General features: G+C 43.8%; 4 protein-coding genes across 14 annotated transcripts in view; 2 read left to right on the top strand and 2 right to left on the bottom strand.

The window, feature by feature from the left end:
• KLHL40 (kelch like family member 40) overlaps positions 1-2,042 on the top strand; it is an 11,128-nt gene extending 9,086 nt beyond the window's left edge. Inside the window, exon 6 of the mRNA XM_054192325.1 lies at positions 758-2,042. Within this exon, the coding sequence (XP_054048300.1) occupies positions 758-869 (112 nt within the window). The 3' untranslated portion in view covers positions 870-2,042. The remainder of the gene's footprint in view (positions 1-757) is intronic.
• Positions 2,043-4,135: 2,093 nt separating this feature from the next.
• On the bottom strand, positions 4,136-26,399 carry ZBTB47 (zinc finger and BTB domain containing 47). Its single transcript, XM_054192324.1, has 6 exons — positions 26,195-26,399; positions 14,283-15,650; positions 10,763-10,910; positions 9,772-9,887; positions 9,197-9,341; positions 4,136-9,052 (listed from the first exon to the last, which is right to left on the bottom strand). The coding sequence occupies exons 1-6, from the start codon at positions 26,195-26,197 to the stop codon at positions 8,691-8,693; spliced, it is 2,142 nt and encodes a 713-aa protein (XP_054048299.1). The 5' UTR covers positions 26,198-26,399; the 3' UTR covers positions 4,136-8,690.
• A 12,753-nt stretch (positions 26,400-39,152) lies between these two features.
• NKTR (natural killer cell triggering receptor) lies at positions 39,153-81,945 on the bottom strand. 10 transcript variants are annotated; one of them, XR_008464813.1, is made up of 18 exons: positions 81,828-81,945; positions 81,296-81,384; positions 73,950-74,024; positions 70,268-70,375; positions 69,186-69,230; positions 67,338-67,425; positions 58,253-58,282; positions 57,240-57,385; positions 55,747-55,969; positions 55,013-55,168; positions 53,920-54,007; positions 50,979-51,124; positions 47,032-49,968; positions 46,700-46,795; positions 46,319-46,378; positions 45,602-45,700; positions 41,149-43,944; positions 39,426-40,530 (listed from the first exon to the last, which is right to left on the bottom strand). XR_008464813.1 is itself a non-coding variant. In XM_054191129.1 (17 exons), exons 2-17 carry the CDS (start codon positions 81,351-81,353, stop codon positions 43,866-43,868), a joined length of 4,431 nt encoding a protein of 1,476 aa, XP_054047104.1. In that variant the 5' UTR covers positions 81,354-81,384; positions 81,828-81,945; the 3' UTR covers positions 39,153-43,865. The 10 variants fall into 10 exon arrangements, 9 of the variants coding, with proteins under 9 accessions (XP_054047104.1, XP_054047105.1, XP_054047106.1 ...); XM_054191129.1 differs by having other exon boundaries at positions 39,153-43,944; positions 45,602-45,697; XM_054191130.1 differs by having other exon boundaries at positions 39,153-43,944; positions 45,602-45,697; positions 55,013-55,165.
• A 23,958-nt stretch (positions 81,946-105,903) lies between these two features.
• SEC22C (SEC22 homolog C, vesicle trafficking protein) lies at positions 105,904-128,367 on the top strand. 2 transcript variants are annotated; one of them, XM_054192532.1, is made up of 8 exons: positions 105,904-105,964; positions 111,379-111,432; positions 112,425-112,634; positions 114,807-114,970; positions 116,873-117,055; positions 122,308-122,426; positions 123,040-123,105; positions 124,912-128,367. In XM_054192532.1, the coding sequence occupies exons 3-8, from the start codon at positions 112,453-112,455 to the stop codon at positions 125,110-125,112; spliced, it is 915 nt and encodes a 304-aa protein (XP_054048507.1). In that variant the 5' UTR covers positions 105,904-105,964; positions 111,379-111,432; positions 112,425-112,452; the 3' UTR covers positions 125,113-128,367. The 2 variants fall into 2 exon arrangements, with proteins under 2 accessions (XP_054048507.1, XP_054048506.1); XM_054192531.1 differs by having other exon boundaries at positions 111,379-111,476.
• Positions 128,368-143,452: the final 15,085 nt, after the last annotated feature.

The raw sequence follows: 143,452 nt of genomic DNA, 5'->3' as shown, positions 1-143,452 counted from the left end.
CCGGGGCTGTCCAAGGGAGTGTGGGAGGGACATTAGTGAGAACCACTTAGGGAACAGAGTAGTTTCTGTCTTTCTTGATGCCTTCGGTGTGAGACGGGTATTCTTACCCCAGAACAAGGCTGCAGGGTCAGTGCAGGGTCTCTGTGCTGTGCTGGAGGGCACATTGGGTGATTCAGTGACCTCTCCCAGCCTCATACAGCAACGTACCAGGGAATATCTGCTCCTTTAGCTTTGCTGCTGCATTGACATTTTGCCTGGAGCTGGTTCCAGACCTCCCCTTTGGCTTGAAGCTGTGTTTGTGCAACACATGCTCTCCCTGGGAAAAGCCAGTGCTCAGGCTGGAGATCAGGTTGTCTCTAGGTGCAGGCAGAGAAGTGGGCAGAAAGCACTTTCTGATGGCTGCTAATACAGCGTTAGCTGCTCCTGTCCTTCATGTCTGTGGCTCTAGAGCACCCTCAGCAGGCACCTGCTGGCCTTCACCACAGATGTTCAATCTTGGTGCCATCAACCCACTTCCCAGTAGAAAAATAGACCCTCCACTGTGAGACCACACACTGACATCCATGTACTTTAGTCTGGCACTGCAAACCAGACCACACCAGGGCTGAAAGTCCCCATGGAGCTCCCAAGGTGTCTTGTGGCCAAATGATGTCTGTGGGATGTGACACCATGCGCTAGGGCTCACACCACTATGGAGAGCTGCTGAAGCAAGGGAGAGGAGACACTTTCCTCAATTAAACTGTCTGTCTCTCCCCAGATATGATGAAGAGCAGAAGAAGTGGGAAGGAGTCCTCCGGGAGATTCAATATGCCTCCGGTGCCACTTTCCTTCCCGTGCGCCTCAATGTTTTGCGCCTGACAAAGATGTAGCGAGGCGTGATTTTTTTTTTTCCCATGAGGGTCTGGGGCAAAGAGGGGTGGGAGAAGGTGAGGCCACACTTATCAACGCAGATGTGGCAGCTGGATTCTGTGTAGGACATTGCATCTGTGATTGGTACCTTTTTACTTAGTCAAATGGGAAAGGGGGAAAATTATCTTGAAGCCATATGGGAACTTGAAGATGCTCGCAAGATAGAGTAGGGTTCTGGAGCCTGCAAGGAGCTGGGGTGGACTGAGAAGGATGGAGCAATGAGATGTTCCTGTCTCAGTAGACAGGACAAAAAACTTATAATCTTGTTCTGCTTCTTTCTCCATATTTTTCCCTGTCTTCTCAACTGCTGTTGAACTTCTCCAAGAAAGAGTGCAGGCACAAAGTAGGTCCCGAGGGACTAAGCTAATGTTCTCAGGGAAGGGGGGGATCTGTAAAGTATTTCCCCACCTAAGATAGGTGTGAGCATGATACTAGAGTCCACCTTGGAGAGGAAAAGGAAGGGTCAAAGCCAAGTGGTACAGAAGAAACCTGGGGGGACTTTGATAAGTTCCTGGGTGGTGCGGGTTGTTGGGATGAGACAGTTAAAAGAGCATGTGACCATGGGAAGCAGAAATGCTTTGGAAATTGAAAAGAAAAGAAAATAGTCTTAGTTCTTTGCCTCTGCCTTGACTTTGCACTGAAGAGGCGCCTAGAGTTCAGGTCTGCAGGAGGGGAAGAGTCATGCAAGTAGCCGGGTAGAAAGCTGGGAGAGACAGGCAGGGAGGGCCATGTGCACTCATCTCCAGCCTTTTCGGCTCCTCATCTTCAGTCACAGATCACAATGTCCTCACTTACGGTTGGATAAATGCTGTTTTTCAGGGAAAGGTTTTATATTTATGCTGTTTCTCTTATTTTTAATGTTCTAACCTTTTTCTTTCTTTCTTTTTTTTTTTTTTAAGAGTATTCTAGTTTGCTAAATACGTGGAGATCTCAGTTGTGTTTGGCTCAAAGAGAGCTTCCTACTGAGGAAAAAATGCATTTTTTTAAAAAAGTTATCCATAATGATGTTTTGATAGAAACACAACTGTACTGGCAGCAGGACAAAGATCTGCTAGAACAAAAATCTCCTGATGCCCACACCATCTGACCAGTGGTTTATTTAAAAATAAATTATTAGGCTATTTCAAAAGAAATCCTGTTTTTGCGTGTTGATAGTACTGCAACTGAATGTCCACAGCAACCAAACACAAGGACCGAGCAAAAACTGTGATGAACACACACAGCTAACCAGCCCTATGGAGAGCCCTTGCACAGCCCCAGCTTTAATTCTGTTTATTTTCCCCCATTTGGCAGCTAAAACTTTAGCATCCATAGCCTTACAGCTCTTCTCCATAGATATGAGGACGAGAAGCTTACCTAGGATGAGAAGGAAGCTGTATGCCTACACGATTTCATGATACCATGAACAGGGGTGATAATCACTAATAAAAAAAGAACAAATAAAACCCTTGCAAAACAATACCCTCGAAGTGGCATGAAAATTATGGTATCAAAAATCATATCTGGCTGATTCATCTAGCTCCAAATGCAGTCGTGGAGAAACTAAAATGTGTTTGGAAGGAAAGACAATTTGGCTGGAGTAAAGGAACCAGAGTCTTGTCCTGGTTTCATTTTAAGGATTTAAAAAGTTACAGGATAATGTCCTTAGAGGACAGTCATATCAGAACAGTAATGGAACATTTTTCACAAGAAAAATAAATCCAAGGTGACTGGCTGGCACAAAATAGCTTAAAAAAAAAAAAGGCAACAAAAAAAACCTGTGAAACAATCAAAAGTGTGAAAAATGCACTGCAAAAAAAGAAAAAAATAATAACTCACCTTCTACCCCTGTTCTGCAGAAATTCTGTGGACAACTCCTAAGCTAATTTAGGAGGAATCTACCAAATGTAAAATAGCTTGTGGCAGAAAAGAAAGAGAAAAGAAAAAAGAAGAAGAAGAAAAAAATAGTCCCTTCATATAATGATAATTTTTAAAAAGTCATTTATTGCGGTGGCAGGATACCACCTCCTGCCTGCGATGGGAAACCAACCAGCTTTGAGTCAGCTCTTCTTGCCAGACACGGAATGGAAAGCTGTTGGCACTTGGTCCGAAGAGAGGGTTAGTCGCCATATACCCGCTGCCACGTTGCTTGGCTCTCCCGGGGGAAATCTGGGCCCTTTGAAGTCAACAGGAACGTTGCTGAGCCTCGATGAATAGTTACAGTGTGGTCCCTTGATAACGGCTCGAATGGTGGCAATTTAAACTGATCCCCATCCTTAGCTTCTCACCTCGCAACTGTCCATTGGGAATACAGTTAATAGGACCTTAGTCCTCCTGTGTGGTTCACATCCATTATAAAGCTTTGGGAGATACCATCACTGGCACAGGACAAGAAATGGAAAAATAGCTGTTGTATAAAAGAATCCAGAAGAGCTTGAAATATCCCATCACTTGAGCAACGAGTGCCGAATCTCAGGGTGTGCAAGCCAGCATTGGCCCATGGAAGGCAGCAAAGTTGCACCTTGCCAAGCAAAAGTCTGGTCCAGAGATGTTCACCACCACTTCGCCAGGAGGCCGCTTCAGTCCAAAGGCAATCACAGATAACAAATGCCAACATGAATGCTCAGAGAGTTATCACTCCTCACTGCTGCCCAGCATTTTCCCGGCTCAGGTGCACACAGTTCCAGCGGTACGGGTCACCTGTGGGTTTCTTATCTAGGCAATACCAGCAGCAAAGGAGCAGGTACATCCCAAGGGTGGGGAAAAGCCATCTCCTCTTCCATTAGCTTCCCAATATCAGTGCTGACGGTAGCTGGTGAGGTTCCCATCACTCCATTTTACATCAATAAAGGCACTGGATGCTTTTGGATGGGTTCCTTGGTTTCTCCACTCCTTAGAGAGGAGCTCATGGAGCTCTAGCTCATAGCTCATACAAATCTCATGGAGCCAGTAGGACCCAGGAGCTCAGCCCTCACCAAACCCCTTCTCCCATCCACTCATCATCCTTCCCTGAAAAGCTAATTTTTGTTGGCCCCACAGCAGTCCAGTTGTTGCACACATACGCAAGTACCTCCCACCAAACCAAACACAAAGGCTATACGTGTGAAGAAATGGCAGTGGCGAACATGCCATGGGAAGCCCATCCTGATGGACTCTGACTCTGCTCACAATTGTCTGAAAAGAGACTTAAAAAGAAAAAAAAAAAAAGGCAAAATTAAGGCAACAAAGACAGTGGTGGAGCTTTAGGTTTTCTTTTATAAAAGACAAATCGTTTATTGATTCAGTCCTTCCACTTGCAACCTCTTTGGTAACAGTCATAACACTTCCAGACTGGGAGAACGCAGTGGAAAGGCCCAATTCTGACCTCTCACCACTTTCAGAGCTCAGCGACCCCTGATGTGCCTTGGTGAGAGGTCAAAAGCAGGTTTCAAAGCATGGCCAAAGACCTGGCCTCTAGGGACAACCCAAAACAGCCTACTGTGACTCGTCTTGCTCGTGGGTGGCCCAGAGAGCAGCCACAGCACCCCCAGGCAGAAGATGGCTCGGGATGGGGATGCATGTTGGGTCCTTGGTGCCAAGACTGACTCTGAGCTGTGCCCTGGAAGGCAGCTTTGATGCACCTCTTGGGACCTTCCAGACATTAGCCAACAGGGCCGTCAACGAAGCAAGACTCACTCGTTCCTGCGGTACGCAATGACTTGCCCCAGTTGGCCCCGTGTTGATGCACTAACCTGACCATCTCAGCCTCCCCCTCATCACACCATCCCAAAGAGAGTAACTGCTGTACTTGGAGTTAAAGATAAACATATATTGATTACACATGGTCATAAAAAAAAAAAAAGTAATAATAATAATAATAATACATTTCCTAGAACATTACTTAAGACGCTTCTGAAAAGCATCCAAGCTTCCCCTCCCCTCCCCGCCTTCCCTTATCTATACAGAATAAAGTGCTTCATTTAGTTTGTTCACACTAGTAGAGCCACTGATACACTCTTAACTTGGCATGTTCGGGCAACCGATACTGAATGCCGTAAAATAATACAGAGCCGAACATCAGGCATGAGAAACTAGTTTTGAGGCAAGTGCTTGGGGTTTCATTCATTTCCTTCAAGTTCCGTGCTACTGAGGTTGGTCTTATTCCGATTTTTTTCCTTTTTTTTTTAATTATTATTTTCTTTCTTTGCAAGTTCGACCCAACTCCCGTGGTGGTTACGTGTCACTAGGCAGGGCTGCGTGTGGGGAAGCTCTCTCTGTCCGTGTGAACAAAGGACGTCTGTCCATCCGTCCTTCCCTCTCGACTTCAGGCAAACCAAGAGTTTAACTGATGGAGTTGTCTAGCAGCGGATGCTCATCTCTATTGCACTGTCACAGCCGTTCCCACCCGCCGGCCGTCCATCCATCATCACCTTCCCACCGTGCTGGGGTTATGGCTGTGGTCCGAAGGGCCAGCCGTGCCTCATAGACATTATGAGGCTAACTGGTGTGTGCTACCAGGCTCCTGGGATATATAAACCAAAAATGACCCTCCCCACGTGGATCCCTCCCTCCCCAGAGTTCAAATGAAGGGGGAAAAAAAATTCAAACCCGGAGAGGTCTGAGGTTAGGCGCGTGGGCAGAGTTGTCAGCTGAATGTTGATGCGGCATATTCATGAACTGCATAATGGAAATCAAGCCCCTCTCCACCCTTGCGGTCTGTCGAAGAAGGGATGTGAGAGTTTAAGGTGCAAGAGTTAAAAAAAAAAAAAAAAAAATTAAAAAAAATATGTATAAAAAGCTTGAAAACAACGGACCCAACTTGCCCGCCTCCCGCCCCGTCTAACCCAATGGGTGCCAACAGGGCTGACTGGGATGGATGCAGGATGAGACACTGCAGGAGTGACTCGTTTGAGCTTTCAGTACATTAATGAAAACCAGACATGAAGAGACACATCGGGGTCAAGTAAGGGTGTAGACAAAAGGGCTCGGAAGCCATGTAGGACTCCTGGGAACTGCCCAGGCCTTGGAGAGGGGAGGGAGCAGCAGGGATCTGGTTCTCCAAAGTGCTGTGTGCATGGTCACATCTCGACGTCTCCAAGTGGCTCTCTGGGCAGGCTCTCGAAGGGGATCGGACGCAGCTGGGATCAGTCGCTGGGCTTTCTGCCGGGTTTCTAGCCTCAACGACGAGCTCTCATCTCACAGTGACGTCCAAGCGGGACAGGTCCTCACCAGGAGTGGATGAACTGGGACAGGGAAAGCCACCTCCACGTAGAAGGGAGCACATGTTGATGTCAGGGTTTGCTTGGGGGGAGAAGTCTACCAGCCAGACAGGCTGATAGGCTCCACCACAGAAGATCCTACAGGCAAGGGGAGTCCTCCTCATGGTGCAGTACTCCCATGCCATGTCAAGGCTGTCTGAGGGGAAAGAAATGTAAGGGAGCCCGAGGGGTGGGTCTGGGGGGCAGTGGCAGAGGAGACAGTATGGACCACTCTACTGAGGCCCTCCAGCACCTCCAAGGGTATCACTGAAGGCTTCTCTAAAGCAAGCATCTTCCAGTCTGGGTCATGGTCCCTTCAGAAAGCCAATGGGCCCAGGAGCTGAGTGCCCACATCTCTCACAGGTGTGTGTTTGAGAAGGCTTGGCACCATCCCAATAAGCCCTAGGGTCATGGAGGAAGGAGAGCAGAAAAGCCTTTGGTACCCAACTGAGAAAGTCAATATGGCAAGGCAGCTCTGCCATAGCATCCTCACATTGCTCAAAGCAGAAGAAGATGAGGATGAGCTCACTCGTGCTGACTGTGGTGCTGGGGGTCCACAGGATCCCAGCCAACACAGGGATGAAAAGCAATTTGTTGCTCCACCATGCTAACATCCACAAAAGCAGACAGCTTTCCACAGATGTCAGGCATGGGGAGGCACCACTCAGCAGGAGAGGACACCAGTCACCTAACCCGTCAAATAGCACTCAGGAGAAGAGTGGGTGCTCCCCTATCCCATCCCTTTCAGGGTAACGCTCCTGCATGTCCCCAGTCAGCAAACCCCCTGAGCATGTGGCTGAATCCTCCTGGCTCTGCAGGGACAGCCTCAACACTGCCCAAGTGCTTTGCTGATTTGGTCCAGGAGACAAAGCACTGAGACTTCTTGCAGAACCAGATGCGGCTCAGTCCCTAGCACCCCACTATCGCCCAGACTGAGATGCAAATGGGAAAGGGCTCCTGCAGCCTCCTCAATGTCCTCTCTTCCTTCTTGCCTCCCAACAGCCCTGCTCACCATCTCCTCTGTGACCTGACCCACATCCACACACATCCTTGGGAGCAAGGCATCGGCTGCAATGGACCCCACCTCTTGGCTGGCATCTCTCTGCCCATGCTGGATGTTCTGCAGCCCCTGCAGCACTCCCAGCTCTCCCTGACCCCAAAGTGGATGCTTCCCTGGGCAGGGAGACCACACAGCAAAGGTCAGGCCAATGCAGGACACCCCAGCTCAGAGCACAGCAGCAAGAGACCCAACTTGGACCCCAGCATCCAACAAAAAGATAACAGCAAAGCCACCTTCTTCTCCCCCTCCGCTGGCATGAAGCCAGCCTGAATAACTGAAGCCAAAGACCAGCTCAACTTCAACAAGCACAACATGGTCAGAGAAGCACTAACAAATGTCACGGGGCATCACCAAACCAACCGCAGTCCTCACTGGTCCCCTCTGGTCCCCCCAAGCCAGGGCAGGGCAACGGCTGCCAACCCTACGGGGAGAGGTAAAGCTTGGGAGAGAAATGCAGGCAACAAGCCGGAGGATGGGACATTGTCATCAGGCTGAAAGTGGTCTTGCTTTAGCTCTAAACCTTGCAACGGGACCTAACCTGGAGCTCACCCATCGGTCAGGGGTTTATTTGAATTGTTAAGGCACTATTCTGGGCTGATTCTGCCAAGAAAAGGTGGCATCCCGCTCCTCCATTCCAGGTTGCCGCAGAGCCACCCTCCCACCAGTCCCAAGGCCATCTGAGCTCTCCCAGGGACACCTCGCCATCTCCAGAGCATCCCCAGGAGCCCAGCTCCTGCTGGGATTAGAAGAAAGGGCACACCAGAGCCCGGCTCCCTTAGTGCACCTTAAAAATGAACCAAAAATGCTCCGAGACGTGATGCCGACGGTGTTTGTGCTTTCACCTATCAAGGAGGAAAACCTGTCCCAAGGAAGGAAGACGCGGTGAGGGCTGCTAATGGGAGTGGGCTGATGGCTTTCCAATGGGGACATCTGCTCACTTGCCGCGGGCCACCAGGGCCGGCAGACGGGACCGGTGGGGGCTCCTCTGCAGTGCCCGCCTCTCAACCTCTTGGGAAAAGAGCCTGAATTGAAAGACCAGCTTTACAGTACAGGGATTCAAGCACCACTAGCTAGATTTCGGCTTATTATAAATATCGAAGCGCCCGCAGGCATCCATTCGGCTAGCGAGCGGGCACACGGCGCCGGCGAGCTCAACCCTGGAAAGTGTGGCATCCTGGTCCTCAGAGCCCTGCCAGCATCCCGGCATGAAGATGAAGCCAATGCGCGGGAAGATGAAACAGAGAGCAACGCCTTTTACCTACACCCTTACGGACGGACGATGGTTTCCCCCCCTCCAACATCCACGCTCCTCCGGGAAGGGGCTTCCTCTTGCTCCCTCTCTCTGCAGAGAATGATGGGTGAGAAAAAGGAAAAAAACACCCAAAACAACCCCAAAACAAGGAGGAAGGAAGGTAGAGAGCAAGCGAAGCCTTGGCTCCCCGGGGGGAGGCATTCCCAAAGGGCAGAGCAGTCCGTGCGGGCGCATGGCCGGGATGGGGGGGCACCTAATTGTTGTTCGAATTTACCCTCCCTGCGGGAAACAGGGGAGGGGGCGGCGGTAGGTGAGGAGGAGGAGGGAGGGTCTGTGGAAGGGGATGAAGCAGGGGCAGGGGGGAGACACCGGGGCCGGGGGGCAGTGGGGCCGGGCTGGCAGCAGGTTGGGGGGTGGCTGTGTCCGAAGCCAAGGGGTTGCTGACACGGAAACATTTCTCCTTGTGGGCTTTGAGCATGTTGGAGAAGCGGAAGCGTTGGCCGCAGACATCGCAGGGGTACGGCTTCTCGCCCGTGTGGGTCCGGCGATGCCGCTTCATGTTGGGCCGGCTGGTGAAGCTCTTCCCGCAGATCTCACAGATGTAGGGCTTCTCACCTAAGGATGGGGGAAGACGGATGAGAAGCCGGTAGCTGGACCATCGCACCCCAAAGCCCCATCCTGCTGTCCGCCAAAAGATGCTACCCCCATCCCATCGTTCGTTCCCCCGCAGGGGCTGGGGGCAAGGTGGGGAGCTCTCACCCGTGTGCGTCTTCATGTGCTCGTCGAAGTACTGCTTCATGTTGAAGTCCTTGCCGCACCACTGGCACATGAACTGCTTGTGGCCGATGTGGATGCTCATGTGGGAGCGCAGCTGGTACTTGTACTGGAAGCGCTCGTTGCAGTTCTGCAGGGATGAGAGGGGGATGAGGTGTTGATGAGTGCCCAAAAAACACTCCCCACATCCCTCCCAAATCATGTCATCCCCCAGCATGTCGGAGCAGGGCAGAAATCACTTTTTCCCCCAAAAAAGAACAAAAATAAATGTTTTTTTGGGACATACTCAGCCAGGTTTGCAGGCTGGGTGGGCTCGGGGTGGGATGCAAGGTCCAGGCACTGGGTAGAGACATCCTGGCATTGGCCACCAGTTTTATAGGGTTGGTGGGACCCTCAAACCAGGAGGGGATGCAAAGTTTGGGAGAGGGGGAAGCATCTCTACAGCTACGCTGGCAAAAAAGCACAGGGGAAGCCCCAAGACGTGGCAGATCTTTACTCAAATCAGTGGTTTTGTGACCGTTTGAGAAGATACGGGGTGGGGGACACACACAGGACCTTACCTCACATTTAAAAGGCTTTTCCCCAGAGTGCTGGAGCGAATGGACCTTGAGGGACATGCTGCGCTTGAAGGACTTCCCGCAGGTCTCGCAGGTGAACGGCATGTCCTTGGTGTGAGCTGAAGAGGAAAAGGAGCAGGGTCAGGTGCGCTCCCAGCACCCCGGACATCCATCTCCCCCAGTCCCTGCCGTGGCTCCCAACACCGGCGCCCAACCCCAGCAAACCCAAAACCATCTTGGGAAGATGCACAGCAGCCACATCAGGTACTCCTCTAATTACAGAATCACAGAATCACAGAATGGTAGGGGTTGGAAGGAACCTCTGGAGATCATCCAGTCCATCCCCCTGCCAGAGCAGGGTCACCCACAGCAGGTTGCACAAGAATGTGTCCAGGCGCGCTTTGAATGTCTCCAGAGACAGAGACTCCACCACCTCTCTGGGCAGCCTGTGCCAGGGCTCTGCCACCCTCACAGTGAAGAAGTTCCTCCTCATGTTGAGATGGAGCTTCCTATGGTCAAGTTTGTGCCTGTTACCTCTTGTCCTGTCACTGGGCACCAATTGCCTGCCAAAACCTCTTTTGTTGGACCTCTTTGGTGCCTGCATCCCCAAGGACTTGACTGCCACTGCCATCTGCAATTTGCTTTTCAAAGCCCAGCGCTGGCACAGTCTTGTCCTCTTTTACAGGGGAAGAAAGGTTACACTTCGAACCCTCCTTTGATCACTTCTGAGGACTTTTTTTCTGGTTAAATAAACGAGCTTCCCCAGCACCATGCCTGAGTGCTCCAAACCCAGCACTGGGCACACAGACATTCAGCATTAAATACTGGGCCAAATTTCAAGGCTCCTGCATTGACACTAGAAAGCTCGCTCAAGACTAAGCCCGGTCCTAAACTCCCAACACAACAGCAACAAAAAAACACCCCTCATGGCCGAAGCGATGGATGGACACCCCTAACAAGATCTCCCTGTGGCACCGGTGCCTCCCGCACTCACCAACCATGTGTTTGCGCACGTGGGCCATGGTGTAGAACTTCTTCTCGCAGATCTCGCAGGAGAACTTCTTCTCGGCGTAGCCATGGACGATCTTGTTGTGCTCATGGAGGGACCAGAGCTTCTTGAACCCCTTCCCACACGTGACGCACTGCAAGGAGAGAGAGGATGGGCAGGGAAGTAGAGGAATTTGCCCCAGCACCACCAGCATTTGGGTTTTGCCAGGTTACCAGCTTCATCCTTTGAAAGAGAACATCACTACGAAACCTAAAGCTAAGACATCAAAACTTGTAACGACCAACAAGTCTGCTATAGGCCTCATCACTTCAAAACCTCCAAAACTCAAATTTCCGTCCATTGGATGGGGAAGGGGTGATGCCTTTCCAAGGAAGGATGTGGCCTCTCCACAATGGATGTACAGGACTTGTATAAACAGCAGCTCCTGCACCAAGGCCCTATTCCCAACTGGGCATTTTATTCTTACACACAATTAAGCTGCTTCATAAAAAAACAAAACAAAACAAAACAAAACAAAACAATTGTCTGCACGTTAGAAGGCTGCAAAGAATATAGGAATAAGGAGAAGCCCAAGCCAGGGCAGCCCAACTTCAGTTTTCAGCATATATTATGGATACTTCACCACTAAGTGAGTTTTCCAAACCTATCCAAATGCACCACAATGGACCCAAAACCAGGCCATCAGCACAAGCAGAACAAGGCGACATGCAAAGCCTCCCCCAAGAAGTTATGGTAGAGATTTGCTTCAGCTCCAACAAGTTCAATGTTTCTCAGAAAGTTCCCAAGAAAAGCTCCAAAAGCATGAGATCAGTTCAGGGTGTGTGAGATCAGTTTCGTGCTCAGGGAAACACAGGAGAGTGAGGTCCACACGCGAAACCATCGCTGGAGCATGGGGATGACAGGCAGCACGTGGCCGAGGACCCTGCCAGGAGCCAAGGGACACTCCTTCCCCTTCAGCTCTCCATGACTCATCTTCCTCTTGGCCAACAGGGATAAAACCATCTTTTCTTCTCGCAGGCGCATTGAGAAAATAATTCATGCCTTGGAGGCATCTACCAACAGCACGGCTGAGTGGTACCAGTAAGCCCAGGGGGGGATTTCCCAGCAGGGCTTGAAGCAGCGCAGGCAGCACAGCCTCCATCGTCTCCTACCCAGTGGAACAGATGTTTCTTGATGGGCCTAAATCAAATTTTGCACCAAAAGAGGCTGTGATACCGCGGAAAATATACCATTATGCCATGTAGTCACAGTATCTTGCTATATATATTAATAATTAGGTGCCTGGGAGGCAAAATTAGGGTCAGAGAGGCATTCCCAACACTCGTCTTCTTCATCTTGCCATGCTTGAATATCAACACGAGTAGTCCTCTGAATTTCACTGTCCCTAAGTAAATACTTCCACAGATCAGAAGAGTTTTATTTCCGATTTAAGAGATATTTCAGGACAAATTCAGAATCAGGGCCTGTTATCAAAGACACATCAATATCCATTTTCTCCACTTAAATCCAAAGAGGCTGCAGGGGAATTTTAAAATTCAAGGAAGAGGGAAAGCAGCAGAGGTAGGAAAGTCCCCCAGGTTGGGACCAAGCACCCTGGAGGGCTGAGCTCTCTGTCCTCAGTTACTGCAAAAAAGCATCACTCAAAAATGTGGAAGTAACGTCCAAATGAGGGGGAAAAAAATGAGAAGATAAATTCTTGCAGGTTAAGAGGAAAACCATACCGAACCTGGCCAAATAGGTTTGAAAAACAGCTGATACGCGATGATAAAGCAAAGGACGAATCATTTTTCAGGCGGCAGAGGCAGGATGCCCGTTATGGTGTCTGCAGGGATACAGACAGCGATGGGAAATGATCACAGGGAGCAAGATGAAGCCTAACACCTAAAGCATTATGGATGAAATTTGGGGACAAAACAGGGAAAGAAAGCAACAGACCCAAACGGGATAAGAGGGATGGTCCCTCCATGGATCTGGATAAAAAACAAGAAATAAAGACTGTCCATTCCAGGTTTAAAGTTGAAAAAAACCAAACCCTTTTCCATCCAGCTATAAGTCCCTGGTATATCGATAAAATTATTCAATATTATCAGAGTAAGTGAAGTGAATTTGGCTATTTGTAAAATTAAAAATGCTCAACTAAGTGAGAGGTAATGATCCACATTTTCTGCAACAGGAGGTGACTGCACGGGCAGCTGTGGTTCATCCCATTCATAAACGTCCTGGAAAAGGGATAAGAAGGGGGGGAACAAAAAGCACTAAGGTGACAGTCCCATGTTATCCATCAGGAAAGCAGATGAGTCTGAAGAAATATTCTGGGAAAACCCATTTTCAATTGCCCAGGCTTTACGATGGGTTCCAAAACAGCCACCACCACACAGGCGTCAGAGCCGCACTCATCCATTCCGGGAAAAAGCATCCAAAAAAAAAGCAACCTCAGGGCTGTGACTTTTTCAGGAAGATGCACCAAATGGCCAATGCGGGCTCCTTCATCCACTCGAGATGACAACACTCCTGCCTCCGTATTCCCCAAATGCCCTAACGCCGAGATCTTCTTCATCACCCATTTCATTTGGGGTGCCAACAGCGAAGGCCTCCAGTAGCACTTGGGTCACCGTTACCTTCATCTACAAGAGCTATGAGATCATTAAAAATCCGGTCGCGGTGGGAAGGATGATGGGTGAAGCTCTCCAGAAGTTTGTTGGTTTTTTTAATTAGTAGACACAGTGTCATGCAAAACAGCTCGTTGGGGATTAGGAGATGGGTTGGAGGGGTCTGCAGGAACACACATGTTGGCTGCTCCAATGGGATGCCTACCTATCCCCAAAGAACTGCACCGATTTACTGGAGTCGATTTGCAAACGCAGATGAGGATCTCGTTAGCATTAGGCAAAGGACGCGTTGAGCCTGAGCCACACATGGATGTCAAATGCATTCGGAAACTTGCTAATACGCAAGTTAAAGAGCACAAAAGGCAGATTAAAACCATTTTAGCTCATGTCAGCAAATCTTTGAATTAAGCTAAATTGGTTTCAGCCTGGGTGGGAACGGCTGGAGCATGTCTCCATCAGGGGGTCGCAATGTTTTATCCAGATTAACTGAATAAACTCAAAGAAAAATTACTGCTCAAAAACTATTCCATGTTTCCACCCGGCTGGCCAAGGGGAAGCCACAGTCGCCCGAATCCTCTGGTCCCTTGCCACTGTGGGGACCCTCCTGAGCCTGAGTACGGTCACAGGTGAAGTAAGGTTCCCTCCCGCCTGCCATGTACCACCCACAACATCAAAAATATTATTTGAGCATGAGCCCGTCCCATGGTTTAAGATGGGTGGGATGTCCTCCATGGTGGGTGAGATGTCCCTCCCCCACTGGGATGTCCCATCATGGCGGGATGCTCCTCCTTTGGTGGGATGTCCATCCCCAGTGGGATGCTCCACCCCTTGATGGGATGGTCCCCCCCTTGGTGGGATGTTCATCCCCTGGTGGGACGTCCCCAGGGCTGGCTCACCTGGATGTTCTTCTCGCAGTCAGTCTGGTGGTGCAGCAGCAGCTCACTCTCCAGAAGGAAGCGTTTGCCACACTTGTCGCAGATCTGCATGCGGCTGTGCGTGACATTCATGTGCTTCTCCAGGTACCAGCGATTGTTGAAGACCCGGGGGCACTTCTTGCACGGGTAGTGCTGCTTCTCCTCCAGCTTAACCTTCTGGCCCAAACCATCCTGTTCCTTTTTCCTCTTCCTCCCTCGCTGGCCTTCCTCTTCCTCCTCCTCCTCCTCTTCCACCTTGGCCATCTCCTGGGACCTTGTTGCCATGGTAGGTTTGGTGGCTTTGGACGCCCGGCTGCCTCTGCGGGGCTGCCCCTTTTCTCTTTTCACCTCCGACGCATCTTCATCATCATCGTCATCATCCTCTTCTTCTGTTGTCTCCTCCAGATCTTCCTCCTCACTGTGCTCCTCCTCTTCCTCCTCACCCACCTCTGCATCCTCCTCCTCTTCCTCCTCCTCCTCTCCTTCCTCATTCTCCTCTTCCCCATCCTCCTCTGTGTCATGCCCATCACCGTCAGGCCGCCCCATCACAGCCGCCTCACTGGCGGCTGCCTTCCCCTCCATGCCCTTGGAGACGTTGAGGGTCTGGTTGTTGAGGTTCACCTCCACGATGATCTGCTCCCGGTTGTATGAGCCCTGGCTGTCCAGGTCCTCCTCAGACTCTTCACCTTCCATCTTACAGACGGCACCTGGACCACCATCTTTCTCCTCCTTGTAGTACTGCTTCGCTGGACCAGGAGGAAGCGTCCCACCACCTGCTCCATCCTCCACCCGCACTGAGTAGGGGTCGTTGCCCTCTCGGGCGTAGATCTTGGGATGGGGGGCGTCCACCTCCTGCTTGATCTCGCAGTAGTAGGGCGGGGGTCCAGCACAGCCCTCAGCAGGCAGGGCCATGTCAGTGGCCAGGCTGAGTGAGCGCGTGTCAAGGAGGTCCTGGCAGGAGGAGGCAATGTTGTTCATCTGCAGCACGGCGGCTGCGTTCAGCACGTCCTGCACATTGCAGGAGTTGACGAGGAGCTTGGAGGTGTAGATGAAATTGAGGATCTGCTGGAGGCCCTGCGAGGTGAGGGCCTCCAGCGAGAGCTCCACACGTTGCAGCTGCTTGTTTTGGGTGAAGAGGGAGTGGAAGAACTGGCTGTAGGCCGCCAGGACCCCCTTGTGCGCTGGGAAGATGCTCTTGTGCTGCACCAGCACAATGTCCACGTCGCACAGGTCTGGCTGAAAGAGGCGCTGCTCGTTCAGTCTGTCCATCAAACACGTGAAGTGGAGGGCTACATCCTCCACCAGGGAGTACTCAGCCGAAGGGTAGTCAGTCGTTTTTTCGACTATCAGCTGTGGGGAGGAAGGAAATAAAATCATTCAAGAGGGCTTTTTCCCCAGGAAAACACCCACCTGGCCATGCTACCCGTCCCTGTCCATGCATCCCAAGTCAGAGACGCCAACTGAGAAGCTCCACTGCTAGCCCCAGCTTGGAGATGCCAACCAAAAAGCTCCACCACTAGGCCCAGCTTGGAGATGCCAACCAAAAAACTCCATCACTTGGCCCAGCTTGGAGACGCCAATCAAAAAGCTTCACCGTCAACTTGAGTCCAGGAGACTCAACCAAGGAGGAGAAAGTCCAATGAAAGGACAGGCCAAGGCCATACGAGCAGCCACTGACAGCCCTTCAGCCTGGGTAGGAGGCACCATGGCCACCCTACCACCAAGGAGGTTCAAAGCCTGGCTCAGCTGTCCATGATCGCAGGGAGGAGATGCCCAGCAGAGGAGGAGATGCCTTGAGATACATCCTCAGTCTCCTGAACCAGACAGGGACCCTGGGGGGGCACATTTGCCCCATGCAGGAAGACAATTTTAGGCACCAGCTGAGATTTTACCACCTAACTAGAAGGAAAGTAGGATTTTAAACCTCCCTACTTCTATACCAGAATTACATAAAACACAATATCCTTCAATATTTACCAAATTACGGCGCATGCTCTGACTCACGTTAGCAGCCAACTCACTGCCCAGATTCACCGGGATGATTTACGTACTTTTTTAATGCCCATTTTATATCACCCAGGGAAAGGCACTACCTGGAAAAATTCAAGTCAGGGAGTGGCAGCCCCAGGCTGGGAAACGCTGCAACTGCCAACGCTCCTCAAGCAGCATTTGCTGGATATTTAATTTAGCTCCCCTGTATTTTGCATGGTGCAGACCACCCGGAATGTTCATCGCCTCTCCTGGGGATACCTGAGCCCCAGGATGGGTTTGTTGGCTGCATCCCAAACACAAGGGATATCCCATACCCTAAATCACAGAATCATAGAATGGTTTGGGTTAGAAGAGACCTTAAAGATCAACTAGTTCCACCCCCCCTGCCCTGGGCAGGGACATCTCCCACTAGACCAGGTTGCTCAAAGCCCCATCCAGCCTGGCCTTGAACACCTCCAGGGATGGGGCAGCCGCAGCTTCTCTGGGCAACCTGGGACGGGGTCTCACCACCCTCACAGCAAACAATTTCTTCCTAAGATCTAATCAAAATCCCCCCTCTTCCAGTTTAAAACCATTGCTCCTCATCCTATCACTCCACTCGCTGATCCAGAGTCCCTCCCCAGCTTTCCTGGAGCCCCTTGAGGGACTGGAAGGGGCTCCAAGGTCTCCCCAGAGCCTTCTCTTCTCCAGGCTGAACACCCCCAGCTCCCTCAGCCTGTCCTCACAGCAGAGGGGCTCCAGCCCTCGGATCATCTTCGTGACCTTCCACTGGACCCGTTCCAACAGGTCCATGTCCTTCTTGTGCAGAGGACTCCGGAGCTGCATGCAGTACTCCCGCACCCTGTATTAAAAACAGTTGGAATATCCCTTTTCTCTCTGTCTCTGCTTCCCTTCGGCTTTCCCTGCTGAACACCCAATTCATGGATGGAGATGGATCCAGCCATGTTAAATGCCCTCCTTCCCCACCAGCGCGGGATGTGACCAAGGATGTTGTGCAGAACAGGGGCAGAGATGGAGGGTTCAACCTGCCGGGTTTATCCTGCACCTCCTGCTCCAAAGAGAGTTTCTCAGCTCCCATTTTTTTCTGGGACAAATGGCAGCTCTTGATCAACACATGAATTCCAGCAAGACACATTTTGTTTATCTTTTTTTTTTTTTTTGTGAGCCAAAGGCAAAAGCACACACAGACAAAAATGTTTAAATAATAAAAAAGGGTGTTTTCTTCTCTGTTTTCTCAACAAGCAAAAAATAAAAAAATAAAAAAAAAAAAATCCTTCCCCCTTCCCTGCCAAAATTTTTCATTTTCACTGAATTTCTGCTCCGCAACCAACCCACCCGACCAACGGGGTCGTCTGCTTCGCGTTGTCCCAATGGCACCAGAGAGCTCCAGCAAACGCCCGCACCCAGGGAAAAATGGGAAAAAAATAGCTCTTTTCCAGACTCTTGGCTCTGCAGCCTGGAGTGGGGCAAAGAGGGAGTAAAAGAAGGTTGTGTATATATATTTATATAAATAAATATATTTTTTAAATATATTTTAATATATCGTAATACATTTATTTATATATTTCTTTATATTTAGACTCTCTTACAGATACAAATATCTATTTTTTTATTAAAAACAAACAACCAACCCAGACCCTTTATATATATTTGTTATAAAATGCTGCATCCCAGCTGGAACATCCATCCACACCCACGCACCCGCATTTTCGAAGCCTCGCGATTGCCAAGGACATTTCGACGAGAGGAACTTGCCGACGGCTCAGCCCCCCGCAAGCACACAGAAAAGAAATAACGATATAATAAATATCGAACGCCGAAGAGACGGCAAACTTTCGGCGGAGCCCTTTGCTGTTTGCCAGGGACTCTCCTGCTTTGCTTTCACTATGAAAAAAAAAATATTGAATTCAGGTTTTTCCCTCCTGGGATCCAGCTCACCTCGCTCCCCATATAGGATGCTCCAAGCCCAGCACGGCCATAGCCAGGGAGAAATGGGTTCAAAACCAGGGGAACTGGGTCCGCCGGGCGGCGTTGCCGCTGCACAGCCCAGCCTGGAAAACAAAAGCTGGGGTTTTTTTGGCTCGGATGGCGGTTTTTTGGCAAAAAGGGCTGACCCCTCACCCAGCACCGGGGCTTGCCAGGCGGCTCTAATCAGTCCCAGCAGCGGCGAGGACAATGCGTGTCTTGGCCGCGTCCCGTCGGTGACTTCAGCCCGGGCTTGTCAGCGGGAGGTTTTTGCTCTTTATTACTATCAGATGGTTTTCGTGAGCTCGCCCAGAGCCGGAGCCTCAGCCAAGACAAGAGGCGCCCGCCGGGGTGAAATCCCGAGAAAGACCCCAATTTGCCCCAAAATAGCCCTCCGGCAGCTCCCACCCCTGCAACCCCATCAGAGCGGAGAAGCCTGATTCATCAGGATTAATGGGAGGGTTAAATCCATTACCCTTCCCCTGGGAAAACACAAATATTTTAAATATATTTATTTATTAAAAAAAAAAAATTAAAAAATATGTTTTTTTAAAAAAATACATTTTTAAAAATGCTTATTTAAAAAACAAATTATAAAAAAATCACAGTTTTGCTCTTTTCCACCATCACCACTTTGGCCCCCTGGGTGGCTTTAGTCCCACAAGTAGCCCAAAACGTCCCCGCAGGAACAGGTCACCCATCCCACCCCCATCCCAGGCTTGGGTTGCATCAAACAGGAGCGAACCCCAAAACCGCCAGCCCCCGCCGCACGCCGCTGACCCCCGGGCAAGGCTCAGGCGTCATCGGGCACTGAGGAAAACCCCGCAAAAATTATTCGAAAGCAGCGTGGCCGCGAAGTCCCCACCCCGAAGGGATGGCGGTGCCTCCAGACAGCCCTCCCCGCCCTGACGCTGCCCTCCAGCTCTATTTTAAGAGTATTTCCAAGCCATGCTGCCAAAGCCCAATCCCGAAACGGCCGACGGAGCGGGATAGCAGCCAGAAGAGCAGGAGGATGCTCGGGGTGAGGAGGGACCGAGGGATGCGGGTCGGCTAAGCCCCGACAGCGGGGGATGCGAGGAAGAGATAAGGGTGATGTAGGAACGATGGAGATGCTGATGGTCACCGGGCCGGGATAGCCTGTCCCGGAGAGGCCACCAAAAATCCCGCTGTAGGAGTCAGAGCCCCAGCACGGCCCCGCTCCCACCCGCATCAGCCCACGTGCCTCAGTTTCCCACGCCAACATCCGATCTCCTCCCTTGAAAGGAGGCTGCTGCTGGATTTAAATCAACGTACTAAGATAAAATGTTATTTATTTCAGCAGGTATTAAGAGTCTCAGATCTCTAAATGCTCCTGTAGTAATAACCCTCCCCCCCCAAAAAAAAGGGACCAGTAGGTCAGGTCACCTGGATGTATTTAAATACTCGAATCCGCCGCCCACCAGAAGACCACCTCTGACATCCACCGGCCTCTCTATTTATTTATACCCACGTCTATCGCCCTCATCACCCTGCACTGAGGACCACGAGCACATCTCTCCCGTATTAGCACAGGGACGGGGGGTTGGGGGTATAAAAAGCAACAAAAAGCATAAAAATCTGGGGATTTCCTTAAAACTTCTCAGCCCCAAAGCTCCCACGAAAAGCAGCAAACTGTTCTTTCCGTATCATTCGCAACCACTGAAACGTTTCCGAACGACCTTCAGTATTAAATTGCATTAAGGAAAAGTGCTTTAATAAGTAGCTGAGTGCGATGTTTGCACCTGCTCCTCTAGGAAAAAAAAATAATCCGCGTCCCGTTCTCAATTTGAACACCGCGGCATTTCAGGGAGAATCAACTCGGTTGAAACTATTTAATGCCACAACTCGACTTTTGCCAACAAAAGAAACAGCGTTAAAGACCTATTTTTTACAGATTAATTCAAATCATACAAAGGCATATCGCTAGAAAACCCCAAAGACGCCTGCACTTTGGGTTTTAATCCTCAATCCCCCATAATTTGCTTTCAAGACCCGTGGATGAGACCATCAGCCTTTTCTCCGTAGTTTTGAGGCCATATAGGGTTTTTTTAAGGATGATGGGATGCTTGCATCTTCCCATGACTCCCAAAGCTGGGATGCACCGGGATGAAGCCGTCCCAGCACCGGCAGCCCGTATACATCCCATACGTCACCAAAAATCCCCAAAACCACCCATTTTTGGACCACGGCCACGCACGGAAACCTGGCGGCGGGGTAAAAGACATCCCAACGCCCCCATCCCTCGCCCGTCGCCTACCTTTGCTGCTCCGCTCACCCATCGTCCCCCTCCCCGGGCACCTCTCCCGCGGGCGCTTCACCCTCCCACGGCACGGGGCCGTGCCTGGAGGTGGGGGGGGTGGAATTTGTTCGCTTCTCCGACGGGTGTTTTTATTTAATTAGGAGAGGGTTGTCCGGAAAAACAAGCAGGAAGGGAAAACAATAGCTCGGCCGCAGCCCCGCCTGGCGAGGCGCCGGCCGACACGGCCCCAAGCACCCACTGCCCGCATCCTGCCCGCCGGGATGCTGCCGGGGCTGGACCGGCCGCTCACCGGGGATGGTCCTCTCCCGGCTGCGGAGGTTGGGGATGGCCACGTCCTTTAGGATGGCGGTGACACCGTCTAAAGTGGCGATTTTCCCCTATGCGCTGTCTAAAAGGCTTGAGGCTGCCCAAAATAAAGCCATATGGGGGCTCCAGGGAGAAGAAGGGGCTCAGCGATGCTCCCAGAGCCTGTCCCACCCTGGGGTGTTGAGCACCCCGAAAAACACCTCCCAGCCTGTGCTCAAGTGAAGAGGAACATTAGCCCAACTGGGGGACAGTGAGATGCTGCTCAGGCTTTTTTTTTTTCCCCCTCCCCTTTGGTTGTTCGTTCGTTTTTTTTTAAAAAACATCCAGCATTTACAGGCTTTGGCTCAAAGATGCTTTTCCAGGGAGCAGCCCAGGAAGCCGGCGGCAGCGCCAGGTCCAGCGGGACCGCCCTCGGTGCAAGGAACAGAGACAAATCCTTCCCCCATCCCCATCCCCGTCCCCTGGCAGCCGGGGAGCCACCTCTGGAAACGGGGAAAGGGTTCATCGGGGCTGTTCACGTAAATGCTGCAGCCACGCATGGCCTGGGGACGGCCGGCAGACAAGGTGGGATGAGCGACAGGAGGCTTCATCCCATTGGGATCGGGCGCTGGCTTCCCAGCGGCACAGCCCTCAAAGGGTTAATGGCTGCTTGCTTTCTTATTTATTTTATAATTTTTAAAGGTTTTAAACCCCACCAGCCACTCTAAGCATCTTTCTCCTTTTCTTTCGTGCACGGAGCTGCAAAGGCACAATGATGCTTGGCAAGGATGGACAGAGGGGCCAACCCCGTCATCGTCCCCAGAAAGATCCAGGGAGGTGAGGCTGCAAAGCTGCTTCCAGGGGATGCCACCACCACCGTGATGGCACTGGGGACACTGTCCCTCTGTTCCGCCAAGGGTGACGGTGAAGGGCATCGCCAAGCCCTGAGATCTGCTTTGTAACCTCCATCCTGACGCGTGCGAAGGCGAGCTCCGTCCCCTGCGCGAACACAGCATCCCTGCTGCAAAAATACTGAGCCTTCAGCCTGGTGCCGCGTTATTTCCAGCCCAGGACAAGCCTCAATCCCTCTGCTCCGGCCGGGGAGCGGAGGCACTGAAGCCGGGCTGGATGCACCCGTCCGTCTGTCCCTGTCCCCTCGGTTGGGGCCAAAAGGACTTTCTTTGGGTGCAGCTCAGGCCAGACCTGCCACGCGGTGTGGAAGCTCTCCGGGTAATTCAAGCCCATTGCAAGGTCTGAATGGATGCTGCTGGATTTCGGCAGGGCCGGCATCCTCCTGGCAAACACCGAATGGCAGCCGAGCCATGGAGTCCCCGCCAGCGCCTGGCGCAGCTAGTGACACCCGGCTGATGGAGATGTCCCCAAGCCACCGCCCTGCCACAGGAGCAGGCAGCGGGACGGGATGCTGCCCTCTTGTTGGGGGGTTGCAGGACCTCCCACAGAGTCACTGCTAGGGTGGAAGAGCCTGGGGGACACAGACACATAGGCAAAGTCACTGTCCCCATCCCTCTCCTGCCTGAGAAAAACAAGCGGAGGAAAGATCGAGGGAGGAAACGAGGACAAAACCCAACGTTGACCTCCCCAGCCGGGCTGTCAGCCAAGCAGCTGCGCCAGGGGCCAGCTCCGGACCGCTGCCCAGCCCGGCGCGAGCATCAGCCCCTCTGGACCCTCTGGGTGTCACCAGTGCCACCAAGGGAGAGGATGGATGCAGCGGGGCAGGCAGTGCGTGGAGCCCCCCATGGCTCGTAGGACCACCAGGGATCCCAACTTCAGTGCAAGGAGCGTGGATGAGTGCAATGGAGCTGTCACCACGGCGCTTGCGCACAGCCTGAAGCCATCGTGTCCCCAGGCCAGCCCCACAGCCACACGCTGCTATGCAATGGCCGGGAAGAGGCTGAGATCCCCAAAAATCAAGGTGGGTGGGTGGATGGATGGATGCATGCATGCATGAAGCCTCCTCCCAGGCGCTCCTGAATTAGGCTGGCACCAGACGGCAGCATCCCCCTGCCCAGCACAGAGGTGCCCATCCCTGGGGAAGCCACCATGACCTTACAGGTGGGCAACAGAGAGGTGGGATATGACACCTCCAAGGTTTGCCCCACACCCAGATCTCATCAGACCCTAAAACCATGGCATTTTCTAACCCAACTCCAGACCACAAAATTGCCGGAGAGGTCCAATGTTGAGCCTCTCTCAGCATCCCAGGCAGGGCTTTCCATCCTGGAGCATCCTCTACAAAGCCTGGCACTGACCCCAGGGATGACCTCCACCTCCCTCCTAAACCCAACCTTGACCAGGGGCTCTTTGGGAAGCACCAGCCATTCTCCTCGGGTCCAGCCATCCTTCTTGCCCAACACTTTAACATTTTTATGAAGATGCATTAAAATGGCTTGTTTTTATCCTGGCTGCCCAGCAAATTCAGCAGCTCGGGGAGCAGGGCTTTAAGTCCGACAGGGTGTTAGTAGCCCTGGCTCCAGGCAAAAGATATAATCATAAAAATACAAATTAAAAAAAGACAATTTATTATAATTCAGCCCTCTACCCACCATATCTGCGCTGCCACGGCCGGTCTTTCCCCATATCCAGAGTCATCCAAGGCTTCCCCATCAGTAGAGGCAGCCGAAGCACCGAGGATGGCTGAAGAGGGGACAGCAGCCCTGAAGGACACGGGGACAAGTCCTCGGGTGTCCCCACACGAGAAACCCAACGGGGCCAGCCCTGCCCCACGACACCAAATAATACCCCACGACACCCAACCCAATACCGCCCCAGCAACGCAACACTTTTCCTTTAGAAATAAAGAGGAAAAATTAGGGGCAGGTGCCACTGAGCCTGACCCTGAGCTTGTCCGCCCCACTGGCATCTGCTCCTCCAGCCCGGCAGGGACCACAGATCCCGCGGGGTGTCAGGGGACATCTAGGATGCAAACCACGCGGGGGGACCTGGGGATCCCCTTTTTCAGGGACACATGAAATAAAAGCTTCAGCTCTCGCCCTTCCGGGAGAGCACTTTGTCACAGCCATTGCCACGTCCCCATCTAAAAAGGCTGAAACCCGGCAGCACCAGAAAGCCCTCCGTTTTCTCCTCCAGCCGGAGCCAGGAGGGAGGGTGGGGAAATCAGCGATTCCCCCGAAACCTTCAAAGACCCTCTGATGTTTTGACACATTCAGTTCATCTGCAAAACGTTTCTCCCTATTTTTCCCTAAGCAAGAAAATCCGCATCTTAAAAAATAACCAATATTTAATCGACTCGCAGGGAAGCTCCTCTTCCCCTCCCTCCTTCGCAAAGGAGACGTCTCCAAAGGCAGCAGCGGGTTATTTTTATGAAGGGGGTGACATGACTCTCCTCCAGACGCGAGACAGAAATACAAGGCCATTTATCTCACCCGACTCCGGCGTTTGCCTGGTAATAACCAAACGCGCCGTTAATTCCACGCGGGGAGAACAAAGCTCCTCCGTGAAGCCAAGCCGGGAGGTGAAGGCGTCCCTCCGGCTGCCCCAGTAAAACCCCGGAGCAGCATTTAGCCCGGTTGGCATCCTCAGGGAAACTCTGCGGGTAGAGCCGAAATGTTTGCACCCAGCTAGGTTTCACCCCAGATCCAGAAAAAAAAAATTAATTTTTTTAAAAAAATAATAAATCCCTTAATATCTTTCCAAGTATAGGATTTTTGCTCCGTAAAGCAAATTTTCCTCTGGGTCTTGCTGAGGCCGGGCATGGAGGGAAGGTTTTAATTCCCAACTTTTCCCCTTCTTCCTCGTAGGGTGCGTTCCAGGCATCTCCATCCCCACCTCGGGGCATGGAACGCTCCCCAAAACCACCCAGCTGCCTCCCTGGGTCCAACTCGGGGCGGGGGGGGGTCTCCATGAGCATCTCCCTCTGGAGGGGATGGTTTCGGCGGCCCATTTAATGCCAGCAGGAATTTTGCAGGAACGAACCCAAACCCAGCCCCAGTCACCCCCAGTACGGGGGCTGGGGGGTACCAAGCCCCAGCCCAGCATCCCGACCATCATCTCACCCACAGGCTCAGTGTTGTTTCTGTTATTTTTTCCCAAACCTTGCACTTTCTTCCCCTTTTTCCGAAAAGCCGTTCCAACACCTCCCGGGGTGTTATTAGGGGCAGGGAGCCACGGCTGGGGCAATCACTGCCCCGCACTTCTAGGGATGGGGTTGGGGGGAGGTACCGGGGGTAACAAGAACCACTCTGCTTGGGTATCACACATCCCATGGGATTTCCCATCCATCTTCCCAGCTCAGGCCTGCTCTCTGCAAGTCAAACTAACACACATGCCCCCCCCCCCCCCCGCCCCCCCCCAAAAAAAAAAACCAAAAAAACCCACAACTCCACCGGCCGCTAAAATAGGTCACTGCCGCAGGCAAGAGCCCCGGCTGCAAGGCTCCCGCCGGTATTATTATAATTATAATAATTATTATTATTATTTTTTAAGAGCATGCATGGAAAATCGCTTTGCACAGCCGGAGCGGGGGTGGGATGCTGCCCCCTCCCCGCGCTTCCCGGCCTCCGGGGGTACCGGAGGGGGGAGCCCAGCATCCCCCAGATCCTCCCCCACCAGCCCCCCGCCGTGGGAAAAGGTAGGGGGACCCCGGGGCAGGGCAGGAAAAGCCGGGGAGGGGGGGAGGGGGGGGCGGGGGGGTGGAAATTAGCAAAATGAAGGAGTCATCCGGGGAACAACAACAAAAAAAAAAAAAAAAAAAAAAAAAAAAAAAAAGGCCGAGGAAGCGGCAGGCTGCCCGCAGCGCCAGCGAATCCTCCGGCCTGGGCTCCAAAAGTTTCCCCCCCCGCCCCCCCCAAGCCTTTCCCCGGTGAATCTTCCCAGTGCCCCCCCCACCCCCCCAGAGTGGGAGCCCCGAGGTGTGCTGGGGGTCCCCCCCACGATGGGGTGCTAGATCGCATGCCCCCCCCCCCAATCCACCCCCTCCTCACCCCCCCCATCACCCCTCAAAGCACCCCCCTGTGCATGGAAGGGGGGGGGAAGGCATTTTTTGGGGGGTAATTTGGACCAAATGCAAAACCTTCCCCCACCCCACCAACCCTGCACAACAGGGAGGGGGACCCCAATGCAGCCCCCCCCCCCGCCCCCCCCTCCCCCCCCCGCGATGCAGCATGCCACCGGCTCGCCCATGCAAACCCCCCCCCCGCCCCTTCCACCTCCACCGCCCTTGCGAGGATTTGGGCAAGTTTCGGAGGCCTTTGCGAAGTCAGCAAAGCCCGGGGGCGGGGGGGGGGGGGGGGAGGGGGGAAAGGAGGGGGAGGAAGGGGAAAATAAAAAAAAGAGGAGAAAAAGGAAAGAAGGGACGGGGGGGGGGCAGAAGGGGGGGGCGGTTTGCAAGCTCTACCATTTTGATGCAAAGGTCTCCGCGCAAAGGAGTCCCGGTCCTCCTCCGCTTGCCTGGGGTTTTTGCTCTCCATGAAAAAAAAAGAACTGTCGGGTTGGGTGGTTTGCTGGGTTGGTTGCTTTTTTCTTTTCTTTTTTTTTTTTTTTTTTTTTTTTCTTTCTCCCCCCCCCCCCCTTTTTTTTTTTTTTTCTCCTGGCTGTTTTTTTTTTTTTGCCCCCTTTTTTTTTTTTTTTTTTTTTTTTTTTTTGCCTTTTGGAGGAGGAGGGGGTGGGGGGACGGGGGGGAGAAGAGGAAATCACCGCGCTGCCAGCATCCCCCGTCCCTCTTTTCCTTTTTTTTTTTTCCTCCTTTCCCCCCCCCCTTTTCTTTTTCTCTCCACCCCCTTTTTCCTTTTTTTGTTTTTTTTTTCCTTTTTTTTCCCTTTTTTTTTTTTTTTTTTTTTTTTTTTTTCCTTTTTCCTTCCCCCCCTCTCCTCCTCTCCTTCACCTCATCCTGCCCATCGCCATGTTCGCCCCCTTTTAGGAAGACGGAGGAATGCGGAGCGGCGGCGGCTCCGGCTGCCAAGAGCCCCGGGGCCGCTGATTGGAGCCGCCGCATCAGATGGGGCCGCGGCTGCCCCTTTAAAGGGACAGGCCCCCGCCGCCACCACACCGCCTGGTGTCGTCCCCCCTCACACACCTTCTCCCACGAAGGACAATCCCCCTTTTTCCATCCTCTCCCCGCACCCCCGTCCCCGGGTTACGGCCGCCTCCGCCGCACGGCATCCCGCGGGAGCACCCTCAGTGCCCCGCTGGGGGGAAACTGAGGCACATGGAAGTCGTGTGTCCGTCCCCCGCCCCTTACAAAAAATTTTAAAAAAAATAAAAGCAAGGCTTTTGGGGGGTATAAAACCCCACTTAGGGGCATAAAACCCCAATTAGGAGCACAAACCCCCAATTTGGGGCATAAATCCTCTATTTGGGGCATAAATCCCCAATTAGGAGCACAAAACCCCAAACGGGGAGCCGTGGGGTAACATCAGGTTTTATTAAAAAAGGGGATTTTCGGAGCGCTGTCCTTCTGTGGGGAGGAAATGGGGACCCCCCCCCACAGGCAGATTGCGGGGGGAGAGGGGTGAAGGCATGTTTGGGTTTAGGAGGGGGTTCTGGTGGGGTGGCTGTTCTGGGGCTCCCCCAAAATTCCATTTTCCCCCCCAGGCCCCCGGACATGAAGTGTGGAGCACAATCAGCCCACAGCCCCCCTGAGAAATAAAGCAGGGCTTCATTATTTTGCCCCCAGCTCTGCTTGGATGTCCCTGATCCCGGGATTGGGGGGGGTTAACATGCCAACACCCCCAGCCTTGGCTGGGAGCCAGGTCCCCCCAAAACCCTCATGCTGGGGACCAAGGCGACAAAGCTGGAGCTGGCCCAGGGTGTCCAGGGGGCCACCATGCAGGGTCCCACGGTGCTCCCACACCTCAACCACCGAGACAGGCTCTGCCCATTGACACTGGGCTCTACCAGGGCAGGAGAAGAACCCCGGGGAGTCCAACCAAGGCTCATCACGATGGTGACCACCTCCAAGACCCACTTCTGCCCCCACCATCCCTGCAGACACCATCCAAAATGTCGAGGGCAAACGAATTCCCTTCTATCGCCCTAAAAGCAGAGAAACATGACAGCTCTGAAGGACATTGACCACACGACAGCAGGGTTGAGGGGTGCGCCCAGAGCCCCCGGGTTGCTCCATCTCCATCCCACCTTCCCGGCCCTTTTCCTTTTCCTAACCACTCCCTTTTGCAGACATAAATGTGGTAACGGCTTGCACTTGTTTAGACTCTGCTTCGGTTGCTGTGCACAGTAACTTCTTCCAGATGTGTACGGCTCTTTGCATAATGTCGCTGGAGCCACGTCCTGCCTGTGCTGGGTTTATTTAATATATTTTTTTTATTTCTTTTTAAATGCCCTTTCTTGCTCTCAACCCTGCTCCGCTCTATAGGAAAAAATCCTGGCCCACGCCACCAGCACTTCTCCCCTATCAGAAAGGTTTTCGTGAGATGAGCGTTTGGCCCGTCCAGCATGTCTCCTACCCTGGAAACCTTTCCAAAAGCTACATAAGCTCCTGGAAAACACCCGGCTGAGACGCAGCCAGCGCCGGGGTGAGGGTGAGATGAGGCCGGAGGTGGGAGCTCTGCTCTGGAGCCCAAATTGCTGCGGCACCTTCATGAACGTGGCAGAAGGGACCAGAGAGCTCCAGAGCTTGGGGCCCTCATAGCTCTGAAGCATGTAGGTCTGCAGGGACAGGCAGGGATGGTCAAAGCCCTGATGCCACTCTGGTGGGCTCACCACGAGGTCCTTGCCTTTTGGGAGATGCTGAGCCCACCGCTCACATGGACACCTGGTCTTTGCCAGACACAGTTTTTCCTTCCTGATGTGGGAGAAGCTGTTCCCATGGTGGCCATTGCCACCAACACAACAGGAAATGCCCTGGAAGGGGCACAGCCGATAACACATTTGGGTGAAACACTGTATTTGACAAGAATGACTACAGTAACGTTGTTGGTTTCGTTGTTTTGTTGGCCACAGCTACCCAGGTGCTCACATGGAATTTGCCAAAATAACTTCCTGAACATCCCAGCAAATCCCACCCAACCCAGTTTGGTGGCTTTGCTGTGTGGGTCTTGCATGTGACCGATGCAGCACAGGGGCTGTGCCAATCCACTTAGGCCACCTCTTCTTCTGCTCCTCATCCCACCGTGCAAGGGACAAGCAAGGAGACACATAAGATGCTTCCCCATAGGTTATGGTTAATGGAGCACAAGGACAACCGATCTCTTGTGGGAACATTTTTCCTTCAACTGCTGGGATTTCTGAAAGGGGGTAACTCCAAGCTCTTGGTGCCTTCATGTGAAGATCTGGAAGGTCTGGAGTCTTCCTGCCATGGTGCAGGCTTGGAGATTGCTCTGCTATATCTTGCACAGTGTCATTGACCAAGGAAAAGGGAATGACCAAGGAAAGGTTAACAGGGTCCAGGTTACCACACCGGGATCTGGGTGTCTGGAGTCCAATTCAGTCACTGTTAGGGAACGGGTTCTCCAACAAGAGAAAAGCTCTGGAGAAACTGGTAAACAAGGAGGACGTGGAGGGAGGCCCTGGTGACACTGGAGAAGTGTTGAGTCTCCTCCCTGCTTCTTTCCAGTACTGTGGTGCCTACAAAAGGGACATCTCCTATAGCTTTCCCTCTTCCTTTCTTTCACTGGGCCATGAGACAGCAACCCAGTGACTCCACAAGGTCATAAGGGGTCCTACAATGAAGGACCGGACACAACAACACAGGGACTGGAAAACATTTAGGGAAACCAGGTGAAGTTCATATTTCCTTGGTATAACCGATCCCTGATATTTCAATTTGCATTTCCATAGTTTCGGTCTACTCCAAGAGAGGCATCAGCAAGGACAAAGGACAAGAAGAAACTGACACCCTGTAATAGCTCAGGTAGTTTTCAGTTTGTGAGGACCCACGCAAGCGCCTGGAGGTATTTAAGACATGTAAATATGGTTTAATGGTGGACTTAGTAGTGTTAGGACAACAGTGATCTTAAGGATCTTTTCCAACGTAAATGATTCTAGGATTCTATGATTCCATGAAGAACCGAGTGGACCTGGGAGGGTATCTCCGAGGTGGTACCATGTCCTCTCGCTGGCTCTGCCTGCCTGGGCTGGATCCACTGCTTTAAGTGCAACAACTGTGCTCTGCTGAGCATCTTCTGTAGGCTGGAAGTCCCATGGATAGATGCTCCAGGAGATGGTGAGATGTGCTTCCTTGGTGTCCACCCTCCTGAGCCAGCGCTGAGCCCCCAGCACATCAGTGAATGCACATGGTTGGGTAAAGCAGGAGGTGGAAGAGCCCTCCTGAGTGCCATGGCCTCACCCATGGGACATAGGATGGGGACATGGTCAACCCTTTAGGGATATATCATGAGCTTGGCAACTGGTTTCCACTCAGCAGCTGGTTTTCTGAGCAGGCGTACGGGTCATGGAAAAGAAGGGATCAAATCAGGCCAAGAGAGAGAGAAAGAAAAAAATAAATAAAGGGGAAAGCAAGAACATTCCTGGAGGCTCTCTGGCCTCGCTCCCTCCAACCTCCTGAGAGGAGGAGGAGGAGAGAGACAAAACAAAAGGCACAAGAAAAGAATGAGCCAAGGCAGCATTAACAGGAGGGTTGCAAGGTCCAAAGCAAGCAGCCTGGTGATGCAAGAGGGCAGGCCCCTTCCCAAAAACCCGTCAGCTTTCAGAGGAGCCGGGGGTCCTGCAGAAAATGCTGCCCTTTTATGGCCAGGCGAGGAGGGCCGTGGCGCGGGAGCCTGCCCTACTAAGGGAAAACGTCTCCCGCTTGGTTTCCGTCTCCCGCTTGCGAGGAGAACACCCACAGCGTGAGTATAGACAAGCTCTCAAAGGACGACTGAAATACTGCTGCTTTGTGTTGACCCCAATTCTTCTCTTTTTTTTTTCTTTTGTTTTTTTTTTCTTTTTTTTCCCCCTCTGATTTCTCCCTTCTGCCTCCAAAGCGGGAAAAATAATAAATTATCTTATAAATAAAGTGATTATTCAGGCAGGGCTGGCTGGTTTCAGGTGACACCCTCACATCACGGTGTGGGGATCAGGTTTGGAAAGGTCGTCTAAGGACACGGGTGAAGTCCCCAAATGGGCAGACCTTTGCCCGGAGCACGTTCTCCTTCCCACAGGCAGCTGTCGGCAGGCGAGCGGCGGCTGCGCCGGTGTTTATCATCCCCTGCGCGGTGGAAGGGCTGCGATCCAAGCCGGGGAAGACGTCGTTACTCTACTCTTAAACACGACGGCACGCGCCAAGTTCATCCATCCGCCGCTGCAAATCACAGCCTGGGCTGACCTGGCATCTCGCTGCCCGACAGGGAGCCACCACCTCCCAAAGCCTCAAAATACACCTTGTCCCAAGTCAGACCGTGTTTTCCTTTCAAGGGGTCACAAGTCCACCAGGAAGAGCTTTTTCTCTTCGGTTGGTGGAGGCAGGGAGGGGATTCCACCTTACCAGTAAGGTGGAAACCCGTCAGACACTCCAGTCAAGCTCCTGAATTTGTATTTTCTGTATTTCCCACGCACCCAGTAATTTGCCCATCCAAAGGTATCTACTGGATCCGGCAGCAGCCAGATTTCAATTCTCAGAGGGGCTCGTATTGGATTCTACATCCTGTTTTCTACCAATTTCATAATAATCAGGTTTAATTTTCTACGTGGCAATGGCAACATTAGGAAGTGTACTTACAAACCTTGAATTACAGCACGGTGATGAGAAAATCCAACTATTAAAGAAATTGGAGGAGGAAGGCGGAGACACCACACACACACAGATTCCCTGCAAAACATTTTGCTTATTTTACCCCAGAAAAGAAATCACGGGATTGTGGGTTAACGTTGGAAAGGGTCTCCAAAGCTCACATGGTTCAATGTCTTGCTCAAAGCAGGAGGTTTCTCATCTTTTTATTTCCTTGCTGCTCTCTCAGGGCTCAATCCAAGGAGGGGGACCAAAGAGAAGCCATGACCCGTATCCTTCACAGCCCAAACAGCTGCTGAACATCAAGAAATACTTCTTGGGTACCAAAACCGAGAGGGAGATGAGGCTGTGATGGGTCCATTCACGCTGCCTGGCTCAGCCTGGCTTTTGTGTCTTTGCATTCCTTGTGTGGCATCGGTCTTAGTAGACATCAACTCATTAGTGGGACTCGTTAGAATCGGTGCTGCAGAAACACAGCACCAGAAAACAGGTGCCTTGGGGTATTTTTTCCAGGTGGGTCATAGAATGGATCACCTAAATGCGTTATATATATAAATGCATTATAGATACAAATGCGATATAAGGGAGGAGAGCATGGTGCAGTTGACATTACTCTGCTTTTTGAGCTGCTCCTGCTTGTACCTGGACTGAGTCACAACAGAGCATTGCCAGGTCTTTGTTTTGGGGGAAAAAGAGCTTATTTTGAGATTTCAAGCGTTACTTAACTGCAGGTTTTAAGATCGAGGCCTCTGCGCTGGATGCATCAAGCAAGCCAAGCCAAGCAACCCAAGCCAAGTTGTCCTCACTGCTGTTGCGTTTGAGAAACAATCTCTATTAACAACTCGACTTGGCAGTTTCAACATTTTGGGGAGAGAAATATTTTTATTCTCCCACCAGGCCTTTCTCCAACCATTGGCTACTGCTTTCTTGCATGAACAATTTAACTCCTGTTACATTCAGAGCACTGGACAAAAGTAAACTCAATAAAATTTAACCTTTTGCATGAAAAAGCATGTGGACTCTATGTTCTAGGTGGGAAAACAACAGGATTTTATAATTTGATTTTTTTTTAAAGCCCTCGACAAGGCCATTAAAGAAACTAAGTTGCCACAGGACTGGAGAAAAGGTCCTTTCATTGCTCAAAAGCTGGATAAAAGACAAGAAGCAAAAGGTAGGGCTTTAATGGTCCCTTTTCAGGATGGAGAGGAGTCCATGGTGTGGTTCACCAGAGACAAAGTCCAAGGTTTTTCAACATCCTCACCAGCAATCTGGAGGCATAAGAGAAGACCCACATCTCTGCGTTTGCAGGTGAGATCTTCCAAGGTCATCAAGTGGCACACTGATGGCAAGCAACCCCAGAAGGCTGTCACAAAAAGAAAAAGCAGAGAAGAAAGTTTCAAATGAGCTTTGGTACAGGAAGACATAAGGTCTGGAGAAAAAAGGTATAAACTATGTTTGTGTGATGCTGAGGTTGGAACCAGTAGCTAGAGCCGAGATCTTGGATTGCCACCAGCAGCTCTCTGAAATCGCTGGCTCAAGGTGTGTCCAAGGTGTGTTCAAGGTGACAGCCAAAAAAGCCAAGAAATTGTTATTTCTCTGCCTTCCCTGAGCACCTCCGATGTTCAGGACATCACTTTGCTGCTGTGGAAAACCTTGGTGCATCTGTGTTTCACCTACTGTGTGTGGTCCTGATCTCCAAGACGAGCATGATGGTGTTGGAGAAGCAGAAAGAAGATCAACTAACATGACGAGTGGGATGGGGCAGCTGCTTTACCAGGCGAGATGACAAGCTCAGGACCTTTCAACCTGGAGAAAGGGAGGCTATTGGGAGCTTACGAGCAAGGTGCAGCAAATCAAAACTATTACTCAAAGGAGAAGGAGATGAGTTTAAAACAAATATCAAAGTCCTCCTTCAGTCAGCAGGCTGCCACAAGAGCCAAATATGTTAATGGATTCGAAGAAGGGTTGAAGAAATTCATGGGCACTAGGTCTGCCAACAGATACTAGAGGAAATGGGCAGGCTGGTACCCAAAGCCCATAGAATCACAGAATCATAGAATCGTCTAGGTTGGAAGAGACCTTTAAGATCATCGAGTCCAACCATCAACCTAACACCACTAAAACCACCACTAAACCATGTCCCTCAGCACCATGTCCACCCATCTTTTACATACCTCCAGGGATGGTGACTCCACCACTTCTCTGGGCAGCCTGTTCCAATGTTTGGTAACCCTTTTAGTGAAGAAATTTTTCCTAATATCCATCCTAAACCTCCCCTGGTGCAACTTGAGGCCATTTCCTTTTGTCCTATCACTTGTTACTTGAGAGAAGAGACCGACCCCCACCCCAACCTCCATGACGCAATGATTGCCCAACGTGGGGTGAACAGAGGGGAATGAACTGAAGATATTTTACCTCACGTGTTCTCCTGAAATATTATCTCCTGTCGCTGCTGGAGAAGACTATTAAACTACTAGATAAACTTACAGGAAAATGGGGCGGTTTACTGGACCAGACTCTTCCAAATCCATCCAGTTGCACTTGGATTACTACTTATAACCTCTAGACTTCATCAAGAAGGAGCAATAAGCTTCAGTCCTTATCCAATCCACAGCTAAAATGTGGTCCCTGCGTTGCATCATGCAAACTGAAAGGCTGAATTTCTGCGACAGCTCAGAAATGCTTCGGTGTCGCCTACAAGTCACGTTCACAAGCACAGCGATGGCTTTGCTTGTTGACGAGCCAGGTGTGGAAGCCGCATGGGTCTTCCCAGCACGGGGCGGGCAGATCAAAGGCATCTTTACATATCAAAGGATAACGCGGTGAGAAACAGCATTTCATTAGTCAGGAAGTTATAAATTGATATCTTGATTGAAATAATTATCAAGAATTACAGGAAATACCCGGAGATGCATTTATATTCAAGAGAGTCTTCAGGGAGCATGGGAAACTTTGTCCCAAATCGGAGTTTCTGTTCAGGGATGCAGCACATCAAAATGAAGTCCCACCTTTCAGACCCCCCCCACCAGTCCTGCCTTTTACCTATTTTCTTAGAACAAACCAGATTCTTATTTTTTTCCTTAGATAATCTTGGGTAAGGAGTGATTTTTAAGACCGCTATGGAAATGCTGGTACTTGGTGGAGTTGCAAAGCACATGCATGTGGACTGCAGTAATTTCAAAGCCCCTTTGCTCCCTTCTGGCTTTTAGGTCGCTGGAATCCACGGGGAACAATTCCATCACAACAGGGGTATAAATTGGTAATGTGAAAGACAAGAAAATGTCTTATTCAGTAAATACTCATATACAGAAAAAACAGGGAATTTTCCTCCCCTGCCTAAGCCATGGAAAACAGTCCCCCAAACAAAAAACATTCCAGGGTGAAGATCACATAGAAATAATCTGATTTATATTAGTGCTAAAGAAAAATATCAAACGTTGGTATCCTTGATTCAAGGAGGATGCAGAAGGATATTCAGCAGAGAAGGTCACAGGGGTGAAGCAGAGGCCTGGAAAAGATACCTGATGGTGAAAAGCTCAGAGAGTGTGTACCACCACTCAGCTTTTCAAAGATAAAGTTACAGGGGGGATTAGAAGCACAGTCTCCGAGGGCAACTACGGAAAACAAGCAACGGGCACCTTCAGCCAACATTTTGTCTGACCTAACATCCAGAAGCTCAAGTCGGACAAGCTGAAGTTCAAATTAAATTAAGAGGCCAGCCCCTGCTCACGTCGCCACGTCCCCAGAGCGGCTGGAAGAGGAGCGATGGCAGGGACAGATGCCACGAAGCCTGAGCGCTGGAAGGAGGGAACATTGCTCCGAGGAGTTATTTATGATCCGCCGGGAAACCGAAGAGATACACAGCCTGGAAGTCCCTGGGGATCTGTCCCAGGCCTGGTACTGCTCAAAATATTTTTTTAATAATTACTTGCATGAATAGAAAATTTGCTTCTTACAGCTGCAAATCATACCAAGCCAGGAGGGACTTGAAGTACTTTGGAGGATGGGCTGGAACTTCAAAACAGTCTTGACACATTAGAGAAATAGCCTGGAAAAAAAAATAGGCTGCAATTTAGTAGAAACAAAGGGAAAACTCACTGCTTGTGTAAGAATAGTTGAGCTGCAGAGCACAGGGAGTGGGGATGCGGCAAGGGAAGGCAGAGGGGGGAGTGCTTCCCTGCCTGGATGCCAGCAGTTCTCCTCGCGCTGCTGCAAAAGCAGCAAACACAGGCGGGGAGACGCTGTAAATCCACGTGGCACCATGAAACCTCGGCTGGAGAACGTTGTGCACTTGAGTACGGTGATCTGGGGAGGTTATGGGCTGGTTGCAGAGTCCAGGAGATGGTCAGATCTAAGACGCTGGAAAAAAAAAACAACCAACCAAACCCAAAACCATCCCCAAAATACCCAAAGGACTTGGAGCAATTTAGGCCAGAGAAGACTGGATTTGGGCAAGAGCTAGTGCAACCCTTTTATGAGTGTTTAAGGTGGCCTTTTTCCTCCTACTTTGTCATGGTTTGGGCCGGGTTGGCCAAAGACAAGACGACAGATGCTCTCCCCCACCCCTCGTTCTGCTCCACCCCAAACCAGGACTTACTTAAATGTTGGAGTAGAAGGAAAAAGGTCATTCTCTTCCTCTCTAACTGCGAGAAGGAGTGAGAGACGTAAGTGTCAGCAAAGGACCTTTAGCCATCAGAAAATATTTTTTTTTTTAATTTTTTTTTTTTAATAGCATGGATAGTTCAGGCCATTTTGGTTTTGACACTTCAACTGCTGAATCTCAGCGCTGGTGATTTTTTACAGATAGGTTGGGTAAGAACTACTGAGACTTATACAGACAGAGCTGATCCTGGCTCTGGGGAGGAGGAAACGGTGCTGAAAAGGTCCTTTTTTCCCTCTGTTCCCAAGCACAAACTTTTTCTGAAAGGCGTTGGTTCGAAGATATTGATAGAAATGAAAGACGATTGTGCAATCTGTGCAGTTTCCTGCAGGAGGTCTGTAGGAAATCCATCACTAAAGCTGGATTTCACCATCAGTATGGGTTGGGTTTTTTTCAGATAAAGCTGTTTTAATAGAAATTTGATTTTTTTGGCTTTGTTTCCCCTCCTAGTTTAATGGAAAAAAAGTAAAAAGGTGTATGTCACACCGTGCATTACTACACTCAGGAAACCTAAAATCATACCAAGTAGTAGGGGCACAACGAGGCAGTTTCGTCTGTTATTAGCTCACATTCCCAGATTGACTCCTGTTGACCAAATTACCCTTGGGCACCTTTCATTTCTCTAATAACCCACCCTGCTGAGCTCAGGAGGGAATCACATCTTCACAGCCCACTTGTGAGCTCTCAAGAACGGAGAATTGCCCTAGATGACACAAGGTGGCTTTGGTGGTACGGAGAAACCAAGGTCCATCTCAGTGTCTTCGGTAACGCTCTGGTCTCCAGACCATCTTTCCACAGATGAAAACACCAAGTACTTGATATCCTCCCTCCCCTTTGGTTTTTTGATTCCTTAAAATGAACAACTGCATGTCACAAGGAAGAGATTTAATCTTTGAAGAATCATAGAATGGTTAGAGTTGGAAGGGACCTTAAAGACCACCTTGTTACAACCCCCCTGCCCTGGGCAGGGACACCTCCCACTAGACCAGGTTACTCCAAGCCCCATCCAGCTTGGCCTTGAACATCTCCAGGAATGGGACAGCCACAGCTTCTCTGAGCAAGCTGGGCCCGGGTCCCACCACCCTCACATGAAAGAATTTCTTCCTCCTCTTCCTATCACTCCACTCCCTGATAGCGTCCCTCCCCAGCTTTCCTGGAGCCCCTTCAGGGACTGGAAGGGGCTCTAAGGTCTCCTCGGAGCCTTCTCTTCTCCAGGCTGAACACCCCCAACTCTCTATCAGCCTGTCCTCACAGCAGAGGGGCTCCAGCCCTCACAGCATCTTCACGGTCTCCTCTGGACTTGCTCCGATAGGTCCGTGTCCTTCTTATTTTGGGTGCCCCAGAGCTGGAGGCAGCACTGCAGAGCAGAGGGGCAGAATCCCCTCCCTCGCCCTGCTGGCAGAGGTAAGGTCCAAGGTCAAGAGAGCTTCAGAGCATGGGCTGAAGGCTGTTACTATTCAGCCAGACTAGCAGGTCCTAGCAAAGTTAGTGGAATATGAGATCTCCAGCGTGTTCCCCAAAATTATGTCTAAGCCTCCGTGCCAAATAGCAACGCCGCTTGTAGAGCAGCTGCTGCTTTGTGCCAGTGACTAGGGGTGACACCAGCAGCCAAGGCAGAGGACCCCTGGGCAGCCCTCTGGCCATGGGACACAATAAGGACTGATTGGTCCCTCCAGGAAAGACACTGAAAATAAGTGAAATGAAGTGACCAAGGAACTGTTGCTTGCTCAAAATAGGAGCTAAGGACACTCAATGAAATTATCACTCTGCACATTACAGTAGAAAAAAAAATTAATTCCTTGGCCCCAAAGTTATTTCTTTACAGGGCCGAAGTCCTCAGAAGCATAAGGGGATTTAAAAAAAATATAAATCCACAACCGCTTTATACAGCTATTATTAAACATGGTGGTTCACACAGAGGCATCGTAAAAGCCTGCAAAGTTGACTGAGAAAGGATCGTATATTTGTCCTCTTCTTTTCTTCTCTTTGCGCTCCCGCACCTTGGTCACAACCGCTGCTATGCCGCTTTTATTCCAGCACCTCACTTCTTTTATACGAGGAAAGCTTCGCAGGTGGCTCCGCCAGAGCCTGTGGAGTCCCTGAAACAAGAGTCCCCTGTAGTAGAGGCTGCTCCTCAACTCGAGCACATTTTCTGACAGCAAGGCACGTCAGGCAGGCAATGGCTTTAAACTGAAACGAGTGGCACTTGGGGTGGCGACACTGAGGGTGGGGGTTTGCCTGGGAAGCGCTAGCCTCCCTTCCCCTTGAAGTTCTGCGACAGTGAGTATAAATGCATAAAATTGACATAGCTACACAGATTTGAAAAGAAAAAGCTTTCTTCCTGCCCAATAAGGGCATATGGGTGATAGGATGAGGGGTAAGGGTTTAAAACTGGAAGAAGGGAGATCTAGATGAGACAGCAGGAAGAGATTTTTCACTATGAGGGTGGTGAGGCACTGGCACAGGTTGCTCAGAGAATCTGTGGCTGCCCCATCCCTGGAGGTGTTCACGGCCAGGTTGGACAGGGCTTTGAGCAACCTGGTCTGGCGGGAGGTGTCCCTGCCCAGGGCAGAGGGGTTGGAACGAGATGATCTTGAAGGTCCCTTCCAACCCAAACCATTCTATAATTCTAGGAAACATCCAGACTGCTCAACAGAATGGGTTTGCTTTTTCATTTTTCCTTAAACATGCTTCTTCAACCAGCCCTTGAAGACCCAAAAGCCTCTATCGATTGATTGATCTCACTGGTACATTCCCGAAAGAGTCGGGTGTTTCTTTTGGAAGTGTAGCAACCACTCCCTTACCCTCTCCCATTCCCAAGGACCTTCCTAACCCTCCTCATGCTTCTCATGGCTCAGTTTCCAAAATGCACCCAGGAGAAGTTCTGCAGGTGCTGCCCGAGCAATGGGACGGGTGGGCGAAGGCGCTAGGAGAGGAGAACTCTTCCTTGGCCTCTCTCCCAGGGTGCACAATGAGCTGGAAGAAAAAGGAAGCCCAAGAGGAAGGGCAGCCCCTTCCTGGCTGAATTAAGGAATTAATTAGGGAATTGATTAAGGGATTTTGCAGCCTAAGGCCAAGACTAGGACATAATGCCAGGGTGGGAGCCACAAGAGGCCTTGAGCTCAGCACCCTTCATGTTAGACAATCCTTCGGGTAAGGACAGGGGTGTTCTTGGGCTGCGCCATGCTCTGTCAAGGACAGATACACATCACAGCAGAAATCTCAATCAAATTAACGCCCACCCCCTCTCTGTGCGTCCACTTTGACTCTGAAATATTACCTTCATTAAACACAAAGCCACCCCAAACCTGACACAGACCGTCTGATTTCACGATCCTGTTTCCTTCAGCGCAGTTACACTGGCATTATTAAATTCAAGACTGGGTCCCTTTAATTGTTTAAATATATATTTTTTTTTAAACCGTTTTAAGTTACGACAGTAATTTTAAAATTTTTAAAGCATTTTAAAACCAGGTGGAAAATCATTACTGTTTCACAAGCATATAAAAAACGACAAAAAAAATTTATTTATATGGCTGTTAAGTAGGGGTGGAGCACGCGAAGCTTTATCTCCTCATGATTTAAATCCCAGGCAGCGTTCCGTTTGGAAACGACACCAGATGGATTCCAGAGTGCAGCTCAAGGTCATCTAAATACCGCGTTCTGCTCCAAACTGTAAAGCACGATCCTCGCGAACCACACAAAGCCATCCACAGAAATTTAATACCCTGGCAGCGACTTGGGGATCTTCCGAGAGAGCACTTCCAACGCTTCTCACCCGCGAGCGCGAGGACACAAATAGCCCTTGTTTAAAGGTGATACAGTAGGAAGGAAACCTCTGGCAGGTCGTTATCGTAGGAAAAACGCATTTATGCTCTTGCTTTGTAAATACGTGCTTTATAAGAACTAGCTGGTTGACGGCCAGATGGCTCATTTAATATCACCTTATTCCAGCCAAGTCACTCACCTGCAGCTGGAGACGGAAAGCTTGTTCCAACAGAACTGCACCACGATATTCTGTGTCACTGCATCATCTACAGCCAAAACAACCTCGGACACACAGACCCTATTTACAATTCTCCTGCTTTTTTAGTTTGTTGGTGTTTTTTTTTTTGTTTCTTTTTTTTTTTTTAATAAAACCACTTATACTTGAGTAATAATTCCCCTACATTGCAGGATTAAAGACTTATTTTAGTAGAAAAAAATGTCACTACTGAGTAATAGATAAGCGGGCGCCAGCCACGCTATTTTTACCCCTGCGTGCCTCCTGCCTTCTCCCCGTGCTCCCGCCTGCGCAAGGGGACGGCTCGACCTCTACGGCAGCGGGTCCGCAGCACCTGAGAGCAGCCTTGTCACTCTGAGGTTTCACTTCTGCACTGAATGTGGCCTTTTAAGCACAAAAAAAAAGAGACATTAGGCAGTTAAACGGAAGGTTGTCTTCCTTGTTAAAGAGTCAGTATAGAGACTGTTTTACAGTACAGCGCAGCACAGAGGTTGTCCAACATTTCTTGGACTCATTTTTGCCTGCTGTCTTTGATGTAGCCATTCACCCTTCCCCTATAGTTTTTTTTTTTACACCTTTCATCACTATAGCTCCTAGCGCCTGGCATTCCTACTTTTTCTTCTGCCTCTTCCCCCCCCAAGGCATTGCTCCAAAGTTTGGGAAATGGTAGTTTAACCAGATCATGCTAAAGACTAAACCAAACAATAAGGAAATACTTCCACTTGTCCTTTTTACCTTAGACTAAGGCAATTAGCCTTTCCACCAGGACAGAGCCAGGATTTTCCAATGAAATCCAGTTTTTCAGGAACAGAAGGTCTCAAAGACTAATGGATTAGTCCGCTGAGCCATTACATCTGCTGACTCGAGCTAATACCACGTTTCCAATATGCTGCGGAAATGATGTGGGAACGTGTATTCGGGAAAGCATATTTAGCAGAGTAGTTGAACTCGGCACATTTAGAGATTTCCGCGTAGATCTGTTAAGTGTATCTTTTCACAAACCTTTTCTGTATCTTGAGGAAATGGCGAGACCTCAAATCACTGGAAAATTTCAAAATATTTGTTCCTCCAACGACCATTATGTAAACCCAGGACAGAGGCTTGGTGAGGAATCACTCTCTGTGTAGGTCAGGAAAAGGAAAAGCAACTTGTAGGGAGTCTTGCAAAGGGCAAAAGTGGACACAGAAATTGAAGTGTATTTTTAATTTTCCTGCCCGTTTCCCCTCAAGCAGCAACTGATTTTTCCAGGCGTAGAGAAAAACAGCATCTGCGGATATGTACAAAAGTTTATTTTACAAACAGCAACTACCTCTGCATAACAAAATTGCAAAAACATAGATCAACGTTAGAAAAACCAGCTCAGGGGTACATTTATCATCTGAAGCACAATTTAACAGAATTCACTAAGTAAAAATACTCCCCTTCCTCACATCCCTCCCCAACCATCTACCAGATGGAACTTCTTCCTAAAGCTTTAATTCAAGATATGAAATAGACAGCGGTGACGTTGCAGTAATTTTGGACATCTGCAATTAATTGATTGACTGTATTTTTATTACCTTTCCCTGGCCTTAAAAATAAAAAGTCAGCTCAGATCTGAAATACGACAAAGTCTGATTTTGGAGTAATTTTTTCCTCTAAGAAGCATTGAATGTCCATGTTCATACGTGTGTATTTCGTTACACCACTAACCCGCTAGTTCTTTTTTCTCAGTAAGGCAAGAAACAAGTTACTTTTGTACTGGAAATTATGAAATGGCAACAAACATAACCTTGAGTTTGCAATTAAATATTTGTTCAGAGCTCTGAAACGGCTGCTACTCTGTTAGAAACGTGCCTGTAAATGTGTACTGACTTGAGTAATAAATGTACTTTTAAAAAGCATAAGAAGCTTACAAAATATTGATTCGAAAGGATTACGTGCACACGCTTTCATTGAACTACAAGAGTCAGAAAGGTGTAAATCCAGAATTTTGGGTTCTTCTAGAAAGTGAAAAGCCTGTGACAAATTCAGTTTTAGGAACCTGTGTACAAATGCCTTATTCAGCTGTTCACGAACAGAAACGGAGGGCATCGTTACAGTCTTCAAACTTCACTTTGAACTTCCTTTTCATGTTTCAGAAATGTACCAAAAAGCTAATTTTGAATAGCTTAATTCAATCAAAAGAGACAGTAGGAACTGACGCCTAAGCAAGAAATTACCACTTTTCATTTTCAAAGCTGCTGGGTCCTGATGAGATTTAAAAAAAAGTCATTTTCAATATTTGAAAACATTTGAGAAAATGAAAGCATCTCAAGATATTACAGAGAGTCAGTAATGAAAACTATTATGATACAACAGTATTCATTAGCTCTAATAAAGCTACGTTAGTCTGGTTTTTTCACTACAGACCCCACTTTTCAGGTTACGTAATGCCATTAGAAAAACCCCTGTTTCTTAGTACTCAACTTTCTAAACGCTGAAAAACTTTACAAATCATTGTAAATCAACTCAATCAGAATATTGCAAAAATTACTCAATGCTCTTCAGTTTAAATCTATGGGTTTTTTGCAAACCGTTTACCTGTAACATGGAGTCATTTTTGGTACTAAACTTTACTTTTAAAGTATTGTCCGTGCTTCTTATCAGGCAAACAAGTATTTTTGTAGTCATATCGCTTTAACAATATATAGTTCGATATCTGCAATATCAATATCTGATATTCCCTATGGCAAATGGGATACATCTACAGACAGCTGATAAAGGAACCATTATGGTTTAATCAAAAAAAATATCATCACGTAAGTTTTTTAAAAAGTGTTTTGGACAAACTCATGATATACAGAACAGTTTACAACATTCAACTTCAAAATGTGGTGAAGTGTGCCAAGCACTGTAATATGAATTGAAATGAAATTCAGAAAGTGTTAAGAAACTCTTTTTTTTTTTTTTTTTTAGACTCTTAAGAACTTTGCTGCTTATCACAAAATTCACTTTAAACATAAAAGTTTAGACAAGTTGGATATTAAGACCCAAACTCATTTCATCACACTTTTGCTCACGGCTTGTCAGTTTGACGATTCCCATTGTGGATAATCTCACCCTTTTCGGCAGAGTTCGGCAAGATCACAGTATGGGAAGGATTAAGACAGAGCGGCAGTCTTTGTTTGCATCACCGAGATGTTGTGTATATGCCATATATAATGCGATAACCAACAAACAAGATGGCATGGAACCCATCTTCCAGCATTAAAAAAAAAAGCATTTTAATAAACTAGAAACGTCAGCCTTTGTAAGAAGTTTTCTTCACAGTTTTATACTTGCTAGCACATATTTAATAGTAACAGGCAGAAAGCCCCAAGGTGTTTATAAACGTACTTGAAGACAGTACTGATTGCTGCATCCAGAAAAGCGGTGGCAGCAAATTCACCGAAGTGTCATTCATGGCTTGGAGAATCCAATTCAAGGAAAGAAAACTGGTGGAGTTTTTTTTCCTGTTTCGTAAAAGTAGCATTTGACATTAAAAAAACCCCACAAACCAGGGGAGTTGAGCGCAGTACTTCTCTCCATAAGGATACCGTCAAGAGAGTTCACTGCTAAATGGTAAAGTTTCAGCTAACTCCGTAAACACCCTTCAACTTCACTTGTGACACTGTCAAAACAGTTGTGGTTTTTTTTTTTTTTTAACATAACACTGAAAAAAATTACTAAATGCAGTTTCCGTCGTCAAAGAAACACTTTCAGCTGTATCTGCTGCTTTCACTGGGACTTCGATTGTTAGAGTAACTGCGATCGCTTTCACTGTCAGAGCCATAAGATCTACAAAGAAAAGATTAAAATGCCTCAAAATTGTATTTTGAGCTTCAAATTCAAAATTGCATCAACATGAAAAAATTGTCAAGACAGACACACACGAGACAAGAAGAAAACACACAAGTCTTTTACAGGACCATATTTCATATAACTGAAGTATTCATTAAGGGACATGCAAAATTAAAATAATCACTAACTTTACATGATGAAAACCCCTGTGTAACTCAAGTCAAACTGTGTTTGTAACGGCAACATTTCTTTCTCCAATACAGCTAAATCACCCACAGTTACTTCTTTTGCAAATACCAATAGCTGACTGAGAAATATATTCTAACAAAAATCATTTTATATTGCAAGTGTTTCTCAACTAAGATAATTTAACAAATCCTTGCTTTATATATTGCAGTTTTTCATTTGAAGAAGGGTCTTAAGGCCCCGTAACACCACCAGGAGTGCATGAGCGTCTGCAGAGTGGAAGTTGTAGATTAAAAAGTTTTGGCTTATCCAGAAGAATTCCAAGCTCAGCACCTGGCTGAACATCAAGATAGAGTCCAGATGGTTTCAGACAAGCCACAGAATATATTCAAATCACACAGAATAAACTTCCACTAGAGATTTTCTAGCCTTGTGCCTGGAAGGAAAGCTCTCCAAATGAAAGACGAGCCAATCATAATCCAACACTCTTTCTCTGAAGCTTCCCAACATCCTAAACCGATGATGTTTCTGTTTCCACAGTCTCCATTAATGTCGTTAATTTCCCCTCAAACACAAGACCAAAACTGTCTTACTGTCAGAACTAGATGGGGAAATGCATGTGAGCAAAGTCTGGTAAGAGTTGGTACAAAGTTGTGAAAAAACGGTAAGGGGACAGCAGAGGATGAAAATTTACAGCAGTCTTCGGGATCGGCCTAATTTAGCACTGACTAAGATAGGACATTTTAATAGGTACAAAAAGAATCATCACTGATATTAAAAAAAAAATAAAATATCTATTTCTATCTCCATCCTGTTCCACTTCTGATCTTTGTGAAATGTGCTCACTTACACCTATATAATTCCCCTGGTCTAAGTAGAATAAAATTTATCCTAAATTCATCAGAATCTCACTGGATTTGCAAGCAAAATGTTCTTTCAAAATATGTTCTATGAAGTTAAAAATTACTTCTGGCTAGCACTGCATTTTTTTTTTTTTTAAATCCATCTTTGCAGTTTAACCAAAAAGAAATTACCGTCCAATGGAATACTTTGCATACCAGGAAGCTTTTAATCCGTAACAGGGCACTTGGTTTAAACCTTGAGAGCTAGTTCACTGTAGTTTAAGAAACATTTGAAATTATTAAAAAAACCCAGACACGCTTATTTTGAATGCATACATACAATGAACTGGAGTCTTCTCAAATCTTTCTGGGGTTTCTAGAGAGAGTTTTCTGGGGAAACTCTGGTTTCTTCCCCATTCTCAAATTTAGTATGTCAGAAATTCCGACTTCCTTACTCACACACTTGCTCTAATTTTAATTGTTTTTAATTACTATTTTTAGTAACAACGTATTTTTTATGTTACGTAGGGGAAAAAAATTAGTTTTCACAAAGATCGTTAAGTATGTATTTAGCAAATTCTTTTGCATAAATACAGCGTGTCAAAGCCACGCTAGCAAAACCATACCTGGATCGCCTATCGTAACTTCTGGATCTTCGGTAGCTGTCACTCCTTTTACTTCTACTTCGACTTCTGCTGTAGTAACTATCATACGTGTATGACCTACTTCAAAGGGAAAAGAAAGTCATTGTAAATCTACAGTTTCTTGTCTAAAATGCTATTTATTTTAAAGGTATGTTTTAAAGGCATTTATATACAGAGATAAGTGGCTATACAGAAATTACTTCTGAAGGATGTGGCAAGCATCTTTCTACATTTTGTAAAATGTAGAATTTTTAGAAATGTAGAAAAGTTGAAATACAAGACGAAGCATCTTTGAAACAACAGTAAAAATCTCAGATTTATTAATCTAGAAAAGACTTAGTAAGCATTTAAAGTTTTGCGTTTTCTCTACAAATTGTAGATGCAGTAGAAATCTTGTTTGCTAGTAGTTCTGAAAACAAGTAACAAAGTGACTCCATTTATAACTCAGTTTTATTTTAACAATGAAGGGAAATGCGTTCACCATTGCTTATCTCCTATCACCACCTATAACTGTAATGCCAGGATGATTTGGTTATTTTCAAGCTTTTGAAAGCATCTCATGTTGATTTTGCTTTGATTAAAATTGCTATCCTGATGTTGGATTTTTAAGTACCACAGATAAAGGAGTATTCTTACACGAAGATATTTTTTATAAGAAGTACATTTATTGCAGAGTTTGTTTAAAACTATAATCCATACCTGGATCGACTGTGATGACCGTAAGAACTACTTCTGGATCTGCTTCTACTATAGGTTCGACTGGCAAAAGCAAAAACACAAAGACATTTTAAGTTAATCAGAAACAAAGGCTGAAGATAGTGGGGGGAGAGGGGGAGTGAAAGGAAAGGAACATGTTCTGCTCAGAACTCCTTACCCATACTGCAAAACATTAAACAAAATTATTTTTCAGTAACAGGAAATTTTGAAATCTGAGTATTCTAACTTGCACATTTCAAGCCAACGCTTCAACTGCATAGCTAAGCACGTTCCCAACTCGCCCAGAGCCTGAAGCGGACTGCTGTCCCTAATTTACTGGTTTTGTAACAGACCACAACACTGTCTCCAGTTAGAGAAACTTACCTACGACTCTTGTAACTGTGGTAAGAACTACTTCGACTTCTTGACCGATCTCTACTATACCATCCCCTGCTTCGGCTTCTTGTATAGCTTCTTGACCTACAATCAACGAACAACTATGAAAAGCACAAAATAGAATATAACTGAAGAGAAGAGCAGCAGAAAACACAAAGCAAAGCATGATAAAGCTTTATCTTTTAAGATAAGTATTTATTCCATACTTGCTAAATGTGCTGTTTAAAAGTAAAACACGAGTTGAAAAAGAAAAACATGACTTAAGTATCAGAACTTTCAATTTAACACGGTAGGCTGTGGGAATGGCGCAAACTTCTTACCTGTATGAATATGTAGAACTTCGAGATCGACTTCTTGAGTGACTGTAAGACATGGACCTTGTTCTGTGTCTGGATTTAGATTCAGATTTACTTCGTGACCTGCTGAGACTCCTGGACGGGCTATTGTCATCTCTACTTGGAGATTCTTCCTCACTGGAACTTTCTTGGTTCCTTGGCCTTCGATTTAGCCGTGCTGTTTTTCTAACTTCATCAAACAGAGATCCAGGCCTTACTTTATTTTTAGCTTTTATTTCAATTCTTAAACCAGCTGGTTTAGGCTCTGGCACTGAAGCTACGTTCTTAACTTCTGCAGCAGTACTAACTGTTGCTGGCTGCAAGTTACCAACACCTTGCAAAGGCTTCCATTTATTATCTATCATATTGCTTTGTGTATTTTCAGTATTTTCACTTTTTAAACTACAGTCTTTAGCGCTAGACATGGGGACAGAGTTATTTTCTTGCCTTCCTGTTTCGTTTTCTTCTTTAATATTAATAAAATCTATAATATTGTTTCCTAGTTTGACAGCCTCTTGTTCAGGGGTCTCAACCTGTAAATCTTTGTGTATACTAGCACTTAAAGCCTGAGGTTTAGCAGTGAGAATGACAGGAGACAAAATGTCCACATCCAGCTTCCCTGGTGAGTTACGATCTGGCGTACAAATCTCCATGTTGTCATCTGTCTGAATAACATCTTCCAATCCGTTCTGGTTACTTTCTTCAGCTTGTTTAACCTCATTCTTACAGGCGGTCACATTTATTCCTGAGTTTAAAATACCAGTTGAAGCATTTGTTTCAATGCCATCTTTATTAAGGTTACTGCAATCCGGTGAGGTATCACATACAGAGTTTTTACCTAAAAGCTTTTCATCCGCACAAGGCTTTTCACCATTTCCCATTTTATCTTTGACTATTTCATCCTTCTCATGAACTTGCTTTTTCTCCTTTATGTCCCTGATAAGCTGCTTGTCTTCTTTATCATCCTTGGTAACCGGCTTTTCATTTATCTCCTCCTCATCTTCTTCACCAAACTCCAGGGGGGGCTGCCAATGAAACATTTCTTTTCTTCTCTGAACTTTGTGTTTCTTCTCCTTTTTCCCTTTGGATTTTTCTTTTGCTTTTTTGGAATGTGATTTTTTAAGAGTTTTTTTCAATCCGTGTTTGTGTTTTTTTGACTTTCCTCTAACGTTTGTTGAGCTAGAACAAGAACTCTCAGATTCAGAGGATGACAACTGTTTGCTTGTCTTCCAGGTACAATCAGAATCCAGAAAGCCTTCTGAAGAATTTGATTGCTTTTTTATCCTTTTGGTAACGCTAAGCTCTGTATCAGATCCTGACGTGGCCTCTCCTTCTTCTTTACCAGAGGAGGGTCTGGAATCTCCCCTATTATGCCTTGCTTCTCCCCTTTCAGAATTTGATTCAGAGTCCCATTTACTACCCGAATAGGATTTTCGTTTAGCTTTTGCACCACCTCTAGGTTGCTCAGAGGATTTCTCCTTAGCTGCTTTCTTTTTAGCGTGATCAGAATCCCGCTCACACTTGGATTTCTCCTCCCCTCTCTCAGAGCTTAAGCTATTTTTATCCTGTTTCTGAGTATCTCCTTCTAATTGAAAACGGCCTTCTTTTTCTTGGACTACTTTCACTTTGGCAGAACGCTCACTGTCAGTAGAGAAGTCTGAAGACGATAGACTGTCGCTCTCTTTCAACCCTTGAGAAGACTCATCGTAGTCTTTTGTACACTTATAAGGGAGAGTACTTTCAGAGCTCGTTTCTTGCCTCAGTTTAAGAGACCGAGCTTTTTGATCGCTTGATGCAGATTTTCTTTTGTTTCTGTGTCTATCATCATCACTAAGGGAATAGTAAGACGTTGACTCACTATAACCTGACCTGTCACTGCGGTATTTACTCAATGATGGTGATCTGCCAGAAGAACGAGACTTTGTCCTAGAGCTAGATGGACTTCTAGATCTCGTGTAAGATCTTGAGTATGACCTGCTTCGAGAGGACCTGCTTCTTGATCTTGGCCAACTATCTGAGCTTCTGTCACTACGGTATTTGGAATAACCGCTTCGATCGCTATCTGAACTCCTTTGTCGCTTACGATATGAGGAAGAAGTGTTAGCCTCTTTAATGACTACTAAATTGTAATTAGTTGGTGCAGGTATTAAATGGGTTGTTTTAGCTTTCATTTCCTGAATCCGCTCATAAGATGGCTTCCATGGTTTCTGTCCAGGTTTCCACCTTGAAGGCGGTGGACTATCACTTAAGGGTATAACAGGGAGGTTTTCTGGGACAACTGGTGGTATGACAACTTTGTCACTTGGGAGTATAACTGCTCTTACAGGCTCAGCGGTCTTGTTCAACTTGTTTTCATTTAATCGTGTTGAAATATTTCGTGGAGAATTGGAAACTGTCTTTTGGTGCCTAGCGTTAGAACTTGACCTTGACCTACTTCGAGAACGCGATGATTTAGAGGCTGACCTTGATCTAGAACTTCTTCGGGAATAAGATCTTGATTTAGACCTAGATCTGGACCTGTAGTACGATCGAGTCCCTCTGCTTGATAACGTCGATGAGCTCTGGTCTTCCTTATCAGATTTCGACCAGTCTCTTCTGGATGAATGTCTGGAAGACAATGAAGAAGAACGAGATTTCCTCTCATGATCACAAGATGATTTCGTCCTCCTGGGGAAGGAATGAGAGGATTCTGCATCCGATGAGGCTGATGTTTTCTTTTTCTTCGTTTGCTTGTGCTTCTTGAAATGCTTCTGCTTTTTAGATTTCTTTTTATGTTTCACCTTCTTTTTCTCTTTTCTGTGCTTTTTGTGATGGCTAGAATATCTTACAGTACTCAGATCAGAATAACCGTTATGGGACCAAGACCTTGATCTCCGGGATGCACTTCTTTCATCCCATCTGCTTGTACATGGGTCACTCAACCTAGAAAACAAACAAACAAGCCCCACACTAAGTGGAAATTCTTTAAAAACTTCAGGTAAATTAAGTATTTTCCCCATCTCCAATGCAATTAATTAAGTTTCTAAAAAACTAAGATACTCCCCTCCCCTTACTAACAGACAATTGTGCTTTGACTGAGCTTCTTACACTCATTTTAATATCTGAAATTGCATTGCTATGAAGAGAGCTACTTCTCTATAAGAAATGCATCAGCCAACACAAGAAGATTTTGCATATTGTAGAATCTGTGTGAAGAGACTAGATGTTTCAACTACCCTAGTCCACAGGACTTTGACTTCTATAATTATAGGATTCTTAAACAACATTTACATACAAATTTTAAAACATCATCTTATTTAGTATTCTTTTAGCGGGTACACTGCAATACAGCAATAAACTGAATAGACTCAGTATATAAAAAGAACTATGAGTAATATTGACAATTATTCAATAATGACTACATATAATATTCTTCAGTTTTCCTTTTGAGGTGTATCTATCATGATTTGACAGAAGCTCATATTTAGTATTAATTCATCAGAAATTCTGGCGAGCTGACTGCCATCACAGAGTTTGCAATTGCAGAAAGAACATTATAACTAAAACACTAGGGAACTGGTAGATTCGATTGTCTTATTTGGTATCCAAAGAAACCACATAACCAAGTTTGAGGCTAAAGGAAATCTGACATGACTAGCTCTATGGAAAGCAACGGGAAACTGGACAGGTCAATTAATTATTTCTTAAATAAGCATCCAACATGGCACCATCAGAAACAACTCTTCTGACCCTCTGACACTTTTCAGCATGTGTTCTTCTAGTGTCACACTGAAAGTTTTCCACTTCTGATTTTTGGAATTTAAATGGAACATGTTAACCACGAAGATATTTACATTTTTTATTCAAACATGAATGACACTGTGCATCTACACAATCTATTAAAGCTTGTGTAAAAAACCCAAGACATTTTAAATTTGTAGTAAGGATCTTACTTATCTCCTTTACTCCACTTTTCTCCACTAGGTGGTCTATATGTTCGTAATCTCTGCATTTCCTCTTTCCAGTGAGGAGGGGTCTCACTGCTCTCATCATCATCGGATTCAGAACACGATCGTGACCGAGGTGGGGTGTGATACCGCTACGAAAGCGAAGAAAGATAATTGCACAATATGTTTTGCTTTAAAAGAGACTGGATAATACAGAAAATATATGGTGCCTCTTACACAGATTTTGCATGCATCTTCATAACACAAAACAGACAACATCTATCCCACATGCGAGACTAGATAACATAGCTAACCGTATCTTTTTGTACTCTGAGAGAATTTCACAAAGCTTGAGAGGGGCCAGCAGCTAACTCATTTTTTCAAAACGTAAAAGGAAGAATCAAGGACAAGGTCATGGTTTCCCTTTAAGTAACACCTTTTGGCATAACACAATTACTGCAGATAATCAACTGGTTTTTTTTCAGGATACTAAAGCACAGATGTTTCACTTCAGTTAGCAGACACTTAACTGCTTGTATAAGTAAAGACAAGCCCTATTTCAAGAACTACTGCCATTCAGCTCTTCAGAAATGGGAATCCAGTTAAAGACTTATTCCAAGCAAAAAATTATGCTTAGGCACAGCATTTAAGTAGGCAATAAGAGCTACTTGTGCTGCAGAGAAAAAACTCCAATATTGCTAACTCATTATTTTCCATTACCCAGCTGGATACACACTTAGGTAAATTCTGTGAAGAGATTAGATGCTCCTTGACTCAATAAAGAAAAACATCTGGATTTTACTCAATTATTTTGAGCCACAAGCAATGTGTGTAAAAAAAGAAGTATATATTAACCCCCAGAATAAAGCCAGAAAGATGTATGCATTGGTTTATTCAGTTAATGACAGGCAAAGTCTTTAAGACATCCTGTTTATATAGAAAACAAACAAACAAAAATATAACCTGCCATGAAGATTTGGAGCTTCCCTTTGAGCTGAAGCAATGACTACTTAAAAAAAAAAAAAGCTTTTACAGATGAATGGCATATAATAGGTTGTGAAGGTTTCTTGGACCTCCCTAATTCTCTCATATTATACTCAGGAATCTCTCAGAACCTAAGAGGACTCAAAACTACAAACAAGTATCTTGAAAAACAGCAAACAATTTCACCCTTGATAGAAACTGTGGCTAATCAGACTACTGGAGACAGCAGAAAAATGCGTTTCTCCAACTAATTGATAGCCCTAAGTTATTTCTTGTATTACTGGTTTTTATTCTTAATTTTGCCAAGAGGGTGCCAAAATTATGAAAAACAAGACACAGACACCCAAATCTCTGGCAAAAACCAATTCCATTCAGCTTTAAGCTATTTTTCCAGAAGTCTTTGTTTACATAAGTATTTCAAAACATTCCATTTGAGAGGCTTCCTTCAGTGGATATCACAAGTGTCAAACACAAAGAAAAGCTGTCAGATGCAGCAAAGACAGCTATCAGATTTAATGTCAAGGCCGGCAAATAAGGGTTGGTTCTCAGACGAGGCTCAAACACTACAATACCTTGGTCTACACTTGGGCCATAAGCCGTTAATTTTGTGCCTTAAAATAATTGCATTGTAGGGATCAGTAGAAAAATACTTCTCAAATCTAGTGGCTATCATGTATGAAAAACACGCTCAGAGAAGTCTCAGTTAAGACCATTCTAACAAAAAATGTCTTCAGCTATACAGATGTATAAACTTTTATTTTATCAAAGACTTCCGCTTGCAAAAAAATTCGGTAGGACCGAGCCTTGGTTTGGTTTATGGTTACCCAAATGCCGCTGGCTAACTTGATCCAGGGAAACATTCTAAAGGGGAAGGATATGCTCAGTCATGGTACGCTACAATTTGAAATACACCCGAATCAAATGCACATTTACAAAAGCTTTTCTTACATTCTCCCTCTTCTACTTACTGAAAAACAACAGCGCAGCTGTGCAGTGGTTTGGGCCCTGTATTGTGAGTTACTAGATAAGACAAAAGAAAACTTTTGCTTGAGCGCAGCAGAACTAAGGCAAAAGTCTTCAGGATACCAAAGATTTGAAGTAGAAATGAAACCTGCATAAACAGTGGCAGTCTTCAGAGAGGAAAGTAGGGAAAAAAAAAAAAAAAGACCGAGTCTGCGCATCTGTAAAAATGCTTCAGTACCCGCACTGTACAGAAGTAACTTCTTGCCCATGTAGTGTCACTTATGACATCACACAGACTTGATCTCAGCCAGGACAGCTCATGAAATCTGACAAACTACATGAAGTAGCTGAAAAAAGGAAACAAAAGATTGACTTAAAATGTCAAAAAGCAGAACAATGTAAGTGACTCTGCCAAAGTTGCCAACAAAGCTGTTGTTTCTCAGCAAGGTATGCACAACCATCAGAAGATGCAAATACCAGAACTCGGAGGACAGGCATTATACATCAGAAAGGGCTGTATACACCCCTGACACTGTAGAACAGCGTTGTCCACTGTCATGTGTTACAGTCCTGAGGCTTAACAGCAACAGCAAGGAAATGCAATGAGTGGAGAAGAGAAAAAGCTTCCGTCACTTCTCATTACTTTAGATTTCATGGCTCACGTGGGACGAATCTAGCTGAATTAATTTCAATCGTTAAAAAGAAATAATTTTATTCTTATGTTTGAAGACTTCTCGTAGCTGAGGAGTAAGCATTTGTTTTCCCAAACAACCTTTAGGTAAAAGGACAGCAAGGATGGGGAAAAAAGCGATATAAAATGAACTACCTGACGACAATATTTCAGCCTTCTAAGCTAGAACCTACAACATTCAACAATAGTTAAAGTGTCACACAAAGCCTCCAAGGAAATTCAAAGCTCAAGGTCAGAGAAGATACTCTGTGTGACAGAAAAATAAAAAAATAAAAAAAAAAAACAAAGAAAAAAGTAATTGTCACATACTATTGTGCCCCGTCCTTTAATTTTTCGTCCAGATTTAGAGACTGATGGTTTCTGATCAGTCAGAACTGGCGTAGCATCAAGAAGCTTCCTACATAAATTAATAAAATATGAGCTTACATGGAAAGAAAAAAAAATTAAACTAATTTTAAGTTAATCGTGCAAAACATTCACCTTATTAATTTACTTTGAGATGGCAGAACCAAGAATTCAGTGAATTATCCAAGAAATAAAGGAAGACACACACACCAAAGAAAAGCAAATCAACATATATTTGTTCTCAACCAAACACGTAGCCTATCTGAGCTCTCTACGCATAAATAAACGCTTACAATGAACTTGCAAAGTACTCTGTTAAACTGGTGCATGACTTCTCTAGTACATGGCTTTTCTAAAGAGGTCAACTTGTGTTTGGTGCCCAAATCATGACGACAACATGGGCAGAAGATATTCAGGATGTCAGCAATTACACAGCAATGTCTTAGCGTAGGGAATGGCAGTTCACAATAGTCCACAGACTCTAAAGCATTGCTTCTCTCCTAAGCAACAAGAGGTAATTCAGCATTCCTTCTTACAGTTACTGAAAGTAGCTTGTGAACTCATTACTTCCTTTGAATCAGAAGGAGAGTCATTTTCTCTTATTCTTGAAATCACAGACAGGTCATAAAGTTCTGGCCGAGTGATTTTGAACCAAAGTTTCTTCTTTAGTCTAAGATGAAAAATCAACTCTCCCAATCAAGTCTACCTTATTTGCCAAATATTGCCAAATATTTGCTGTGGTTTACATTGCAAAGTTTCTCTTGGAATTATTCACTCTTTCTTTTTTTTGTCAGCATCTGCAATGAAGTTTAAGGTCGTAACATGCACGATCCTTAAGGACCAATGAAACTAACTCATTAAGTTTCGCTGAAAAACCCTCACACAGGTTGTAAGGAATACTACAAAGAAAACTGCAAAAAGGGCAATTAAATTATCTCATTTAGAAATTCTGATAGTACAGCCATCATTTGCTATCATAGTAACATGATCTTAGTGAGGAAATTTTATGCATAGTTTCCACCATGTCAACGTAATAAGAAAGCTCAACGATTCTTACGGTTCAGGTTCTACGCTGACAACAGGCACATCTCTTCTTAGCAAAAATCTGTTTTCAGGCACTGGGGGAATTTCTTCAGGACGTACCACCGGTTTGTCCCTCTTTGTGCTAACATCGGCTGCTTTTTCTGTTATATCACTCTTGTCAGAAAGGCTGCTATGGGGAAAAGCAAGTTGATAAATAAAAATTAACTGCGAATTCATAAACAGTGCTTTTCAAAGCGAATTCCAAAACAAGCCCACATAACGCAGTGATCTTTAGGATGGCTTAAAAACCAGAAATGTTTCACTAACAATCCATTTTAGGCTAAAGAAAGGATGGTGCACAATTATTGGAAAGAAATTTAATTAATTTTGCTTTTAATTTGCCATTTTTCATTAAATATTTTTAAAATATAACCAAATAGAAAGCAAATATCTCTTGATTGCCTGTCTCACTATAATATAGGCATAGTGAATCCTAAATTCTTTTATGTGCTGAGACTTACTTCAAAGTTGCTTTAGCTTTTATCTACAAAGATGTTAAACTGTTTCATAGAAGCTACCCAACAAGCTCAGCTTTTTCTTGTTTGATTGGTTTTGTTTGTTTATATATATATATATTAAAAAAAAATCAACCATCAAAAACCAAACTGAAATAAAATCATTTCCATATTCATTGCTTGAGTACTCCATAAAAACAAAGCTGAATTTCTCAGACTTCTCTGAAATTCTTAAATTTAAGAGACTAGTCACCGTCTTTGGTTTGAGGTTCGCTTGCACCTTGGATCCTCCTTCTTTCTCTCTTCCTTTCTTCGTTTTCTCGATTGTTTGGTTTTAGTTCTTCTTTTACGCTTCCTCCTTCTGCTTCTTTCATTTTCAGCTTCGCTGTCAGATGAAGTTTCTGAAGAGCTTGATGCACTGGAGGAGGAGTCTGAAGCTTCTGAGTCAGAACATACTTTCTTCTTCTTCTCCAAAGCTTAAAATAGACATTTTATATTTACAGTGTGTTTATATGCATGTATGTTTATTGTGTATGTATACAGCACAAAATACACAATTTCATACACGTATAAATACACACACTCTGCTCCAGAAGAGCTTTGTGATAAACTATGAATTTTTTTCATAATTAATTACATTAAAGTACAATAATAAAGAGTCATATAATTGTGTCCAGTCTAAACCCATAACAACAAAATGCTACAAATACTTTCCAACAAAGACTGTTGTACAAAACGGTCTTCAGTTGCCATGAAGCGAACTGGAAGAACTTCCATGAACAACTTCCACCATATAAGACAACGTAAGAATGTTTTGGCTTTGCATTGATAAGTCACACACAGTAACTGTATAACTGAAGTTGAACATTCACTTGTGCCAAGCCAATATATAGAAAGGCTGAGAAATAAGTATAACTTTAATAAGGAGGGTTACCCCCCTTTTCTCCTTTGAAAATGTATTTTAGGTTTAACACTGAATTCCCACCATTGGGTTAGAACAGAATACACAAATAAGCAAAGACCATTTATAGTTTAAAAAAAAAAATAATTTCTTTAGAAAGCAATGGACATGTTATAAAACAAAGTTTAAGAAAGAATTAGTCGCAGCTGCAGTTGTATATTTTTTATTTCTAAAACTTTGTCGTTCTCTCCTTTCTGCATCCTCATACTTTTACATTTTCTATCCTCTTGACTTTCTCTAAAGGACATAAATAACCACATTATCCTTAAGGAAAGTCAAAAGTGGAGTAGAAAATTCAAACTTATAACACTCTACTACTTTACAGCGACTGTCTAAACATATATTTAAGATCATTTGTTTCCCATGAATTCTCAGGAAAAGGCAAATTACGTTGACTACATACACTGCATATATTAACAATACATGATCTTAAAATAAAGCTTTGGAAACTGCACAAAATTCAACTTCAAGAAAAGCTTGTGCTTGCATCTCCATCTTTTAAAGTCAGAAAAATAAGCTGTAATTACTTTTTGAGTATGTCACATTAACCTCAAACATTAAGGAGAATTGGAGGCAGGCATACATTTTCCAAGGCGTAAAGCTCTAGGTCAGGTTAGGTTTGCTGTGCCTTCCTCACCTACACCAAGCTTTAAGTTTTAAAGGCTTGCAGGAATTAATTAAGATTCTAGAGATTTACCATAATGATTTTTCAACCTTGGAGTAATTTTTATACTTTCTGAAAGCCATGTCAACTTTTAATTAACTTCAGTCATATGTATGCTTACCATCTTTTGCTGATTTTGTAACAAGCACCCCACAGTCAATAACTCGTACGTCGGCATAGGGCCTACTTGCAGTATCAGTTTTCAGATTTTCTATTTGCTCTATTACTTCAAAACCAGAAATAACCAGTCCAAAGACAACATGTACGCTGCAGAAATAAAATATTTGGAAAGTACGAACATTTATATATTGCTCTAATTATCTTCCAATGAATTTCAGATTTAAAAAGTCATTCTGCAATAGAAACATTCAGCTTCATTGCCATTATCTGTCTCTTAAAATGTCTTAAATAAGATTCTTATTATTTTTACATTTACAACAGTGCTAAGATTCCATGCAACGTGGAACAGAGGTCCACTCCAGTTCAATTTGAGAGAAATACTTGATGTCATTCTACTCTCTTCTACTTGGGCAGGGCAAACAGATCATTATTTCTAATCCATCCTTCTATTTTGAAATTTTGTGCAATAGAGAGATCCATAAATGAAGATGACCAAGTGCAGTTTTCCCTAGAGAAGAAGCATTTATAGGTGTATACAAACTTAGCATACAAGTTCCCACTGGCACTGTAGGGACAGTTATAATTAAGAAATCGCCGGTTTTGTTCTACCACATACCACGTTTCTTTGTCCTCCTTCCATTTGCCCCAGAACTGATACTTCCAGGAACTAATTTTTATAGGGGATAAAAACACCCCACAAAAAAGAGTACTACCAAATACATTAAACTTGACATTTCAAAGCACTGATTTATGGACTGAGGGCAGCAACCAGTTTTTAAAGAAATGAATGTTAAGATTTAGGGTCTTACAAGTTTTTGATCAGCTTTAGGAAATAAGTTGCAACTTGAAATTTTTATAGAGCAGAAACTTTTGTTTTCCATCTTGTTCTATTGTATAATTTTTCACAGAATTAAGAATTTGCTTCCCCATTGTCGTCTACTTTCAATACAACATGTGAAGACTTACAACCTTCAAATTTTAGTCATCATTGGAAAAACTATAAAGGATTCTTACCCATCGAGATGAGGAGCGGGTTTCGTTGTTCTGTTTGACAAACAGCAAGATGGTAGGATGGTAAAAAAAAATAAAAGTCAGGGATTCAGATGAAGTAAAAGAGGAGAATGGCACAGAAAAAAAAAAAAAAGAGGTGAAGGTAAGACAAAAAAATAATGAAAAAATCCAGTTACATACATGGAATTTAAAAAACTTTACAGATTATACACACAGGCTTTTTTAAACTTTTACATGAAATTTGTTTGAAGTTTAGCTAATTGTGCATACTTGAAAGCTGTACCAAGTATCATTTTATGCATGCAATAAACAATCTTCAAATAAGTGTCTTTAAATACACATTCAAATATAACTCACTAACATTTTTAATCGCAGAGAAGATAAAATTTGGCAATAAATACTGGATAACTAATGGAATGTAAACATTTCTGAAATTGTTAGGTAATTACACTACAAGGTTACTTTAAAGTCAGTTTATTTAAAAAAAAAAGAAGAGTTACAGTATGTGATAGATTCTTTGCTTCCCCCCGCTACTTTTTTTTTTTACTTTCCATTTATTTAATCAGCTTTATGACTCAGAATACAAAGCAACACTTCTATCTTTAACCATCAAGACTACAGCACTTCAGCTCAGAAGCTCACAGGCTTCCCAACAGCAGCAGCAGCACAATAAAGCAGACATTATATACTACCCTACAGCTTACTCCTGGGATAAATGCAGAATTCCTCCCTATTTTTCAGCATCCCACATTTACCTGTTTCTAGCCTGAAGGAGAAATGCCAGTGCCTTACGTTTTGTATGCTATCCTAAAAGGCATTGGGAGTCACACCAAATTTCTGAGTTGGCTTCATATTGGAATATTCAAGGCTGCACATATATAATTACATGTTAAGATTCATCTTGTTGATGATAATGCCATGACCTGATCTCTCTATATCCTTTTCCAAAAAATAAAGGCAATTACTTCTACAAGTAAGCCTGCACAATGTTGCAAAGGAACCTTGCTACACGGACAAATTCAGTAAGGAACATCAGAACTTGCATTAATCTTGTATATTGGGGAAGAAAAAAAAAAGATACATAAGATAATTTGCATCTGAAGTTATTTTAACATTTGAAAACATTCTTCTCTCCTCCCCAGGCACTATTTTGCCTTTCTAGCCTACTTCCAATTAACTCCCCTCTCTCAAAATAAATAATCACAGATGCTTTTTCTAAATTTACAGTAACACAGATGTGGCACAATGAAGTCAGTTTTTCACTGCTATAATAAAATACTACTTTTTAAGCACATATCCTCACTCGAGTTTTGAACTATTAGGTCACAAACCCTTCCAGTGCTGGAATGCATGCCAAAAGATGGAACAATGAATCAAGAGTGTTTACACTCTTCATTTTTTTTAAGCTCCAAATGCCAACCAGACTAAATAATACAGAAAACTTCTTTGATTTAACACAAGGAAAGAAATGCTATCAAGATGACATTTAATTTCTCAATAGTAAGGGGTGTCTTTTGTTTGTCCCTTCCGAATATAGCACATTGCTACGAACAAAAATTCTTACAGCTTTTGAAGTTCTTTAAGCAAAAGTTAACTGCATTAACAACCTGCTGTTAAGTAAACACTTTAAGTGGGCTTAATTATAAAGCTGATTTAAAGTAGTGAAAAAGCAGAAGTCGGTTACTTCAATGAAACCAGTAATAAAGGAGACTTGGTGCTTAGAATTAGTTAGAAACAGCAACAGGTTCCAACGCACTCGATGAGTGCTGTAGTCCTGTGCTCCTGCCATGCTGCAGCAGCACATGAAGACCAATTAAGCAAATTACCTAAGCACATACTTTCTTTAGACTAGTCCTCAATAAGCAAAGAGAGGGATAGTTGGTACATTAAAACCCACGTAGAGGTTTCTTCCATTACAGTGGCAATTTGATAGATAAAATGGGTAGGATTTTTCCTCACTTACTCCTTCATGAAGTGAAAACACAAGGAAAAGCACCATCAAAAAAACACCCCAAACTTTTCAGACGCACAGTAAGGAGTTGGGGGATTTAAAACTTCCTATGGGAAGCAGAAACCCAGCTCCTCATTGTACTTTTGAAAGTTTTCTCATCTCAATGCCAGGGTTGTAACATGACATTTATTCTGCAAATGGGCACTTTAAAAAACGACTTCAAAGTTTTCTGCACATGTCCTGCCTTTCAATCCTTGAAAATTTGCTCTGGCTTCAAAACTTCATCAGGAGAAAACATACTTACTGCCTTTGCACTATAGGAACCCAGTCAGGATGAGTTCCCCCCCAGAAAATAATATTTTATTAAAGCATTTTTATATATAACTTTTATAATTTAAAACATTCAATATCTGCCTTATAGCGTATATTATTATCCAAGTTATTTACAGAAGGAAAAATACCTTTCTTCACTCAAGTTTAAAGTAAACTGGTTTAAGTCACTGCTGAAGAGAAAAGCATCTTTTTGATAAAAGCATGTTATCACCCACCCCCCCCCGAGAACCTCAGTCCTAACAAAGGATTCAATGCACATAACAATATGATCAGAAAAACAAGAAAGATAAAAACAGAATAAAGAAAAGGAAAGGACACAGCCTTAGAGGAATGAGACATTACCTTTGGAGCGCACGATGTAACACTGTTTCTGTAAATTTTACACAAAAATGGCAGAAATAAATTGTAATACATTTTCAGACAAAACTGAGTCTATGTTTTATTAAATACAAGTTTAAAATTAATATTCATCAAGTTGTATGCAGAACAAGGATGCCTAAAAGAGGGCTCTAAATTTTCTTTAGAATACAAGGTACTTTGAAAACTACAGTAAGTTCTCCTTAAAAACAAAAAGAAACCTACAGGCATAACCTGCTTGTATACACTATTACAAAGATAAATGGTTAGAAAAGAGAATCCTCCCGCTCCCCTCTACGTCTCAATCCAGCAAAAATGTTAGAACACATGCACAACTTTAAGCAGATGAACAACTGATTTCAATGGGTTTATTCACATGCTTGCAGTTATATAGGTGTTCAAATGCTCTGTTGAACCCCGTCCTAAGTATATACTTCACAGGATGGCACACCATAGCTTAAAACGTTTTTTATTCACAAATGAATTGTGTTAAGTCAGTAAGTCTACAACTTCATACATTTCATAACTAGCTGACATCTTCCTTGTATTATGAAGCTTTTCTAAAACTAAGAAAAATAGGTGTTTTCTCTAAATACGCATATTCCTGTTCGATTGCTTGTGTTCAGAATTATAGAAAAACAAACACATTGCAGATGCAAAAAAGACAAAACACGTGCACCAGCTAACATCGTACTTTTGCTCTCGTATAATTCTGAGCAGCAGCAATGTTTTAAATTGAGCTCATCCATATTTTTTTTCTCCCAAATAAACTATTACTTCTTAATTATGTCTCTGCTTAACTTGAGCAGTGAAATGACCTGTTTGTTACTTATTACACATAAAAGCATCCAGTGAATGCTCTCACTCGGGCCGTGCTTTTACACAAACTTTTGCTCAAACCAATGGGACCTGCTTGTGTGTAAGTGCACATATACCGCTTTTGCTCAAAGATAATGCAACATCAGCCCCTTTAATTTGAAAATTTTAGGTTTTTATATTACTGTCAGTTGTTCAAAAATTAGCTCAAAGGTATTTCATTCACAGTAAAAAGAAAAAAATCAAGTGTTGATTAGAAAGATACCTGTTATGGGACACCAAAAAGACTTAAAAATGAACCACTTTAGTAAGTCAGTAACATTCAGAAACCATTTGTAAAAATCAAAGCAAAGAAGTCCTCGTGATTTATTTTATCCTTCATTTAGGAAATCAAAGCAGTTAGTTTGTTTGGATTTAGTAACTAGGCACAGCACCACACATTATAAACACTTTTAAAATAAAAATAACTATTTAGTTTTGAGCAAGAAAGCAGAGCTTGAGAGACACATTAAGCCAACAATACCCTCAACATGGAAAAAAATTAATATAAATCTATCAGTAATAGCAAAACAGCCTCAAGTTTTAAATAGCTTTAGGACACAGAGGCAAGAACTCCAAGCATTTGAACTGATAAGGAACACAACCAAGGCCCGCTCTTTAAATTGTATGAAGGACATATTCCTCAGTAAACTACATGGCTAAATAACAAAGCAATAAGTTAATTACACAAAACTTCCCAACAACAACAAAGAGGCTGGTTACTTTTTTTGCCTCCTATTGTTTTCTTTATGCTTCATCCTGCCCAGTCGTGTCTATTTTTCTAGTAAGTGTAGCTTGACAGATTTTGTATGACAATGGAAGCAAAGTTAAGCCCATGCAAGAATTTGCTGGATCAGGAGTCTCATTAGTTTTATATTGCTTTACTCTTTTTTATAGTACTTTATTTTGCATTGCAACTTTCCTTACTACAGGTTGGGTATGGCCACGGGCACGATGGAGTTGCTCTAAAGAGACAAGATACCATTATCAGATCAGCTTGACTGAGAAGCAGAATAGATTGTTCAAGAAGAACATGACCCAAGAAGTAACACAGTCACTGAGCTGCAACATCCAGGAACAGGCTGACTATCTCCCTCCCCCCGGGCCCCCGCCAACGCTAATCAGGGACCTGAAGACACTAACTGTATTTGCATAATCCTCTAGATGCACTCCCCCAATAACTAATAATAGTAATAACAACCTTTTCAGCAGCAGTCCAAAACAGATATTGGAATATATAGAAAAAGGAAGGTGATTCTAGAGTGGTTCCTTGTCAAGCTCTACCCCATCCTAGGGATTCCACATCTGAGTATCAACATGGAAACAGGACAATTAAAAGAAAATTAACACACTCAGGTGGCTCTAAAGTTATTCACAGAAAGGAAGCAAACCGATAGTGGTGTTATCTGAAAATGCAAATAGCTAATTTATAAACTGGTACCTTACAACTGTTCTCAACACAAGCCTTTAACAAAGTGTTAGAACAGATCCCTGTGGGTATAGAAAATTGAAATTCCAGTATTTCAGAAATCTGAACAATATAAAGGGGTGGTCTCTGTACCCTTTCTGCTGGATTTCAACAACATGCGTTTCTCCAGACCAGGAAATGTTTCTTGGACACATCTGTGAATAGACTTGGCCTATTTAAAGCGCGCGTGCGTGAAAACCAATCCTGTCTAATTCTCCTTTCAACCCAACTGTTACTCCTATTCAAGTAAGAAGAGAGATAAAAAGGGGAGAAAATTACTCAATGAGCATTAAACACAGCACTGCTGACATTATATATGTACACTTCTGACACTTTATTCTACTTTTGCTTTTTGCAGTGCTTTAGTTTATGTTCATTCTTGTTACACTGGCCTCACTGGAGCTTCCTAACAATACTTACACTGTCTTTTCCATGCCCAGCTCTCTACTGTTGCTTATAAATGCTTCAAACTCATTCATGCCAGAGAAATTCCAGATGAATCAAAGAAAGCTGATGATACTTTAAGATTGCTCAGATGCTTGTTTACATTAAGATTAGCCTGGAGCTTCTATTTCAAGTAAAACTAACCACTGTTGCTCAACTTTTAACAATTTTTAGGCACTGCATAGAATCTTGCTGTGACCAGTGTGTTGGTGCAGTCTGCCAAAGAGATATTTGCTGCCTAATTACTTTCTGTAAAGGCTAGTTACTTCAAATGACACTTTTCTGTGGTAAGCAGGGAAAGAGCTTCTGATGAGCAAGCAGAACTGTCATAGTCAGGATTCTGGCTATTACTTTAGCCCTACTTGGAGAAATACTAACATACAAGAAAATAACTTATTTGCACTCCTTATCTGCCACATTACACGTGTATGATAGAGCAATATAGAGTTTTCAACTCTGTAGTATGAAAAAAAATGAAAACAACTAAGAAGTTCAGATGGAGATGAACTATTTCACTCTCTATAAATCTAATAAATAAAATGAAACATGTTCAAACTATTAAAAAAATCTAAAGACTGCCTTTCACACAATTTTCAGGTTAGACATTTGAAGAACATTTTTCCTAATGATAAACTACTGAATAACTGAGCATTCTTTTGAGTATAAGAAACACAATTTCAGCTTAAAGTATAACACTAAAGGAAACAAACATATTTTATTAAAGAAAAGCTGTACAGATGCACAGTACATTCCCTAAAGTAATCAGGCAAATGTCACCAAGCAAGACTAGCTGCTTTAATACATTGCACTTTAAAGTTAAGTCACAAACTGCCTAGATGAAGTCTTCAGTCGTTGTTTCCTACTTTGAATCTTGAAATTCAAACTCTCCATATTATGAAGCAGAAACCAAGTTCCACCATTAAAAAGCTATACAAAAAGGGAGACTGTTGAACTGTGTTTCACCACCCATCTTTGCCTATTCATAAACTGATTTACCCAACATGACCCTGACTTTGCAACTGACGGTATATATACACACCTGCCTCTATGAGCAGCCTCAATGGTTTCTGTATGGATTCTAGAATTGCAGATATTCGTTCCCAGCATCAGCTGCAGTACTGGAGGCCAAAGGTGGGTTTCAGCTTAAACCCGTAAGCTTGGAATACAGTAAAGGCATCCACAAGCGAGCTAGGCATCTCAGCTGCTGGTCAGATCTAGGGAGAAGGCTCGATTACCAATGTATAGACATCTTCAGCTGCCCTACTGCATCCTGCCTGGCTTCCAGCTGCTTCTCCTGGAGTACATGGTGTCTTGCAGGTGCTACATCATATTTGCACACCCTGTCTTGGAGTTCCTGATGGTGATCCTGACAGCATTAGCTGTCTGTGCATATGGTAAAATGAAAAAAAGTCCTGGTCAAGAGGGTCACAGAAGCCTAGAACATTGAAACATGCTTTGAAGACTTAGAAGCCCACCTAAACCTCATCAGTTATACTGGAAGTTTACTCCTGGGCTGGATTTACTTGCCTGACTCTAGGGCAAGCTGGTGCCATTTAAGACACTGGAGGATGTCCAAGAAATCTGCATAGGGCATGCGGGTAACAAATAAAACCTTCAGAACATCCACACCTTTCTCTCCCAGCAGCTGAAGGCCAGGCAGGACACCCCAGGACTCTTTAGATTCCTACAGGCAGCTGAGATGAATCTAGCTTATGTGGAGAGGATTACGTTTAGCTATCCTACTCTGCCTGAATTCCCACCAAACTAACACTTGCTCTTCACAGTGATTTTATGAAAAATCAGAATATTTGAAGAAATCTGCACATTGCAAAATACTTCTGTATTTGATGAAAGTGCTCTTAAACACCGTTCATTGTATTGTCCCATGTAAATTACAATTTAGCATCTAACACATCCTTAGGTTGTTTTGGTGTGTGGGGAGAGAAAAGGTGTTTATGTCTGTGAAATCTAATTGAACAAGTAAGCTGAGTCTACTAAGCATAAGGGAAAGAAGATGACTTCCGAATCAATGCAGGAGAGAAAAGAAACTTTAGAGCCCTCAAATGATAGCTTCTTGACTGATGTGACATCATTAAGTTTTCATGTATAGTGTTCAGATAAGCTTAAAAATGGAAAATTATGACATGAGAACCAAAAGATAAGCCAAAGTAATAAAGAGTGAACTAGTGTCTTGCAGAGACCTTATTAAACCATAAGGGTTTTTTATATATATATTTCATTCCATATTACTTTGTGTGTGTGTGTATATATATATACACACACATATTCAGATTTACTGTAAGGAAGCACAACAGTTAAATCTGGTTTGAAGGTAACAGAAAACAAGATGGGGTTTTTTTTTGGGTTCTTCCCCCCCCGAGTTTATCGCTATGGAAAGTCAGAACAGTGGTAACTGTGAAAGACTTCCTCTTCGGTTCCTATTAATTTTCCATTTTTAGGGCATTCTTTAGGAATAAACCTAAAAATGTCTCTTATCTGAACTTCATTGTATCATACTGAAGATCTTTTTCAGGCAAAAGAAAAAAAAGAAAGATTCTTGAGGACAATTTACTCCTTTACTGAAGACAGTGAAGCGCCATTCATTCTTAACCCCCAAGAAAGATGGCAAAGAAAAAACAGTTTTTCTAGTTAAGTAACTACACTAAAATTTACTTTTGAACACACCAGTGTTATTTCACAAAGTTCTTCTCAGCACAAGCCCAAAGCTATAATCCAGATCTTTCCAAATACAAACTGTTGAACATTAACAGAAAGCAATTTTTAAATGGGGGTCAACGGGAGAAATAGTCACATACAAATAAGCAAGTTTAAAGATACTAATACTGAACCTAGGATACAGCTACTTTAACCAGAATACCCTGACATATCAGGTCTGAGTATTTACTGATGGTAGAGTCTCATGCGTTTTCTACAATTTAACAGAATATGGCTACATACTAGAATGGATTTTTTTTTTTTTTTTAAGGCAACGAAGGAAAAATCTGATTATCAGCACATAATTTTACACAGTGTTGGTACCAAAGTAGCTGGTATATGCACAAGTAAACAGAACTATGCAGCAATATAGAAGAAAAGCATGTCAGGAGCAAACACTCCAAAATAATAAAAATTAAGAAAAAAAAACAAAAACAACTAACAAAACCACTGCTCATCCTCCCCCTAAAAAAAAAAAAATTAACCCAAACCAAACAAACAAAAAAACCAAACAACCCCAAACTAAATCATAAATCACCATATTTTAAAGAGCACATGCAAAACTACACAAACCACCTCTATACCCAACTTCCTTTTGCATACAATGCTCAACATTGTAATTTGCAGATAATCTGTTAAGATTTGATTGATGCACACACAAAGTCAAAGAATCTGTTTTCTGGACACTAAGAACTTACTGCATAAGTCATAATTTTAGGGTGGAAAAAAAAAAAAGAGATAAACAAGGAACATACATGTAGTACCAGCTCCTAATCCAAATAAATGCCACAAGCAAATTGCAATAACTAATGTTTCCTATTAGAGTTTACACGGCAGGTACCCCCTCAACCCTATTTAAAATAAGGCGGATAACATCGTTATAGATAATTTAGCAATACCATCTTTCTCATGAACAGCGCTTCTCTGTTTAAGAAAAGCTCAACTGTCGTATTACATCTACTCACATGAAAAATTGGGAACCATTGGTATGTTTCCCTCGGTTTGCCATTGACAAAAGGAACGCTCTGTCATGTTTGAGAATAAAGTTTTCATCTGTTTGAAGAAAAAATATGTTTGTCAGATTTTCCCTGACAAAGAACGCAAGTCTAATTTTCTTAGTAACTTTTGGATGCTATAAGGAGAAATTCTTCTGCTGCTGAAGAAACATGAACAGGTTGGAAAAAACAAAGACCAAGTTTAAACAACTCTCTCAAAAGTTACAGTAGAAACAGTTATCAGACAGAAAGCATTCTTTCTAAAAGAAAAAGTTTCAGATACAGTGCAAACATTTCTAATGAAAAAAAAGTTATAGTGTCTTCAGTAAACATTACTTTCTCATAGACTTGGATTTAAAGCCAGCATTTTCTGAATAAAACCAAGGTTGGCAGACTTACTGACATCCTAAAACAAGACTTAACATACATGATACTGTTATTTACACAGCAGGTACCTCAGGCAGAAAGATCTAAGCCATTCCCCTGGTATGGCACATTACAAGATAGGTGGCTATCTATTCAAAACTGGAAGTCTCAAAACATACAAGGGAAAAAAAATAAAACCCTAGATGCCTGAATGAGAAACTAAAGAACATATTCTTCCTACAACTTAAGTATAAAATTAATTAAGACTAAATTAAACACGCATTTTATATTGCGGTGAATTAAAGAGGACTTCCGGCTGTATAGCATAACATAAAACCAGATCTTCCAAAGTTCATTTTCAAAGCTAAAAATACTAAGTTGAGTGTAAAAAGCCATTCTTTTTAAGATTACATACCAAAACACAATGCTGCATGTTTCGCACTCACCACCTTTAGGAACAAACCCTAGTAACTGCTTAGCAAATGGATCTATTCAACACTGTCTTTTGACTAAAGGCTGCGACACTCCAACACCAAACTACGTCTCTGTTTAAGACAAACTTAATGGCATGCGCTTAACCAGCAGAGCTACTGGCAAAACATACAGGACCAGGGGCTGTTACATCAATACATGTAGTGACTTCATTAACACTCCAATACCACAATAACTACCTGGTTTTTGTAACAAAGAATTGTATGTCTTTAAATAAATACTTTATAAACTCACCATTTTCCTTCCAACAACAGATTTTAAGAAGAGGTAAATATACATTTATTTACAAATTCTTTGCAAGTAAAAAAGCTTGTGTAGCATATAAACAAAATCAAACACTTTTAGAAATGAACACTAAGCATACAAACCTTGAACAGGGAAGGGGAGGAAAGGGACATTAACAAAAGAAAAAATAGCTGTTTAGAGCTGGAAATTATGCCAGTATTCTTTCTCAGAAAAAGTCATTAACCCTCAGAAAGGTTAGACACAGAACTCTTCATTTCTCCAAGCAACACAGATATCCATCTACAAACGGACGTATCAGTTGTCTATATATTTACTAGGGAGGGTACAAGGGAACAGAGTTTGAATTTGTGTTACTGAGCTTTTGTCTCTTACCTTCTCATTTTGCAAAAGACCACATTCTCTATAAACAAAAGAATATGTTGACAGTTTTAGGCAGGAAGATAGGAGTTTATTCATGAATAAAGTTGCCTAACCTCCATGCTGAAAGTCACGTTTAATCAATAATGTTAGCCTTAATTAATTGTCAGTTAAAGTTAAATATTACCAAAAAAAAATTATCTGAAAGTCATGCATATAAAAATAATTCTCATGCAACATTAGTTTCATGCAAGAGGTGATCTATAAGTAGACCTGATTTCATTAAGTAGCTTGGGAATCAAGACTTGTTTATCTCAGAACCGAATAAAGAATCCACAAAGACATATTTCCTCTTACCTTTAAAATAGCCACCATAAATAGATTCACCTCCTTTTCCATTACCTACGCATTAAAAAACATGAATTAAACCTTCTGTTTCATTTATGAAAAAAGCTGAATCTAACATTCCACCAGTTTATAACAAACCAGGATACTCTGGCCAGTTACTAAAATCTGAGCATAAGCTTCTTAATTAAAAGTCACAGCCATGCATTATCCTGCTGACACTCAAAATATTGAGAATGAAGATTGCCTTAGTGCCTCTGAACACTGGGAAGTCTGAAGCGGGGCTCCAAAGGCTAATCCTGACTGGTATTTGCCAAAGCAGCAGACAGCAAAACAACACCAAGCCAAAAAAAAAAAAAAAAAAAAACCGAAGTAGGTATGACCAACAATCTCGCCCAGCTCAAAGCGGCCGAGAAACCACTAGAATGGATAAGAAAGTAGTTGGCAGTTTTAAAGGCACTTCTACTTGACTCTCGAAACAAGATATTCTCTCACTGCGCCCATTTTATCAGGTACAAGATTTCAGGACACAGTGAAGACGACATACGTTTTGGTAAGGACAGGTATTTCATGGACAGACGACAGGCTAAAACGTTATGTTGTACGCATACTGCAGGGAAGGAAACAAAGAAACTCCTGCAAAAAACTCCTTTTGGAGACTTCTTTTAAAAACTTCTAGGTTATTTACTACAAATAATGAAAAAAAGTAAACTTATTCAAACAGTTAGGTCCCTGTATCAGTCAATTACTAGTGTTGCCTCTACTGTGGACACAAAAGTGAAAAGCACTAAGACTACATTTTGGATTTGAGTTCTGTTATAATAAGATAGGTGTTAACTCCAGCAAGGGCTTGCTTGGGTTTTTTTCTTTAACTTAACACATTTTTCTAAATAAATATTACTTCAGTTGAAACATTTTAGAATTTCAAATATTAACAAAGAAATGGGTGATCTATGCTATTACTTCACAGAAAATTAAATAGTTTTATGGCATTGTAATGCATCCATGGCTTTTTCTAAAATTACATTATAACCACTTAAGTTATAACATTTCTGTTCCACTTAAAGCATTTCAATTTTAAAAGTGTATTTTACCTTCGCTGAAGTCCCCACCCTGAATCATGAAGTTTTTAACCACACGATGGAACGTAGTGCCTTTGTAGCACAGCTTCTTTCCAGTTGTTTTGCCAATTCCTTTTTCACCTGCAAGAAGGTTAAACAAAAAGAATGTACAGATTGTGACTTAAAAAATTCCAAGGGTTTTACCTCCCTAGTTGTCCTGGTTTGAGGTAAAACAAAACCAACTTTCTGTTCAATGATTTTATTTCTTAGCTAGGCCTCTTCTAACTCTCTGAAATTAACAGCATGTTGTGTCTAAAATGGTTCGTTCAGAGTGATAAGACAGTTTGTGCCACAGAATGGTATGCAGTGAGGCTCTTGCTTATACTTATTGCTATAACAACCAAGGTCAGCTAATTTCATTCTTTGCCCCATTGGAGGGTCAGAAACAGAAAAGCGTCAGGGGTCCCTCCTGCAGGGAGGAGCGGACGGGACAGGTGACCCAAAACTGACCAACAGGGGTATTCCATCCCATCTGCCCCACGCTCAGTAGAAAAGCTGAGGGATTGAAGGGTCAGGTCTCTTCCTTCAACAGCTGACATCTGAGGAGGACCCTGCCTGTTCATCAGCCTTTGATCCTGATCCATGGGTTCCTGACTCCAGCTGTGGAATCCAGTTCCCATCCATTGCTGAGTCCAGCCTGGGACTTCCCCAGTGCCTGCCGGTGACGTCATCCTGGGAGCTTAATACAGTTTTGTATGTACTGTATCTATTTCCTTATTTTCCTTTTTATTTTATTATTAATACTTTACTAAAGTAGTTTAGTTTCTTCTAAACTCGTAAATCTTTTTCTCTCTCCTCCTCCTCTCTGTGTATGAGGTGGAGAGGAGGAGCATCTGTCACCGGCCATTGGGCAATTTGGCCAAAACCACAACACCAGTGCTAATGGATATGAGAGCGCCATCAGAATACCACAACTATAAAAGATCACACAGTCCTACCTATTGCCTTTTCACCATCCATTAATAGCAGAAGGGACCCATTTACAAGGGAACTCTCAAGTGAAAAATAGGTTTCTTCTTAAAAAAAAAAAAACAAAAAACAAAACAAACAAACAAAAAACCCTCTCCTCCCAAGGGGGAGTGTATTTATTAGCAATCTACTCAGAACAATTTCTAAGAAAACAGGAGTTCACAATAATGATAGGTTACCTGTTTTCTGTGGTTATAGCTGCTCACTGCTATGTGAGCTGAAACTTACACCGGAGTTCTTTGCAAACCACTTATACATCTGGATGTACCAGCTGAATCCCCGGACAGGAATCTGAGCTCAGAACAGGCTTCAACTCAGTTTCAGTGCAATCTACTCTTGGAAAAATGGGATTGAGCTATTCCAAGCATCTTTACCAATCCATGCACAGCGTCAGGCCATCCCTTAATGCCAATCTGCCCAGCACCAACCTTTACCATCTCAGTATGAAACGTGCACAAAACAGACGCCCATTTCTGAAAAGACTGGCAGAACAGGGCAACAAAATTGTGTATACAAGAACCATTCCAGGATGAACTGAGAATCATAACAGGGGGGTGGAAAACATTAAAAATCTCCCAAACTCTGAACTGGGCCCAGGGCCATTCTTACCCAGCAGCAGAAGCCAAGCCAGGCCATGGTACTTGTTAATCTGTTCTGAGCCTGAGGTTTCCTAAGAAGTGGCCCCCAGTGGGCTCCCGGTGTTCAAACCTAATAGTGATTTTTGAGAAAGGCATCCCAGAACCTCAAGTTTCATTATTATTTCTTGAAAAATTCAGAAGAAAAACTGCACTGGGCAGGTGGATGAAATGCAAGAGAGACACTGACTTTAGCTTCCAGGAAGAGGGAAGCTGTCAGAACATGGCAATTAAGAGTAATAAGTGTATAATACCCTATGCAACAGCTAAAATCCCACGTAAATCACATGTGCATGAGATACTCTGTAATGAGACAGGACAAATAACCCAGCATTCAGTTTCATCCCAGTGGTTATGGAAAAGGCATTTGACATTCTGTCAGAGGACATTTAATCAGCATGTTCTGCGCCATGTAGTGCCCTCAGATGTGCACATGTATTTGTTACCCAGAGACAATGCTCCCCTTTTGCAATCTATTATTCCCCCACCCAAAATTAACTGATGGCCAAATCATCCCAGATGTGCCATTCCAAACAGCCCATCACTGCCAGGATGAAGACAAAGAGCAGTTTGTGGCACAGAAACCACTCACGGCATTGCTGTTTATCATACCTGTAGAAGCCTCAGAGAATACAACTTATTTTCCATTACCCTGACTCTCCATACCCATAACCCACACCTCTTCCTACCCCATTTTTATTTTCCACGGAAGTTATTCAAGCAAAGCTATTTATCACAGGGATAGACATACCCCTCTCCCCTCCTCCCCCTCTCCACATGCCCCCCTTTGCTACAGCACTGGAAATCCCACATCAACCAATACCAAGGAGTATCAGCCTACATTTTTCTTCATGTGTCAGCATGTCCCTCAACAAATTTGTTTCACATAATCAGTTAGCTAAAAGCTGTTCACTAAAACCACTTGTTAAAATGCTGCCTGGAAAGCCTTGCTGACTCATTTTAATGATTTGGAAAAGAGTTATTTCATATACAAGGTAGAGGCTTCACTAGTGCAACTAATTCAAGGTATACTGCAAGTTGTTGAGCATTCAGGTGTAAAAGACCTTCGAATTCTTCACATAAATAACACACAGCAACTCCTATAATAACTTAATCAAGATTAACCTTCACCTTCAACTTACAGCTTAAAAATCCCTGAGGAACAGTGCAGACCAAAAAAAAATCCCCACCAAACCCTTACTACCCTAACCCTTCCAATCATCAGAAACCATTTTTAAAAAGTTAAGTCCTACTTAAAAAAAAATGGGTTGGAGGGTGCTACATTATACCCAGGCATTCTTTTGCCCATGTTGTCCCTTTGATTTCACAGATCCCTTCTCTCCTGTCTCCCACCAAACAAGCCCAGGAATTCTAAGGGACCATCATATTCCCTTTTAGTCCTTCATTCAGCTAAAAATGAAAAAGTTTTCTCAGATTTAACAGATGTTCCTGTCCTCTGATCCCTGTGTAGCACTTCTATGAACCTGAAATACACTGAAAATTTTATTAGATATAATCAAAATTTTAAATAAGAAAAAATGTATATATACTCAAAGTTTTATGTAGTGTCCCAAGTCAAACGTCACCATTATACTGTGCAGTGACATTAATACTTAATGTCTCTCCTGATAAATCCTAAAACCCTGATAATTCCTAAAGAATTTCTTGCCTTTATCACATTTGTGTAACTTGAGTGATCAATAATTCCACCATCGTCTCAGCCTTGTCAATCACTTCTACCAACAGGAGCCCCACATTAGGGACAAAAAAAATAAATATACATTTTTGTTCCATAAATTCACAGTTTTGAATTCTGTAATCATCAATTATCTCCACTACTCACACTAACAATTTGAGGAGTGAAAACACCACGCTATTTCCTGCTATGCATTACTCAAATCCTCCTCAGGGCTAACAAGCATCAGCTTTGTTTTTACCAGAAAAGAAAAATATATATATCAGCATTATTATTATACTGTGGTTTATACTTGCATAAACAAATAGTAACTGTAAGAAACGTTAAAAATCTTAAACATAAGCATGCTACTTACCTGAGCACAAGCAAAGGAAGTTTTTGCAAGTCTTCGGACATATGTCTGAGAAGAGCTGAAACATAATTCGACCAACTAGAAGATAAAAAAATAAGTTTTATAGCTATATAACAAAATCTGTATAAAAATACTTAATTAGGAAAGAAAAAGTTGGTGTCTATAGGTTATGAAATATACCATAAAAACCACACTGTTGGCCAGCATTAAAAGAGACCAGTAATAATCTGTCAATGAGCACTACCCTCTAGTGGTGTACACTGGTAGAACTTAAAAGATAATTTAAAAAAGTAACTACTCCAGGAATTACTTCTCTTTTCCTCCACTTAAAGAAAAAAAAAAATTGAAGTTCAAGTGCATTTTATTCAATACTTTGTCACCAAGAAAAATTCTAAGAGGCCCCTAAGAAATTGTGTTCAATTGTTGGGCTTTGTCCAAACATATACAATTGCCAGCAATTTGCATTGTTGGTTCAAAAAAATTGGAGAAATTAAAAAGAAAAGAAATAACAGAGACACCCCTGTATTTTGTACTCTTATATAAAAATTCAATGTCTTCAGCTGTTGAAATGTCTGCATTTCATTAACTGCTGTAAGAACGTTCTCTGAACATTGGTCATTACAGCAGGAAAATCTAAAGAAAATGGGTAGGGACAGTCTCCAAAGAATGAAGAAATAGCAAACATTCAAAGACCCTACATTAAACAGTGGTAGCTGTAACTACCACTATGAAAAGACAGCTATTTGGAAGAAACTGCTGAAGATTCATACAGAGAACACAATAGAGAAGACAGTTTAGCAAGAGTGTTATCAATTTTCGTTATAAGCACAATTCAGGAGAGCAGAAATCCCATTCCTCTGCTTGCAGAAGCGCTGAACTGAACAGCGACAAAGTGCTTTAGAAAGCCACGTACCGATTTCCTCTTGCATATAAAACCTTTCAGAAAAAAAAAAAAGTCACTATCCCCATTGTACCAAGAGTAGAGAAATAAAGACCAGCTGCTGATTTACCAAGGTGACAGCTGCCAAATAACTAATAGGTGTCACCACCTGTGGTCTTCAGGAGGGACTTTTGCCCTCAGGCATAAACTGCAGAAGCCTTATGGTTTCAAGTCCCTGTCCCACATACAAAACCCACCATATTTAGCACCTTAAGCAGCAGGCACCACCACATCTGTCTTCCGGTGGAAGAAAATCATCTTAAGTTCTTGAAGATGTCCAGGCAGAACATGCCAAAAGACATTCATAACGAAGGTACCGTGATTTCAACAGTATCTTTCTTTCACTAGTGCTTTGTCAATAATAACATCAGCTAGCTTCTCATGCCTTTCAACTCCTACAAACTGTTTGTGACGCACACATTCAACATCAAAAGTCTATAGAACCAGTTTAAAGGGTAAGGACGCCTCTCCTCCATATAACCTAAAGTGCTGCTTACCTGGTTATATCCAGCTATCTAAAATGTGTGCTTGTAATACATAAACCACATACTGTGCATCCATCTACTGGGTTACTATCTGTATTTTGTCTAAACTGCATGAATGCTATTATCACTGAAAGCTTGTATTTTCCACTGACAAACAGTCAATGAAATGTGCCAGAGAAAGATCAAACGCATTTCCACACCTTGATCAAATACATATGAAATAACAGCTGTTAATAAAAAAAGAAAAAACAATCTTTTTATAAAGTATGCTTAGAACCTACAAATCTTTCTCTTACCTCAAAAAAACAAAAGGAAACATCTCATTTTAAATTTGGAGCTCAGATAAAAACAGCATTTGACATGCTACCGGTTTCCCTCAGATTTAGACACCTCTTCCCTGAAATGATTCACCTGCACTGTAGAGAGAAAATTTCCAATACTTTCTTCAGCTTAATTTCTCTGGTATGAAGGTAAAGTTATCTGATTGGGGAACAAGCTTTCTGTGACTAACCATAAGACTTGAAGAGTAAATTAAGACAAACAAAAAACTGCTAAAGAGGGTTATTCAAGTCTGCTAACAAACCCACCCAGACTCCTCAGTAGGCTTTAGCCAAGAAATGAGCCTGAAGTGATAACTCACTTCTAGGCTAAAGCAAAAAACGCCGGGATTATATTTTTAACAATGAAGTTCTTGCCTAACTTGAGATGTAAATCTTCCAGCGCCACAAGGAAGTTATACAAACTATTAAAATCTTTATTGTAATGCATCAGCAGGCAGGACATTTCTATAATTTTAACATAGTGTTGTTCTCAACAGAAGACTGATTCTCACCAGCTCCTAGCTATGAAGACACATTTGTCTCTACCACAGCATAGATTTTACAGCACATTACTGTACTTTTTGTGCTAACACCATAGAAATTTATCCAACTTACAAATAACAGGCAAATGTTAAAACAATACTTTGATAAAGCATTCTTATTTGCTAGCAGGCTTTTAACTAATATATTTAAAAAAAAATCTTTAAAAAATATTAGAGTAAGTGATGAAAGAAGTATTTACATTACTGGTAATTAAATACAGTAAGTGATGCATATATAAAGTCTAAGATGTTTTGAAGTTTGATTTCATAAAGTGTTATCTGTAGCTAATGAGCTATACCAATTATAGAAACCAGAAGGCATAATGACCAGAAAAAAAATCCAATTTCAGAACTCTATTTTCAAATTGAAAGATGAAAATGTTGTTTTTCTTTTGGTTTGTTTTTGAACCCCTGACCCATTTTTTAGCTGAGGAAGAACTAGTACTTGATTCAAATTAAGTGGTAAAAATTCAGAGTAGGAAAGTTTAACAAAATGAGCATTGATTGCAAATGTTTAGCCAGTGATTTCCTCCATTTTAGCTGCTTAACTTTTTAGAAACAACCTCAGGAGCAAAACACATATTGCTGGAATGTATTTTCCATGTAATACAAACTGTTTTGCTAAATGATGTTACATTTCAGGCATAAAGGTGTCAATTTCAGACAGCTGCACCCAAAATAAACCTAGCTGTTCAAAACTGAATTTAAATATATTGGTTTTGTCTTTTCCCCGATGTCTTAGAGCAAACCAAGAAAGAAGCCAGTGCAGCATTTTTCCCAGTATATCAACAGGAATATCCTGCTGAAGGAGAAAGCAGGGATTACAACCATTAAGACAGTGATGCACATCCCTTACAGACAGTGGCCAGGACGTCTGCCAGAGGCCCAAAGGCTTAGATAGATTTGCATACAAGCTTAAATAACAGCTCACTAAAATGACCCTACTTTAATTTTATTAATTTATTTATCCCAGAATTTGTGAACGCTAACTCATACAAATTTAAAAAGACAGCTTTCAAGTAGAAATGTGGCTACTGTTTTCAGAAAAATAAAAGCTTACTGTGGAAAAAGAACAGATTTAAAATACCAGTTAAAACAATGGATGTCTCAGTTCCCCTGAGCAGGGATCTACAGTCTTGACACATTAACGCTCCATAAACTTTTTTCCCCAGGTCTCTACTAAGGCCTGTCTTCCACAAATACTACCTGAAGCTCCCTCCCTCCCAATCTTCTGTGGTCTCCACAAAAGTAAACATATTTCAGTACTGCATATAACAAAAATTTACTGTCTTCAGTTTCACAGATACACAAGCGAGAGATTACACCTTGTCTTCTAGCAGAAGGGGCTGATCAGTTTGGTCTTCCATTTACTGATCCAATTTGTTCCAGACTCCAAGATAAGTCTTCAGGTTATTTCATTCTGCACTGACAACAATTCTGTATGACGACTGGATTACAATTTTTATTAAACCAGATCCCTCCAAATCTATACCTTATCTCCCTTACACGCCCTCTGACAGGGGTCCCCCCACAGTGCATGCCCTTCTGGCGTCCGTTGTACCACATTCAACTGGTTTGCCAAGCGGTTCATGGGCAAAGTGCTTTCTGCCAATCTACAACTTTTTGCCTTCAAAGGGCTAAAAGTTAATGGGAAGCTAGTCGAGAACAGTCTCCATCTTCAGGAAGGGTAACAAAAAGGCCATAAGGCCTCCCTGGTTCTACTAATGCAGGCACAGTATTATGATGACTTTTGCAGTGGAGCTTGTTTCACATAAATTCATAGCAGCTGAAATCCCGAAATACATCAAACTTGAGGCAAAAGTGACTAGAAGGAGAGAAGTAATGAAATAACAGACTGACCAATAAGGGAAGGGACATACCCCAGTAAGGTAAGAAGCTGAAGTGGAATGAAAAAGCAAGCAAGGGGTCAAACGATAACAGAAGACAAGAAAAAAAAAAGTAAAACAAAAAAAGAGAAGAAGGAAAATTCTGCTGTGAATAAGAATGAAATAAAGGAAAAATTAGTAAATATAACATACTTCATGATGGATAAAGACAGTCGGGGGAGCACGGAGGGGAGATGTGTGAAAAAAATCTCGGATGGCCACATGAATGCTACAGCAGGAGAGTATGTGTGTGACATACCAGTCGGACATCCGTTCTTATTATCACGGTACCTGAAAGACTGAAGCTCCACACGGATTTTTGCATCACAGAGTAAAGACAGAATTATTTAAATAGGCATCTGTTGCCATCCCAAATTTCCTGGCACACTGTAAACAGTTTACTCCGATGTGCATGCTGTATGGGTTCAAATCCATTGGTAGGGGGATCCCAAAGAAGAGACAGTTGCTGTCTGTGCTAGTATTGAAATAAATGCTTATTCCCTATTTATTCTCCATTTGCTCTTTTAAAATTACAAACCACAATGTGTATTTATAAAAAAATGCTTAACAGGCAACTTAATAAAAGTAGCCTAAATTTAGACTTAAAAAACACTGACACAAAGCCTACAAAGTTTGCCCCACTGCAAGAGGCACATACAAGCAGCCATCAAGTTTTATGCCAAGATTCTGTAGCTAAAATTAAAATATGGACGCAAAAGCTGTAATAAAGCTTCTGAACGCACAACCAAAGCTACAATATTCACTCCTGTATTTTCTAAGAGATCTAGTTAAAGAGTAAAATTAATTTGAACTATGCAGTCCCCTCCCCTCTCACATATGCACACACATACCTGTGCTGTCTTATTTTTAATTGCTAGAGGTATCTTGACAAACATTGGGTAAGCAAAGTCTGTAAGGGGAAAGCTAAGAGTTGGCAGCTGCGTGAAGGAATATTTTTGGACTCCAAGCAACCTACACTGTTAAAAATGACACAGTTTTGAATTCTGCAGGCAAAGAGATGTCTCCAGTACCGAGAGGCACGTCCTCTTATTCTCCACATTTTGTGGAGAGATGCGAGTTCAGCTTTTCAACGTAGACAGGGTGGGGGCAATGTCTTACTTCTTGGCTAGCAACAAAATGCAGGATTGTTCTTTTCACCAGTTCTTTCTCCCTACATCTAATAAAAATCAACAAGTAGATTGACTTACTGTATTAAAGTCAAATAAGCAAAATGTTAATTTGGAAGTCTGCTGGTAGCTTAAAAGTTAAAATTAATACCTCACTAGTATCAGCAAGAGAGTACATCTCAGAGTTAATGCTTCATGTCATCTGGAAGCACTGCTTTATCATTCACACTTGGTTCAGCTTTTGAAGGTCATCTTACAGCTAAAAGAGCAATGTTTAAGCTTTTTAAATATAACCTTAAATCCCAAGACATAGTTGCATAGTGAATTAATAAACAGACACTAGAATAAAGCAGTATAACCAGAGTACACATGAGTCCCCATACCATCATTTTACAAATTGGCATGTTTTACTGCCAAAATACAAGTCATTAGTCAGCTGCAATAAAAACAGCAGGGCTCTGAATTTGATAGATTTGTGAAATTCCTGTTACTTTAAAGGGAAAATAACTACAGACTGGCACGAACAGAGCCAAAGCCCCTGTGTCTACCCCAGGTACCGAAAGCTCTGCACCACCAAGAACACTAACGCTGCAATTCCTCTCTGACACCGCTATCAGTCGTCAAACCCAAGTAGATGTGAGGGAAAACAAGGTAATCCACTTTCACTCGTGATGCACAGCACAAGGCGGAGGAAGGGACAAGGCAGGCAACAAGAAGTATTATGAAATGGGAGCAGGAACACCCGCACAAAGAAAGTGCTGAAGAAAACAGCGCAGGGAGAGATGCCCCAGATGAAGAGTTAAAAAAACCCTAACAAAGATTAAAAGCAAAGGAGATGAAGGATGATGAAATGTCTTTGCTATAATCAATCTTATCAAACTACCATTCCTAAACTGGAAACCTACCCAACCTAGAAACATTTTTAGTAGTCTCATTCCATAGCAAATCTGAATTTAAAGCAACAGAAAATGTTAAAACTCCATTTTTCTCTTCAATCAAAGTATTCAGAAAAGTCACTGTTAATTAAAGCCACTCAAATAGGAGTTTGAATAGCAACAGATTTACAGATATGCCCTATCAGGTCACTGAAGTTAGAATTGAATCTTTCTTTTCAAGTTTTGGTGAAAATAAAAAGCAAGTCAAACAGGTTACAGTTACATTTTCATGCAACTGAAATCTGAAAATGCAGAGACCTTATTTCAAAATCTTTCAGAGAAACAGTGGAGCAGAAAATGAAAGTGAAAGCATAATGAAGCCATCACATTTATTCATTTTTCTGAGAGACAAATAGTAACAACATAGGGCATTGAGTACGTGTGAGACAACTAATATGCATCGATAAATTCATGTTCGAAAAGACGAGTAAGTAAGTCTATATGACCATTTTTACAGAGCGGGGAAAACAGAAGAGGGAATCAAGTAGCTATTCCGGGATTAAAACTCGCAGTGTCCCATGTACAGGTGATGACACTTCCCATAGGGAAAATACGAGTTAAGAGATGATTTATTTTTATTATTATTTTTTTAAACAGGCCATCTGTTGAGACATTCTATGCTTCTATGGCCAATTCTTCATTTACATTCAGAAGACTCATTTTGAGCAGGAAGAGGAAAGATTTAGACCAGATGACCTCCTGAAGTCCTTTTCCAGTTTTAATTACTGTGTGATTAAAAATACTTCTAGGAGTACCTCTCCAGTTTCCTCACAACTTGACCCAATTTTCCATAGTTTATAGAATTGTAAAGGTATAATACCTTTACACAGCACTTATAATACAGAACGCTTTTTATCTTCAGAATAGTTAGTCTCACTGAAGCTCTCTCTCCAGGAATGCAAATAAAAATCAATCGCAAGCGAGAATAAAAAGTATCCAGCACCCTAGCAAACACCAGAAGTTACTAAAGACTAACTCAGAAATAACACATCAGTGGCCAAACTCATTGCTAACGGCCTGAGTCAATTATTAAGGTAAAAATGTGGTAAAAAATACAAAAAACAACCACCACAGCACTCGAGAGGAGTGTTCGTGTGGGAGAGGTAAGCCTTACCTGGTTCCCGGTTGATTTCTATCTCGAAGAAGCACTGGGGCCGGTCCTGCACCCCCATGGCGGCGGGCAGCCCGGCGGCCCCTCGCCACCTGGACACAAAGAAGAGGCGCCTTGGGTGGGAAGCGGCCCGGCCCCGCCAGATCCCGCCCCTCGGCCGCCCTTCCCTCCCTCCCTCCCTTCACACCGAGGGGTAAAACGACACCGGGCGGCGGGGCTGTGAGAGCTGGCGGGGCTCCCTGAGTGGGCGGCGGGGCCGTGAGGGGCTCCGAGGCTCCGTGAGGGGGCGGCGGAGCCACGAGGGCCGGCGGGGCTCCGTCAGGGGGTCGTCGGGGCCGCGAGGGGCGGCGGGGCTCCGTGGAGGGACTGGCGGAGCTCCGTGAGGCGGCCGGCGGGGAAAATTCACCCCGAGGAGAATTTTTTCCTCTCGCAAACAGCCGATATGGAGGAGGGGAGAGGAAGGATGAGCCCGAGCCCGAGCCCTCCCCCTCCCTTAACGCTGTCGGCCCGGCCCACCCTCTCCCCACGGCCTCACCTGGCAGCTCCGGTGCTTTGTTCCCTCGCCGCGTTCCCCTCACCCTCCCCCCGCCCCTGCCAGGCAGGCGCCGGCAACCCTGAACGCCATTAACCGACGGACTCCATGGCCCCTCCGCCCGCCCCGCTCCGCCCCGCCCCGGCGCGGTGCCGCCTCCCCCCGCCGCGGCCCGCCCCCGCCGCCCGCCTGGCGCTGTATGGGGCGGACGAGGGGGAGCGGGAGGAGGTTCGTCTCGGGGCCAGTGGCTCCGCTCCCTCCAGAGGGCCGAGCTTCCCCCGTCCGCTTTGCTGCGGAGGAGGAAGGTGCTTTATAGAATAAATAACACGGTGAATCCCCGTAGCGGGGCATCCCCCCTCACCGCCCTCTGTCCATGCTGGGCTCTGGAGCTGAGCGAACCCCCCCGCCCCCGGGCTTCACACCTTTATTTTGAGGACACTGAATGGTTTTCCAGAGATATCTCTCCCTCTGAAGGGAAAAGATTTTTGCGAGCACAAAAAATCCCCCCTCAGAAGATTTGATATGTGGAAATGTTTGCCGCAATGCGTTCGTCAAGGCTGTGGTGGGACTACTGGTTCTCCTTCAGCCACTCCGAGGGCCAGCCTGGGGTGATCCTGTGCCTTGCTCGGCCTCAGCCCGGTATAAATTTACCCAGCCGTGTCATGTAAACCTAAGAAATTCTAGTTATTACAGCAGGCCATAGGTTATTTTTCCTGAGTTTGGGATGTTGGCCCATCCCAGCGTGTGGAAGTGGTAACTGTGAACTGTCAAACTGTTCAGGAAGGAGTATTAAATCTATAAATCCTCAGCCTACGACATCTTTCAGGCCAAGTTACTTCACTCCAAGCATGTCCAGCAGCTTAAAACAGCTTTTCATGTAGCCCCTTCATATTAATTTAATTTATGTAATTACTCCTGTAACATAACTTTGTTCTCATCGGTACAGAGATGGGTTTTCTGGGAAGGTGGAGGAAGGCAGCACCTCTAGAATGGTTGTCCTGGTTTGAGGGACACAGGATTAATTTCTCTTTCAGTAATTTTACTGTTCAGTAAGCTCTCTTCTAATGCTTGGGAAAACCGCATTTTTAGAAGACTCTAGTGTCTGAATTTGTGAAAATACTTACTTTATAGCCAGCTACGGTGTGTGGGTTTCAAGGTCTCAGTATTTTCGAGTTAGCCAGGTGGGGGGATGAGAAGGAAGGAGACCCGGGCACTTCACCCAAGCTGCCAACAGGATTATTTCATACCATGAATGTCACATCCAATATAAATTAGAAATTTTGCTGAGGAGTTCTCTCTCTTTCCCTTGATGGCTGTGATCCTGAGACCTCCTTGCCCCGGTGCTGGACCCCTGAGCCCTTCTCTTCCTCCCAAAGCCGCAGTGTCCAACATTTGCTGTCCCCTGCTGGGAGTGCACAGCTTCCTACTGGTATAATTGGCTGGGTATAATCCTTTTATATTGGTATCAGGATCAATATTGGTTCTTTGGTGTTATTAATGTTAATTATTTAGTATTATTCTATTAAATCTGTTTATATTTCAACCCCTGGGTTTCCTTGTTTTTTCCTGATTCCCCTTCCTGGGTGGGGAGGAGTCATTGGGTGACAGAATAATTGTCTAAACAACAATAAATTGTTGTAGGTTCCTCAAACCATAACAATAGCATACACCCTGAATACATTGTGCCATCCATACAGACTTTATGTAGTCTCCAGCTAAACCACAGCCTCACCACTTGGTGCAAAAAAATGTCTTTTATTACTTCCAGAAAGAAGTTTTGTCACTTTCCGCGCTGTAAGGACACTCTTTTAAGTCCTCACCTCCCAAGAAGCAAACTGTTTCCGAATGCTTTCCAAAAGTTGTACAAACCAGAACTCATTGCAGTAATTTTACCTGGCATCAGCGTCTGTGGTTATGTCCTTGTCTGAGGAGAAATTCAGAGGTCTTAATGTTTAAAAAAATGTGCTGAGAATGAAGAGTAGCGATACTGAAATCAAAGGATATTTTAGATGTTAGGAATGCAGCAAAGTGGGATTGTTTTAGATGTAATTAATCTATAGCTTTAATGGCTGCTGTCTCTGTAGTATTTGAGCATCTCATGAAGTTTTAACCGCCAGATTCTGTCATTCCTTATTATGTCTAATAACACGTGATTGTCCCTAAGGAAGCCTGTCTTTGGAGTCGTCACATAGGTTTGCTGGTCCTTTGGGGATAGTCGCATGACAAGATATCACACACAATGTGAAAAAAAAGTAGCAGAGTCTGGCCCTAAATTATTTAGCTGTGAAATGCTCTTATAAAGTAGAAGGGTATTACTTGCCTTGCTTTAAAATGGTAAACTGAGAAACAAAGCTACTGAGAAATTGAGTTACAGTAGGTCCACGGGAATTCCTTTCCAAAATTAAAATTTGAAGACACATCTCCTTGATTTCCTTAATCTTCCCAAACAATAAATATTGTATGTTTGGGTTTTTACGGTTTTGGGCTTTTTTTTTTTCCCCTGAGATGAAATGAACTATTAATTCCCTTTTACCTGCAGTCTCTTGCGTTTCTGTTTTCAGAACATGAAATTGCTAAAGGCAGATGAGCAAAGAAATAGACATAAGTCTCAAAAAAGATATGGAGATGTGCTACTTTCTCTTCATGCAAGTAGCAAAGATTGTGAGCAATAAATAAAAAGAAGTTAATTTCAAGCCCTGATTATTTTAATAAAGAAGCAAACTAGAAAGAAGTTCTGATCCCCTGGGAGATAAGCTCTCAAGATCATCTCTAGGACTACAGCTGATAAATACGCAGCTTGGTGGAAGAAAGACATACCCTCAGAAAAATGTTTCCCAAGCACTTCTGAGGCCGGTCTTTGGAACCATGAAACATTTAGTTACAAATGAAGAATTTGCCTTGTGTTCCTATCTGGGAACTGCTGCAGATGCCCTTCTGGTAACATCCTGAGCCCGTTGAAACCAGTGACAAAGCCTCCATTGATTTCAGCGCCTATGGATGTAGGCTGTTTGAGGGGGATTCAGGTCTGTATGGCAAAGCAGTATAGTTATGAATAATTGCTTCTGTATAATACTAGTTTTTGATAAGCCATAAATTTGTGAAACACCCCCTTTTATAGGCTAAAATTTTCTCGGCTATGTTCCAGTCCTACAGACAACATTTGCATGCACCAAGATCAGCGGACCCAACTTTATTTTCTACCTAAAATCAACTTCTTAGTGGTACGTTTTATGCACAAGAATTCAGGTTGACAAATCTTGGCTGAAAGTTGCATTCTTCTCTGAGATAGAGCATGCTTGGCTACAAGACTTTGAAAAGTAGGAGGGTGCAAAAGCCGCTGTTGAGCAGTTATGCAGCCTACATGCACATTAGGGTAAAATGGTGTAAACTGGGACACAGTCTTTATTTTCCAAAGTGTCTTTGATTGCCCTAATAATTCCTAGTCTGCCTGTGGCTATGAAAGCTCGAACTAACCAGCTTTTGTTTTTTCTTTATAGAGGGTTTTCCTTTTTTTTTTATTTTTTTTCAAAATCCATACACAGAACCTGAGTCTGAAGTCGAAAACAAGTTTTATTTATGAGCGACATGTTGTTGGTCAGTTCTTTCTTATGCTATTTTAGATGTTGCCATTGCAGTTACATTTTATTTGTCAACTCCAATACCATACAGGGCCTAGCGTCTGAAAAACCTGTGGTCTGCTCCTTGCGTGCTGAATATTTCCTTACCTAATTTGTGATTTGCACTCACATTACTTAGATAAGGAGGAGAAGGAATTTTCAATGTAGCTTTTCATTATCTGGGACGTTTCAGTTTGGGGGGGTGGTGCTCAAAATACTTCTGTGAGACGGATTCATGGCTGCTTATTCCAGATCTCGCTCTGTAGCTGCTCTGCGCAGATTCTGATCTGGCGCGAATGGATGCGAAGTGTTGACACCAGGAGAAGAAGTGACTCAGAGCTGTTCACGAGGGTCACTGAAGTTTTGAACATTGAGGGATGGTGGAGAAAAGAACCAGAAAATTCCACAGTTAAATTTAAAAACTTGTGTTACTGAGGAACAGACGAGCACCTGAAGTGTTTCCTTCAATCATTCAGGCATGCAAAACCATTTCTTTGGTATTTTTTTTAGAATAAATATTGCAGACCGGAATAACTGAAAAAGGTCTTTAATTATGAAAAGCCTCACTGCTGAGCAAACAAGAAGTTAAAAGTGAAAAGCTGACAGGCAGTTACCTGTTAAGCAAACTTAAACACTGAAAAGGTGCTTAATTAAAAAATACCCATGTCAGCATTTGAGAGAGGAGTTTAGAGTGTTAAAGAGAAGTAAATGGCTTGGGATAAGCAATAAAATCTGTTAGCTTCAGGCTGCTGATCGGAATCCACACCGTGGCAGTAACATCTGACATTTTTCCCCACATTGAATGCCAAGACGTTGAAGATCTGTGCACGGCCAGCAAAAAGCTCCTGCCCACGTTACCAAAAACGTGAAAACTCTGGGCTTTTATGGAGCTTTGGAAGCAGTTAACGGTTCCTATTTTGACAGGACTGAGTAAATTGGGAACGAAAGGACATGGAGAGGAGAATGTTCCAAGTACAGCAGGAGATTTGGGGGTTTCGGCTGGTATCGCTAGCGCCTGCCTTTGACAGCAGCATTCCCATTTGGCACCATGCATTAACAGCTATTCAAAGAGCCTGGGAAGGTGACGGGAGAAACCATCTGTTACCCTTCTGCTGCCCCGGGTCCAGTGCATGAGCAGTCTGGCAAACCTGCCCATGGAAATGGAAAGCCAGATCTTTTGATGTCACTCTTTCACCGAATGTGAACATTAGGTAAAAGTAAAGAAAGATTGTATTTACTGTTATTAACATACCAGTAATGTCATTAATAACTTCATAGAGTCAAGGGCACGGAAGTAAAATAAAACCAGATTATAGCCACCCATACACTGAGCCAGCTCCAATAAATTTCCCTCTCTTTTGTTCCTTGACAAACTCTTAGGATGCTTACACAGCTGTCCCATAGCGGAAATTCATGTCTCAACCCAAACCTTTTCTCCTAGGACTTGCTTTTACCAAAAAAGAGCATTAATGTGGGGACACGCATATGCTCGGACAGGTTATAGGGATATTTGTAACCTCACACATCCAAACACTCCCTGCAGTTCTCTTCATTAACACTTCCCTTTCCCCAGGGATCTCCTGTGAACTATAACCCAATTAATACCTGAGCCATTAACGCACTTCCTAAAGGATTACCGAGCTTTCCTCCATCCTGCCCTAAAGCCTTGGGAGTGTTTCCATCCCTGGCATGAGTAGGTGGAGCCATCTGCTATCGGGCAGTAAACAGAATTTGTTAATGACTGTCCCAGCGTGACAGAAATATAAGCAAACAATTAATCCATTATGTGGTAAATTGCTTAATGGGGCAGGTTGTATTCCTGTAAGTATAGCTTCTTTAGGCACTGACGCCTGTGCTTCATGTAAACTAGTATACGGGACTTTAAATGGCCAGGATGTGTGCAGGTTATTACCAGCAGCTTGCTGAGAGTAGAAATAAAGTCAGGCAGTTGCTGGGAGGCAGGTCGGGTTTGGGAGAGTGGAAGTCTCCTCCTCTGGCTGCCTGTGCTCTCCCCGGATAAACAAACAGCTTCAGCCGCTCCGGCTGATCTGGCGTAAATCTCAACAGCACCAAGATCTCATCCAAAAAACATTCAAAAGCAAATGCTGTCAAGAAGCCTCAATATGAGTGAGTTCAGAAGCTGGAACATCGTTTAATGTAGTTTTCTATATCATTCTTCCAGCTGCTCCAGACCGACTCCTGCCTCTGCAATCTTCCCATCTACCTACCTGCTTATTTTCTCCCCTTCATTACTATCTGAGTTCTCCCCAAATAATTTTACAAAAATATCTCCATTTCGCTTTTCTTTCACTGCTTGTAGAGAAAGAGGCGGATGATTTTATATTGCCTTAACAAATAAATGCCAGATATCTGACGTGTGGATTGTGTAGGTCTCAAGATCACATGTGGCCTGATCCAAACACCAATGCAATTAATATTTTTTTCATTTACTTCAGGGGATTAAAACTCAGGACTATTGAAAGAAAATGATGTCTTGCTAGTAATCAAAACTATTCTTTATCCAAAGGATGAAGCCTACTTTATATCTGACTTGATTTACCCATTCAATAATACTTAAATTAGGTCAAAAAAAAGAGATTCTTTTATAATTAACTGGTGAAACTTGGTGCCACAGGAAAGCGCAGACGTTAATGCTAGGATGTCTGTTTCTGCATGTGGAGTCTTGTGTGGAAACCAGTGAGTGGGCCACGCTGCATAACAGCAACACAAGCGAGTTTTTACCCTCACAATAAAATTAGACTGTTTGTGTTACCGTGTTCTTGCAATCTTCCATCTGTTTATCTGCACCTGTTGTCTCTTGTATTAAATTATGAGCTCTTGGAATCAATGAGACGAAGGTCTTTGGTAGGTACTTTGACAACCTATATCGGTTTTATGTCAGTGAAAGAAATAAGACAATTTTGCCTAAAAGGCTACCCTTATTCATAAGTGACACTGAGGTAGGGCTTAGAAATAAAAAACGGTAGTGAACAAGTAGAAAGGAAAAATCACACATATTGCTGAAGGCAGCTAACCGACCCTGTAAGAAGCTTGGTATGAAACGTAATATCCCCAGGATCAATCTGATTCAAACTAATATTTAATTAATAGCTTTTTGCGGGGAAAATGGCATGATGACTCCTTTCCCCTAAGTTTTTACTTTCTTTCTTTCTTTTTTTCTCTAAAGTTTAATTTACCTTTTTACCTCTGCATTAAAGATGTATAAACCCCAGCCCAGCGTTCTCACTAAGCACCATCTGAGAACACCCTGTTACGCAGCACAATGTGCTTGAAAAGCTTGAAACGGAGTCAGCTTGGGTACTTCAGAGCTTGTTAGTTTGAGGTCAGACAGACTGGACGTTTCTGCACCATGGTGGCCAGCACTGTGGATCGCAGGAGGGTCTGTTAATTCCGCTGCGATGCCGACAGCCAGCAGAGGTTCAGGGGACCATGGAGCAGAGACATCAAAGTAGCTCCACAGACCAGCCTACCACCAGCAGAGATTGATCGGAGACAATTTGCTGTGCTGAGCCAGAAATGACTTCACGTAGAGCTGGTGGGACACCTTGTCACCGTTCTCCCAAAGTTCCCGTTTCCAGGAGTGTGACATGTGGCACAGAGATGCTTGAGCTGGTTCCAGGCAAAAGCAGCTGAGCTCTGGCAGGGCTTTACTAGCCCAGGCTCAGCAGTGTTTCAAGGCAGCTGCGTTGCTCCAAGACCCAAATTGGCCTCAGAACAAGTACAGCTCCATTTGTATGCACTGCTGGTCCTGAAACAGTAAATCAGATCGAAGCCAAGCTGACTCCGCACAAAGCCATCTCAGGTACATCTAAATCCAGACAGCCGGCTGTGCTTTAAAAATAAAGAATTCAAGTCACTACGCAAAGGTAACTGGGTGAAATGTAGTGGCCCCCGTGAGCTGGGAGGTCAGACTAATTGATAGAGCACTTTGTTCTGGTGTTAAAGCTGTGAATCTGCAGCTGAGGTTTCAAAGCAGAGTGATGATAATAGCGAGGAGAGTGCCAAGAAGGAAAAAAGCTGAGTGGTTGGCAGAGCCGTGGCTGCAGCGAGGCGGGTAATTCTCCACAGATCAAAGTAGGCAGAAGGGAACCTCAGCCTGCCCCTGAAACAGAGGGCAGAGTTTGCCGGACACACAGAAATTCTGGCTGGTGGATACGGGCAGAATCATTGAGATAAGGAAGAGGAACGGATTCCTGCAGGGAGTTCCCGCAAAGAAGTGGGAGGTTTCTATAGGAGGAACGTGCTGGGGAATGAAGGATTGCCAGAAGTCCTCGACTGGCACAGCGGGTTTAGAGAACAGTATTAATAAAAAATGCAGTGCCTCCTGGTAACAGCGCTAGTAATAACTGTCAAGATTAATGTTAACATTGATATAAATAAAGCTATATGCAATTATGATCAGCTAAGGTCAGGAAGAGATTATTTTTCTGGCTTGAACAATTAAGTGCATTGTGTGCACTTACAGACAGGGGAGGTTGGAAGGGGAGGATGTATATTGTCTTCTGAAACATTCAACCCTGACCACTGTCAGAGACAGGATACTGCATCGATCTGTTTGGGAACAACAGTTTCTCTTTTCTGCAACAAGCACAAAATATTTGTGCTGGGAGTTCAGAAGCTTTGGCCTCACTTAATTTGATACGAAAAGTTCTTGGTGGACAGAGATATATAAAGGTGTCAGCGTGATCAAGTGAGAATCTTGTTTATGCCGCGGCAGAGAAAGTTTGTCTTACGATAAGGCAGGAGCTTAAAATAAAACCTGAATGTAAGCATATAAATGAAATGATTTGGTATTTACTTTAGACTGCAAATTCTAGCTCCCAAAATATAAATAAAATGGCTTGCTATTTACTCTAGCTCCTACTTGAAATGCAGGCCAGGATGCCATAGGTTTGCAGCACGCTAATAATTGCAGATATACCATCAATTGTGCTGGCATATTCGTTTAATGGATCACAATTGTTGCTATAAACAAATGGTAATTGCTTGGGATTTAAAATATACTGTAATTGCACTTTTAACATCGAATTTTTGTGATATAAAGATGGTAATTGCGTCACCTTTCAGTTCGATCGGTTTAAAATATGGGGGCAAGGGCAGTTTCGCAATGAAGACCAAGAGAAATAGGAGAATGTTTCAAGACAGGGAGCAGCCAGCCTCCAGTCCTGCTCCCCTTACAGCGCACCACAAAACTTCCCTCCCACTGCAAGAAATTAGGACTGGCCACATAAAAAACCACAAAGAGATTTCCAAAATGGAGTCTTCAAGTTTCTGCTATAACCAAAGTGGATTTGCTTGCAGGGGGGGGAAAAAAGAGACAAGGAGAAGGCCTCGTCCTTCTCCTGATGCCAAGTTTGCACAACGGGAGTATGGGGGAGGCTGCCAACCCCATCCCACTCCATGACTCCAGTTTGCAGCCAAGTCTCCCCGAGCACGATCCTTTCCATTGCTCAGCCCAGGTTTTATGTGAGTAAATAGCCTTTGTCCTCTACCCGTTGTTCAGATACATTTAAATATCCATCCTTCTAACTTTATGCACTGAACTGAACTCTCATCTCATGTAAGGTTCCCTAAAACAAGTGAACCCACCTATTGACTCTCCACCTTTCACAGTCCCAACCTCCCACCACTTCTGCTCTACCTATGGCACTTGTCTGAGCCTGAACAGACCAACAAAACCAGCAGAAAACTGCCCCAACCAAAAAAAAAAAAAAAAAAAAAGGAAAAAAAAACCCCAAACCAAACCCACAAACCTTCAGGAATTTCATAAAACTTCACCTACAGGTGCATCATGTAGGTTAAGTAGGATGAACCTGAACCACAGAGGTGTCATCTAGGCGAGGTATCCTGTACCTGCAGCTTGGCAAAGGTATCCTGATCGACTTGTGTGCGTCGGTCAGTCAAAGGAAGAGAATTTTTTTCTGGTTTGATAGAGGATTATAGATCAGCTGGGAAATCACTTGTGTTACATTCTACTGCACCCTGTTAGTTTTAGTCCTGGTGCTCAAATCTGTCAAGTATTTATCTGGGGTAACTGCCTGGCCTTCGTGAGAGTAATAATGAATAACTAAGCTTTTTACTGTCACAATAATAATGAAGCATTTATGGTGACTTAAGGAACAGAATAAGAGAAAATCCAGCCATGCAGCCATTGCTGCCAGTTAGCGTCTAACTGGACAGTCAGATATGGAAGTGTTAATGTATCAGGGTAAATGAAGGAGTGATATTATCACACAGTGTCTATAAACGTAAATCAAGATCAATAAAAACACTGGCTGCACACATTCAGCCTCAGATTCTGAGGGTGGATTCAGAGGCTTTAAGACTATAAAACTTAATTTCCTGATCGCCTGTACCTTTAGCATCCTACGGGTATATCCTAAAAATGCTTCAATATCTTCCTGTGCCGGTGGTTGCATTGAATTCCTGAAAGTATGTACATGTATTCTAGGAGAAGAAACACTTAACTGCATCAAGGATGAAGTAGAAAAGAGCAAAAAAAGACTTTACGAGCAAAAAACCCTCTAACTCAAAATGATTTACTTAATGTTCAATTTATAATGGAAAGCCACAAAAAAAAATCTATAAATCTAGTTGTTACAAGCTCATCTAGAAACAGCTATAAACCTGTGTTCCTGGACTGTTAGGTCCTTGGCTGCACTAGAAAATGTTTCTTCCACATTCCGTAAAGTTGAGCTTCAGTGCTCCTGGCCAACATCTGCCGAGCTGGCCAAATTGAGGTCCACATGGTAGAAAGAAGTGTTTTGAATATAATTTCTGACCCAAGCATTGGATACACTGAGGTCTGGTTAAAATATATGAGGCAAGGAAAATCATCACAAAACTTCATTAGAGGCGATGTAATCACATCTCCATGGCCACGTTTCCTCGCGTGGGCCCTTCTGGCGTGGACAAGACGTGGCTGAGTCAAATTCTCCTGGCACTATAAATGTAAGCAAACTGCGTCCCCTAATTCTCAGGTGAAAACAATTCATTTCTGGAAAGAAAACCACGTCTCTGCCTTCATTGTCTTCCTATTTTCCCCTCTGCCAGAGCACTACATCAATCATTTTCCTTCGCTAAAGGCAACCTGTGCTGTTGACTTGTCTCAAACAGTTGTAGGATGAACTTGCTGTCAGAAAACACCTGCTGATGCTTGGCTTGACTGAACTGTCACCGACCCACCGCACAAACTCACTCACACCCTCTCTCTACACCATGTTTTCATTTTCTTGCTTATCAGGAAACAAAGGGAAAAGCCATAAAAATAATGAGCATGTAAGCAACACTGCCGGGGAAGAAACAGCTTAGAGGAAGAGCAGTGAAAAATCATACACAGTGGAGAAAGTCTCCTGAGATAAATGCGAAGATTTAGGGCAGCCTGACAGTAATTGCAGTGTTTGCAAAAGTCAGTGTGCTTGCACCGCGTTATTTACAGCAAACAACGTGCTCAGTCAACACAGCCCATTCTCTGCTCCTGAGGCTGGCGATTTTCTTTTTTGTTGTTGTTCTCTCCCTATTCAATCAGATTTTCCAAATAATTTTCCCGATGCTTTGGCCTCTCATTTGGAGTTTTATAGGCTGTTGCAGGCACTGTTCGTATTTGATGTTCTAAAACTGAGAGACAAATTAGTTAATTTGGATTAGTCATAACAGGAGTGACACGGATGGATAAGCTTTACCCAAGAAGGCAGGTTTCTAGGACAAACAATATTTATGAGCAGAGGCATCATTTGCTGAAGGCAGTGAAATGCGGTCTCTTTGAAGGAAGACAGAGAAAACAAAATTGAAACCACTTCTGAGCCTGGCTCCTTGACTTCTGGGATTTGTATAATTGCGAGTGCATCATCATTATCTCCATTCTTCCCTGCTTCATTCCCACCAAATATCCTCCAGTTTGGCCAGTATGTGTCTTGCAGCATGCAAGTGATAGGTGGGTATCACTCTTGATCAGCCAGGGTCTTCACTGAGGCAGAAGGAAGATGTGAAAGTTTCATTCTATGTTCATATTCAGATTTTGGGCTGCAGAAGCAAGTTTTGGCAGAAAAATACAGTGAAATATCAATGTGGAATAACAGTACTTTTGTTGGAAATCAAGAGATCAGTATAGTTTCTGTACTCAAGTGATTTTTTTTCCCAAGAAAATCCACTTATGAGTGGTTGAACCTGTGATGTCTCATTGTTCAGGGCATATTTCTCATGCATTCTTTTGCGTGTCTTTATTAAACAAGTCGCTCCGTCAACCTGATGCACTGCTGCTCCTTTTTCCCACCAGCAAAGGCAGCGGATGACACACCTTCTCCTGCTGCACCACTCCCAGTGTACATCTGTGATACCATCATCTCCAGATGCTCATCTCCTGAGTCCAGCCCCAAATAATCCTAAAACTGAATTAAAGTCTAGCAGATTTTTAAAGTAAGGAGGTCGGAGTGCTTTTCTTTTATACTTTTAAGGATTCATATTTTTGCTCTACTCTCCCATTGTGAGATCTAGAAATTACCTTCGTTTTAGAAAGCAAGATGGGATTTCCCCAGGTTTCTCATTAATCCAGATTTTTGAACATTAAAATCTCATATATTTCAGAGGTCACGGTAATATTGATGAACATGATAACGGTTTTCAAAATAAGCTATGTAAGCTCTTTTATCCTCTCTAAATACCAGATGAAGAACAGTCTACTTTTCAGACCACCTCTCATGTAACTGGAAAGGAGAGGAAAAATCAAATGGCTGTTTCATGGACTTCCTGATAAGGACTGCCTGGGATTGAGGTTTTATGGACTGGAATGGATTGGGCTGTGCGGACAACACACAAACTGGGACAAGGGCTTGGCTGGAAAGGGCTGCTGCTGGAAGGAAGGCAGTGTCTTCACCTCTCATCCCTGAAACTCCCATAAACTCTGCCTGGGGATGTACGTGTATGCAATGTAGCTCCCTAAATACATTGTATTAGCCCTCATGGTAAAGTACACTCATGCTCCAGGGACACTCAGAAGCTGCTATTTTCTCTGTCTCATCAGTGAAGGCCTGTAGGTACCTGCAAATGGATGTGTGCCCAAAACCTGTAGGTGTGCTTGGGACAGGTTTAACCTAGCTAAGGAGGGGACGACGGTAAAGTTTGGCGGCACAGCCTTTCGGTGCGATTCGGCAACTGGAGAATACACCCAGAGTCCCTGGTGGGCTTCTGTCATACATACCAAAGGCAACAATCCTTTCTTCCCAGGGTAAATTAAAGCTGTGATAGAAGATACACACTTCACCTATGCATGTTGCAATCCAGCCTCTAATTGCCATGAAGCCACACTCCAGGTATGCACCAAATGCCCCAACATGCTCTGAACACTGTGTATCTGGTGACCTGTGCTATTTGGCAGGAGGAAGAGATTACATTTCATAGAATTGTAGAATCATTGAGGTTGGAAAAGACCTTTCAAATCATCCAGTCCAACCATTAACCTACCACTGCCAAGTCCACCACTAAACCATGTCCCTCAGCACCACGTCAACACCTCTTTTAAATATCTCCAGCGGTGGTCACACCACCGCTTCCCTGGGCAGCCTGTTCCAATGCTTAATAACCCTTTTGGTGTGAAAATTTTTCCTAATATCCATCCTAAACCTCCCCCGGTTCAACTTGAGGCCGTTTCCTTTTATCCTATCGCCTGTTACTTGGGAGGAGAGTCCGACCCCCACCTGGCTACACCCTCCTTTCAGGTAGTTGTAGAGAGCGAGAAGGTCTCCCCTCAGCCTCCTCTCCTCCAGGCTGAACAACCCCAGCTCCCTCAGCCGCTCCTCACCAGACTTGTGCTCCAGACCCCTCACCAGCTCCGTTGCCCGTCTCTGGACCCACTCCAGCACCTCAATGTGTTTCTTGTAGTGAGGGGCCCAAAACTGCACACGGTGTTCAAGGTGGGGCCTCACCAGTCCCAAGTACAGGGGGGACGGTCACTGCCCCAGTCCTGCTGGCCGCATTATTCCTGATATTTGGAAGCGTGGCATCCCTCAGGACTGAACGCAGACCCATGGGCATGAAGCAGAAGTGGCGTGTGCAGTAACACCACTGCCACTCTCCCGCTGGCGGTGCAGGGTGCACTACACCACGTAGTATCAGTGTAGGTGCCACAGTCCCTCCTCCTGTGTTAAACCTCTCCCTAGGATTCATTAAAGAGTGGCATGTAAGAAGGGATGTTAGCTCTGATGTTCCTGACTTGAATTCCCCTTGTAATTATAACCAGTCCCTTTTGATATGTTTCTTTTTTTTAATTTGCACTTTGCCGTTCCTGTGCATTCAGCATGACTGTGCTACAAGCAGGGTGTATTTATGTGGTGGATGATGATGTTTCTCCAAAGGGCTAATCCTAGGGATCCTCAGGGAGAAAAGGTTCTTTGAACATTATAAAACTGCATACTTGCCTACTGCTAATTAGGCAAATATAACCTCCATCTGAATCTTCTTGGGGACTAGGAAGAAGAAAAACACCCTGAAAGCAGGTAGGGAAGGGTTAACGAATGCAAGGCAGGCTGTGAAATATTCTTTCTGGCTCGGAGATGGGAAGCAAAAGCGCTCATCAAGCACAGAGACTCTTTATCTGCTATCTGACAGTGCCACCGGGGACAGCGAGATGCCTGCAAACCAAGGTCATTGCCTCCCTCTTTGAAGTAATGCATTCCTACTTACTGGCACAGAAGTAAAAGCTGGACCTCCAGCACGGCCAAACCCATCGAGTGACACAAGTCAGGGCAAAAAAAAGCGTGGAAAAAAAGCAGAAGTATCAGCACCAAAATCCTCAGAACTGAGAGCTAAAAGGGACAAGGAAATTATCCAATATGACCTCACTTGTGATTGGATTTTTTTCCCCAATTACTTCTCCATAGAGTCTGATAACTTGTCACTTGACCTAAAAGTCAGTAACCTACAAATGGTAGGTAAATGAAGACTCCCCCTTTTTGAGTTGGGAATCAGAGGAGAAAATTAAATATTGAGGATCAAATACGGAAAAGAATTATGCACGTACTTACCCAATGGACTGGATGGACATATCCAAACCGGTAAACAGGGCCAGACACTGGTGTGAACACTTGTCCGTGGCTGTCTGTGCTGTTCAGTTGTTGGCATTGCTCTTTGTTGTGTTGTTGGCTTCTGTTGACTGACCCGGGCATGGTCTGAGAAGGTCATGGGCCAAGAGCACTTCCTCACCAGCAGAAGGAAGAAGCCACCCTGTCCTGGGCAGGCAGAACAGGAGCAGAGTTCAGCTGTATAAACAGGGGTCCTGACATGGCATTTGATCTCGGGTCAGAGGATGAGCCCTGACCTTCTTTATTTACAGGTATAGATATAATCAGTTAGCTTATTTGTGAGCTAAAAAAATGCCCGAGCTTCTAAACTACCTCCTGTCAATGCTTTTTAGATGTCACAGCGTCGCCTGAGGAGGAGGAGCAATGAGGGCTCTCCAGGGGAAGAACTGTCATAACATTTATCCAGAGCTGCGTGTCCTGTTAGGTCCCAAGAAATAGCAAAGCTCTCCAATATCAAGTGGATGCCATCTTTTAAAGTCTGAAGATGCTGTGACTTACAACGAAGGGGGAGAGGGAACAGAGAGAGGGAGGCTCTGGGTTAAGGAACGCAAAGCTGCAATCAGCTCCCTCACAGCCTCCACTAAGTCCTTGTCAGCTTGAGAGGCTCCCAGACCAGTGTCTGGTCTTAAATGTTAATATAGCGTGATAAGAGGATGTAAAGAACAAGAGGAGGCTTTCATCAGGGTCTTGCATGCACCACTAAGCTCTACAACCTCCCCCCTTCCCCTCAAGAAGGGGCTTTAGCTGCCTGTGCTGGAGGAAGCTCTGATAACGCTGCAGCCATAGCCTTGGCTAAGCATGTTCTGACATGAGTGTGTGTGAGGAGCTGCTGTGAGAAGACCCGCATGAGGTCTCCTTCATGTGTTTCAGGAGCTGCATTTCAGCTTGCACCCTTGCCTGATTGAGGTTTGAGGTTTGTCCGTGCCCTGCCTCGTACCTTGCTGACCCTGGCCTGCTGACTTGGCTTCCTTGTTGCTACGGTCTTCTCTGGCATCTGCTGGACTCTTGGGTGGACTCGGTCACTCTCACTGGATCTGCTCTGCTCTATTTGCTGTGGAACCAAGCCCACGCTGGGAGGCTGCAGCCACCCTCAGCTCTTGGTTATCCTTCTGCTGTAAAGCAGATCCACTCCACAGTTCCTGGGTGACCTCCAAGCCCTGCAGAGGACTCTGGTCAGCCTACAGAGGTAGGTCTTGACCTTGCAGGCTTCTCTGACACCTCTGCAGCCACAATGGTCCCTATCCCTCAAGACCTGAACTGCTTAATGGGGACTGGGCAAGGCTATGGGCTTCACTGGTCAGATGCAACTAATCTTGGCCACCTATTTAGCAGATTTTAGTTGTTCAATGAAAATAATGTCCCAGATCTCCGTGATTGTGTCATGCGCTATACCGAGTGTCAAAGCCCCATACTAAAGGATCCTGAAAATGGTCACTGCTCCGGGTCATTTTCTGGGGGTACCACAACCTATATGGCTGTGGCTAAGGCTGGAGCCCCACCTCGCACTACCCCTTACTATCACCCCATTGGGTGGGTGCACCACCCAAACTGCTGCTCCGGTAGACCTGGGGCGTCCTGTAATTCTGTTGCCTGAGTTTGCCAACAAAGCCTGGATATCTACCCAGTTCTGAGCCACCCCGATGGCTGCCACTGCTCTCGGTGAGAGGAGCACCCAAAGGGGGTCCATCATCCCCAAGACCATTCCCCTCCAGGTCACTCGAATGCTCAGACTCTGTCCTGCCCTATCCTGCACTCCCAGGACCATGCCCCTGCCCCAGGCACAAGATTCACCCTTCAGCCACACTCCCAGATGAGTGCAGTGACTGCCAACATCTTCGATGCGGATGGAAACACTGCCACCGCACTGCCTGTATGGTCACCCCATTGATTTGAGTCTGCTGGGAGCATCTACAGAGTGTTGCACCCTGAATGGGTGGCCCTTGAACACCTCCAGATTAATCTGGCATGTGGGGGGTGGTGTCTGCACACTGAGCATTTCACAACACCCATCTCTCCAAAGATGGACCTTTGTAAGGTGTGGGGACAACAGCAACGGGAAGGGAGGTAGCTGTCACAGCGCTAAGTGCACCAACAGGTTCTGCAACTGCTCTGCCCCTCCTAGGGCTTTAGCTGCTGGTGCTCAGGGTCAGCCCTGACGTGGGGCAGCTGTAACCTTGGATCAGGCTGCTGTGGAAACAGCTAAGTTGGAAGAGTGAGCTATGAGAAGTCCTGTCTGGTGTATTTGTCCGTGAACCCTCCAACCCTGGGCTTGAGAGCTGCATTTCAACACAAGCCTTTACCCTTGGTCCTTGCCTGAGCTGAGGTGCAGGCATGGCTGTCCTCTGCCTGGCTTTGCCGAGCAGTTATTTCAGCTTCCTGGCAGAGGGAAGAAAGAAGATGGAGGTCAGAGTAATACAATAAAAGTTAGGGCTTATTCCCACTCTGCTCATTTAAGTAAGTACTAAAATGGTGTGATTATTTGCCAGTATAAATGCATAATTGATTATTAATTCCCTTTGCAGAGGCGTTGTGTCCTCCTTCACGTGGACCGCAAATGGAGTACAGAATTAAACCGTGTTGATGGGGCTACATTTAGCAGAAAGCACAGCTGGCTTATTGCTTATGCTGCTCAGGCTTTTAAAAGTCAAAGTACGTAGGGCTCCCTGCTGATAAAAATATTCCAAGTTGCTGCTTGACTCAAGGGTGAACGCAATGTGAAACGTCCTCAAAGCGGTCGGTGGTGTCAGCTTAAAACGCTCTCACCGTCCTCCTGCACTCCTCCTTTGGTTGCACCCACGTGCCCGTGGGGCTCTGCTCTGAAGTTTTTGGAGAGGAGAAGTAGGTGCATCGCCTCTTTGTTCTTGCTGCGTTCTCTGATCTTTCTCACGGCTGCCCCCGCCAAAGCCATCGCGTCAGCGTAGGACAGGAATGAACAGCGGGGTGCGGGAAGACTTCAAGCCAGTTGTGTCACTTCTACATCATGCCAAACCTGGGCAGAAAGTTAAAAGCTGCAGTGAGCTGCCTCGAGGATCAGGCTGCTTTCTTTGTCCTTGGAGCGTTAGCTGGGGAGTGAAAGAAGAGAAATAGGGAGCACAGAGTATATGGACTTGTTCAGGAAGAGATACTTGGTGCAGCTCGTGCCTTCATGCTGCAGCATCCTCATGCCTTCCCCTGGAGTGACGTTCCTGCTTACGGATGAAGTCAGGTTGTTCCTCTGGATAGACTGAGCTGATCCCATCCGATGCCTCTGATATTTCTGAGTAACAAAATAAGCTGTGAAGTGTGTAATGAGAACTAATGATTTGCACTTTTTGGTAAGACTCCAAGCCATATTTGCACCCAGTCAGTATTTTCCACACACCATTCAGTTTAAACCATTGGTTTAAAACATAATGACCGCATGATTGTTTATCTGATGTCTTGCAAAGTTCACTACATGTCACTTTGAGCACTTTGTTACAAGCAGTGTAAAAATGAGATGGGGCTGGATTTGGAGAATGCATTTATCTGGTGATTATTTTGCTTGAGGGAACAAAAAAGATTTGTTATATTAGGAAGTGGTTGTTGTAGGCTGTGTAGGAGCAATGGAAATAACCTGTACGTAAGTCATGTTAACATCTGAAAAACGCATGAGAACTCAGGCTAAATCCATAATTAAAAAAACCCCAACCAAACATATGCAAGAATGTCAGTATGTATTCACATATTTCAATATAAATACAGAGGAAGAAGAGGTGGTTCTTCATGCTATGGCCAGCTGAACTGTACAACTCCTTGCCAGAGGCTGCAGATGCAGAACGTTTACCTGGGTTAAAAGGGAAATGAAGACCAGATTTTAGAGAGGAGAGATCTGTTGAGGGTTACCAAGTAGACCAACCACATCAGGTTCATGACATTCTCTGAGATGAAAGTAGTTGGGAACTGTAGTTGGTGGGGGAAGTATCACTTATTCGTGCTTTGACGTCTGCTTATGGACACTTCAGGAATCAGGGCAGTGGTTGTGCATTTGCATCCCTCTTGCTTTGCCCTTACGGTATTATTTATTAACAACAAACCATTAACATGAATACGACAAAGCTGAACAATTGTTTATTGACTCTTCTCATACGATGTTTAAAACAGACCCTATATCCTGAGAATGTTTATACAAACCAACATTACATTTCTCAAATGCACGTGATGGGATGGATTCAGTTCAGTGAGTGTAGTCAGACAGAGACCTTTCATGTGCTTATCAAACGCTCACAAAATCGGGGATTTAGATTACAAATTATGATATGTTCTCCTACAATCATGTGGAGCAAACAGAAGGGTTTACCTCCTGTTATAATATGAAATAAACTATTCTGGAAGTTAACAAATCTACTTCCCAAATCCCTAGGAAATGAAAATTTAAGACTTTGCTCCTTATGTTCCTCCATCACGGATGTTTTGGGAAGAAATGAAATGAGGATTACCAGGGGATTCAGAGACTGCCTTTACTATGTGTTTAAGCTTGTCTGAATGCAGTGCTCAACCGGTGTCTTATGCAGTTATGTTGGTGATGCAAAATGTTTAATGATGTCTCTCATGACAGCCTGTCACCCTGCTGACAGCGTGGGGGAGAAATGTGGCAGCTAGAGAAGAAACCCTGGCTACAGACCAGGCTCTTGCGCGACCTTGCCCTGCCAGCCATTATCAGCGGAGCACCACGATCCTCTACCTCGGGTAAGACGTCAAATCTCCCTTCACAAAATGAATAACCTCCTCAGACGTATTTTCACTGAGGCTGTGATTACTGGACATGTGTAAAATCGAGCATGCTGAGAAGGTTTTAATTTTACACATACTTTCCCATTTCGCAAATGGTTTGGATTCACTATTTGCATACCTAAGATATACACCAGTGGTTTCACTCCACTATTCATACACGCACAAGGTGTATCCACATACCATAAATAAGCGGTTGTGAAAGGCATTAGGACTGTAATAGCCTTCTCTTTCAGATTAGGCTATACCTTTCTTTTTAAGCAGAGCTGTGTGCTATCAGCTGGATAATTCAGAATTGTTTACCTTGGAACCGGCATTGTGGCCTTCTAAAAGCAGGATTTGTGTCCAGCACTCTTGCTCACTCAGGAAGTATTGGTGAAGATATTTGAGCTCTAACAAGCTATTATGTCTATTTTGTTTTTAACGTCACCGCCAAATGCCAACTTGTATTCATCCAGAAAGCTGTCAAGGGGTTTGCATGTCAGTGCATTTTCTTCTATTTTAATTTAAACCTCTTAGTGAAAGTTTCAGTATTTGCCACGCTTGGTTCTTTCCCAGTCATGGCCAGGATCATTAAATCATAAGAAAATCCCGAAGGCAAGCAATCTAATAAAGCGGTCCTTTGTTTTGTGGCTGGCAGGATAATTCAAACAGAAGGTCAGTCAAAAAATCCTGCTTTTCTGAATGCCACGGGGAAACGAGGGCACGAGTACCCGGCCTCTTTCTAACCACCATGCCACAGCAATAAGAAGTGAATTTGCATTTAATGCAAGAGATGAAAGTGTAAAAACTCATTCAGTGAAATAACAGCAAGTTATTTTCACAGCAAGGCACTGCTCGTGTTGGCTGGCACTTCCACGGCTTCCTGGGGATTTAGGGACTACGGCATGATTTTGTACAATCCACTTGGCCGGGCTGCTCGACCCTGAATGTGCCATGTCTAATGTCTGCTAACCCAGTTCCGTACCACCTTGCGGAAGGAAAACTTAAAATATGTTCAATTTACCTACTTGGTCACCTTTTATCAATGTGACCATCTTCCATCACCTCGCCTTCAATATCAGTAAACGAGGTGCTGTTCTGATTTCAGACGGTACGCTGGGTTTGGTTGTTTTGTTTTGGTTTGGTTTTTTTTTTGTTAAAAAATATCTTCACGTAAAGTTACTTCCCATGTGAAGTGGAAAAACTTGAACAGTCTGAGTAGCAGTAAGTAGTTTCTTGTCTGGTTTGTTTTTGCTAACCGTTGCTATCACCACCTCTCAGCCGGTAGGTAAAACAACTCTTCAACAACTGTGGTTTTCATGCATTGTCAAAGATTCTTCAAACATGATAGTATTCAGCGGTGGATGATATTTTCTTTTTCCCCAAATACTCTATAGTTTTGCCTTTGACAAAAGGATGTGCTGCTTCAAAATGGAAGCAAAGATTGGCTTCAAATTCCCTGGCAAAGCTTCTCATACAGCATAAGATCATCTCAGCTTATCTGGTTCAAGCCTGTCTGTGTGTAATGTTGTTTTCTTTGGAAGTTCAGCATCGTTGCTTTGTGCTTCTTTGTTCTCATTTCTTACAGTTGGAGTTGTGGCAAAAGAAAAAAATCAGCTTTTTTGTTTCTTTTCAGCACCAGTGGGTAGATCACTGCTGATGTAGATGGAAACATTTTTTTCCCTATAATTGTTTGGGCTCAGCCTTCAAACTTCTTGTCCCAGATCCACTGCCTGCTGCAAAGAGGAACAATGTTGGGTGACTGGTAGCAGACTGGTGGAGCAACTGGAAAGATATGGAGCATCTGGTGGTCAGTGCAGCCTTACTGACAGAGTGGCAACGCTTCAGCATTTTTACTGGTTGGGCTCCTCATTTTCCCTGACAGCAGGTACTGGGAAAGAACAGCAGTGGCTCAGCCTACAAGACGTTGCAAAGTGTTACTGGAGGAACCTATATCTCCTTGTCTCCCGTACAACTTGGACTAACTTGGTTTAGTTAGTACAGATGGAGCCCTGCAAAATGCTGGTTGTCATTCACTGGGATGCTGCTAAGCTACAATAACGTAAGAAGTTCACTTCTAAACATACAATGACTTTGTAGATCAACCCTCCACTCTCTGTAAAGGACAGGAACCCTGCATTTTGTTCTGCAGTAGGAGAAATGGTTAGCAGGAAGGTTTTTGTCACTAAGTCAAGATAAGCACGATGGAACATAATCTGTGCTGTGCAGTGCTAACCATCTGACACAACTTCTGTCTGCTTATCCCCCCCGGGCTAGTAGCAACGCAGTCACTGCCTGATTGATATCCTGCTCAGTCTTCTGGCACACGAGTATCTTGAAGAGGTGGAAGAGTTAAAGAGGGGAGCAAAGGCTTTCAAAGGATGGCTGTCATGGGCTAACAAATCCCCACGCAGCTAGACTTTAGCCATCTCCTCAAAAGAACTCATGACACAAACAGATTGTGACATCCTCAGATCTCTAACTGGCTCGCCTCTGCCTACTAATAAAATACAGCTGCTGTTAACAGAGTGTAACAGCTCATAGTTTTGCCAGTCACAGGGAGAAGAATGCTGGCTTTGGTGGCAGCACGGCTCCCTCTGACACACCTGGGAGTACGGATGCAGCTACTGCTGAGTAGTCAGACTGTATTGTGGACTTGCTTGGTCACCAGCTTCTTAACGAAGGCCTCCAAACCGGAGGAAAAAGCCTACCAAACACCACACCTACTTCTTTCGGTGGTGCTAGTAAACGGAGAGATGTTCCCTTTAAAGGCAGAGTGAATGAGATCAAAATCCACCATACTATGGGAACTGGGCAAACAACACCCTGCATGGATGAAAGGAAAGAAGTGTTTGGAATTAAGCTGATCTATTGCTGTTTCCCAGAATCCCAAATCCATCTTTTCCCCCTAAAGCTGGATATTTCATTTCACCGACAGAAAGAATCCAAAGCAGCAACCCTCAGCAGGGATGAAATCAGACTGTGAAACAAGCTAGACCTGCACCAGCGTGATGATGTGTTTTGATGAGGGGAAGCTGTTAGAAGAACAGCAGAACATCAATGATTATTCACCTCACATGGTGCTAAGCAGTGCTGCTATTGCTTAGAAATAGCAACAACTTGATTACACTCAGATAATGTCCCCACATCAAGATTTATGATTCAGAGCTCCCATGCCCGGTAACATTTACTTATTTATTTTTCACTCTTTTTATTCTGCTGTTTTTTCAGATGAACATGCTGTGAGAAGACAATTTGTGGTGTGTTACTGCCACGACAACTGCAATGCGGCACAGGTATCATTCCAGATGCAGAACTTCCTGACTTTTTTCTATGCCTGGCACCACCAGAAGGAAGGAAGAAGGTAATCTACTTTGAATCCCAGTTCAACTTCTGCAGCAGCTCGTAATTAGAAAAACCCATCTGTCACCTAGGATGCACAGCAGTACAGAGTCCCTCTTGAAGCACCAGCACAAGGACTGAGCTAGACAGCTTAGTTTTATTTCAGCCATCGGCTTCCAGAAGAGCCTGGTAAGGCTGCTTCACGTTTGATTTGGTGTCTGCATTGTACCACTGTGAAAACCTCACTGTTTCCTCCCCTCCCTTGGCTGCTAGACGGGCTCCAGTGTGGGTCCCTCAGCCTTGGATGGATGCACGCTCCCACCAAGACGATAGCACCCACAGCCCATGCCCTAATCTTACAGAATCATTCAGGTTGAAAAAGATCTTTAAGATCATCCAGTCCAACCGCTAATTTAACACTGCCAAAACCACCACTAAGCCATGTCCCTCAGCACCACGTCAACACCTCTTTTAAATATCTCCAGGAATGGTGACTCCACCACTTCCCTAGGCAGCCTGTTCCAATGCTTGATAACGCTTTCAGTGTAAAAATTTTTTCTAATATCCATCCTAAACCTCCCCTGGCAGAGCTGGAGGCCATTTCCTCTTGTCCCATCACCTGTTCCTTGGGAGAAGAGACCAACCCCCACCTGACTACCCCCTCCTTTCTGGGAGATGCAGAGGGTGAGGAGGTCTCCCCTCTGCCTCCTTTTCTCTAGGCTGAACACCCCCAGTTCCCTCAGCCGCTCCTCATAGGACTTGTGCTCCAGACCCCTCACCAGCTCCGTTGCCCTTCTCTGGTCACGCTCCAGCACCTCAATGTCTTTCTTGTAGTGAGGGGCCCAAAACTGGACACAGCACTTGAGGTGGGGCCTCACCAGTGCCAAGTACAGGGAGACCATCACTGCCCTAGTCCTACTCATGCTATTTCTCATAATTATGCCTATCTCACTGCCCTGCCCCTGCCAACGTGCCTGGGGTCAATCCCGTGCCCAGACCTGACCCTGTGTGACCACCTGCTGCGGGTGGCCTGTGGGGGCTGAAGGCTGCGACCCCGGCCCGGTGCTGAGGGAAGCCCGGGGGAACCGCCACATTCCCGCGACCGGGCTCCAGCCACCACCGGCGGCCCAAGCTCACCCCGCCGCTGCTTCCCACGGTGTCCCCACCTCTCCCCGTGCCGTGGGTGTGTAACGGGGCCGGGGCTCCCCTCCGGCCTTTGCACCGGCCTCCCCCGTCCCGGCGTGCCCCGCGCGGCGGACGCTCTCCCCGCCGTCTCTGTGGGCGGAAGCGGGTGGGGTGTGTTGTCGTGCCGCCGCCGTTGCCGTGCGGTGGGAGAGGCCTGGGGCCGTGGCAGGTGAGCGGCGGAGGGGTTCCGGGGCTGGGGGGAAGCCTTCTCCTTCCCTTCCTCCTCCTCCGTCCACTTCTGGGTCCCCGGGGACGGGGCTGAGCCGTGCCGCCCCGGGGGTGTGTGTGGTGCTTGAGGGAGTGTGAGGGGAGGGATGGGCCCTGAGGCGGGGAGCCGGGCTGAGCAGGGGTAGTGTGAGGGTGTGCGTTCCTCTGGCAGGTTTGGGGTGCTTGAGAGGGGTGTGGGGAGGCGATGAGGGGATTGGGGTTTGGAGGGATGTGGGGATGGGGTGAGCAGGAGTGGTGCATTTGTTGGGTTGGGGATTCTGTCCTATGGAGGTAGGATCTGGGGCTTCCTTGGAGTGCTTGAGGGGTGTCAGGGGACTTGAGGCTCTGAGCAGGGCTTGGGTTTGGCTAGGGATGTCTTGAGGTGAGCTGGGATAACATGTCGGTCTCTTCTCCCAAGTAACGGGTTGTAGGACAAGAGGAAACATACTCAGGTTGTGCCAGGGGAGGTTTAGGTTGGATATTAGGAAAAACTTCTTTACCGAAAGGGTTGTCAAGCATTGGAACAGGCTGCCCAGGGAAGTGGTTGAGCCACCATCCCTGGAGGTGTGTAAAAGAGGTGTTGACGTGATGCTGAGGGACGTGGTTTAGTGGTGGTTTTGGCAGTGATAGGTTAACGGTTGGACTTGGTGATCTTAAAGGTCTTCTCCAACCTAAATGGTTCTATGTGAGGATTTGGGACCTGTGGAATTGCAGTAAGACTTGAGGGTGTCTAGGGTGCTTGAGGGGTGTTTGGGGAGACATGTCAGTATGAGAGTGCCCTTATGTCGGGGGTGGCTTTCAGGGTGCCAAGAGTTTCAGGATATCTGGGTTTATTGAGGAGTGAGAGATGAATAAAGGTTAGGTAAGTGTAAAAAGGCCAGTGGAACAGGATGGGTTGTTAATTAAGTGGGCTGGTGAAGCTCTGGAGGTGAGCTGGTGGGCTCTTAGGAGGCTTCAAGGTGCAGATTGGTGGATGTGGGTACATACTGGGGAGCAGATAAGGTGTCTGATGTTTCTGAGAGATTAATGTATGGGGAGAGCTTCAGAGCCTTCCAGAGTTGTGTCAGTGTGGTTTGGGCAAGGGTTAGGAGGATTCTCCTTTGAGGCAGCGCAGTCAATGGGGTTTGAGTTTTGTGTAATACGTGTTATTTATGGTAATTCATAGGAGTATGTGTGAACAAGTTTGTGGTGGTAAGGTTTTTCTACATGCTTCCTTTTGGGGATAAGAAAAAATTCTCTAGGGTTTATAGGAGCCTGAAGGCTCTTGATATCCATAAATCCTGTTTTAAAAGTTGAGATAACATCATGCTTTCAAATTGTTTTTATTGACTGCTAAATCTGGAGAGTGGCTCTTGTGCTGTAGGGCTGTGATATCAGTAGCTTGGTCAGCACTGCTGTGAGCATTGAGGGAGAGCAGCTGGGAAGAAATACAGGTGGGAATGGATACAGTTACTGTGGCCTTAGAAGATGAGAAATTTAACAGCATTTCAGATTTGCCTTTTTATATATGTGAGAAGAGGATAAAAGCCATCTTGTGATCCTGCAGAGAAGTAGTAACTCTCCCTCATAAACCATGTCTCAGTTCCTTTTCTCTTCTTGTTGGTTGAGAGTGAAACCAGTACTTGAGCTGGAGCTCTATTAAATGTTTTGTGTTTGATTGAGTCAACCCGAATCTCTTTTATATCCTGGCATCACACCTGTATCAGTCTGTGACTCCCTCTGAAACTGACCCACCTGAGGAAAGTTGCATGAGGTGCAGTAGTTATAATCATGTATCAAGCTATCAGGTGTCCAGAAAACCTCACAGACTGCTTCAGGAGCCTCCTGGACTATGGTAACATCCACTAAAGCTTTCTGCTCTTTCTTCAGTAGGAAGATCAGAACTTGAAGAAATGGTTGGGTGTCGTTGGGTTTGAAACTGTCCCACGTGCCACCTCTAGAAAGAAGGGAGATGTGACTCTGAACAGTGAGAGAAGACAAATGCTTGAGAGTAGGACAGTCCTTGTTAGTGTTATGCCATTCTTAGAAGGAAACTTCTGCTTTTGTTGCTTAGATAAAATAATTTTTTGAATAATTTCTTTTAAAATAATTCCCTCCGTGAACTATGCATTAGCTTTCAGACCCTTTTGAGTAGATTGTTTTCTAAGTACAGGAAATACAGTACTCCTAATAAGGTAGGAGTTTGCCTGGCATTTGGAGAAGTGTGGCGCTTGAGAATTGGGTCTGATCTTCTTATTTGAAGGAGCTTGCGTAACAGTACAGTAAAGTATAAGAGGTCTGATTAAGGCTGCCTTAATAATCCCTGTGTAGTTACTGGAGAGAGTTGGCTGCTACTGAGGTAGTGAGGGATGTGCTTCAGATAACTTCAGTTGCCTACTGCGGGAATACCCTGAAGAGTCTTGTTTGTTATAAGACTGGTAAATATGAACTGTTAATGTGAGTCTGACACCGAACAGTTTTCTTCTGAAGTGTTGTTAGACGTGCAGGTGCTTCAAAAAATGAAAAAAACAAGCTTTGTTCCCTTCAGTCATAAATTATAACTTATTCTTCTGAAACAATTGCTTGAAATATTTCTTAAGGTCTTGCCTGCTTTGTGCCAGTGAAATAGCTGGGCTGACATGATGCTGTTAATTTTGAATAGTGAAAGATTTGATATCTGCTTAATCAAAAGACAAAAGTACATTGTCAAAGTTCGGGACTTAAGTTCAAAGGTCTGCCACGTAAAGTCCGTTGCAGATACTTTGGGCTGCTAATCATATGTAAATAAAAAGAGACTGGAGAGGGAAAGGGTAGGTTGATCTGAAATAGTAAGATCATAGATTCACTTGGTCCGTGTACCCTTGATCAGTCCAGTAAGTTGTGATAGTATGTGTTCGCTTACAAGTGACGTGGCAAGATTGGTTTGCAAATAATTGAACTTTTGAGGGAGGTGACATAGTAACTGTTATTTGCCACAGGCACTGAGCGCCTTGCAATGTGCAAGTAACAAGAGGCTTGTGAAAAAGGACGAGGAAAACCCAAAGCCTCGTTGAGGTGCAGTGCCAGGGTAGGTAGGGTGGAGGAACGTGGAAAAGGAAAGGAGAGGGCTCGATGTGTCTGAGTGGTTGGTGCGTGGTGATAGGAGTTACACAAAAGACAGGCAAACTAGTTGCGTGAATTTATTTTCAGGCTTTGCCCTCTTCCCTGAGGTCATGTTGACTCTCGCCTCTTTTAGTGTCACCTGTGCTACGTTTCAAATAAATCCCTTAATTAAAAAAAAAAACTTGTATTTTTTTTTTTTTAACACATAAGTCTTTAGAGAGTACTGTGCTCAAATCTCACATGTTTTTCTCTTTTGGGGAGTAGGGTGTTACCTATGCAAACCTTCCTTTAGACCGTGTAAATGGGAGCTCTATAAGAAGCAGAACCAGTGAACACATTTCTAGTTGTTTTGCCCTGAGGTTGCGCTCACCTGCTCTCTGTTAAATTTGAGTCACTGCATCAGCCTTTCTCTCTGTGGGGGATGTGCCTTTCCTTTTTACATGTTTGCCTATTTTCACAAAACCAAAAGGCATGCAAGAGATCTGTTCCACTTGCACCTACAGCTTGGTTATGTGAGCCTCATTTCCTTAAGTGGCAAAACTAATCAATCCTTTTGGATGAATACAGCAGCGATAGTCTGGTAGTACATTACAGCAGGTGTATTCTGCAAGGAAGGAGCATTGACTCATTTCTCCAGTGAAGTCTGGCATTTAATCTGGAAGTCTGCCTGATGGTGACTGATTCCAGATCTTTCACAGAAGAAGAGAGAATCCCTCTAGTGGGCAGCTGATATTTAGGGAGAGCCTTACACTCTGAAGCATGATGGTTTGTATGTCTTGGAAAGTTCTATACATTTATATGTGTATTAACTATAGGTGATGTTAACGCTAGGGATGAATATATATTGTGTGTATATATATATATATATAAAAAAACCTATTTATCCTAATCTTAAACTCTTGCTGTTAGTGGCATAGTGAGTTGAATAATTTCATAGGCTAGACACATTTTAGCAAATGTCTTTGGTCTCCAGGTTTGGTGTCTTTCCATTTTCCTGGTCATCTTCTGACTGTTTCTGAAATGTAAATGAGAGTGTTCAATGCCTCTGCAGTGTTTGTCAAGTGGGGTATTTTGGACTTATACTTCATCAGCATTACCGACCATTGACCATAAAACTCTGCTGTTTGGAGCAGAGTTAAGCAGCGTACTTAAAAGTTGACTGTGTTAAAGTAATATTTCTGAGTTGGCAATTTTCTATTTAGTTTTCATTTCACTTTTATGTTAAAGTTCAAGCAGCTTTCTGCTTAAGCAGCTGTTTTTTTCATGGCCACTAGCACAACACATTGAAGACTGATGAGGTGTTTCAAGTTGATGTGTAATAATCCTGATTATTATTGAAATTGGCTTTGATGCATGCTGAAATGAAGTTAGTGAGCTTAGTTTGATTTTACAACTCAAATGACTACTGGAGAAGAACTGTGAGAGGTAGAGTGGGGAAAAAAACCCCATCTAATTCTTCGTTAATCTCCATTTTAAAAGTTCAAAGTAACACTTCTAAAGTGATGTGTGATCTTCTGTAGTTTTAATTTCCTTTTCTAAGGAAACAGGTTATGTGCAATTATGGTTTCTGAAAATTGTTAGTTGCTTTTATATGCTGGCAAATTGCAACCACCTTTGACACAGGGGTAGTTACTACAAGTTATGTTGAAATGATTCCTGTGGAGCAGAAGCGAGACTCTCCTAGTGCTGCTTGTAGTAAGAACCCAACCTTTATTAGATGTTAGAGCAGCTCTGGAGGCAAGAGAGTTTATGAATGCCTGAACTAGGAGAGACTTTGCTCTCTTACCTTCTTAGACAGGAGAAACACTTGATGATGAGACACATGTTTCAAAGAAACTTTGAGCATCATAATGAATTGTTTGATACAGGGCTGTTTAAGGCAGTCATTCCCTCTATCAAAAGTTTGAGGTCATAATCTGATATTTTTTTCCCCCGTAATGATTCATTTATGTAGTCTGCTTGAAGCAGAGTAAATGCATTTTTTTCTTTTTTTTTTTTTTCTCTTTACTTGTTTGTGATAATCAAAGTCTGTTGATGTAGAGCTGCTCTTTTACAGGAAGCTAGGATAACTTAAAAACGGTGATTGGGGCATCAGAAATATTTTGCATATCATCTCATAGTGTCTTTGAATGCATCTAGAAATTGATATATTGGATAAGAAAATTAATTGTTTTCCTTTAGGCAAAATACTTTCTAGGATATGTTTACCCACTGCATGGAAGATCTTACATTGTAAATATGTATGTGCATATAGATCATTAGTTCTCTAAAAAGTTCATTATGGTTATCTTTCAGAGATTATGTGAGCTGCCGCGTTAGTCTTCTAACATCTTGGACTGAATACTCATGGTATGTCTGAAGGACAGATCTCTTGTGCGTTCTGAATGTACCAGGTAAATCCCAATAATAACTTTTCACGGGAGATTGTGACCAGTGAAAGAGTGAGAAGTCGAGAGGGCAACTTTTGTTCTCTATTTAGTCCTAGTTGATTCTCTACAAAGAGCCTGATGGGCTGTAGCCTAAAATTTATTTTTGTATTTGTGTGTTATACTAGAAAATCAGATAACTGCAACACTAATGCAGCCATTTGTTGTTTGTAGTTGTCTGTATATCCAGTACTTAAAGCAAGAAAGCTGGAGAGGGACTCTTTATCAGGGAGTGTAGCGATAGGATCAGGGGTAATGGTTTTAAACTGAAAGAGGAAAGGTTAAAGTGAAAGAGGGGAGATTTACATTAGGTATTAGGAAGAAATTCTTCCCTGGGAGGGTGGTGAGACACTGGCCCAGGTTCCCCAGAGAAGCCGTGGATGCCCCATCCCTGGAAGTGTTCAAGGCCAGGTTAGATGAGGCTTTGGGCAACCTGGTCTGGTGGGAGGTGTCCTTGCCCATGGCTGGGGGGTTGGAATTAGATGGTCTTTAAGGTCCCTTCCAACTCTAACCATTCTATAGTTCTATGATATTTGGGATATTGGTGAAGATGCAGCGTGTCAGTGGGAGTTAGCTGGTTTCCATAAATACCTTCAAGAACTTTAATCGGCATTTCTGATGCTTGAGGTAAAGCAGAAAGAGGGCAAATACTGATGTTTTTCAGGTAGATAATTCCCCTGTCAAATCCCCAGCATCACCTTTCTGTTTGAGAGAGGCAAAAAATGGACATAGCTGTGACCTTCGAGAACAGTTTGATTGCCTCTCAGTGGCAATGGTGTTACACAAAGTACTGTTCAGTAGCAGCGGTGAATAAACTCTTATCTTGACTTATTTCTGGCTAGCATATTGGATTGTAAGTAACTAATATCAAATCCGTTAATGTGCCATTAACCTAATTTAATATTTCATGTTCAGGTTGTCCTCATGAGTACTCCAGTGGAGAATGTCCATGATCTTCTTTGCCTGTGTGGTGCGGGTGAGGGATGGACTTCCCCTCTCAGCCTCCACAGATTTTCATTTCAACCGGGACTTTCTGGAATGCAGAAAGAGATTAAAAGCATTATCCTCAATTCTGGCGCAGTATCCAAGTCGAGGCACGGCAAAAGGACGTGACCTTAGCATACAGTAAGTCCCTGCTTTTATTTGTTTCATTTTTTTACTTTAATTTTTGAAATGGTTGTTCTGGGGATTAGTTGAACTTTAAGGATTGGGTATGTTCTATAGTGCTTTACTCCAACCTGAAATCCTACCGTGCACGTCTAGATTGTAACCTTTGAGAAGTACTTTGAAACCTTATTTCTCAGCAGCAGAGCCACACCGTTCAGTAAGCATAAGTTAAGAATTACTTATGTTGTTATTTTTTGTAGTGAGTGCTTTCTGCTTGATGGGCAATACTTGTTACTATTAGCAATTGGAGTATCTTGGACTGCTACAAATACCTTCTGAGATGGCATTCTGGTGCCTAGGAATTACGTAGTTTAGTCTAAACCCTTTTCTTCAGTGACTGCCAAGTCTTGCTGATGCCTTCTCTCAGGCCCCTGCGCTTCTGATTCTGGCTCGCACAGAACTGCCCTGTCTCCCTCCTACGTGCTGCCCACTCCATTTTCTGAATACCAGCAGGGTTCAAGTCTCTACAAGCTCTGGCTGACGGGTGTGTCTTGAGGAGGCCTGAAGCAATAGCCTGTATGGAGGAATTATAAATCTTTGCTTTTATTTATTGGAGAAGGATCTACTAGTCTTTATTTCTACAAATTAAGGCTTCATTCAGAGATGACAAATCTTCATTTATTATTGATTTTAATTCTGTTCTAAAAATGAGTTTTAGCTTGTGATTGCATTTCTGGTTAGCAAATGTAAGAAAGCTTTAAAGTGACCCTGAGCTAAAAAAATAAGTATTGCTTTTAGGGGGAGTGATTGGAGAAAGAAGATACATGAATTTACACTGAATCAATTGGAAGAGCTGAGATTAGCATTTTAATTCCTTTTCCCTCAAAGTGAACTTGTGCCCTTTAATGCTAACGTGTTCTGCTGCTTTTAATCTTCTGTAGTCTCTGCAGAAGTAGTTATGCGTCTGGCTCTGAAATGAGAAGAGTGCAAACAGATCCGTGGCAAAAAGGCTATAAATTATTGACAACTGTGAAAGGTAGTTCGACACAGGCATGGTGTTGACGCCCAGCTGTGAGCTAGGGACAAAAGGAATTTCGGAAACATAACCAGTGCAACTAGGCTGTAATGGAGCTGATCAAAACCATAAATCCCAAATACATAGTACAACGAATAAATAAAAATGTGAGAAAATAGAAACCACAAGTATTTCTGTATGAGAGGGATGAAATATATAAATAGTAGAAAAGAGAGACAATTGAGAGAGTAATCGTTCATCTTCAAAACTTTGTTTTTATACTGGAATATTGCTAACAAACAGCTAACCTATAAGGGAGAATTTCCTCAGTCTTTCAGAGATAATTACAATCTGTAATTATGGTGGGGGTTGTGGAGGTTTAGCCATCTACATGATGAGTGCTGACATCTGAACTGGATGCCTTGAATCCCGTCTTATTTAATGAAGCCTAGTCGAGAGTGAATTATTTCATCCTTCAGTACCCGCCTACATTTTGGTCAGATGAATCCCATATTAAGTTTCCTAGAAGGTTTTTGTGTCATCTGTAAGTGGAAGCTTATGCATTCAGCGTTAGAGGGACCCTTTTGGAGTAGAGTTTTTATTGTGCTGTTTCTGCTACAAATTAATCGTTAATTGTTACAGATGCTCTAGCAGTAACAGTGTTTGACTGTCTTGGCTGGTGCAAGTTAACAGGTATCTCCTGCTGTTAATATGAAGTTGTCATATTCAAGGGGAGCAAGGAATGCATCTGCTTGATTCCTTTGCACAAGCTTGCTTGTTTCTGCTTTTGTTTGTGGAAAGCCACTGTGTTTTCTTTCAAAATCTTCTTGCCTGGGATATTTGCTTGCCGTCTCTTTTCTTATTAACAAGATTTAAAGCCAGACAGGGAAAATAACATCCTCAGTTTTTACTGATGTAGCAGTTTCATAAAAATCTATATTGTGATGTTTAGTATGCTAAGGCGTACTCGATGAGTTACGGAAAAGCTTTAGAGCTACAGGGGCTGCAGGACTATTTCAGCAGCGCGAACGATACAGTTTTTGCAGTCTGCTCTTTCAGCGCAGTCTGTGCATTTTGTTTGTTTTGACAGAAAGCAAAGTTTACTTCCCAGTGTTCAGCGTGACTCTCCTACCTTTTATTGTTGATCTTACCATTATTTTTTTTTTCTATTTCAGTTTCCTTTCTTCTGGGGATATTGCCTGCATGGCGATCTGTTCCAGCAATTACTCAACCATCATGGCGTTTTGCTTCCTGGAAGAGCTTCAATGGGAATTTGCTGCTTCCTATGATACAACAAGCATCAGTTTAGCTTCCAGACCGTACGCTTTTCTTGAATTTGGTTTGTAACTTTGTTCTATAATAGTGAGAATTCTTTGCTACTTTTATGATGTTAAACATTGTCTCCTGGCCAAAGCCTGATCATAAAAACGGATCTGTGTGTGCCTTTACATGCATCTGTAGGAGGAGGGGGAGATCTTGTAACTGCATTAAACCATCAGATTATTGGTTTTGCAGTTCCTGAGAGTCCCTGTAATAGATGAGCAAAATGGTGCGGTGATTAATAAACAGATACAGAAGAAAACAAAATCCACATCTCAAACATTTTCTGTCTTAATTAAAAAAAATCTGACAAGAGGAGACAGATGGGTACAGGAAAGAAGGAAGACAGAATAGATTATTATGGGCAGCTTTACTTCTGGCATGACTTAGATTCATATAATACTTCAGAATCATGCCTAGTGTTTCGTTTTTAACCTGATTTAAATGCTTTTTTTGCCAAGTAGCAGCTGCTTTACTGAACCTCACACCTTTGAAAAACACAATTCCCTTGCAGTGAGAAACTCGCTTCTAGGAAAGGATAAGATATTGCAGTAAGTTAGCACATTTCTGTCCAGATTTCGGTAATGGTGTTAAGCTCATGCTTAAAAGATTGAGAAATCCACATATTAGCATATATAAAGTATATTGTACAGCCATGTTGTATTTTGAGTGTATTCCCTGAGGGCACATTCCAGGTACGATGTAATTTTATGCTGAGTTCCAAATTGCTCCTTTTTTTTAACTTGAGTAGGAATTGGGGAATTTCTAGCCTCTTTTAATTGCATAAGGCTCTTTTTAAAGAAAAAAATGCCTTTTTTTTTTTCTCTTCATTTTTAATATCATACTGTGTTTTGTTACTGAGTCTACTTAATGTCGCTGTGTGGGCGTTTAGGTTTTTTTAATTTTTCCTGTGTTTGGATCTAAGATGTACTTGATGCGTAAGATCTTAGCCTTTTGCCTGGTAGTTACACGTAATTATAGCAGGCTGACTTAAGGTAAATACAGGATTTTTCACTAAGGAATGCTTACGGAACTGTGTATTCCAGCACAGCATGAAGTCCTCCTGTGTGGTCTCAAAACTCATGCTTAAGCTATTACATATGTATCATATCCAGTAGCCGCTGTGGTCAACATATGCAAGTCTTCTAGCATAACAATATATTAAGGATATGGGTTTTTCTTATAGGATATCTTATCTACATAAATGTTTCTGCATTTTATTTCCCTAAGCATTTGAAATAGCTTGAATTTTCCAGTTTCTTTGCACAATTAAATAGCAAGTAGCAGTATCCACGGTGAGGTACTTCAGCTCTGGAGGTGTGAGCAACAACATTCTCTACTTGGTCTCAGTGCAACTCCTGTCAAACCAGCAGCCGCGTTTGTGGAAAGGGATTTGCTTGCAAATGGGATTAAATTTAAAGTGTGAGAGATGAAGCAAGGGTGATCTGTACATAGATCTGTGGCTTAGACGTTGGTGCAATCACTGTGGAATTGCCTCTGCCAGTCAGAGTTGCTTCATGACTCAAATATAGGTTGAATTAATTTGTCTCTTTGCTGGAGAAAACCTAATCCTTGACATTGTTAAAACACAATGCGGAATCGTTTCTCATGGCAGTACATGGGTAGTTTGAGAGATGTGTCACATCCACCCTGGAATATGAACAACGCTTGTTTTCAGTCCACGGGCAGGCAGGATGTTGAGATTTAAAGTATTCAGAAGGGAGAGGGTGTGATATAAAATACCTAGGAGAGGTGTTTTTGTTCCCTAACCAGCGGTGGAATTTTATACCTGAAACTAATAAGAAAAGAAATGAAGGGAGAAATGAAAAACAATAAAAAAAGCATGTCGTGATCTGATTAGTAATTACCTAAAGCACTTAACTTGCAGAGCTAATTGAAGCATGTTTATATATTGTTTCAGATAACATTATTCAGAAAGTGAAATGCCGTTTTAACTCTGTGAGTCGCTCTCAAATGAAGGCCAACTGGGAGAAGGTTAAGGAGGAGCTGAAGTTCCGGCCCCCGGTTCAGCTGAAACTAGAGGATACGGAGCTGATGAATGGGATGACTAACGGCAGGCATGCAGGCGTTCATGTGGAGGTTGGTAAGTTACTGCTACGCGCAGGTGACAGCAGATTTCTTCAACCTAACTTTGCAAATGACAGAAAAACATCTGACAGCAGTGGTTCCTTTGGCACTGAGAAATATATATAGCACGTATGAAACCCAAGAAAACAGACTGCCTTTCTATCATAGTAAACAACATGTGGTCTTTGGATTATAGCAGGTATGCATCAGAGCCTTTAAGGACTCGTGGTAGTGTCTCTTTAAAGCTTTAGATCAGCTGCTCTATATGGACAATTGATTGTAACTGGACTTGGCGTTTTCCATGTTAAATTAATTCTCCTGCATTTGTAGTAGTTGTTTGTTAAATTTTCTATGACAAAAGAAGCTCCCCTAATTAATGGCTTTTTGCAAACTCTAATAGAATAGACATAATTACAGTCTCAATGAGTTGCTTCAGCCTTGAGAAGAGAAGAACATGAACTGAAGGTAAAACTCATTCCCAGACTGTCCATCTTGGATTGTTCTTCCCTCTTTGCTTTCTCCTTTTTCCTTATTCTTTAAAATTTAATGCATTTGACTAAAATTCTGAAAGAGGGTATGTATATCTGTATAAATAACTCATAGAGGCTTGACAAGAGATCTTTTTGTAAGGAATACTGACATTTTGCCTGTTTCTAGAAGTACTAACATCTACTTATTGTAAAATTGGCATCTTCTTATTTGTGTTTCAGTTGCGTACTCAAAGGTCCTGCCTACTTCCTCTACGAAGTGAAATGCTTTTAATCCAATTAGCATGGCGGTTTAAATGCAGCTGGAGTGCCATGAACTTGTATTTCCTCTATTTTTATTGTTGTTCTTGGCTTATGAAACACTAATAAAATTGAGTTCCAGAGGCTCAGTCTTATTGTTTCTGATGGATGAGCTGGAATCTAAGGTGACAGAGGTATTTTAAGTTAAATATAGAGGGGCAGTGTCCAGGAGGAAGAAAAAACAGAATTGAAAACATTGTATTTGCCAGTCAGATTTGTGAGTACTCCTCAGAACTGTGCTTGAAGGTTAAATATTTTCATAATGTGACAGGGATTAGAAATTCTTTGCGCTAGTATGAACACTTTCAGTGCCAGTAAACATTTGCAAGCGAGTTTGTGTCCACAGATCAGAAATGCATTTTCAGTTCCCCCATATTCTTAATTGCTTGCTTTTACTTTCCATCTGGCTTTGTATTTCTGGCTGTTCTCTCTGGTCTAACCCAAATACTCTTACAGATCGTTCTGCCTTTATTTTAAGGATCATGTTTATGATCATCTGTTTCCCTCAGCTGGAGTCAGCTTTCCTGGCTTACGTCTCTCTCTCCTCTCATCATTACCTACCAGCTGAATCTAACTTTAGCTCTGTGGATAGTGTTTGTTCCCATATTAATGTTGCTGATATGATGGCTCTGCTATACTTCTTGAGCTGAAGCGTTGTCATTGCAGGAGAGCAGAATTTAATTGTGTCTGCGTTCTAGAGTGAAGATAGGTTGATCAATGGATTGATCAAAACATCAGCTTCCTTAGGTGGTTGTAGCTGGTCCCTGTCTTCTTTTGAACTGTGTGATCACGTCCCCTAGTTCTTCATTTTAGTGTGAAAGAAGGCGGTGTCTGAAAAGTCAGGGCAGTTTTGTCCTTGTTAGTATATGTAGGAACAAGAGCTTTTTCCCCCCTCTTTTTTTATTTTTTTATTCTTTCTTCTATTTGTTCCTTCCTTCGTTAGCTAAACCCAATTCTTGCTAGAAAGACACTAGCATTGTATCCTTGATCACCGTCTACACAATCTCAGCTGTTGATGCAAAAGCCTCACCTGGTCCCTCAATAATGGGCACAACCGATAAAGCTCTGAAGGATGGTGGGTTGTGTATACAGAAGAAATGTGATGTGTAAGTAGCTTTCTGTGAAGAGTTTTCACATCAGAATGGGCTCTATGAAGTAGAAGAACAACTTGTGCTATTCGTTTAGTAAGCATGCTGTTAAATTATGCAGCATTGCGCTCCCCTTGATGAATGTTCTTAGTCTTTTGTAGGCACACAGGGAGTCCTTCACAGAGTCCTTTTTAAGGTGTTTTTTGAAGATGTCTCACATCTCTGCCTTTTGTGTGCTCGGATTTTATTTTAAAATGTTTGAATCTGATTTTATTTTTCACCCCTTGTGCTGTCTTTATCTGGAGCTTTGAGTATGTGACTCATTGTCAAACCCTTGTTGTGCTATGCCTTGAAGAGACAGAATGGAGCGTGGTGCAGGCATTCATGTCAGTCCCCGGTTAAATTGCCAGAGGCCTGTGCTCAGAAAATCTTTTATAGGCAGAAGTTTCAATTTCTTCATTGTGTGAGGGTGTTTTCACAGAATTGTTCTGTACATGTTGAAACCTGGAGGTGCGTTATTCCTGGGTGCTAGATAATCCACAGTGCCTAGAGCATCTTCTGCATGGATCTGGTACTCTGAAGTGCACAACTTTTCTACTTGAAGAGTCAAATCAGTTTGAATCCCAATTAACATTTAATTGTGTTTATGCAAAGTTGTGCTGTCTTGGACTAAGAGTGCTTGTACTCTCTTGTTCCCTAATTTAATGTAATAACAAGTTCTAGTATGAAATTCTGTTTATAAAAATAGGATTGAATTCACACAAGAAAGTGTAATATTTTTTCCTAGGAGTACCCATCTGACTTGTTCTGCGCAATTTCAGTTTGGGAATTAAACTTCAGAATGATATAGCAGAAATAAAGCTCCACAGTGAACAATTTAAAGATCAGTTTTCACCGACTATAAACCCTGAGCAACTGAATATTGTTAATCACTCCTGCATCCGTGACAGCAATTCTTTCTATCCTACTGGACAAAAAAAAAAAAAAAAAAAAACCACAAAAAAACCCAAAACAAACCAAAAACTTTTACATAATATTCCACGCCTGCAGAAGCGATATATTGAGATTTGCATTGTTCTTCCCTGGGGACTGGAAATTTTTGGCATGTATAGCTTGCAAGATCCTGTAGAATGAATGACACTTGTGCTTGATAATTTTTCTTTGTTTGGGGGCCACTGTGTGCCTCTGAAGTAAACCTTAGAAACTGAGCAAGAAGAAACCATAGTTTTTACTAGGAGATTTCCATGAGGGAGATACACAGCTGAACACTATTTAATTTATCAAAAATAATAGGAAACAATATTCAGCTCAGTGAATGAACAAACGTGCTGGTACAGCTTCTGTTCAGTGCACTGTTTGGACCTTAAATTTCACTGCATAGCAAAAAAACAAAATTGCCTTTGAATGATAGGGTTACTTGCACCATTTATTTACATAAACATGTGTATGACGATAATATACGGTAATGGCTACATAACGTGGCATATATCAAATGGAATTAATACAGTTCCTTTTGCAGCCGCTTTGGAGATGAAATTAGGGATGTATGAATGCATGCCATACAAATTAATTACATAGACACTTATTAAAGATACTTTATATTGCTATAACAATTTGGCACCAAACTTGTTTTACATCCATCTATCAAAATCTCTCTTGAAGGAGAAGACACAAGAGTTTCCCTATTTTAAACCATGCAGTACTCCGGTATTTAAGCTGTTACGGTGTTTCATCTGTCACTGAAATGAAGGCAGAGATGATGTCATAGAATCATAGAACGTGTTGGGTTGGAAGGGACCATTAAAGGTCATGTAGTGCAACACCCCTGCAGTGAGCAGGGACATCTTTAGCTAGATCAGGTTGCTCAGAGCCTCATCAAGCCAGGCTTCTCGAGGCATGGGGCCTCCACCACCACTCCGGGCAACCTGTTCCAGTGTCTCACCACCCTCATCGTAAAGAACTTCTTCCTAATGTCTAATCTAAACCTACGCTGCTCTAGTTTAAAACCATTGCCCCTTGTCCTATTGCTACATACCCTTGCAAACAGCCCCTCCCCAGCTTTCTTATAGGCCCCAAGAGGGCCTCTTGTAGGCTGTGTTGCGTAGTTTATGTGCAGCAGTCAGGAGCTGGCTATGACTGGGCAGAAGATCCTGAGAGCTGGGGAGACTTCTTGAGGGCTCATTTGTTCTTTCCTGTATCTTACGGATGCTGGTGCAGGGGAAGATCTGAATTTGGTATCTGAGCTGCAATTTATCCTTCTTATTGACAGTGTTCTACTTGTGGTGATCCAAGGGCAGGGATGAAATGTAGGTGAGTATCTAGGTGTGGTATGTGTTGTTGGGCTGGCTAGTATAGCTAGGGGGAAAAAATAGGTGAGCTTTTGGACAACCAAAACCCTGAATGGCAGATTCCAAAGTTTAATATGCATTTATTATAATTGCTTTGACCTTAATTAGGTGTGTATCAATTAGATCGTGCTGAAGAAATGGTATTTGGTGGTGTGGGTGTTAAGTACTAGTACTGGAGAAAGTGAGAAAGGAAGGAGAGAGGTGATTCGTTACCTGTGAAACGTGGGCAGGTCGGGAGAAAGGGAATTGTAATGCTCTGTAAAATGTGTCTCAAAGTCCAAGAACTCTAGCATTCCGTTTAATTCCTAGGCTCCAGTTTTGACTTATGTCTTGTCCAGAGGTAAGAGCAGCAGTTCTGTGTCAGGCGTTTCCCCGCTGTGGCTGGGTAGTATCATCTTGACAACTCCTACAACAACTATTCTATCAGCAGAACATCAAAGTCCTTGGCTCTTACAGTTGTGTTCTGACAACTGCTCGATTAGGGCACCAAGTGCTGTATGGAAACTATGCAGGTGAAACTAAATTGCTTTATACCAGACTGAACCCTCAAACTGTCAGTGGGAAGAAATATGGAATTACTAGTTGAGGAAGAGATCAATTGCTGTCTTGCTTTTACGGGTGTCAGAAATCTAAGCTCTTTCCCAGACCTTTGGGTGCTTAAAACCCCTAGCTTTTCTACTGACTGGTGAAGAGTGCGAAGTATGCTAATCCGCTGTAATGAAGAGCTGAAAAATACTTACCTGCACCATAACAGAAGACATGAGTGCCAAATAGCTCAAGAAAAAATTCTGTTGCGTAATCTGTTTTAAAAAAAATACTCTGGGGCTCTTGCTGATTTCTAGATGTCTGAAGAACTAAACAGTGTAATGCAACCAAAAAAGCTTTTTTTTCTATTCACAATTGGTCTTCTCTGGAGCAAGCATGAAAGGTTTTGAAAATGTTTAAAACCCCCATAAGCTGATTTGAGTCATTTTAAGTTAGACGATTCAAAGGAATAGTGCTAACTTTCACTACGGTCTTTTTTTTTTTTTTTTTTTTTTTAAGTCCCTACTTACAGAATGCAGCCTGTGACTCCCCTGGGGATTCTGTCGCTTGTTCTGAACATCATGTGTGGAGCTTTGAATCTCATTCGAGGAGTTCACCTGGCAGAGTATTCATTTCAGGTAACCCTGATTGAATTGGAACCTGCAAATGAGTCAAAGGGAGAGAGCTATTTGGGTAACCGGATTAAGGATGGCTGTTCTGCTTCTCGGCAGGGCATACATCTTTCCACAAGAAGTATCTTGTTTCTCCAGGGAATGTACAATTGATTGCTCACCTGCTAGACCTCATGTGTTTTGTTGTATACAGTAGCACATTGCGTTTTATTCTTTTCTAGGGAGGTTAAAATTTAGAGAAATATTTCAGTCTTGCCAGGCTGGCTGGATTATTATTTTTTTTTTTCCCCATTCTTCTATTTTGTTCTAGATGGTTTTGTGTAAATTTTTCTGAAACAAATGTGAAAGAGTAAACAACTTTTAAAAAGCAAAATAAAAGAAAAAAAAGTGTCCTGATTGTATGGTGGCACAGTTTCACTTAGCAGGAATTGTCGCATAAGCCTCAGTTCTTGGTATCTTGTTCAATGATATTGATCTTGCTGTTTAACGCTGTTACGGTCAATCAACATAAACTAGGATGAGAGGTACTTGATGAAATACAGCATTCTGAAATATCAAGTAGTACTTGCTAAAAACTGTAGCTGACGTAGTTGTTTGTCACTTCTTTTAATCCAAACAGGAGGACCATGAAGGAATTGGAAATGTGATAGCTTTTTTACTTCCTTTTCTAGCCTGTATTTTTCAGGTATGTTAACTGTAAATAAAATGCTTTCTGATTGTTTTTATATTATAATGTATAAGACAAAATAATTTGCAACTAAGCAGAGGAACAGTTGGATTTTCAGTATCCTACCTAGGTGGTTCCATTGAAGTATTCCGGTGAAGGGGGACAAATACAGCGAAAGGTACAATCTGACCCTTGGAAATTGCCGTTGCAAGCTTTTTCAGTGCTTTCATGTTTTGACACAGCCAAATGGAGCCGAGTGTGATAAACAAGTGCTAGCCCAAAAGTGGTTTAGTTTCCCAAAGGGGTAGACTCCATGGCTTTCTGACAATGGCAGACTTAGCGATGGGCTTTTGTAGCATAGCTACCTTGAAAGACCACGCAAATATAGGATAGCAACATTATTTTAAAATGTCCTAATTTACATTAAACGTTACTTTTAATTCTTGACAAATGTGGTTCCTGACTTCCTTAGATGTTTGTTGTTTTTTCTTTCCTAATGGATTATTTTCTCTGACTTCCTTTTGCAGAAGAGTTTGAATGAGGAAAATATATGCTCCAGATGGGTTCTTCTTGAAAGGTTCCTTAAATGCTTAAAACATTTAAGGCACTAACGTTAAAACCACTAAAACAGTGGCCCACAACTTGAGGGCAATATGTTGTTTGCAAAATCTTCAATTTCTAGTCTATCCTTGCAGGAAGCTGCTGTAGTTGGGTTACTAATTGACAGAAGGAGTAACATAACGCCTACAGTGTATTCATTGCTGAGTACTGTTGCGTTTGGCTAATGGTTTGGGGACCACTATCTGAAGACTTCTATTTATCTGTGGTATTTAAAACTTGCGGAGGGGCTATTTATTGTATCATAGTAGATCCAATTTAGTGTCTTTCAGCCTTCTTACACCTCTGCTCATGGCAGAGCTTTAAGATGGAGATATTCATTTGCATCTGAATACTTGGTGCAAGTCATTCTTCACAAAGAAGGGCTGTGTCTTGCTTTTTTCCGGTTAGTACCTGAAGCTAGAGAAGCTAAATAAAGAAGAGTTCTCTCTTATCCTTTTGATCTATAGCAGTCATCTTCACAAAATGGCTGTGCATAAATTGAGCTCAAATGTGAAGTGCTTTCTCCATGCTTATTTTCTACTTGTGTCATCAGAACAGTTGGAAACTGTGACCTTAAGTGAGAAAGCATGATCTGTTACTGTCTGAGTTAAAAAAGTAACTCTTCTGCCAGCACTTTGTGAGTTTTTAGTTTTCTCCTGTAAGGGCTGTTGCTCTTCACACATCGTTAGCAAATGGGTTCCACCTGTTCTTCAGTTTAAAAAGAAGAGGCACCCAAAAACCCTCAGCTAAACTTGTTAACAGAAATGATGGTCTTTCTACCAAGTCAAGTCTAGAGAATGAAGCCCTTATCCCAAAAAACCAAATACGGCAGAAGCAGATTTGGGTTTGCTGTTATCCTGCTTCTGAGCCTTTGTGTTGCAAAAATTGCTCAGATTTTGGGCTCCTTGTAATCCAGGCTGAGACAGGCAGGAGGGATGCCAGTTGTGCCGACAGACTTCTTTCGAAGTCTCTTGGCTACCTATGCGTATGTCCGTAGGGTGTACCTATGCGTAGCCAGCAGGGTCTGGATTGAGGCCACCACTCCGGCTATTCCTGGAGGACCTTTCAACATAGGAATTGAAGGGAAGCTTTGAGCTTCTTAGCGATCACTGTAATGGCAGGCACATCCAAGTGACATGGATATGCCAGCAATTCTCAGCTGTGTCCTTTGTCTGCATGTACACAGTTTAATGCTAACGCTGTCTCTCTCTGGTCCTTTTGTAGTGTTACTTGTACCTCTTCTACAGCTCGGCAAGGAAGGTGAAGACGTTTGTACTCTTTTCCTCTGTTTGTTTATGCAACATTTACTTGTACGGATTACGGAACCTCTGGCAAATAGCCTTTCACATAGGAGTGGCATCTCTTTCTTCTTATCAGATACTGACGAGGCAACTGATGGAGAAACAGCCTGATTGCGGAGTATGAAAAAGACTTTGGGTTTGCTACTCTATTTTTACAACTTTTTTTTTTTTTGTTGGTATTAAACTGGCCAAAAATAGCTTGGAGTATTTTTAAAGATTCGTGACAATGGTTATTGCAAGGAGGATATTTCAAAGCAACTTGAAATAAAGTAAGATACTGTAATTGTGTCAAACATACAGTGAGGAATGTATTTAACATGGCATGTGGTAATTGTGCATGGTAGATCTTGTCTGGTGTCATCATCAGGTGGAGGCTCTCTTACCGTAAACAGGCTTTTACTCCTTCACTGATACCATCTAGGCAGCATTTTGCCATGTGTCTTACTGGCTTTGTAACAGTTTGGCAGGTCAATGTCTTGCCCTGCCAATGCTTCTGAAAATATTAAAACTGTATAGTAAAGTGAAGATACAAGTGGTGGGTAACATTTTTGTCTATAGAATTTGTGAAGCGTTAAGATTCTTGTTAAATGTAAGTAAAGGAGTTTGCCATAATTAGATCAGTTCAGTATCGGTGGGGAAAAATTGTTAGGAGGAGCTTCAGGGTAGTTTGTCTAGGTTTTGAAGGAAAGGAAGAGGCTGTGGCTTTCTTAAAAACCCTAAAGGCTATAAATATCTCCTGGCTAAACAGCGCATTGTAGTTAAGTATGTGCTTATTGGTTAATTGCAAATATGCTTGGGGCAGCATAAAATAAGCCAAGTGAATACAAGTGATCTTTCAGCTCAAGTGGCCTTTATTTCCTTGGTTAAGGTCACTCTTAGTATAAGGGTAATTCCACGTTCGCTTGGTCTGTACGGATAATAAATCTTTCAAGCCTACTTATGACAGGCCACTGACTCCTTCACCTTTTTTAAAAAAAAAAAAAAGTGTAGCTGGTGAGTAGAAAGCCATTTCCAGTAATGGAAAGCAAGAGCAGGTTCTCTTTATTACATAAAACGCCTTTAGTTGATGGTGTTGAGTTCTTACACTAAGAGGAATTTATGAGTGTGCACTTTTGAATATAGTACTTAAGAGCTGAAATTCTTAACCTCTGCTGCACAGGGTATTCTTGTATGTAATTACTGAGGTGCAGATGGGCATTTTAGAACAGGCTGTCTGTTGGAAAAAAAAAAATAAAATGCATAGCATTTTGATGCAGCTGTCCTTGAAGGGTTGTAGAGATTCAAGCTGAGAAGAAGTGGAGAACTGTAAGTGTGTTATTGAGGAAATATGGTCCTGGATTTTCTTTTATTCTTTTTCTTAGGAAAGTGTTTTCTTCTCGCCCCACTTCTTCCACCAGACATCTCTTTCGCCAAAGATGTATTTTCCTCTCTCATAGTCTCTACCTCTAGTGGTTGCAAAGAGATTAACGTGATGCGGAGCTGTCATCCTGAGATTGCAGAAACGCTTCACAAAATTACTTTCTTGCATCTCAGTGAATTTTCCTGAAATCTCCTGCTGCAAACACGAGTATCAGTGGACTATTAGATGAGAAACCTGTGGTGCTGTACCTTGGAAGCATTTCTGTGATGCAGCTGACTGCAACCACGGCATCGATAGGCAGCCCACTACAACCTGAGCGGTTTCTAGGACAGCAAGAGATTTGGTGCCAGAGCTTTTTTAGTAGTAAAATATAGGTATTTCTTTTCCATCCCATATTAGCCCATTTACTGCAACAGTAACATAACGAAATCCTTTAAACTGTGTGGAATAGACTAGTAGGAATGATGGAGGAATATTTTAGGCAGGCAGTTAAGAAAACAGCTAGAGCTGTCTGCCATAAGAGAATGCTTTTCTGTTATAAGGGAGTGGATTAAAATTGTTTGTCTGTCATCACCCCAGTGTGTAAGAGAAATGAAGCCAGAATTCAACCACTGTCCTTAAGACACCCAGATGAACCTACGGACGTGGGGGTTTTAGTACTGACGAGCTTTAAGTTTCCCTGCTGTTCAGTCCCAGTTTTACTTGGCGATATGACCCAACTCCCAGCTCCTACCCTTTTAGCCTCCATCAGGCTGAAGAATCCAAAAGAGCATTCCTATTTCTCCGGAGGCTCAGCTAAAGCTCGCCTGCTATAGCTTAAGGCACACAGAGCATTTACAGCGAGGGCCAGCGAACCATTGTCTGCTTTTTATTCCTCATCCTTGTATTGAGCTGACTGGAAGAAACTGTAATGTTCCTGATGCTTCCCGAGCACCTGCCTCTTTGCTTTATCATAAAACAAATCCGTCCCCCTGCCAGGGGATGTTAGCAACAGCTCTGCAGTAAGAGCGGTAGAACAAGGTGTTTAGATGGCTTGGGTAATGAACATAATTGGAGTGGTTAAAGATTAAATTGAGCTTTTATTTAATATTTTCTTTTTCTTGAAAATGTTTCAGGAAAATCAGACAGAACCAGTTGGTTCAGTTCTGCCTTCGTTTAAATTTTTTGTGGGTTAGGTGGAGGATGCGACTACATCTTTTCTACTCAATGACCAAAGCTCTGGTTTCCTGTTAATCCCTTTGCAACCTTTTCTTTTTTTTTTTTTTTTTCCTGTAATATGTGTAAACCGTATTAAGGAATCTACACGGAGTAATACATATGTGGTAGAATCTGTGCACTTTCTAGGTTTGGATTGTGATTCAGGGATGAGGCAGAGCATCCATAGTTTGACCTTATTTTAACCTTTATTTTCTCCCCCTTTTTTTTACTGTTGCATTTTGAATGACTCCTGTATCTGTTCAGTATTTGTACGGTTAAATTTTTTTCTTCTGGTGAAACAGCAAGAGGAATAGAATAGTTTACATTGATCTCAGTGCTTTAAGATATAATAAAAAAGAATTACTTGCAGTTGGAGTACATGAAATCTGGCTCATAACGTGGGATTATGCCTGTGTTGAATCAAATCCCCAAACAGGAATCCATCCCTTTTTGTTCGACTTCAAACTGTTTAATGTAGTCTGAATTGCATCTCCTTAATTCTGTCAGTTTTCAAGATAAGTCTTCTGGAATCTCTTCTCCTCACCCAGCAGCTCAGCAAAAGAAAATTGGCAAAGAATAGACTTCATTAATTTAAAGATTTGCAGTGCTTAGTCACTTTATGAAGCTGATCATTTTCTGTGGTGGGTTGTTCTTTTTAATTTCCTTTCTCCCAAAGACCTATTAAGTTTGTAGAAGGTGGGCTGGTACCTTTTTAGACATTTTTGCACTGTATTAATAATTGAACCTGTGTAAATGTGTATAAAATCATTTTGCATGTATATGTATATATGTACATATATCTAATAAATGGCTTTTTTGTAATGGTTGTCTTCATTTATAGTTGTGAAATAGCTGATTATATTAGAAACAAGGTAGATTACTCATTTCATTTTTGTGTGAATCTTTAGTGTTTCATGTGGCAGTGTTCAAAGTGTTTCAAGAATAAGCTCAGTTCTTCTCTTTAACAAATAGCTTCAAAATCCGAGTGATTCTAGATGCTGCCGTAGTGCCTGCTGGATTGTATGTGGACTCTTCCAGAAATACCTGTGTGAGCTCAGAGTGGCTTTCTCAGAGGGAATGTGCTCTCTGGTACCTGATCTCCCTGGGTGCACGCTGCCTCTTTTTGTTCAGGGGGATTTAGGTAGGATTTTTATTCAGTCATCTACACACTAAAGGGTGACTGATTCATCAGCTGAACTATATAAATATATTTATAAATATGCATAGAGAAACTTGCTTATCCAAGCAACAGATTGCGGTAGGCTGTGATATCATCTCTTTCTAGCTTTAACAGTCTTGCTCTTTACTTTCAGAAACCGCGTTGTAGAGACTCTTCCTGCAGAACTTGCATTTTGAAGTGCTGAAGTATGTGAAGTAAGATATAACACAGTCCCGTAGGTCCTTTTCCAGCTGCCTGGCAGTGAGCAACGGAGATTTTGCAGATTGCTGTTAGGTTTGTCAGCCTCGTTTCTTAATGGAACGAGGCCTAGTAATTAGTCCTACCAGTCAGTCCCTGCTAAAAGCTTGTGGATTTTCTTTGGCCAATTTCAGCCACCTTTGGTAACGGCTCTGAAAATGCTGCTTCATCAGGCTCTGTAGACAGAAAATTCAGCATTCCCCCATCTGAATGTGTCAGATTCGGGTATCGACGGCTGTGCTTTGGGAGAGTGATGCTTCGAATGGCAGGACTTGTAGAGGACCCTGCTTAACTAGGAACGAAAGAATTGGGTGGGGGAAAAAACAGCTGGAAGAAATCATGTTTGTGGAAATGCTGGTTTCTTCCCATCTTTCCGCTCCCTGTTTCTCCACAGGCATGGTATATAGATGTCTGTAGCAAAAGCAAAACATAATGGGTATAGGGCTTGGTTCTTCCACTGGTAAAAAGCGAAATCTCTTCTGATCTCTGAGGCTTATTCCTTATCAAGAAGGTGGTTGTGGGTAAAGTGGATGTGGGAGAACTGCAAATTCGTGAGTGTTATCCTTCTGCCTTAAAAGTTATATCCCGCTCTTGGCCTTGACTTGGCCTTTTAGCCTTGGAGCCTGCTCGGATGCCGGCTTGTGGCATGGAAACAGATGTCAGCAGTAGGTCTGAGACAGTTACAGGGCTGCAGCGCTCATTGCCGTGCTCAGAAGAGAAAGAGAAGCCTGTGCGTGCCCCTGGAGTGAGGAAAGAGGCAGCACAGTAGGTTGTGCAGACAGCAGGTGGTAACAAGCCAAAGCTGATGGCAGGGGAGGGAGGAGAGCGCCTTATTCTTCGGAACTGCTCTGCCCTTTGAAATCTAGATGTTATTTTTGTTCCGTAAATAAATGATTGCTCAAAGCGTCTGTCTTCTCAAGATGCCAATGCAGAAGAACAGCACCCTTTCCTGTTTTTTGTTTTTTTTTTTTTTCCTAAGGTGAGGGGAGAAAGTAATTATAACTCCCTTCTTTTGAAGATGCTGATAAAAGGAGGTGGGAGGATCAGAGGGTCCCTGTGCCAAAAGAGGAACAACTCCTAAGGTGATAGAAATACACGTTTTTATTTTAAACAAAGTAACTCAACTTCTGCTGTGTGCTGACTTTCAAATGTGACCTAATTGCATGTAAAAATGGTTTTGGGGGCGGGAGGGGAAGAAGGAAACTGTGGCCACAAGAAAAAGAGCAGCTCTGTCTTCAAATGTGCCTCCTCGTGATGCTGGCTGTCTTGGCTCTTGTGTCTGAGGCCGCTCCTGGAGGAAGACCAAAACCAGGGGCCGGCAGGAGGTGGGGACAGTTGGAATGGTCTCTCTCAAGTCATGTTTGCTTTTAAAAGCAACCGACCACATGTCTTACCCTCAGCAGTGAGGTGTCTCCTCAGGATGCGAGCTGAAGGGCTCAGAGGCTTTATGCCACGGCCGTTGGCTTTTACGGGTACCCCCTGGTTGTCTGCAAGTAAATCTCTACTGAAGGTATGACCTTTTGGAGAACGTTTTGGAATGAAGCAATCTCACGTCTACAGAAAGCGAACGTGTGTTTGAGCTCCCCGGGGAGGGGAGGGAAATTAATCCTCTTCCCCTCAGTCTGTCTTTTCCAAAAGACTTAACAAAGTGATATTTTTAAATTCCCCCAATTGCTGTGCTGCGTTTTCCCTCTCAAGTGTTGTTCTGGCAAAAAAGAGGACCTCGGAGTGGGAGTGAATAGCGTCTGCTACGTTTGCCACGCTGCAAATGTGTAATCTCCTGTGGCTGTGACTGCATTCATCAGGCACTTCAGGAAGGGGCTGTTCAAGGAGAGGAGCCACTGACCTCTGCGGGTGGGCGGACAGATAAAAGGTAATAAATATCCCTTCCCTCGGGGCTGCCCCCACCACATCTGGGAGTAGCTCTTTTTCGCCAAATTGTGGTGGCGAATAGCAGCATGTGCTTGAGCTCCTGCATGTCTTAGATTGGCTCAAGCTAATTGTTCATCGGGAAGATGCAGCTAAAAGGGGAGGTGTCCCCCCATCCCTGAGGCTGCAGGTCTTCCCTGTGAGTCGTTTTTTCTAGCCCTCGGAAGGCTCACCCAGGCTGCTTGGGAGAACCATTTTAAAAATAATTAAATGATGGCACAAAACAAAGAGCCCTTAAAAGTCTTTGCTTTCTGTTCCCACTTAAAGTACATGATAAGCAAAACACAAAGCATATAAAATTCCCTTTGGTGGAATGAATGTCGTTCGATATAAGAACGGTAAGACAGGCTTGAAATAATGACCGTTAAAATGTAAAGCGCCAGGCAGTACAGCATGACGCACGGCTGCGGAGGGCTGAGATTTATTCTTTCATTATGCAAGGCAAGACATTAACATACAAAATCCTTTATTTCATGGGCTCTTGTAGTGAAACACTAAAAAGCAATTATGTGGGAAGTTCAACTCTGAAATACATTAGCACTCATCAGTATTCATAGGGCAAAACAAATAAGAGGCCTTCTCCTGGGAGGTGCCACCTCCTTGGACCTGCTGTGGCCGTGAGCGAGGGCTAAGGGCACAGACTTTCTGGTATGATCAGCCCAAAACTGTTTGTATTTGCCTGTTGCATGAGGCCAAAAAATCCAAGTTAGGCTGCAGTGAATCACAGAATTGTCTAGGTTGGAAGGGACCTTTCAGATCATCGAGTCCAACCATCAACTTAACACTGACAAAAACCACCACTGAACCATGTCCCTCAGCACCACATCTACATGTCTTTTAAATACCTCCAGGGATGGTGACTCAACCATTTCCCTGGGCAGCCTCTTCCAATACTTAATAACCCTTTCGGTGTAGAAATTTTCCCTAATATCCAGTCTAAACCTCCCCTGGTGCAACTTGAGGCCATTTCCTCTTGTATCACCTGTTACTTGGGAGAAGAGATCAACCCCCACCTGGCTACACCCTCCTTTCAGGTAGTTGTGGAGAGTGATAAGGTCTCCCCTCAGCCTCCTTTTCTCCAGGCTGAAGAACCCCAGCTCCCTCAGCTGCTCCTCATAAGACTTGTGCTCCAGACCCCTCACCAGCTTCTTTGCCCTTCTCTGGACTCACTCCAGCTCCTCAATGTCTTTCCTGTAGCGAAGGTGCCAGGCGTGCTGAATAAGCCTGTGCACGTCACATCAGGCTTTCAACAGTAGAGTGTCCTGTGTTTAATGGGATGTGGTGTGCCCTGACCAAAGTGGGGGCAATGCTGTGCTCAGGAGATGTGGCAGTACCTCTACTGCCGCTGAGCCAGGTATGGGTCTGGGTGGCAGGGAGTCCAGCAGCTCTGCCTCACCCTAGGTTTTGTTGTCTTCGTGTTTTATGTGTCGTCTCAACTTATGTACAGCATCAGGCTTCCCTGCAGAGGTTGGGTATACATACCTTCCAGGGATGCCCCATCCCTGGAGGTGTCCAAGGCCAGGTTGGATGGGGCTTTGAGCAACCTGGTCTAGTGGGAGGTGTCCCTGCCCATGGCAGGGGGGTCAGAACTAGGTGATCTTCAAGGTCCCTTCCAATTTAAACCATTCTATGATACATCGAATGTAGCCAGCAACTGGGGCGTCCTTCCAGAAGATGAGTCTCCTCACACAGGTAGTGCCTTTCACATGGACACAAGTCTCATTTAAGACTCTTGAAAAACATTTGGATGTGTTGTGGTTTGGGCCAAAATGGCCACTGAAATGAACAACACAGAGCAGGAACCTCTGATGCTTGTGGCATCTCAAGAACTGGCAGCAGAGTCGAGCTGAGTTGCCCGTTTGGACTAACAAGCCAAAATTCCCCAGGTGTGTCCCATGTTAGCGCTGAAAATACTGCTTTGTATCCAGCCCAGACATACCTAAGTCATAGCGTTATTTTTTTCTCCTCTTTCTTTGACGCTTCTCACTGCGGCTGGCTCGCTCTGCGGGTGCCGGGGTCGGAGGGAGCAGGTGAGAAGCAGCAGCACTTTGTGGTCTCGTGGTTCATACGCTAAACCAAGCAGGGAGAAGCTTTCCTGCCTCTTTCCCCGGGACTTGCCTGTCCTTGCCCGTTCCCCACCCTCACACAGGATTTCCCAGTCCCCCCAAGCGTGAATGGGACGCGACGAGTATTTAGAGTTAAAATTAAAAAAAAAAATTCTAACAGTCTTCAAATGTTACTTCTCCAGGTTTCTGCTTCTCTCTCTGGCAGGCGCTGGGAGGCACCAGTGTACAGGCTAATGCCGTGCGCCCAGACTGGGAGGGGAGCCAAGCAGCTGACTCAGGGAACCTGCTGATTTTTTTTACCTGCTTCTAGGAACGCTGCGGTTCTCCCAGCAGATTTTGCTGTGGGATTAATGAAACGGAGATAAAACGCCCTGGAGAGACAGTAGGAGGATCGCTTTAGGGATGCAAATCCGCGTACCTACCTGGGCTGGAACCAATTTGTGAAAAGCAAAGTCATTGCAGCTTCTTTTTTTTTTTTTTTTTTTTTTTTTTTTTGCCTAAATATTAGTGCTCCTGGTCTGAGCATCGGGGCTTTCTTCTCGGCCTGAGGGATTCAGGAAGGGACTGAGGGTTTCTGAGCAAAAAAAAAACCACCACAGTGGCTTAATTAGCGAGAAGTCTAGGCGTACATGCATGCACTTCTGGTACTTAATCCATCTGCGGTAACTTCTTGGGAAGTTAAGTCAGATGGAAAGGGATTTGAGGCAAAACCTTGTTTTCAAAACTCTGCTAATAAATGGGCAAAGGGTGATGCTGCCCGTTACTGCGAGGGGGGGTGGGAAGGTGGGGTACCTGGGTGGCAGCGGGCAGCTCTGGTGGTCGGGGGGTAGAAGACACATAGGGTCACTTCCAGGCAGGACCTGAAACTTTGCTGCCTGTCCTGGGCTGTATCCCATCCTTGCTGGGCAGAAAGGCCGGAGCTGGAGCTGACGGAGGTCGCCAGGCTGCTTCCAGTGACCAAACTGGGTTTGAGAGGTGCTTTGCTGGTGCTAAAAGGTATCTTGCAGGATCCCATTAGTCCTTCCTCCTTTCCGGCAGCATATTCTCTGTAATTAACTTGTGTTTTATAATGACCACCAATTCCTCCTGTCTTTTTGCTGGCAGCAGTGCAGATTTCTGTGTTCCCCCCTCCGCAGTGGCAGGGGAAACTGGACGGGTGAGAAGAAGAAACTGGACCTACCTCACCACAAAGCTACATGTACCAGCACACTGGAGAGGGCAGCATGGAGACGTCAAGGATAAATGGAGGAAAAGAATGTAGGAAGAATGGGAACTGGGATGCCTGGGACTGCCAGACTGCACCATGGTTATATCTTCTCCAACCTCGTCCTAATCTCTGAGATGCCTGAGCATGTGGAGGGGGAGGTGGCACCGGGTGCTTGTTCCTGGAGAAACCTGGGCATCAGCAAGAGGAGGTGACCCAGCTCAGTTCCAAGGCTGGGCCAGGTGAGCAGGATGGATTTTGCCGGGCTTAATCCCACAGTAAATTTCCTGCCCTTGAGGGGTGCAGGGGAGCTGCCCGGCTGGGGAGGAGAGTTGTATTGGTGTCTACCAGAAGTTACCTACGTCTGGTATCACTGCGTGGTCGGGAATAAAATGCTTTCCCAGCCAAAAATACTAGGCTTTTTCAGCAGTTTCTTCCCTTGTAGTGTTTTGTTGTTGTTTTTGTTTGTTTGTTTTAAATCTCTTACTGATCATTGCATGGAGAGTGACCGGCTGTCACACACTATGTCTTCGCTGGTAAAAAGAGGGACTATTCTCAGATGGCAGCTGGTACCAGGTACCATCCTGCTGCAAAGGGGACAGTGGCAGTTTTAATGCTCTCTAGAAAATTCCCAAGCTACACATTGCACCCGTGCAATGTGTGGACTCTACAGGTTTATCTGCTCGCACCTTGCTTGGAAACCGCCTGCCAGCTTGCTCCGAAAGGATTGTGGCCGTAATCAGGGATCGCTGGCTGGAGCAACAGCGAGTCAGGCAAGAGCAGGGACATTACTCCTGCCTGGATGAGGAGCAATGAAGATGCCCGAGTTCCCTATGGGAAGGCTCTCTGGGAGGCTCTCTGCAAGCTGGGAATATCAGCTGTGCCACTCAACATCCTCTGCCGTGGCTCGGACACAAGCAGAACCAAACTTCTGGGTCACTGACCGAACAAGACCTTTTTCCATTGTGACGCAGCTCAGAGAGCTCCCAGCTGTTTGCTCACCGCGTTTAACTAGGAACAATAAAAACGGTAATTGCCAGTTGATGTCTAAACAAGAACTCAGCTCTGGAAGGGAATTCATTACAAACTGGAATGAAAGCCGTGCACACCACCACCTCCCAAAGGTGTTTCGGAGAGGGATGCTTTCTACTCACCTGGACAGACATCTCCATCCTTTGGAGGAAGAAACCTGGAGGGCTTCCAAGCAAACCTCCTCCTTTGCCACTGTTTGGGAACTGGATTCTCAACCATTAGAGGCTGATTTTAACCTCTTCTGCATCTGCTTTGCTGTGTTATTTCGGCATCAGCTTTAGTGCTGATAATTCTCTGTTGTTCCTGGCCTTTTTTCTTCACAGCAGTGATTTGTGCCATGTCCCTTGGAAGTGATCTGACAGGATGTGGTCACCTCATGATCAGTGGGGGATTCAGATCCTCATCCTGGTGAGATTCCACCTAAAATACTGAGTCCAGCTGGGCTTTTCAGTCCAAAAGGAGCGTGGAGAAACTGGAAAGGATCTGGTGAAAGGACATCAGGACGGCCAGGGGCAAAAGCCCATGATCTACAAGGAGAGGTCAGGGAGCTGGGTTTGTTTGGCCTTGAGAAGAGGCTAAGGGATGATCTGGTGGCAGCCTATGACTACCCTTGGGGGAGCTGCAGAGATATGGATCTAAATTCTTCTTACTAGCAGAAAGCATACATGAAGAAAGTTGTTGCAGCCTGGGAGGTTCAGGTTGGACACTAGATAAAAAAAATCACACTAGGAGGGAAGTGCAGCTCTGGAACAGGTCACATAGGTTGGGTTTTCTCCATCCCCAGAGGCTGCCACATCTTGGCTGGGCAAAGCCATCACCGGTGAGAACTAATGTTGGTGTCAGCCCTGCCTTGAGCAAGAGGCTGGACTAGGTGTCCCTTCCAACCACCAGCTCTGTGATTTTGCAACCCCAGGACATACTGTTGTTTAGGGTTCTGGATGCCCGGGGAAGTAACAGGCTGCCCAGGGAAGTGGTTGAGTCACCATCCCTGGAGGTATTTAAAAGACGGGTAGACATGGTGCTTAGAGATGTGGTTTAGTGATGGTTTTTGTCAGTTAGGTTGATGGTTGGACTAGATGATCTGAAAGGTCCCTTCCATCCTAGGCGATTCTATGATTCTATGCTGCTGAGCTACTTCACAACGGTTGGTTCTTAAATTAGTGTAATATTAAAAAAATCCCCACCCCCAGCCCTAAATCAAATTGACCTCCCTGAGGGCTCTTTCACTCTAAATCGAACATTAACGTAATTTAGAAAGAGCAGGAAGGCTTCACAGAGTAATTTGAGGACATTGTTATCATTTAACATGCGCGTTGTCTGGCTGTCCTGTGGTTGGGAAACACATGACCTTACGCGTGCGGAACAGCCGGCCTTACGGCAACGGGGCGCGAATTAACCTTGTGTTGGAACGCTGCTGACTTGCAGCGCATCAGATTTATGACTTGCAATACGATCTGAGGGGATTGCTTTTGCTTTAACGATCTTGCTTCCTGCTTAGAAAGGTGACCTTAGGGCCTGCTGGTAATGAAGCAGCATAATTACACATAGATAGTTATTTAAAGTTACCTCAACTATTTAAAAATAAATAAATAAAAAGACCATTTTTTTCTGAGTGTTGTCCCTACATCAATTTCCCCAGTTATCAGGAATCTGACTTAATGAAATTCCAATTTACAAGTTTATAGTACATCTCTGGGAGAGTTACAACAACCTGGCAACACCAGTCCCTTCCCCGAGTGGGATTCAAATTTGTTGTGGGTTATGCATGGGAGAAACGTGGTGTTGTTCCGATGCCCTAAGAGAATTATTTTTCTTTAATGTTTGAGACATGCCAGTCTCCAAAAGGACCCAAATGTACACTGTACCAGAGATCTACATGACTATATGGGTGTTGAAGGGCACAATACACCACTGGAAGCGCAGATGTCCCCTGGATGCTATCAGACCTATGTTCATAGAATCATAGAATGGTTAGAGTTGGAAGGGACCTTAAAGATCGTCTCGTTCAAACTCCCTACCATGGGCAGGGACACCTTCCATTAGATCAGGTTGCTCAAAGCCCCATCCAACCTGGCCTTGAACACCTCCAGGGATGGGGCAGCCACAGCTTCTCTGGGCAACCTGGGTCAGTGTCTCACTACCCTCAGAGTGAAACATTTATTGCTAATATCTAATCTAAATCTCCCCTCTTTTAGTCCCTACTCTTGGGAGCTTCTTGTCTTTGGAGGACTTCCAGCCACATTTAGGCATGAATTATGACAGCAAAGAAAGACCATCTGTCTTCTTGGCATCTTGGTTTTATTGGGAGACTTGTCATTTGACCTAAGAGGACAGTGCTTGCCTCCATGCCTTTTATTGATGCTTCTCCCAGTCGTGCATCATGGATGTATCGACGCAGCTGCCACCTCTCTCTGTCTGCTGAACGCTTACACAGCTCAATGCCACCACCAGCAACTGCTGCTTCATTGCAACGCTACCGACTTGATTATTCTTGTTCAGGTTATTCTTTAAACCCAGGTGCTTCCCAGCTTGTGCTGAGTCTTGCTTGCCTTCGACCACGCTGGTTGGTGCTTGACGAACATCCGTGTGGATCTTCACGTCTTTTCATTACCTAGGAGTTGAGCGAGTTAGATTAGTACAGAAATGAGGTTTTGATTTGATCACCTCTGGTTATTTGAAAGCTCAGAGAATTGTTTCTGACTGATGACACGTTACTGGGCTGATCTGATGGCGGGGAATGATGCTCATTAGAGAGCGGAGTGATAAATAGGAATATCTGTTGATCATAATGCCTGCTGAGTTGAATTTGGACAATCCTTAATTCTTTCTCACTTTTCCCTCTGATAAATATTTTAGAATGTGTCAGGACCAAGAACAATATTTTTTGCTAGATATTTTTCTCAGAAAAAAAAAGGAAAGAAAGGAGCTTTTCGAACACAAAATGAATTCATTCAGTTGTTCCCGTCACAAAAGAAAAATACAAAGTTGATTTTCTTTTTTTTTTAATTTTTTTTACACTTGAAATGCTGCAGTTTTCATTCAAAGTGTTACTTTAATTCACTGTCAGCTACAGTCTCAATAAAAGTCAAAAGGAAAACATCCTGACAATGAAATATTTTGTTTAACTCAGGACAGTTTTTGTCCAGGAAGGCCTAGAGCCAGCAACAGTAAGCTGTGATCAAAGAGTTTGATTGCGTAAGGATTTTAAAGACAGGAATACAAACGGTCTCAGGCCCTGTTTTGACAGTCTCAAGTAGTTAAAATGCAGCGTTCAGTGTTGTTTGGACCCCATTACCTTTTAACACTGACTTAAAAATTGAAATACTTTGTAAATAAATGATTGCAACTAAAGTAATCCATTGCTATACGGCTGACCAGCCAGTACCCAAGTCCACTGATGTACTGAGTAATTACATGCTTCAGTTGGTTAATCAGGGGACCTACTACTCCTTTAGACACACTTGGGTATGTGGGCAAAAAAGAAAAAGGGCTTTGAGAATATCCTTGACCCAGGTTAATAAGCAGCTCTTCCCCCTGGATCATACCTATCCATCCGTCACTGCCTGGGAAGAAAATCAATCCTTTTTATAGCAATGAGCATATTCAATAATGCAAAAGGTCATGGCATTATACACAATGCGGTGGTGTCTTAAATGAGTGATGGGCTACGGCTCTGCCTTTTAAATCCTGCACATTTGTATTTCAATTTGTCATCAGCAACTAATGCATCTCTTGGAAACCCACCTGCCTCAGCAGGTTGTGCTGTCCAGGAAACCTCCGGTGCAAGGACTCCCTTCTCATTGGAGTCCACTCTGTTTATTCACGTTGAGAACAGTTTTGGCCAGGCGGGATTGATTTTCTAGCTAGCAGAACATGGTTTGGTGTTTGCAATGGAACAGGCATTGACCTATGGCATGGCAGAAGCCGATTCTCAAGTGGCATCTTCTCTGAGAGTCTCGGTACCATTTTGGGCCCAAGATAGATGGTCACAGTGTTTGCAAAGGTAAATATATATGGTTTTTTTGTGATGACTGTAAGGTCTCCAGATTTTGTGTCAATACAGATCGCATTAGTACAAAAGATTACTAGATGGGTCGTTTATTTCCACTTTGGTTCACATAGGCACATCTGCAGTAGGGTATGACCTAGCTAGCTTAGTTAGTGCTGTGGTGGCATTGAACTGAAGGCTGCTGTATGATCTTCTTGGATATTTGGGAAGCAAGGTCAAGTTCAGCTCTATATGGAGTTCCAAACCTGAGTTCCACACCAGCTGGCTGGGGATCAGCTCTGTAGAAAAGGACCTATATATTTTAGTGAACAAGTCAAACACGCATCAGCGATGATCCCTCACAATGATGAAGGCCAACAGCATCCTGGGCTGTATCAGTGACAGCATGGCCAGCAGATGAAGAGAGGGGATGGTTGTCTTCCAGCTGGCATTCATGAGACTGCATCTGGAGTGCTGTGTTCATGCAATAGTTTGGATTGGAAGGGAGCTTTATAGGTCATCTAGTCTGATCCCCCTGCAATGAGCAGGGACATCTTCAACTAGATCAGATTCAGTTTTGGACACCCCAGTAAAGACAGACATCAACATACTGCAGCGAGTCCAGTTGAGGCAAGATGATTATGGAGCTGGAGCACATGGTGTAGAAGGAGAAGCTGAGAGAACTTTGTTCAGCCTAGATAAGGGGTTGCTAAGGAGAACGTAATTGCTGTGTTCAACAACCTAATGAATGGCTATGGAGAAGACAAAGCCATGCTCTTCTTGGAGATGCCCAGCAAAAGGATGAGAAGCAAAAACCAAAATCTGCAAAAAGGGAAATTCCAATAATATATAAGGAAACACTTTTCACCATGAGAGTGGTCAAACACTGCAACACGGATCTGGAGAGCTTGTGTCATCTCCATCCTTGCAGACAATCAAAACTGGACTGGACAAGACTAGGCATCCTGGTAAATGTTGGAGCTGGCCCTGCACTGAGTGGGGAAGTTGGACTAGAGGTGTCCCGAGATTCCTTCAAACTAAATTGTTCTGTTATTTTAGTAACTCTAGTTGCTTTACAGTAGCAGAAACGTAAACCTACTTTATGATAGAGTCAAGACTGAATATAGGGGTAATAGAGGTAAAAATGGGAGCTGTGGTGTGACAGATGCAGAGATCTATGCTCAGCCAAAAGACCAAAGAGTTGTCTTGAGTCCCTGGGAACAACTGCTTAGATGGCAATGAACGGCTCAACAAAAAGGATCTCAGCTGTAAAACTGTGACATTCCATGAGGTTACAAAGAAAGGGAAATGGGCAAGCCAGGCAAGTCCCAAAGATTTTAATTGGCCTGTGGGTGCTGAATGCAACAGATGGGATTTAGTAGCAGCAGTAACTTTGAAGGACAAACCATTTATGCCAAAGATCAGTAAACACTGTTCATGACAGCGTTTGAGAGCTCAGTAAAAGGTCGCAGAGGTAAGGGGACTGGTGAGGTCGTACACAGCCTTTATGCTGTTTGCAACACTAGAAGAGAAATGAGGATTTAAGTGTAGTAAAGACGGAAGGAAAGCTGAAGCTTGAGGAACACAAAAAGAGGACCTGGAGTCAGGTTATGGGATACCTATTGAGGAACCTGAGCAACAGGACTAATTTCAGAGTACCTTTGAGAATTCAACCCCTTTCATTAGGTACATAGGGTGGATCTGGGGACAGATTTCTAAGACTCATCTTACTGAACCCAGCTTACAACATTACTCAATTTGATAATGTTTTCCCAATTTGAAGACTTAAAGGGTTCCCATTTTGGAGTGACCAACCTCATTCATAACAGAGAGTCCCATAAGCCAAAGAGGTGGACAGGCTTTGACACAGCTGTGGAGCTGAAAGGTTCTGTGCTCAATTCCTGCCCTCTAAGGATTCCCTGTGTGACTCGGTGCAGGTCACTTCAGGGCTGTGCTCGGACTCCGTCAGACAGGCACAGAAATCAGCCATCATGGCTAGTGGTGTGCCTGAGCTCAAAAACGTGAATCAGAGCATTTGCTCTGCAGGTCAAGTCCCCTTGAGACCCATAGATCAGACACCAACGTGAGGAGGCTCTTATGGTCCACACGCAGGATATGGGGATTTCTCCCTTTCTCTGTGTCTTGCTTCCTCCTGTATGAAACAGCTGCAGAATTTTTTTATTGGAAATTTCACTCTGAAACATCAGACAGAGCATTTTGAAACTTCCAGTTTGTCAATAAAAGAAAAGAGAAGTTGAAGTCTCGGTGCAGCTTTCCCTTTTATTGCTGTGAGAACATTTGAATCACCCTAAGTAGGATTTATTTTAAAAAACAAAAATAAAACAAAACAAAACAAAAAAAAGACAAAAGCAAGAGACCGTATATTTTTTTGCTTCTGTTGTAGAATAGCAGTATTTTTGCAGTCATGTTTAAACAAAAAGGAATAATCTTATCTCCAAGCAGCTATTCTTTTCTCTTATCCTTCGTTTCTTCTTTACTTAAATGCAGGATTTTCAGGAGTGCCTTTGAACTCTACGAACTTAGGTTGGGTAAGTTTTTATTACATATATCATATTTGCCCAGAGAGAGGCCCCACTTTACGATCACAGCCTGCAATCTACTGATTGCAGAGTAGATGGCCATAGTTTCAGTGCCCAAACGCTTGAGGGCAAAATCCACAGCCAGTGTGTCAGCACGTGTGGTATGTACAGCACCTTGCCCTCTTTCCAGCAGAGCTTCTAGCTACTGCCTTATTAACGTGACTGTTATTTCCACGAGCAACTTATTCCCCTAAAGAAAAATCCAAGTGGCTGCGGAGCACATAGATCGGCTGGAGAAATTTCTCTACATGGCTAAAGGACCTGTTTTCTGATTTCCACCAGGTTAGGACCTGAACGGTGGTTTCCTTTAACCCACGAGAATCAAGTTAAGCTCCAATTTCTTGAGAAAAGCCTCCTTGTTTAATTTCTTCTCTCCCTTTTTATTGTCTCATATAAAATGTTGCGGGGCTGCGTTTGCTACAAGTCTCCCCAGCAGAGGAGTAATTACATTTATTGGAAATGCTTCCTGATCACATATTCATTTACCAGCTGCTAAAGTAAAATGAACTGGGCAAAGTGCCACTGGAGAGCTGGATTCACAAGCTGGAGAAAGCAAATGAAACAACTGCTCAGTGTGCAGTTGCTTTCCCACTCCAGCAATTCATTATCCTCCTGTTCAGCTGATTTAAGAAGTTAAAAGGCAGGCAGGATGGCAGCATGTGATACTCTTTAGCATGAGCATAGCTTTGGGGCTGCCAAATTTACCTTTGTATTACAAAGGGCACAACAAGTACCCCAACTTTATTTCTTGAATGTGATGTAATACATAATTACAGTAATGAAACACTTTGTTCTTATTTCTTGGTTACTCTCGATCACTCTCGGTAGTGTTGAGTTGTCGCTGACCCATTTTCATCCTCCTCCTCCCTCCTGCTGCCCCAGTATCTGCTCTCTGGAGCCCACAATCAGCATGAAAAACAACCATCTCCAAATCACCATGTGCAGAAAACCCTCATAGCACATACAGATACCACTGACATCTTCAAACCCACCGACCACCCAAAGCCTACTGAAACATTGTGAAATACTGCTGAGGCCATATGAGTTGTGGAGGTCACCACATTTCATTGTACAGAGATGACTTGTGGGACCCACCTCTCTGCTCTGCAAAGGACCTCCACTCAACCACTTGTCTGGGGACAAAGATCTCACCTTCAAAATGAGCTGCCTGAATATCCAACCAACCTTTGCTGCAGTGCAAAGCAGGAAGACCCAACAGTAGTAGACCTTTAGATATCTATGTGTACGTCTGTGTTTTAGCATGTCAAACTATGCCAGAGCTGTGGCAGAAAAACATTAAAGAATTATCCTCGCAGAAGAACATAACCTAAAAGATTTCATGGAAAGATCTCCTACAAGTCTCCAGATGTCTCCTCCATCCCTCCTTGCGCAGTTTAGAGATGTCACATGGACCAGCGCAGGCTCAGGAGCCCAGGAGAGGTGAGGAACCAAATGCAAAGTGTATCTGTACATATCCATGAGAAACGCACCAGCACAGGACTGCCAAAATCCACCAAGTCCTGCACAAGCAGACACCAGAAAGGGATAGATTTTTTTCAGAGCACCAAGGACTTCCAGAGACCCCGTGAAGATGAAAACAACAGCCAGAATGAGCCAGATGGGCAAAACAGTACAGGCAGAAACCCTCTGGTGCCCATGAGAAAACGTTTT

The sequence above is a fragment of the Rissa tridactyla genome, chromosome 2 (genome assembly GCF_028500815.1).
Source record: "Rissa tridactyla isolate bRisTri1 chromosome 2, bRisTri1.patW.cur.20221130, whole genome shotgun sequence".
Classification (NCBI taxonomy): Eukaryota; Metazoa; Chordata; class Aves; order Charadriiformes; family Laridae; genus Rissa; species Rissa tridactyla.
Note: the sequence above shows the minus strand (reverse complement) of the source record. Positions and strands in the feature narration are given on the sequence as shown.

Bases quoted from the DNA above. Each gene is read 5' to 3' on its own strand.
- ZBTB47 (XM_054192324.1), bottom strand. The intron at 9,888-10,762 runs GTGAGTGCGGGA...TTTCCTCTTCAG, and splicing joins CGTGCGCAAACACATGGTTG to CTCACACCAAGGACATGCCG. The intron at 9,342-9,771 runs GTAAGGTCCTGT...TCATCCCTGCAG, and splicing joins AAAAGCCTTTTAAATGTGAG to AACTGCAACGAGCGCTTCCA.
- NKTR (XM_054191127.1), bottom strand. From the start codon at position 81,353: ATGGGGGTGCAGGACCGGCCCCAGTGCTTCTTCGAGATAGAAATCAAC. The intron at 51,125-53,919 runs GTATGTGACAAT...TCGCTTTCGTAG, and splicing joins TTAAAGGACGGGGCACAATA to CGGTATCACACCCCACCTCG. The intron at 46,379-46,699 runs GTAAGTTTCTCT...TGCTTTTGCCAG, and splicing joins CACAGTTACAAGAGTCGTAG to TCGAACCTATAGTAGAAGCA.
- SEC22C (XM_054192532.1), top strand. From the start codon at position 112,453: ATGTCCATGATCTTCTTTGCCTGTGTGGTGCGGGTGAGGGATGGACTT. The intron at 112,635-114,806 runs GTAAGTCCCTGC...TTTCTATTTCAG, and splicing joins GGACGTGACCTTAGCATACA to TTTCCTTTCTTCTGGGGATA. The intron at 117,056-122,307 runs GTAAGTTACTGC...TTTTTTTTTAAG, and splicing joins AGGCGTTCATGTGGAGGTTG to TCCCTACTTACAGAATGCAG.